The following is a 110,088-nucleotide window of genomic DNA, read 5'->3' as shown; positions in this document are numbered from 1 at the left end:
CTTCGGGCAGTGTGGGCAGAGGACACCCTTAACTGGTCACAGGGCACACAGGTACAGACACTCACTTGCTCATTCACACCTAGGGACAATTTAGACAGGCCAATTAACCTGAAATACATGTTTTTTGAATGCGGGAGGAAACTGGAGTGCCCGGAGGAAACCCATGCAAGCACGGGAAGAAGATGCAAACTCCACACAGGAAGGTTCGATCTCACGACCGCAGAACTGTGCCGCACACGAGCTAACCACCAGGCGCTGTGTTGCCAAAGGATCCATTCAATCATTCATTATCTGCACCACTTATTCTCAGTAGGGTCACGGGAGTCCTGGAGCCCATCCCAGCTGTTCTCTGGCAGTGAGCAGGGGACACCCTGAAATGGTTGCCAGCCAGTCGCAGGGCACACAGAGACAACAACACACTCCCTCATTCACACCAAGGGACAATTTGGACCGGCCAATTAACCTGACATGCATGTTTTTGGTACGTGGGAGGAAACCGGAGTGCCGGAGGAAACCCACGCAAGCACAGGGAGAACATGCAAACTCCACACAGGAAGGTTTGATCTCATGACCAACGAACTGTGCCGCTACTCACTGCACTGCCCCAAAGGATCTATTATTATTCTAAATTAGAATAGCATTTTTTTTTAACTCATTTAAATCTTCTTATATTAAGCAACTTTTAAGTCAAGCAACTGAAATCTCTGCATGGCACAACATAATGTCAATTATAAATATGTATTAACTCTTCAGTGCAACAACAGATAAACTACAAAATACAAGCTAATCGAAAAACACCTTCCTGAAAAACATTGGAAACAAAAATATATTTACAAATTTTAAAACAAACTGATTAAGTACAAAACAATTTTTAGCTTTTATAAATTCAACATATTTAAAGTCAAAAACAGAATCCATAGGGAAAAATGGAAATTATCCCAATTATCACAAGGAGTGAAAAAGTGTTGGCTGTCTAGTGTTTTAAATAAAGGCTGCCGAATATACTGTTGGTTAAGTTTAACGTGCATTAGTGCTGTGTACATTTTTTTTTTTATTGGGGGTTTGGAATCAAAACTGCCAAACTCACTTTCCCCCCAAAAAAAAAAAAAAAAAAAAAAAAAAAAAAAAAAAAAAAATTCAGCGCATTTCATTCCACTGTGACATTACGTGATTTAATAAAAAAATATGAAATAAGAATAATGCCAGACCCTGTATCCCATATCAACAGATATACCGCTTTAAAATGTCTCCCTTCCACGGATACTTAAGATCATTGATGCTCATTTTGACCTTCGTTTTTTTTCCATAAATAATGGTTTCAAAACAAGGTGCAAACAGAGTTCTTTTGTAAAAATGTCACAAAATACTGTGAATGGGTAAATGTGAAGCACATTGTAAAGCGCTTTGGGAAGTCTTCATTGACTTGAAAAGCGCTATATGAATGCAGATCATTTCTACTTAATTATGTTTGCATGTATTTTTTCTTTCTCCAGTGAACGTCCAACTACTTAATTTTTGAACTTTTTTTTTATAATAAACCTCATTCATGTCGAGCAACTCAGTATCTCACAACAAAATGTTAATTAACAACATATATGTGTAACCGCGGTGTACTTGTCCCACCAAAGATCCGCATTCATGCTGGACTGGATGATGAGGTTATTACAGTTACTGCAAATGAATGAGTCACAACATTAGCTTTTCTGCTGGCTTTGATCTCAGTAGCAGTTCCCTGTGAAAACTGTCCAACAAAGCAGGTCAAAGAGCTTTCTTTTCAAGTTACATAAAATAGATTTTAGAATATCACAATTCATTTTTACAAGATACTTTTAACAGGAGATCGTATAGTGGATTTTTAACGTTTACAATGAATTCAACATATTTTTCTTTAGTCTGAATTTTAACCAACATCATCTTTTTTAATGTATATGATAAAATAGAAATAAAAACAATAATGAGTATAAAAACGGGTACAATTTACCTGCAAATGAATGAGTCACAACATTAGCTTTTCTGCTGGCTTTGACCTCTTTGATCTCTACAAGGGGAATTACATTTTAGTAAAACAAACAAAACGAAAATAAATCTAAACAGCTTGACAATATCAATCACATGACTGTGCATGTTGAGAGATTTGTCAGCTGGGGTTATAATGTTTAAAATTAACTTCTTTTGTGGAGCACCAAAAAATGTGTCTTACCAGTAACATACCCCGCCTCCCGGTTATATGTCAGAAGCCAAAACCAAACCCCACCCCATACCAGCAGATGGCACTGTTGGACTCATCCTTGCAGGACACTTACCAAAAACTATACACATATTTCAGCAGGAATTTCAATAAAACAAAAGTTATTATTACACCCGTTACATATGATATAACGAAACACATGTTCAATATAACATGTTAAACTACATAAATAAACACGTTGACAAATTTGCATTTTTCCGTACAGATTTCCTTGTACGTCGTACTCGTCTTAAAATGCGTAAAAAACGTACTTTGTACGGCAAAACCGTACAGGTTGACAGGTATGGAGCCGCGGAGGTTGACAGGTACGCATTACATACATATACACACACAAACACACATTACACTTATTTATTGATACGTGTATTTCTCCATATGGGATGATTGGTCCTCCATAAGTATTGGGGTTCTCTATGAAAACTGCTGCTGTGTTCGGAAGGAATTGCGCCGCATTGCAGTGGGCGGGGCAATAGATGTGACGTTAATTGCCATCGAAAAATATACATCAAATAATTTAGCCCTGCAATTTCCCAGTCAGTTGAATTCCAATTTGACTCAAAATCCAAACACGTACTGGGAATTCCTACGTTTTTAAGTGGGAAATTGTACCTTGGAGCAGAACGCCGTAGCCTGTTACGTCATTAGAGTCCTCCTCTCCAAGGTTCCATGAAGGCGGCGCTATCAGCCTCTGCGTGTGCGACCACGCGTGGGTTCGCCGGTGAGGCGTTCGTGGGACTCTCCTATAAAACACGAAAAGAAGCACTCGGTGACTGAGTTTCCCTCCACGAGTCTGTCTGAGTTCTCTTCTCCCCGCCAACATGTCCAGAACCGATGAGGTCCACCGCATCACGGAGAACGTGTACAAGGTAACAGAACAGACACACGTATCATTGTGAATGAATGGTTGTTGGTGACTGTCAATCGTATTTTACACAGTTATTAATGTTTTCATTTTCTTGCGAGAGGCAAGTTTTGGGGTTTTTGTTTGTCAAATACTCATCTATTGCAGCTAGGGGTCTCGGCCGGGGGCAACCTAGTCCTTGAGTGCTGCATGTTTTGGGAGGATTTTAATCCTCAATTCAGGTGATTCCAATTACCAGGATTGTTAACACCTGGTTGCCAAATTTCGCCTGCAAGCAGGGGTGCTAAACGTATGGCTCGCAGGCCGGATCAGGCTTGCGTAGTAACGGTAGGGACAAGCGCATGAGAAAAATGAGTTGCAGTTTTAATATGTCCACTTGATGTCGCCAAAGCCAGGTGCCTTCTCACAAAGCAGCTGGAGCTGGATTTATTTATTGATTTATCTCCTTCTTTCTCTTCTCATTTTATTACTTCTTCTTCTTTTTCTTTCCCTCCTTGTCCTATCCCTTTTTATTTCATTTTTCTTTTTTCCGGCCCCGACTGGTTAGAGTATGACATCCCCACTATAAAAGGGACAGTGTAATTTAGTACAAAAAACTTCAGTGAAAAAAATGATTTGAATTTGTATATTTTTTTTACATTGGGGAATACCTACCTAGAAGTCACCGCCATGTTTGTCTGTCATCTTGCTGCTACGCTGTCCTCCAACGACTAGTTTTCCTTCACATCAGACAACATAGTTCAATCTAGTGGCCAATAATTACAAAACGGTGTTTGGATTCATGAAGTATTGCAAAATTTATTTTTAAAATACATTATGACACTAACTCTGAACAAATGGTCTTTAATTTACAGACAAGTAAATGGACTCTGGTTATTTTACTTTATCTAAACAAAGAAGTTATGAGTGATATGTTCTGTTTGGCTTTGGTTCTTTCAATTAGAAGATTGATAAAGCTAGCATCTTATAAAAGCGAGTTTAACATGCCTAAATGGAGGTTCGGATTATACGGGGTTTGTACGGTTGCTTGAAATTTTTACATGCTTGAATTGTAATGCATAGTTTAAGGATGGAAAATGTTTAGAATTTTAAGCTTAATTATGACGCTGACACTTCTCTGTTGGCTTAGCGTGGCCATTGCATTCCTCCTTCCCTGGTGATTTAACTGCAGCTGGCATTAGTTTGTATGGCAATGTTTAGTGAAGCGTCATCACCCCTACGGTCAAGAAGTCGGGTGCATGCTACACCTAAACAGGGCATCATGGAATGTGTTACTGCAAGGGTAATGTATCAATTATGGATCTTCAAAAAAAAAATTAAAAAATAAGTTGGCCTTTGGGGCAGCACGGCGGCGCAGTGGTTAGCGCTTGTGCGGCACAGTTCATGTCATGGGAACCTGTCGTGGGTTCAAATCCAGCTCCAGACTTCCTGTGCGGAGTTTGTATGTTCTCCCCGTGCTTGCGTGGGTTTCCTCCGGGCACTCCGGTTTCCTCCCACGTTCCAAAAACATGCATTTCAGGTGAATTGGCCGGTCCAAATTGTCCATAGGTGTGAATGAGCGAATGAGTTGTCTGTCCCTGTGTGCCCTGTGATTGGCTGGCAACCAGTTCAGGGTGTCCCCTGCCCACTGCCCGGAGATGGCTGGGATGGGCTCCAGCCCCCCCGCGACCCTAATGAGGATAAGCGGTACGGCTAATGAGATGAGATGAGATGAGAAGTTGGCCTTTTCCAGTGGTATATTATAATGGGAGGAACTTCCTGTAACTGTAAGCTACATACAGGATTACCGTCATTTTACCCAACACCTATTGTATATGGGGAGAGATTTTTATCAAATTATTTAAACATGTAGAGCTACAAATATACTCGCAAGCTCTAAAAATAAATTAAGTCTTGAATGCACTCGCAAGATTAAAATTCGCATATGTAAATAGCAGATATTGGCTCTGTTTTAGACATATTGACCTGTGATACACCAACATCATTGTGAATACACTTTTAATGGTCCCAGCAATGACGTATTGTGAAATTGTTGTAAATCAAAACAAGTTTTTTACATTGAAATGAATTGAAACGGGTTTAATCTGTTCCAAGGTCATCAGACATATCCAAACCAAGGTGCTTCACAATTTTCCCTTTTACACACTAACTAACCGATAGCAGTGTCAGCCATGCAAGGCAACAACCTATCGGAGGCATTAGGGATTCAGTGTCTTGCCCAAGGACACTTCGACATATAACACGGAGGAGCCTGGATGTTTTTCGAGGTTCTTTTGTAAACTCACCATTAAGCCGCTGTCAAGCTCTTAAGGTGTATTCTTAGTTGATCAACCACTCCTAGGAAATGTACCCTCTAATTTTCCACGGGTCTGAGCGTTCACACACAGTCTGTGAGCAACGCTTGAAACAACGGTGAGCAATAGCATTCCCAAGTGTGGCAACTAATCCATTATCAAACATGTCCAAAACTTGATATCAAGTTACATTTTGCTGAGTTTCCGGCAATGCAAAAAAAATGTTTGACTTTTGAATGAATTGACTAATGTATTATTGCAAAGGTTGTACGGCCTACAAACGTCATTTGTTTTACTGGGGCGGCAGTAGCTCAGGAGGTAGAGCGATCGTTTTAGGATCAAGGGATCCCAGTTCGAATCCCGGCTTGTCCTTGGGTAAGACACTGAACCCCCAATACCCCCAATAAGCAGGTTAGCGCCTTACATGGCTGCACAGATCACGGCCGCTATTGGGAAATGTGAAGCACACTGTAAAGCGCTTTGGGAAGTCATTGACTTGAAAAGAGCTATATAAATGCAGATCATTTCATTTCAGATCATTTCATTTTTTACAACAATTATTTCACAAGATTTCAATTTTTTTGTTCCTGGTATCTTTTGTCGCATAATACTAACCTATTTGGGGGCTTATTTAGTCAGTTGCACAATACAGAACTGTATTTAATCACATTTTTTAGTGGAAGTACAATGTTGGCAACAAGATTGACTTGGTATAATTGGAAATTATTTGAATGCAACACAAACTTTTTCTTCTTTTTCCCTGTTTTTTTTTTTTATTTTCTTTAATTCCTTTCATTGTGTTTATTTTTTCTTTTTGTTCTCTGTTCACTTTTTTCCTTTCTTTTTTTTCTGGCTTTTTCTGAATTTTTCATTTTTTTCGCTTCCTTTTGTTTCTTTTACTCAGCTTTTCACTACTTTTTCATTTCGGTATTTTTTTTTTCTTTTTTGTTCTATTCCCCCTTCCTTTGAGTCATTTTGTGCATAATTTCACATATTTGATCATATAGGGATGAAAGAAGCAAAAACAACCTGAAGCGCCGGTTCCTTTTAGTGAGCCTCGCCGAAAAAGCCGGTTCTCCAAAAACTCTACTGACTTCACTCAACTTCGTTCTACTTCGACTTCAAAATACCGCATTTAGAAGACAATGTCAGTTTTACCTTCATGCACTGTAATTTTGACTTAATTCGCTTCTTAATTACCAATTTCGAGCCCTGATTTTTGTGAGCTGGCTAGATTTTCTTGTGCGCTGAAAAGCTCTGGGTAGTGCACAATTGCGCGCGCACAAACGCAGCTTAGAGGGAACATTGCGCTGGATAGATTTTCTTGTGCGCTAAGAATGTGCAGGCAGTGCACAATTGTGCATGCGCGCAGCTTAGAGGGAACATTGCTCCTGGGAAAATTTGCCACTGTTCCCAGTTTTCTTCATTTGTGGATAATGGCTCTGACAGTGGTTTGCTGGAGCTCTTCACTCTTGGAAATGGCCTTGTGACCTTTTCCGGATTTTTTTCCAATATTTTCTGAAATTTCTTTGGCTTGCAATAAGTAAATCCTGTAATTGAGATTGTGTAGCCTACTTCACTTTGTCTGACAGATTCAATTTAAGTGTTTTCTGGATTCAACACAGGTGGCGACAATCAATTCTGGGTGTGACCCTGTGGAAGTGAACTCTGCTTTTTTTTTTTTTTTTTTTTTTTTTAACTGCGGTTAGTCACAGCTACTTTGTAATTTAAGAAGGGGGTGATGTACTTGGAACCCAGATTATTTTTTTTCGTTTTTAATAAATGGTGTCAACATTTCAAAAACCCAATTTCTATTTTCTTGGTTTGTCACTGTGTGATCTTAAATTTGTTTTCATGATCTGAAACTTTTTGTGAGCGATAGATATGCAAAAAAAAAACAGAATTCAGGAAGTGTGTAAAGACTTTTTTCATAGCACTGTAATTTGACTTGAATTATTTCATTTTGATGGCTCTTTAAGCTTTTCCAAAGACAAAATTGAGTTTCGTACTTAGATTTTACCATGTGGATTTAATCGGACGAGCTCTTAGTCTGAAGTTTACGGTAGTCACAAGCTATTTAGGCCTAAATTGCTGTTTGCTGGAAGTGGCAGAGCTACTTGGTGTCTTGGGTTATTTAAGGCCGCAGCTCGGTGATCTTTCGCTGTCTGCTTGCTCTCTGCGCACGATCAAAAAGGCAAACGTGCACATTTGCCGTGACTCAACTGCAAGCGCGTGCGCGTAGGCAAACCCACCGAGTCGTGACGATGACGATGGCCGTGCGGGGAGTTTTGAGCGTGGGCGGAGATTGCTATTGTTGTTTTCATTGAAAGACAAACAGACAAACACCATCTGCGCTCACAGAGACACTCTGAATCCCAGCATGTCAAGCTGGGTCAAACACACACAAACAATATATTTTTTTATTCTATCCAAGTTAGCAAATTTCTTTGACTTAAAGGGACAGTATGTAATGTGTATAACCTCAGTTAATGGGGGGGTCAGAACCATTATTTGTTACTTGAACAACCCAATTCACAGGCTGAAGTATTTGTGTAACAAAAGCACTGTACGTTTTTTTTTAACAAATAACTTATTTTCTGTCAAATTAAAAAAAAATGCTGTCTAATTGCACAACATAATGAATTAAGGACCCACTTTACATAATACTTTGCCTCTGTCATGTGGATGTCATCATTTTTGAAAGTGCTAGGGATCGCCAAAGATCTGGCATGTGGCTCTTTAGCAGGTTTAGTGAGTATGGAGGTCCAAGTTGTTGGCAATAGAAGGCATCTTCCTCCGTTTAGCCAATCAAAACGCAGAACACAATGTACGGTGAAGAGCCGCGACGCACTGAATCGGAGCGAACCGAAGTAGCGGTGTCTCTGTATGTGACCACTAGATGTCTCTGTATTGTAATGCAATCGAAAGAGTGTAATACAAAGAATACAAACTACGAAGATTTATAGTGACCACATTTTCTTCTCATTTTGAGTCAGATTCATGATCAGGTTTGTAATTTTTGTGTCTATTTATATATTTCAAGATAACTTTCTGTATTCCCAAGTCTTTAAAATTCGTCTCTGGTACTGTGAAAATAGTATGATGATTAAAATAACATATGAAAAGGCTTTAGATTTCATCTCTATTGTGGACAAAATTACTTTAAATGTATGGGTTTGGAATTAAATTAACTGGTTGTCAAATTAACCAGTAGGAGGTGTCAAAGATCTACCACCAGAATTTAAAATAAATCCTAGAAACCTTATCTTGTTTTAGTTTTAAGTCGTAAATTTTACAGTTCATTGATTTCGAAAAGAATTATTAAGGGAGAGTATCCTACAGCGATTGGAAGTACTGATCAATAAGCCAAATTTTAATGATAATCAACTCATTTAAATGATCACGAATTATTTAATGGAGCGTCAGAATAAAATTATATGCCCAAGCATACAAAACGGCTATTGTGAAATTATTTTGTTGTTACCCGAAATTTTTTTTGAGTCGTGCCTAAAATGTCAATCATTACATTCAGGTTTGGGCCAGACGAGGTTTCTCTCTTGCTCACTTAAAAAAAAAATATATATATATATCTATATATCCTCTTTGGCGCATCGGTGCACTCGGTAGAGCACTGTAAATTCCGCAGACGTCTGCCGCACTATGCGAGAGGGGGATGGAATCTATCATGTGGATCTCCCACAAATAAAAAAAGAAACAGAACAATGGATGATTTTAAAAAAAATCAACCTGAGAGAAATCTTCCTCCTCCCGAGTACTCATATATATGAAAATTTGTGTTAGTTACAGGCTCATTCCCTCCCTCTGTCAAGATTGGGCTATAATAACCCAGTCCAGGGTGGGATTTTTTAGGCCCTATCTTACCTCTAAATCAGGGATCTCTAAACTTTTTTTTCAAGCTGAGAGCTAATTTTTGCACAAAATTAGCACAAAGGGCACCCAGTTTGATGAGTTTCTAAAATAGCAACTTTGATGGACTGCTTGCTAAATGGCTAGAAAGTAGTTTGATAGTTAGAAAAGTTAACAACAGGTAAAAAAAACAAAAAGTGACTTAGATAGCTAGCTAAAAGCATAAAAAGGAAACTAAATAGCCAGATAAAAAGCTAGATAGCAAGCTTGTAAGGAGGCCAAAATTTTGCCTGATAACTAGCAAACAAAGGTAAGATGTTTGCTAGAAAACGTGCATAAAGTGTAAAAAAACAAAACAAAACAAAAAAAACACAAAACAAGATAAATGGCAAAAATGTGTAGCTTGATGGCTAGCTAGCAAGGTAAAAACTAAAATATAGCCAGCTAGCTAAAAGAGAAAAAGGCACCTAAATAACCAGATTTAAAGCTGGCCGGCTAGCTACAATTTAACAAAAAAAATTGAAAGCTAGATAGCTTGCTTAATGGATAAAAATGTAGGAAGATAGCCAGCTCAGTAGCCTAGATGGTAGTGTGCCCGCTTTGAGACTGGGAGGTCGCTGGTTCGCGCCTCGACCGAGACATACCTAATTGGTATAATGGCGGCGCCCTCTGGCTGCGGCTGCATCGACTCGCTACAACGGGTCAGGTGTATCGACATTTCGTTCTGTGTACATTGTTACAAAGAATGACAATACAAAGGAAATTATTATTATTATTATTATCTACAGAGCTAAAAAGGTAACCAGATAGCTAGCTAAGAAAAAAACACTTCTTTGCTCATTCACTCTATAAAACAAATTGGAATTTGGTTTATTGTATTTCCTGTAAAATAAATCATTTACAAAGATTAATACATATATAGAATGTCATTCTATTTTCTTTATTGATTGCTCAAAACCGTCAATTTGTGAATATATATATTTTGGTTCATGAAGCCCATAAAGTGAAATTTGGATTTCTAAAATAAAAATGAAGCACGTTATTACCAGGTTAAATCAATAAGAAAAAAATCACAATAATCCAGCAATGGTTATTGTCAGAACAGGTCCGCGGGTACCTCAATTATCCTTAGAGGTGTCACAGGCACCATGTTGGAGACCCTGCTCCAATTCCAATACACACATAATACACCCCTTCCATCATACACACACTTCACACTGCTGAGTACGCTTTTGTGTTGACTTTAGTCAGACAAAATTGGAACGTCCTGACCATCACTCAGGTTTGAGCCAAGAACCCCTTCTAAGACTCCCTTCAACTCCTCCCAGACCCCCCTCGCACCCACACCGGTGGCACCACTCGGCTGTGCAGCAATTTACAGCCCGACGTGATACCGACCTGCTGCTCTTTATGTAAGCGCTGACTCACCACACCAAACGCAAATGCACGACACACAAATACACTAACCACCCGCGTGCACCCAGACGAGCACGCGTGCGCACACACACACGCATGCAGGTCTTTACATCAGGTACCCCCTTCCCACAGGCCCCCCACCCTCACCGCCTTACATAAGAAAAACGACAGCCCCACACAGCCATTCGTCCTACTTTTGTGCTCCTTGTGAATGTTCTCGATTGAGGATACGCGGGGATGACAGTACTTGGTTTGAACATAATCCTTAAAGCAGGGGTCTCAAAATCAATTGAGTTGGGGACTGCTGCAGCTCTGGTGCGGTTGAGACAAATGGGGTTTTCCACAAAAGCAGCGCTGATAAAAACATTGCGCTGTTTTAAAGGGACAGTGGTTAAGATTTGTCCACTAGATGTCGCTGTTATGTGGAGTGCAACTGAAAATGAGTCCAAGGAGGACTACGAACTAAAAGTGAGCAAAAAGCAAAAATTTTCTTCCCAGGATTAGCGGTGCAGATAATGGATGGATGAATGGAGCGGCAGTAGCTCAGGAGGTAGAGCGCTCGTCTTTGGATCAAGGGATCCCAGTTCGAATCCCGGCTCTTCCGTGTTACATGTCGAAGTGTTCATGGGTAAGACACTGAACCCCTAATACCCCCAATAAGCAGGTTAGCACCTTACATGGCTGCAAGGCCGCTATTGGGAAAAGTGGAGCACATTGTAAAGCGCTTTGGGAAGTCATTGACGTGAAAAGCGATATATAAATGCAGATCATTTCATTTCATTTTTTACCCATCCTGATTCAAAGAAAGACAAAACAATGAACAAAAAAATAAGGAGGCAAAAAGGAAAACGAGGATAAAAGGAAAATGTAGGAAAAAGAAAAAAAAACTTTTCTTTTCATTAATTTTGGTGTTTATTTTTGTGTTTTTCATTTCTCTTTTCTTATTTTCTCCATCCATCCATCCATTATCTGCACCGCTAATCCTCAATAGGGCTGCGGGGGCACTGGAGCCCATCCCAGTTGTCTGTGGGCAGGGGACACCCTGAACACAGAGACTGACAACTCACTCGCTCATTCACACCTAGGGACAATTACCCTGACATGCATGTTTTTCGAATGTGGGAGGAAACCAGAGTGCCCGAACGAAACCCACGCAAGCACAGGGAGAACATGCTCCACACAGGAGGTTCAATCTCATGACCTCAGAACTCTGCCACAGGCGCAAACCACTCTTTTTTTCTTGTCTTGTTCTCTTCTTTTTTTTCTTTTTTCTTTTTCAAAAGTAAAGGTGCGTTTCGGTCCCTGTCAAATTTAAATCTGATGGACATTCCAAAATGGGGAGAAAAGACATTCACTTGCAAGTAGAACAGAGCTGGAAGCCTTCAGATAAGGGATTCGAAGCCCCGCCCCCCTGAACAACTTCTTTTTATTACATTTTCAATGTTGAAAAAAAGCAGATCAGACCCAAGAAATGTGGGAATTCAAGCACAGGAACATGATTGGAAAATGGTGAGATATTAGGCGAAACAAACCATACACGACAGCAAATATATAGACAAAATAATAGACTGCGTTGGCAAATGTAGCAAGAACAAACTAGCAGTGGTATAGAAGCAAAGAACCATACTATAAAAGAATAAACTTAACAGTCATTTTTTTTTAGTCTCAGTATTTTGCCTTCTTCCGTTGTGCTTTTAGCACTCGGTTTTGGTGGCACGACAGAATACAGCGATGTCTGTTGGGAAAATAATACACACTTTTTCCTTTAACTTTCATATTAAGACGGGGGCCTCAATTGCCCCTCGTGCGGCGAGTTTGAGACCCCTTAACTTAGAGGGACATTGTGCACTATTTAGCGCCTCCTACTGCCGTGTTTCCCATATCATAGGAATATTATTTGGTTTTGTTGGTGATAGGAATGAGTGGAGAGGTGTTGTAAAAGGATTGTGGGATGTGTGGACGCGTTCTAAGGGATGGGCAGGCAACCTGTATGATGCGGCAGGGGTAAACCCGTGAAAGCTGTCGGGCCCTGCTGTTAAACAAAAGAGTGCTGTGTCACCCTGACCCGAGTGACATGGCCGCTTTCTTGTGTTCTGTTTCATCTGGACGGACGAAAGCGTGACCAACTTGGGTGCCGAGGTGCCTAACTTGTTTGGATGTTTGGCATTGGGGCTGGCTATGGTCCAAAAATGTTTGTGTGTGTTTTTTTGCAATTTTTTTTTCCCTTGTATTTTCTTTGTTATCGTATGCTGTCGGTCACCCCTCTTGAGGGATATGACCAAGGTAGGTAGATGGATAGAACAAGCATCTCACCACAAATTCAAGCACTTTTCAATCTTTGAAAACACAAAATAAAATTTCAAACACTTTTTAAAGATTTCAAACACCTGCGAACTGGCTCCTCTTGTGACAAAAAGTGTGTGTGTGTTTTTTGCCCCTTTTCCCTTTTTTTTTTTCCTTTGTTATTGTATGTGTTTGTCTTGCTCTCGATCACTCCTCTTGAGGGATATGACCAGAGTAGATGGATAGATAGACACCAGGGTTCAATTGTTCCAAACAGAATCTCAAACTTGTACTATTCAATGATATAATATTTATAGATATATATAATGTATGGGTGTATAATACGTAGCCCTAATTTTTGATTGGATTTCGGAATCAAATCTCAGTTTAAACTTTTCTGTTGGATGCAACAGAAATCGAACACACATCGCAGCAGTAAGACAACTGAATTCTCACCACTGAACTACCAGTGGTGTAGATGAACTTCAGAAAAGACGGTTGATTTTATCTCATCACACTATTTTTAGTCACTGTACCAGAGACGAACGTTAATTTTGTTGTGCGTATCACATGTTACAATGACAATAAATTGGTCACTTACAATATGGTCATGAAAAAAGTGTACCAACCCTGCAAGTCATTGGATGACTACTGTTTACTTCTACTTGAGTCATCTGTCCATCCACTATCGGCACCTTATCCTCAGTAGGGTCGCGGGGGTGCTGAAGCCCATTCCAGCTATCATTGGGCAGGGAGGGTTTTTGCGGATCCTTAAAGTCTTAAGACATTGAATTCCTTATTCTAAAAATCAAGGCCTTAATTGGCATTAAAATGTCTAAAATCCAACTTTTTAAAGTCTTAAAAATCTCAACACATGATAACATTTATGTTTTTTAACTAAAAACTATTAAAAAAAGTAATTTATGACTGATTATTCATGATGTACTGTAAATATCCCTTTTATTTTTTTCCATGTCTACAACCTTTTTTCAGATGGACAATTTTCAACTGGACCAAAATGTGTTTTCTTTTTTTTTTTTAATGTTTATATATTTTTTGAATTTCCTCTAACTCACGTGGAAAATGCTTAGTTTTTTTAAAATTCATTTTTCAATTTAGTTTTTTCCATTTGGTCTTTATTTTGATTTAAAAAATCTTGAATTTAACTTTCCTAAAGCCGTAGGAACCCTGGCAGGAGACACCCTGAACTGGTCGACAGACAACCATTCACACTTAGGGACAATTTGGACCAGCCAATTAGCCTAACGTGCATGTTTTTGGAATGGATTGCCTGGAGGAAACCCACGCAGGCATGAAGAGAACATGCAAACTCCACACAGGAAAGCCTTCGTAGCTGAACTCGAATTCTGGACCTCCACATCATGCGGTTAAATGCTAATCACCCAGCTGCCATGTTGCTACTTGAGTCATAGTTTTCTGAAATAATAGTACTTTTACTTGAGTAGCATTTTTGTCTACCCGCCTCCGACCGTGATACGGTGAGGAATTACTGTATAAGGCGCACTTTTAATTGTCTGGCGAATTTGGGGTTTGAAAGTGCACCTTATACTCGCGGAAAATTGGATATGTAAAAGTCAAAATCACGCCGTGGTCACAAACCACACGACTGATGTCATACCGCGCTTGAGCAAAAATTAATTTGCAGGTTTAGCGGGTGGTTAGGCAAGGTTGAACCCTTGCAAAGCTCCTCCTACTGTGTGTGTGTGTGTGTGTGTTTGTGTGGCCCGGTAAATGAACGCCCATGAGGTTTTCTTGCCAAACTCACTCCCTCGCTGACTGACTACCGGTCCCAACTAACCCCCTCACCTGTGTTTTCGCCGCAGTCCATCATGGAGCAGTTCAACCCGTGCTTGAAGAACTTCGTAGCGATGGGCAAAAGCTACGAGAAGGCGCTGACGAGTGAGTACCTCGCGAGGGGGTTACCCCAATTCCCGGTCCGTCATGGATAGACTGTCGGCCGTCTCCCGCAGCATGCTGCTTCACTTCTTCCGCCTGCTTTGATTTGTTTTGTAAAGAGCATCTGAGACCGTTAGCCTTTCTGAGTTTAAGGAGGTGACGAGGAAGTTCTTTATAGGTATGGCAACTTAGGGAAGCTTCACGTTCATACTACAAAGCATTGTTTCATAAATTAGGGATTGGGCATTTTATTTGTCAACCTTTTCTTATTATTATTATTGTAATTCTTGTTCTTGTTGTTCTTCATCTTATTCTTTTTCTTCAAGTAACACTACAAAGGCCAGTTAATAATTTGAATAAAATAAATTAATAATCGACCATCCATCTATCCATTATCTGAGCTGCTTATCCTCAGTAGTGTCGCGGGGGTGCTGGAGCCCATCCCAGCTATCTTCGGGTATTGGACACCCTGAACTGGTTGCCAGCCAGTCGCAGGGCACACAGGGACAGACAATTCACTCGCTCATTCACACGTAGGGACAATTTGGACCGGCTAATTCACCTAACATGCATGTCTTTGGAATGTGGGGGGAAACCAGAGTGCCCGTAGGAAACCCACGCAAGCACGGGGAGAACATTCAAACTCCACACAGGAGGTTCGATCTCATGACTTCAGAACTGTGCCGTACACGCGCTAACCACTGCCCTGCCGCGCTGCCCTAATAATAATCAACTACATTTACTATATTTTCCCCTCACAACATTTTAACTGGACTTTATACTGTACAGTGTGCTTGAAGTTTGAATTCAATTGAAATAAGACGGATCATTCTTCTTTTTGTTTCAATATAAACACTGTACTTTTTTAGATATCAGAGTCGATTATAGATTTTTTTTCTTAAGTGGACTTTGAAAAAGTTTTTAACAAACATTGGTCATTTTCTCTGTATGTTTGAGTGTGTAAAATGTGTGGCTTTTGTGTGTCTTCTGCATTTAAGTAAGATGTATATATGCACTGGATACATTTGTAATTGGGACAGTCGGCGTGGTGAGAACTGAAACGAGAGCAGGAAGTGGGGAATGGAGGCCACTTGGAAAGCGGGCGCTCGATTGTTGCAGACTGCTCTCAGAACCCCTAAACCTAGACACGTCTGTTTATCTCCCTTTCTCTCACCCTTTCTTTGCTCTCTTTTTCTCTTGTCTTTCTCTCATTATGTACCCATTTTTCTCTTTCTCTCTCCCTTTCCTTTCTCGCTTTCTTTCTTGTTCTACCTTTTTTACCTCACTCTCTCTCTTGTGTATCTATTTGTCTCATTATCACTTTTTTCTCCTTCTTACTCTATTTCTGTCTTTCTCTCCCTCCTTTTATCTTTTTTTTCCCCCTGTTTCTTTCTTACACTATCAATTGGTCTCTCTCCCTTTTCTGTTTTTCGCTTATCTTTCTTTTCTCTTTTTGTCCCTTTCTTCCTCTTTTCCAATCTGTCTCTATCTCTCTCTATCCCTGACCCTCTCTCTTTCTCTTACCTTTTTTTTTTTCTTGATGTCTACCCCTTTTTTTTCTCCAACTTTCTTTCACCGTTTCTTTTTTTCGCTCTTTCACTGTTTCTTTCTTTTGCTCACTCCCTTTTTTTTCTCCTTCCCTTTTTTTCTTTCTCTTTAATGTAATCTAATCCGGCCCCCGGGGAGTTATAGTTCTATCGTGTGGCCTCCGAGCTCAAACAAGTTCGACACCCCTGCTTTTGACAGATATGATTGCCACGACTCCTTAAAGCTGTTTCATAACAAAACTTAGCATAAGCGCTTCACTTCATATTCACTTCTTTGCGCTGAACTTAATCTTCTTTTCTCAATCTTCTGGTTCCATGTTCCTCCGAGTCGCTCGCCCAGCATCTCGCGTCTTGATTGAAAGCTCGCATTTTGCTTTTATTGCTTGGTCATTAGCAATCTTGACACTCGCATGCTTAATGTCGTGTATTAAAGGATTATAAAGTGCTTGAATTTCGGGTGAAGTGCTTGTAAACGCTACCGCAGTAAAACTGTGATCTAGAAGTAAGTCTACAGAAATATTACAAAATACTACATATATGCTACAAAAATCCCACTACTGAAATGAGACAAAAATAATTCTACAGAATTATTAGAAACTATATCTACAGTAAATCTAAAATATTACAGACATACTCCTATGGAAATGCTTGAAAAAAACTACTACTGTAATACTATAATACAGAAATACTTAAAAAAAAAACAAAAAAAAAAAAAACCTACTTCTGCTGAAATTCTATAGTACAGCAATATTTCTACAAAAATACTACTTGGACTTATTCCATGTTGCGTTTTTGCAGGTGTCACATCCGCAGCAAAGGGTTACTTCAACGCTCTGGTGCGAATGGGCGATGTGGCCAGCGACAGCCAAGGCGCCAAGGAGCTCGGTGAGTCCTTGTGCTGGCTGGGTTAGGTCTAAGTTCCAGCTCGAAGGACCAAATATTAACTTTCAACTTTATTAGGCACTTGAAACAAGGATAGAAAACATCAATGGATTTTGAACTTGCAAGGAGAACTGGGAGAGAAGCTTTCAGATAACAGAATTCCGTTCCCTCCTTAGCCCCCTCTTTTTATTAAATCGTCAAGGTTACAAAAATAGATCAGCCCTAAGGGGTGTGGCAATCAAATAACAGTGACATGATTGGCTGATGGGAACAATGATGCTATAGTCAAAACAAAGACAAAATAGTGCGCAATAAAATATTTTTGAGGGTAGAATAACGGTAGTATTTTGTCAAATGACTTAAGTAGTATTTTTGTATTATAGTATTTTTGTAGTATATAATGTTACATTGCTGTATTAGTATTTTTTTTCTTTAATGGAATTTCTGTAGTAGTATTCTATAGTATTTTTTTTATTTTTTTTTCTAAATTAAGGCAAAATAATGTATGAGATCCCTGTGTAAGGAATAAATTTGATGTTTTGTATTGTTTTCTTAGTATTTTTGTTGTAAACTCATAAAATGGACAATGGGGACATATTATGCACTGAAAAAAAACATTAGTAGTTTTTGAACTATTATACAGATATGTGTCATTATATTTTGATATTTTTGGTTGATGGGCTAGTATTCCTTATTTTAACTAAATGTAGCTGTAAATTGATTACATGTTTTTTCTCTGCAACCGTAACGAAATAGTCAAGTCAAGTTGTGTTTATTTGTATAACCCTTAATTACAATGAGTCCCAAAGGGACCTAATTACATAACTCAGTTATGTGTATAGAGACCCTTCGCACTTAAGTTATTGCTGATTTACTCTTTCGCGGGAGAAAAAAATTATTTAAGTCAAGTCATGTTTATTCGTATAGCCCTTAATCACAAGAAGTCTCAAGGGGCTGCATAGACTATTATTACAACATCCCCTGATCTAAAACCTACATGAGGGCAAGGAAAAACTCAACTTCTGCATGACTTGACTTATGACATGGGGAAAATAAATAAACCTAAAGAAGGGGCCGCACATGACTTAATCATTATGAAAAATAGGTCATATGCTATCAAATAGAAGTGTGTTTTTAACACTAAAAATGGGAAAAAAACAACCTTGGATGCTTCTTGCACCACTGAGGAATGTTTCGCGCCGCCAAGATTCAAGCCGTTAGGCCATTTAGTTAAAAAAAAGAAATTAACATCGAAGGCTTCCTGCACAAACAGCACCTCTCTCGCGGAATTACTCTGTGTACCGGCTTGGCTATGTGAGAGGGCTATAGTAGGGGCGGGGGCAGCCAAGATTGGCTTGTACCTCTAGACCTGATTGGCCAATTTATATCATAGCGTCAACCATACTGAATTGTGACCTGGACACCTGCTGTGTGTCCTACATCTCACTGAGAAGAGTTTGTGTCCTGCTCCTTTCATTATGACTCTTAACCAATGCATCTCTGTCCCACTGTCTTTTTCTCTGTCTCTGTATCTATTTATCTATATAATCTTTCTGTGTGACAGACTGCAGGGCTTTCATCAAGCCGTGCCCAACCTAGAAAAGCATCAGCTAATTTAAATTGCGTACTGGGTTTCTTTTTGTTCTCTCTGTCTCTCGCTCGCTAGCTCACTTTCAATCGGCATGGTTTTGATCAAAGACCCCTTCAAAATAAACATCAAGTAATTTAAAATACATACTGAGTTTCAATTTTTCCCTCCGCATTCTCAGTTGATAAGTATGCTATAATGAAGGCGGCCCCCCCAAAAAAGTGCAACACTACTTGGTGGAATTTCACTTTTTGCAGGTGCTTCTGGTCTCCACTAACTGCGAAAACCCGAGGGATGTCTGTATTCCGTTGCGTACCTATTTTCTTATGAATGGGGAAAGAGATCAAATCGTGTGTGGGTGGGCACTTGCGTGCGCTCCATCAAGTGTCGCCAAGCGTCACGTTGAATGAGTGAATTTGAATGGCTACCGTCCCACTCCTTACCACCTCCTCTTTTTATTTTTCTTGCCTTGCCGCCTCCTCTATTTCGTCCCGGTTGCCTCCCTCCTTACCGAGTCTGTCTCTGCAGAGAAAACACTGTCTGCTAAAAAAAGACAAGTGGAGCTCGACTAGAAAATGCGGAGGAGGAATAATGATAGCTGCCGCGTCAGGTCTTCCGCCGCACCGACCAAATATGGTGTGCAGGTGAAAAAAAGCAAGCCACTCCACTTCCCCCTGTCGTCCATATAAGGAGCCAGGACATGTGTGCTTGTTACGTCAGTAACAAAAGCTGGAGAACTTGCAAGATGCGAGAATCGGAATAGGGCTGCCGGCTGGCGTTCCAGCTCATCGGCCTCGTCAGTAGCTGCAGTTTTTAATTGTGAGTGTTTTTGTACGAAAAGAATATGTCAGATAGCGTTTTGGAAGCGTATAAGGATTTGAGTTTCTTATGTGAACAGAAATAAAACACTAGAATGGCTGTGTGCCTTAAGCATATCAAACTCGTCGAGACGCGAAAGCATTTTTGGGTGGCATTTGCATTTTTGGCAGGGTCATTCATCCCTAGACTGACCTACCTGATTACAATACTTGTAAAAGATGGTGATCCTGGCCAGGGTTAGTCGGGCCTGAGCGAGTTAAATTTCTTACTGGGAAAGTTCTTGAGTCAGCAAAAATAAAAATGCTGCTTTTTTAGCAGTTTTCACATCTGGTATAACATATCTGAATTCTAAATAGACTGCATGTATATAGTGCTTTACCAGTCACTGAGGACTTCCAAAGCACTTTACACAGGGATCAGAATTTTCCGCGGATCTACGGATTTCCGCTGTTTTTGAACCCCAAAGGTCATTCCCGTAAATCGTCTAAATTCGATGAGAAAATATTTTGGGGGGGTGAGGTATGATACGTGACTGTTTCATCACCCCAAGTTAGCATTTAGACCATTGGTCGATAGGTTCGCTGATAACCAATCAGCGGAGCTTTTGTTCAGAGCATTGGCTTTCTCAAACATGGCGCTCCTTCCGGTCTTTTCAAACGGTGAAATGAGTGTTTGAAAAAGTAAATATGAAAATACTAAGAAAAGAAGACGAGGCTTTTGTCTCCGAGATTGATAAAGGAATCAAGAATAAATTTAAGTGGTCATGGCTGGAGAAGACTGTCACAGTAAACGTTAAAATCGGCGCAAAGATCGAGGAAGTTACAGAAACTTTGAGCCAGTTCATCGCAAAGTGTGATGTTCCAGGGAAAGCAAAGTGTCTATACTGTGTCGATCTGATCAATTATGGTACGCGAGGTTGTGTGGCACGGATCGATCATGCTAAAATGAACAAGCACAAAGCAAAAATAGCTTGCCGGCGATCAAATTATGCACTCGGATCCGCATTTAAAATCTGCAGTGAAACTAACAGTAACACCACCGGTTCAACATTATTGGCCGTTCCAAATCCTTCCACTTCAAATACTAGCAGCAGTCAACCACTGGTTCCCCTGTGTGACAGAAAATCCCAATCTGAGGTATTTATAAATCTATTTATTTATGAAATGATTTTATCTTTTGTGTTTATACAATATTTAGAACAGGATAAACAAAATTTAAAATTTGTTATAAACATGATCATAAAAATAAATTATTTTGTATCATCATGATCATGTTCAATATTACAAATGCTTTTAATGTCAATATATTATTATTTTTTAAATTTATATATATATATATATATATATATATATATATATATATATATATATAAATACATGGTTTCTGTTTTGTTGGATTTAATTCATTCTAGTGCCATTTTCACATAGCAAATAAGATAAATGCTGTTGGCTTCAGGCCCCCCACCGGGCTCCGCCCTGGACCTGGCCGGGGCCTACGGCCCCTGGACCCTGGCTATTTCAGCTGAAAATGAAAATCTCCATTCTGATCCCTGTTTACAATACACTTCACAATTTACCCATTCACACATGTACCCTCACACATCGATGGCAGAGTCAGCCATGCAAGGCAGCTTCTTGTCGGGGTTCAGTGTCTTTGCCCAGGGAAGCTTCACCATTCATCTCCAAGAAGCCGGAAATCAAAAGTGCGACCTCTTTGGTCCTAAAACGACCGCTCTACCTTCTCAGCTACTGCCTGTAAAAGATGCTGTTGATATTCAATGTAGTTCTGGACTGGGAGGGTGAAATGTCTTTCTGGGGGGAAAATGCTAGATCAACAAAACCGAAAGCGCTGCGTCAGCATTTTGGCATTATTCACACCCAGGGGGGCAGCACGGCGGCGCAATGGTTGGCGCGTGTGCGGCACAGTTCTGAGGTCATGAGATCAAACTCCTGTGTGGAGTTTGCATGTTCTCCCCGTGCTTGCGTGGCACTCCTGTTTCTTTCCACATTCAAAGAACATGCATGTCAGGTTAATTGCTCGGTTCGAATTGTCCCTAGATTTGAATGAGCGAGTGAGTTGTCTGTCTCTGTGTGCCCTGCGACTGGCTGGCAACCAGTTCAGGGTGTTCCCTGCCCACTGCCCGAAGATGGCTGGGATGGGCTCCAGTACCCCTACTGAGGATAAGCGGAGCAGATAATGGAAAGATAGATGGATTAACACCTAGGGTAACCTATGTGACTGTCTCTGAAATATGGTTTAGATATTCAATTTTGTTATGGGCGAGGGGACTGGAATGTCTTCCTAGGGGGAAATAATGCTAGGTCAACAAAACCAAAAGTGGTGTGTCAGCTTTTTTGCATATTTCACATCTAGGGTAACCTTGACTGCCTGCGAAAGATAGTGGTCATAACTCCTTTCTCCTTTTCTTGGGTAGACACAGACAAACTAAGAAGATATACATACGATCCCAAATGAAAACATTATCGCTGGTGATAATCAGAAACTGGAAGTTGTTGCCGTTTCAGCAACGCGGTTGAGAATGTTTGAGTTGTTTCGTATGTGTCTGTGTGAACAACACTTAGTTAAGGTGCAACATTTACCTTTTTTGTCAAACAAACATTGCTGGTGGTTCCAGAGTTGTATGTCAAAAAGAAAGTGATGCAGGAGAATTTTGCAACCAGAAGACTGAATAATGATTTGCTTTTAATGAATTACAGTATAAGCAAGTAATGCACCACATAGTCGACAGTGAAGTTACAAAATCTTAACGCATTACAGTACTCCTTGCCGAGAAAAGCAATTGTGTTTTAGTAACACGCGAGTGTAAACACTGTTGCTGTCGTTACTATTCATCTCAAATCGGTTGTTGTTTAAGAAGTGAAGACATTTTTACTTAATGGCTGATTTTGTTCTTTTTGTGTGTCGTTACTATTCATCTCAAATCGGCTGTTGTTTAAGAAGTGAAGACATTTTTACTTAATGGCTGATTTTGTTCTTTTTGTGTTTTTGCAACGCACCACATATTCAGAAGAAACAGCATGTAGGTAACTCGTGCGTGTGCATGTGCCGTGCTAGTTTGTTTTAATGGCGGCCTTTTTTTGTTAGTCATCAATGTTATGATTCGATTGCTGCTCATCTGTCTTCCTCTTTATCGGCAACTTGCTTGCTTACCCTTCTCCTGTGTCCCTCCGCCTCGACTCCGCGAGTTTACCCTAGCATGGTCACCCGCGGTAGAGGTAAGATCGGGCCTAAATAATCCGGCCCGAGTCCGACCAAATAACTTGATTTGAGGGACCGAACTAGAAGAAACCCCGAAATTTCATATCTTCTGTGAGGACTAGGGCAGAGGGGTAATTTTGGCCAACTCTAAACCCCACAATGAGCTCGCTTCTCTGGGTACAGATGTGGGCTGCGCGAGTAAAGGGATCTAATGCATCGCGCGGATCCTCCACAATTAAAAGAAGACAGAACAATGTCTGGTGTGTCAAAAATTCCCCGATTTTTGGAAGATTAACACTTTTTGTTTTTTTGTTTGTTTTTTAACTCACGGAATTCACATACAATTAGATTTGAATAACATGTCACAAAGTTATCGTTACTGCAATAAACAAGCAGTGGCGCTCATTCTCAAAGTGATAGCTACATCTAAGGGTAGTTATCTATACTTACATTCAATCACACCACAGAGGAGATAAAACAGTTTTTAAAGTCAGCGATGGAAAAGCCAAGCTCAAACCCGAACGTTATCAATGACAATTTAGGCCTGACCGGACCTGAATTTCAGGTCAGTCTCTGGCTCGAGCCCAAGATCTTACCTCTGACCTGCGGTGTCCTGCATGCCGTCTTCCTTTGCAATGGTGGCCTGATGGCATTCATGTTTTCCACAGGGGAGGTTCTGTTTCAGATGGCTGAAGTCCATCGTCGTATCCAAATTCAACTGGAGGAGATGGTAAGCCCTACACGTCTGTGCCATAGTGAGCATACAATCACATACGATTTACAATACAAGCAGTAGTACATTTGCCTTTTATATTTTGCCCTTTTTATGTTGTGTAAGCTGTATCAGGACTTGCTATTGTTATTTATGTTTTCCGTTAATTCCGGAACACACCCCAGAGGTTACCTGATTAAAAGCCAGATTCTCAAATTTAAGAACAAAACTCAATTTAGTGTTTGTACAAACCCCACGGCAGACTTAATCGGCCATAAAGGTGAACTAATTCGCATCCTTTTATTACATCACCTTCAGCTACGTCGTTTTTAGTCCTGCTCCCATTTGTTTGTCACTTCTTTTTGGATCGTGTGACCTTTCAAGATGCAGTTACAAAGATGAGCATAACATATTTACTACTGCGCTGAAAGAACACGCAAATGAGGGCTGTGTTGTTGTAAATGTGAGCCCTGTGTTTCTCGATTACAGAGCCCGGGCAACCATATTATGGATAATAGTGTAACACTGACATCTGACATAAGAAGTCGTCTCTTTGTGTTGTTGTAATTGGTGATTGCCATAGTAACCAAACAATTGCATTCGCTCGGCACCTTTCCTTGAAGATGAAAGGTAATTCCAATAAACTGACAATGACTGGTGATACACAAAGATAGGTGTAGCGTTTTCGATAAGTTCCACTCGTGTTCAATTCGGATGGATGAATTGAGGTCTTGATTTGTGGGTGAAATAGTTGAAATAATGTAAGTGCATTGTAAATATTGAATAAAGTACCGTATTTTACAGACTAAAAGGCGGGCTTTTAGGGTGGGTGAGTAGTTTGAGGTGTCCTTAAAAAGTCTAAAATGTAAGTATTTTCTCTATTAACTGTGTTAACAATGCCCCACTGATTTCAAAGAGCCATTATATATCTTATTCCACCACGCTTATCTGCTTTCATCATCAGTGTTCTGGCCATGAAGCGTATTACGCTGTAGGGGAGGGGGGAGAGGGACAGAGTAATACTACGCGCGTGGCTGTGGTTTTAATTCATTCCAGGATGAGAATGGTGAAAGTAAGAAGACTGTTTTAAACACAGTCCACATGCTAACCTAAACCCCTAATAAGATGAAACTGGAAGAGTTTATTCAAGTGCATATAAGAATTCCACATACTTGCACGTGCAACAAAAGGAATATGATTGATTGATGATGATTTTTAGCCAGAAGATGGCGTCAGCAATTAGAATATTTTTAGGTTGCATACACTTCATTTAAACACCCAAATTGGCTAAAAAATTGAAAGTTTGCAGAATACATCAGTATACGATTGATTACACTAAAAGCCCAACCATTATACCTGAATAAACACTGATTTTTATGCACTTCACAGTTCGATTTGTATGAAAAATATGACAAATGACTTTTTTTTTTGGTGTCTGTGCCTTATAGTGCAAAAAAATACAGTACTGTCAAATCTCCTTCTTGCTCTTGTTCTGTATTTTATGAACAATGTTGTCAGAATCATGGACTAATTTCTGGACTAATGTTTCTAGACATCACCGCTGTCTTTGGTATTTGGAGCCACCACGAATAGAAAAAATGTAGCCGCACTGTATTTAAAGTAGCCAAGAAGTAGGGTCTTGTAGTCCGGAATTTATGATATTCAAGAGTTAAGTACTGCATATAAGGTAAAGTGCAATTGAATTTCCTTCACTATTTATCTGCCAAGTGTGCTTGGCTTGATTGGTGGTATCAAGAATGGCATTCACAGATAGACACGAGGTTGTACTGGAGCTGGGGTCTCAATCTGACGACCCGTGGGCCATTTGAGGCCTTCGCCTTGAAGTAAAAGTTCAACGTCAGGGCGGCCTGTGTGAGTTAGATATGAAAGCCTGTGCTATAATTTATTAGGCAGGGCCGAAACGGGGAATTAGCCAATCGCATATGAAGCCAAAATAACAGTCCAAGCTTAGCTGAGAGTTCCTTCTGAGGAAGTTTTGACGATTATGCAATGTTTACATCATTTTCACCATCTGTCAATCATGTTGCTGTTTTTTTTTTATTTCCACACTGATTTTGTAACTTAGGAAGTTAAGTAAAAAAAGGCTCAGGGTAGGGCCTTTAGAACAGGTTGGAATTTCTTATCAGGGTTTGGAGTCTCTGTTTCCCGTGCAAGTTAAAAATCCAATGAGTTCTTCTCTCCTTTATTTTGAGTGTCTAAACATCAACTTTATCAAATAGACAAATCAAGTCAAGTCGCATTTATTTGTATAGCCCTTAACCCCAAAATGTCTCAAAAGTACTCAACCAGGCCACAATTACAGCATCCCCTGATCTTGAACCAACATGCTCGCAAGGAAAATTTAAAATCACCTCGGCATTTTGAGACATATTTTTCCAATATATTTTCTTTTGTGCACAGCTGAAGTCGTTCCACAATGAGCTGCTGACTGAGCTGGAGAAGAAAGTTCAAATGGACGCTCGCTACCTCAACGTAAGCGCCGACCTGCATTTTTGTGCCTGATGCTGACCGTCAGCTGAACAGCGTTCTGCTGCACCGCCCACACAGGCGGCGCTTAAGAAATACCAGACTGAGCACAAGAGCAAAGGCGAGAGTTTGGAAAAGTGCCAAAACGAACTGAAGAGGCTGCGACGCAAAAGTCAGAGCGGAAGGACGCTCGCCAAGTACGGTGACAAGGATGTGCAGGTTGGTAATGGCGGCTGGTTGTATTAGCAAGTCTAGTTACAGTGGTATGATGATGTATCTGAACCTTTGGAACGTCTCACATTTCTGCATGAAATCAAAATCAAATGTGATGTGATCTTAGTCAAACTTACACAAATAAAAAAACTGTGTGTGCTTTAACTTAAACCACCCAAACATTTATTTCTTATCGTAGTGAGGATAGCATGCAAACCAGTAAAGTGATCACATCATTTCGGTCACCATGACGATCGCAGTCCCACGGGCGTACACGAAACGTGATCGCCCTTTCTGACCAGAAGAAGTCCACTCGTCATCTTTTTTTAAAAGGAAAAAACTCCGATGAAGCCCTTTTGCCAATTTGTCCAGGTCTTGCGACCACACTGCTACACTACACCGACTCGTTGCATGGACCGCCCACACACACGTAATCGCCGGAAACGGAAAACATTAGGAAGTGTGGGCATCCTCAATGTGTGAACAAAGAGATGATCCAGCCACTTCTGCCATCTAATGGTGATTTATCATACTGAAATCGGTCCCAGATGCTTGTTACTTACTGATGAGCAGTGCCAAATCTTTCATAATATATTTTTTTTCAAAGAAAACACAACATTTGTACGTTTTGCAGGTGGATTGCCTCTGAAAACCTGTTTATACGTTATGGCATGGAATGAGTTAATATTTTGTGGCACCATCCTTTAGCAGCAAATACATTCAACAAGATGCTTCCTGTAGCTGCAGATCAGTCTGGCCCATTGATCAGGACTAATCAGATTCCTGGAAAGTCTGGCATGATGGCTGTCGTGAGGCCATGCCACAGCGTCTCATTGGGGCTTAAGTCGGAACTTTAACTATTCTGTTGATGCATCCATCGTCTTTTTAGCTTCTAATGCCTGACAGAAGACCTCAGGCTTTCCTGTAAAACATAACAATAATCTTTTAAATTAATTTTTCCATAAATTATTGTAAGTTGTCCAAGCCCTTAGGCAGCAAAACACCCCCAAACTATGATGCACCATCCACCTTGCATCACCATGGGGATGAGGTGATTATGTTAGTGAGCTGTGCCGTTTTTCTTCCATACATGATGTTGTGTGTTATTCTCAAACAATTCAACTTTCAGTCCACACTATATTTTAGCAAAACTTCTGGGGAGTGTCCAAGTACCTCTTTTGCGAACATTAAACCAGCAGCGATGCTTTTTTTTGTATACAGCAGCTGCTTTCTCCGTGGAGTTTTGGCATGAACACCATTCTCTGCAATCATTTTAAATATAGTTGATGGCTGCACAGAGATATTGGATTGTGCCACTGATTTCTGCAAGTATTTATTAGACACTCAAGAGTTCTTTTTCTCACCTCTCTTGGCGTCTCTTTGGTAGACAGCCACTCCTTTTTATGTTGGTAGACAAATTCTCTGACTGTCAATTGAAAATAGTGCAGAATTTCAGACTTGGTTTTGTATCCTTACCCAGCTTAATGCAGACCTACAAATCTTGATTGCAGGTCTTGAGGCAGCTCTTTTGAGCAAGCCATGGAGCACATCACACAATACCCCTCATTAAGGCAATTCTCCCCAGGTCTGTGTTTTATAAGGAGCAGGGCAGCTTTGAGCCCCACTCATCAGTGATTGGGCACACACATGACTTAAATTGTTTGCTAATCTCTTTAGGTAGAGGGTTCAGTTACTTATTCCTCCCCCTTATGTTATTGTTTGCGTTCCCTTAGAGGTATAAATTAGACCGGAATTCAGGTCGGGCCCAAAATGTAACTCATTACGTACAGGTTCGGGCCGAGCCAGGCCGGGCTTCTCTCGCAGCCTTCTTTTTTTGTATGACACACTTGTCATTCTTTTGGTGGATTCAGTCCCCCTTTCGCGCAGAGCAGTCCGCCTCGCCAATGATGGGTGGATATTTTTATCTAAAAAAAAAAAAAGGGTGGGACAGAAGCCTGGCCCAGCCCTAACAGATAAAATATGAACATTCTCTGAGCTTGGTCAGTCAAATCAAGTTAATTGTTCAGGCTTTAATACTCGGGGTGCCGGGTCGGTCGGGAATTTTTTTTTTTTTTTTTTTTTTTTTTTTTTTTTTTTTTTTAGACCCGATCTTACCTCTACAGCAGTGATTTTCAACCACTGTGCCCTGGTCTACTGTTATGTTAGAGTTGCCTAAAGGTTCAAGTACTTTTTTTATACTACTGTACATGTAAAGCGACTGCAGACTAGTCGCTGTTTTCTACTCAGATGTCACCTTGAGACAAAATAAATGGCTAAATTGTCCTACCTATAAAGTTTAGGCCTGCAAAAGGCAATCTGTAAAGCTAATAAGTATGCTAATGGGGCGCAAATGCGTCGGTGCCTTATATAAACCGTGCGCGTGGGCCATGAGTGGCGCTGTCTCACACTTGAGCGCCACTGGCTGTTATGTGACACACTTCCTGTTGCGTAAGGTCATCCGGCTGTAGCGGGCGGGATTTTTTTCCCATCACTTTCCCGCCTCCTCCTCAAAGTTTTTCCTCACATCAAGGCTTTATACCTGCGTTGAGGTTCAAAAATTGAATTGACATTTCAAACTTGGGTTAAAAAGCTAGATGTGAAATATTACATCACAAGACATTAGTTGGAATTGCTGAGCTTGTTGACCTAGTTTGTGTGAAAGTGGGCGGGAGACGGTGTGATGGGGAGAGGAACTACTGTAAAGTGATGATGTAACACTCAAGTCTTCCCTGGTCCAGAGAAGACTGTTGCCATGGCGACGCCTCTGACGGGAATTCCTTAATTTGTGTGTTTTGGTGTGCGTATGCTGTATTTATTTGTTTTTAACGGCATTTTTGTACCCAAAAAGACCTCGAACTTTGTGCTCAAGGGTTTGCCTTAATATAGTTCCATATTGTATTCGGGCAATGATTGATCAGCCGAAAATATTGCTGACGACAATCGCAAAACATTGGATGCAACAGGAATCGAACCTGAGTCATGGCGGATGAGCGCTGTATCCATACCACTGCAACACAAGTGATTTAGCTAACATTTGAAGAGTCATTAGGATTTTTACCTTTATTATGCTAACTTGAGTCACAGTACCAGAGACGAATGTTGGAAGATGGAGGAAAAACAAAGTCGTCCTGAAAGAAATAAAAGCATGCAAAAAGATGCTGAGGTTTTTGAGTTTTTCATTGCCCTCATGAAGGGTTTGCAAAAGCCTGTGATCTGTGCAGCCCTTTGAGACTCCTTGCGATTAAGGCTATAAAAACATACATGACTTGTGTCTGATGAAGGATCATGACTTTGAAGGACATTGAGTAATACATTGTCAAATATATTTTGGTATCGTGTTCATTGTTTACACTGTCAATAAATCATTTTAATCCTGGCTGCACGTCTTCAACATTTGTCACTTACGATGCCTATAATAGAATATAATTGATTTTTATTTTAACATGTGAAATGCACATTTTAAGTAAATTTCGTCTTTGGCACCATGACTAAGAACACTTTGTTAAAGTTAACCTAATGCCTCTGTGTTATTTATACCAGTGTTTTTTAACCACTGTGCTGCTCAACAGTAATTAATTGTCATACTGTGCTGTGGAAAATTATCCAATTAGTTTGCCTGTGCAGTCTAGCAAAAGGTATCTTTCATTTGAATTTATTTTTAGCGGAGATCCAACGGCATTGACTGGCAGTGTCCCGCGGGATTGTTCTCGATGAAAAAAAAATCCCTTGCTCGAAAATGGTTGAAAAACTTTGACCTATACCTCCGTTGTCAAGTGGTTCGGATTCAGCACTCTCACAGCTTTGACCCAGGTTCAATTACCATTGTATCAAAGTACAAGCTGAGAAAAATTGAAACCAAATTTTATACTAATTTGTGATTTAAAAAAAATAAGAGGTTCCATACAAATGTGTGTTATACATGAACAAATACGGTGTTTGTTTTAACAAAAAATGTTCTTTGTCACATCAGGTGAGCGGTGTCATGCAAGAGGTGGGCGCAAAAACTCTGGCTGCATCTCCACAAATGGCGGCGCTCCGAAGCGGCGCCCCACAGGTAAAGACTATTTTCCTTGGACCAAATCAGGCAATGCCATATTCCCTAAAATCAAAATAGACAGTCGCTTGAATTGGAAAACTAAGTACTTTTTTGTTAGCAGTGTTAGTGCGTTACTGAAAAACTGTAATCAGTTACAGTTAGTAGTTACTTCATTTCATCATTTCAAAAGTAATTGTGTTACCCGGCCAAGAATACTGACACCCAAAAGTACAGTATTGCTCTTAAAGTAAGAATGTAGTTACAAAGTACAGCAGGGGTCGGGAACCTATGGCTCTTTCTATGAGTACCTGTGGCTCGGAGACAAATTTGATTGCATGCTAATTTTCTCCATCTCGTCCAAAACATAAGCCACTAATCCTGTTCAGGTACACACAGAGCCATACCAAAGCTGATTTTGAAGCAATGCTTGGCAGAATATATAGGGCACGTTTGTCACTACAATTTACAGTCAAGGTGTCACACGAAAAAAAAAAAAAAAAAAAACTCGTTCTGGCTGTACATCGCTAATGAATCCGTTATATTAAACCTCACTATATTATCTGTCTTCAGTGTTCAGATACCTTATGATGAATCCACAGAACACACTGTAAATACGCCAAAACACCGGAAGAGAATTTCAAGTTTTTTGATTGGGTGAGTGGGAGGGATGGGTGGAGCTATGCAAAAAGTGCAAGCACTCCCTCCCATCTCTCGCCCTACGCCGTCTGCACCATAGATAAGCACATCAGGCTCCCTTTTTGCAGAATGTTGTGACGTTTTTACAAAATAACTGCGTACATCTGGTTTTGAAACCAATATGTATAAAAAAAAAGGGTCAAAGTGAGTTTAACCGATCTTGAGTAATTGCAAGAAAGACACAAGTTTAAATTGGTATGTTTGTTGATTTTGGGACACGGGCTCTGGCATTATTCTCTTTTCATAATTTTTATCAAATCATCAAAAATAAATGTGCTGAAGACTAAGTTTTTGTCTGGGGCGCGTGTTTAGCATTATAGTAAATTTGTCTCATAATATATGGCTCTTTCCCAAAATAAAATTAATATATTTTGCTTTTATGGCTCATTGAGTCAAAAAGGTTCCCGACCCCTGAAGTACAGTATATACTTGCTTTAAAATCGCCACAAGTAAAAGTTAGTAAAAAGGAAAATGGCTTGCAAACTAACACTATCCAAGACACACCGTATCCATTTTGTCTCTGGGCTTCAAACCACTTTTTCCATTTTTAAGTACTGTCCAAGACATTTTTTTTCTCTCCAGGCATAGTCTATGACATAGACTATGCCTGGAGAGAAAAAAAACTCTATGTGCTCATTTTTGCCCCTTTGATTTTCTATTGGTTAGTTGTCCTTGTACAAGCCAAGCCTCTTCCCCACACGTTGCCTACAATTCGCTACTGGTAACACACAACTAAATACAGTATGAGTTTACCACCTGATTTGAGTATTTTGCAGTTCTAAAGTCGGGTCAGACGTGAGTACCATATTTTGAGAGCTAAAGAGGCACATTCTAAAACCCCAATTTAAGAAATTTGATAGTGTGCCTCATATCCTGGTGGAATAAAGGGGGAAAGCGTACAGTATTTGTTTGCGTTACTACAAGAGGTTTTACGATATACTACCGCATTTGTGCAATGATTCAGCATTCGAATTCCATCCCTGGACAAAATGGCAAAATGTTGTATGCAACAAACATAATCCAGGTCCCGGCGATGCAAGCGCCGAAACCTAATGACTTGACCAACAGTGATACAGATGACCTATGAAAAGGCATTCGATTTTATCTATCACACCATTTTTGGTGCCAGAATGTAGAAAACAGTTATCCTTTAATATATAAATAAACGGAAAGTTTGATTTATCAACAGATTCACCAAACAGTTTCTCTCATCCTGCTTTTTTGCACTTAGTTATATCTTTCAGGGTAACTTTGTTTTCTCCAATGCGCCCTGTGAAGGAAATTAGTGTGATAATGAAATAAAATCTAATGTATTATCCAATGTCATCTGTATCACTGTTGGTCTAGTCGTTTGTTATTGGTTAGTTAGTTTATAGTCCAGTGGTATTGGAAGAAATACGTTATATACTGTGGAGAGAATATCACCATGAGGAGAAATTCACTTATTTGTATCCTAATAAAAACACGCCCACCCATCAGAAAATTTTGCTGGCAGATCGAGGGTTGTATGTGACAATGATAGTGATGCTAGAGTTTCCAGGAATTTGCAATTTAAAAAGGCGCGGAAAAACAAGCGACTCTCCTTGTAGTTACGAGAGAAGAGTTAAAAAATGTATAAACACGTTACGGTACTCCTTGCAGAGAAAAGTAAGGTCGTTCCGTAAACGCATTGGTCCCAAACTGCTCAAGTCATTTGTCGCTCATTTATTGAAGGGCCATATCGAAAAAATGCAACCATGCAAGGGTTGGCTTGTTAATGATCTTCCAATGTCCTCTAAAAGGTTGGAACAATTTTGTGTTTTTGACCTCAGAGGTTGATGGAAGGTGGGAACGAACTTTTCCAGCAGTGGCCCGAGCCGAAAATGGCGGCTGTGCCACATGGCAAGACGTCCTATTCCAACACGCTGCCCATAAGAAAGACGGCGCCCGCTAAGAGCATAGCATCGCTAGGTAAGTGGGCAGAAGCTTTTTGTCACAAGAGGAGCCAGTTCGCGGGTGTTTGAAATCTTTAAAAAATGTTTGAAATTTTATTTTGTGTTTTCAAAGATTGAAAAGTGCTTGAATTTGTGGTGAAATGCTTGTTCTATCTATGTACCTACCTTGGTCACATCCCTCAAGAGGGGTGATCGACAGCATACAATAACAAAGAAAATACAAGGGAAAAAAATTGCAAAAAAACACACACAAACATTTTTGGACCATGGCCAACCCAAATGCCCAAACACCCAAACAAGTTAGGCACCTCGGCACCCAAGTTGGTCATGCTTTCGTCCCAGCAGATGAAACGGGACACCAGAAAGCGACCATGTCACTCAGGTCAGGGTGACACAACACATTCTTCTGTTCAACAGCAGGGCCCAACAGCTTTCATTGGTTTACCTCTGCCGCATCATACAGGTGCCCTGCACATCCCTTTGAACGCGCCCAAACATCCCACTATCCTTTTACAACACCTCTCCACTCATTCCTATCACCAACAATAGCTCTAGCTTTCACTAGATTTAGACCTCTTTCCTGCAGTGCACTCATAACACCAACCATCCACATCAATCGCGGCCTTCCTCTTGGTCTCCTTCCATTGAGTTCTGGTCTGGAGATCCTCTTCAACATTCGTTCCTCATCCATCCTCTCAATGTGTCCAAACCAACCGGGTACTCTCTTGTAAATGCTTGTAAATGCTTGAAATTGGTTCATGCTGAGCCCTTTCCTGTACACACACTACACAATGACTGCTGCAGCATTCCACCCACTGCAACTTATCTAAAATGCTCAGGAAACACAGCCAGTTTTGCACTCCTCTCTGACAGTCAATCCATCTTGAATAACCATAACACAATCAATGATTTCAGAATAGTGCATAACCGCTCACCTCAAAATCAATGTCAGTAAAGCGAAAGAAAAATGGTTTAACCCCAACACTCTATCATCATAAACACACAAACAGTTGGTACAATGAACACCTTCAAATACTTGGGAGTAACATTGGATGACAAACTCACTTTAAATCAGCACTGCATGGACATTCAAAAAAACAGCCAAGAAAGACTGTCAGTCATCCTAAACACAAAGAATGATATGTTTCACCTGAATTCCTGTGACTACTGTACCAAGGTATTGTTCAACCCATCCTCGTGTACTGCTCCACATATTTTTTCATTGCAACCACAAGAACTCTAGAAAATGGACATCCCCAGGATATAATCTACTAAAGTCAGGTTGACTACATCATGATTCTACAACATTCCATAAGTGGAATCAATACAGCAAGCCGATGAGGTAAGTGATCACAACATGGTCATGATGAACTTCTGCGTTCACCTCCAGAAGGTCAAGAAGACACTGAACCCAAGATCAAGTTTGACCTTGGGCAACTGAAAGACACACACAGGTAGTCGAGACCTTCCTGGCCTTTATTGGTGGGAAGTTTTCTCCTTGGACGAAGCTGTTGAAACCCTGACCAAGAAGTTCTCTTAGACTATGACAATGAAGCAGCTGAAGAGATTGTGGGAAAACACCTGGAGAAGATAAAGTCATGGGTTACAAATTAAATTCTGCCATGTAACAAGCAAAACTGCACCAGACCATCAGAGAGCACATTGGAGCCTATGAGAAACTTTTGTCAACTGTGCGCAGACGGAAACCGTAGGGGTATGGTTATGTCACAAGATCATCAGAATTGGCCAAGATTTTTCTCCAGGGCACAGTCCAAGGGTGGCAGGATAGAGGAAGACTAAAAAAGAATTGGGCCGACAACGTTAAAAAATGGACTGGTGCCAACTGTGCCACGACCCAAGAACAGGCCAGGGACCATCAACAGTGGAGAAAGCAGTCCAGAGTTGCGTCCTCATTGGTGCTCCGATGACCCTTGCGGTTAACGGATCCATAAATGTAATGTAAAATGTAATGTCTGTTGTTTTCCCCCGGTATAGTCGGTGGAAATTATTTTCCATAAAAGGAAGAATGAATTAAATCTAATTTCAAGCATGACAAGCACTTTACCCAAAATTCAAGCACTTTTCAAAGTGCAACTCTAAAATTCAAACAATTTACAAGCACCCGTTCAAACCCTGTAAATTGTAGCAAAAAATCACCGGCTTGTGGTCATGAATTAACAGCACGTGCTCATTCATCAGGATTGCTTGACATCACTCATCGCTTAACGCAGATTGTGTGAAATGTGTGACGTGCATCCTCTCACTCCGCCAGCAGATTCCCGCACTTTGCCGCGTTCCAGCTCGATGGCTGCCGGCCTGGAGAGGAAGGAGCGCGGCGTGCGAAGGACTCGGGTCAGAGCCCTCTTCTCGCACCAGGCCGGTGACAACAACACGCTGCTCAGCTTCCAGCAAGGCGAGGCCGTCACGCTGCTTGTACCTGAGGCCCGCGATGGCTGGCACTATGGCGAAAACGAGAAGACACACATGTAAGTGTTAGTTGCAACAAACTAGGGTTAACAGCAATGTTCCCTCTAATTTTCCATGGGTCTGAGCGTTCACACAAAGTCGGTGAGCAAAGCTTGAAACAACTATGAGCAACAGCAACCCCAAGTGTGGCAACTAAATCACTATCAAACATGTCCAAAACTTGACATCACGTTACATTTTGCTGAGTTTCTGGCAAAGCAAAATTATTTTTCACTTTTTAATGAATTGACTAATCTACGATTGCAAAGGTTGCAGGGCCTATAAACGTCATTTGTTTTTACTATTCTTTCACAAGATTTCCATTTATTTTATTCCTGGTATATTTTATCGCATAATACTAACATTTTGGGGGGCTTATTTAGTCGGTTGCACGATACAGAACTGTGTTTAATTACATTTTTCAGTGGAAGTACAATGTTGGCAACAAGATTAACTTGATATAATTGGAAATTATTTGAATGCAACACAAACTTTTTCCTCTTTTTCCCTGTTTTTTTCAAACTCATTTTTAGATATATCTCATTGTGTTTATTTTTTCCTAGCTGTTACTTTTTTCTTGTTTTTTTGTTCTCTATTTACCTTTTTTCCCCTTATTTGCTTGGCCCTGGCTTTTTTTCTGAAATTTTCCTGCTCTTTTTTTCTCTTTTTCTCCTTTTGTTTCCTTTTTTTCTCAGCTTTTTACTACTTTTTCATTTTGGTATTTTTTTTCTTTTTTGTTCTATTTCCCACCTTCCTTTAAGTCATTTTGTGCACAATTTTACGTAATATTTCGCCGTGTAGGGATTAAAGAAGCAAAAACAACCCGAAGAGCCGTTTGGGACCCGAAAGGGCCAGTTCTTTTTAGTGAGCCAAGCCGAAGAACCCGGTTCTCGAAAAACTCTACTGACTTTACTCAACTTCGCTCTACTTCGACATTGACTTCAAAATACCACATTTAGAACACAGCGTCAGGGGAACCCGTGTATTTTTACCTTCATGCACTGTAACTTTGACTTAATTAGCAATTTCGAGTCCTCATTTTTGTGAGCTGCCTAGATTTTCTTGTGCGCGGAAAAGCTCCGGGCAGTGCGCAATTGCGCATGCACGCAGCTTGGAGGGAACATTGGTTGACAGTAATACTATTAGGCTTAGCCGTTTCGGAACCTATAATTCACAAACAGACACACACAAATCGGGACTTATAAAATTATTTTAAATATACGAATATGAAATGTCCAATGCAGGTCATTAAAATCGTATTGGCGTGATCGTTACTTGAATCCTACCGAGGCGAGTCACTCCGTTTCATTGAACTGTCAGACTCTTGTCTTTAAATGTTCATGCATCACTGAGCTATGGCCATGGTACGCAAGGTCTTCCTTGTCAACTTTGCAGGTAGTCTTTTAATTGGCTGTATCCAGGCTGAAATGCACCCAAACTTTAGAGGTACACGTACTTGATGTCGACGCCGCCATTTCTTTGACTGTGTTGCCGCTTGAGACAAAGATGCTGATCCGCATGTACAACTTTCAGCAGAGATGCGACTCTCCTGTTAGATGCCTTCCTCTTTTGGGAAAATAGTCAACAATGGTATTCAATGTCTACTATATCTATGATCGATTTTTTTTTATTTATTTTTTTTTTTTTCCCGACACTGTCAACAAATCGTTGCAGCCTAGCAAGTGTACACACCTGCACCTTTGCCGTAGTGCTGACTTGAGTGTTATCTTTTGGACTTTTCAGGCGGGGTTGGTTCCCCTTCTCATATACGCGCGTGATCGAGGATGACAGAAATGCCAACAGACATCTTCCTGTTCACAAGTAAGTCATTCTATTCTACGGGTACTTTATCTTTTTAAACTTGAAGTGTTCCTTTTTTTACTGATAAGTGCGGACGGCAATCAGTTTTATATGTATTTTTGAAAGAACAACAGTTAGTAATAATAGCGATGAGGTCGTAATAACATAACAAGAATTCTGTACTACAACCTTTATAATTAAATTTTAAACACTGCTGCTGTGCTATCTTATTTTGTGTTTGTGGTAGGATAAACATTTTGCCAAGCAACAGTAGACCAATCAAATGAATGATTAGTTGAAAAAAGTGTAGTTTAATTGTATGATTAATCCCAACATCCACGATGGTAAATCTGTCTCAAATTCATGCATGTTCGGCACTGAGGAAAACTGCAAGCTGCTCTTTTGCACAACGCATACTCTCTAAATACAAAACACCTCAGTGACTTCTGGAAACATTTATGACACCATTCCAGAGTAATGAGTCCATGGTTTTTTCCAATATTATTCATATAATACATACCAGGACCAAACTACAGGTTTAACTGTACTTGTTTGAATATTTACAACGTACTCACAATATTTGAACTTTTTCACCCACAAATAAAGTCCTGAATTTATACATACAAATTGAACAGCAGTGGAAGTTATCTGTCAAAAAACACTACACTTCTCCTTCTGTATCATCTGCATCCTTTAATCCTCCAGGAATGACAACAGCAAATAAAATTTGACTCATTATCCAGGCAAGCTGTGTTGCAATCTGACACTATTCTTCGCAGTATTGTTGCCCTGATGCTGTCTTCTAGAAAAATAGAGCTGACACTGCCCTTATTTGCCTTTTCTTTCGGGGCAGTTGTTAATATGTGCTTATATTCGTAATTGCCGTCTTGAATGGTCACATGATCCGAAAACGGGTGACGTAAACCACTCCCGGAACTAAACTAAAAAGTGACTCAAATTTACAAGTTAACAATCCAATATGCACCACCAATTTATTTTGCTTTTGCACAGCCTATATCTTGGGAAGAGCAGCAGCACAGGAAACCTCCTGGATGGAGACTCCATTTCCTCTACCTCCTCTGCCGCCGTCACCTTTGCAGACTACCACATTCACCCGCTGGCCAGACAAAATCGCCCGTATACCGTCACCATGCCGGGCTTCTCTCAGGTGCAAAATGGGTGTTGAGATGCCACCATAAAAATCTGTTTACCTCTCTTGAGACACCAAAAAGAGAAACAATGTCATGACAGCTAGAATGACTGTGCGCCATTAGAGCATCACCCCCGTTGAGACGTGAAACCATTTTTGGGGGGCATTTCCCTTTCTGGCAGAGTCATTGGCATATCAGAATGAAAGACTCAATGAGTAAGACTGACAAAAATGCTGAAATGGTAGTCAGGTGGGTTACCCTAGATGTGGAAAAAAATGCCAAGAAGAGCTTAAGCTTACAATTAAGTCATCAAATACTTAACATGCACATGTATACGTTGAATAGCATTCTTTGTCCAACTAAGCTGCAGAGTTAGCAAAACCAAAAAGTCGTAAAATGTATTTATTTATTCATTTTTTTTTTATAACCTATGTGACTGCATGTAAATGACTGTGTGTATATTCAATGTGATTCTGGCCTGGGAGACTGGAATGTCTTTCTGCAAAAAAATGCTGATCAAAGGAAATCTAAAGTGCTGAGTCGGCTTATTTCGCATTTAATCACATCCAGGGTAACCTGACTGCCTGTGAAAGATGGTGGTCCTATTTAAACTCCCTCCTCCTTTTCTTGGGTGGCCAGACGCACAGACGAACAAAACAAACATATATATTACTGTACACATCACATTCTGAATGAAAATTTTGTCACCACTCTTGCTAGGGTAGTGATGAAAGCATTTTAACATTTTTGACATGATGAGAGGGTAGTATATGTGATACGCAATGATAGGGTTGTCTACTGTTCTCTACAAAACTGCATCGTTCCATATTTAGAAGTAAAAATACTCGTTCTTTACTAAGTTGTCATGGGATGTAATACAATGAGAGTCAAAATAATCTGTAAAAAACAGTGGAATAAGAATAGACTTGAATGAAAGTCTTTATTGTCATTGATTACAATAAAGTGTACATTGTTTATACGAGATTAGACATGACAATCTAGGTAAACATGTAATAAAATATTTGATGGAAAAAAAACGTGAGTTTAAGGATTAGATACTTTTTTAAATTTGAGTCTGTAATATTATCCTGCCACTTCCACTTTTTTTTTAGCAGCAAACAAACAGTTAAGTTCAGATTTTGCAGTGTTTCACAAGTATGTTGGCTTTAGTTAGTTGGTCGGTAGGATTAAGTGGTGTGCCTTGGATTTTAGAACTACGCCTGCAGCTCCACCGAATTAGTGCCGTGACGTTTGTGAACGAATCAGCGCTTATAAACTGGCCCTTGGATGTGAAATTTATCTGATTGGGGAGACGTGATTTTGCCGCCTGGCCCCCACTGCTCCTGGTTATCAGGTCTAACGATGGCGCTACAGCCAGATGGTGGTCCCTTCAGGGAGCTCAGACTGAGCAAGAACAGGAGAGGGTAGTTGAAGGGTGTGGGGTGTATTTAAATGTTATGGCCTGCCCTTTGTAACGAACTTTAAGTTGGAAAAAACCCGTATACACGCACAATAACTATGATAGGTGCGTCATAAAAATAAATTTAAAAAAGGCTCATCCATATAGATGATTTACAGTTTAGCCCCGGCCAGCTGAAATTTGGATCGAGTTGGAATGGGGTAGAGGATAAGGTCTTAACTCAAGGCTGAAAGTGACAGACAAAACCTTTAACCACTTGCTCGCTTCGCAGTTGTCCAACGTTTCGCTATTAAACCAACACAACCATATCATTTCCTTGTTTATTGGCTGCTGGAGTTAACACTCTGGTAGATTACTGCCCACTAGCCATTAAACCAGTCACAGTTTGTCAAACTAGTGATGTTACTCAAAGCCGGCTAGTTTCCTTGCAGATGCTAACTCAAAATCTGATTGGTAACACAAACTGCTGTCTCCAAGCCTGATCGTATGGACCAGAGCCTGCAAATCTCATCCTGAATACGTCTGGTTAGATTTCTTAGCCTAGCAACAAGTAATGGCTGGAATGTGATTGAATAAATGCTTTAAAATGAAAATGCACATCTAGAAGCAGCACAACCAGGAGGTGGCCATAATGGAAGCTGGCAGACAATTTGGAATTATTTGATGGCTATTGATGGACAAAATACAATGAACATTACTTGATTCAAATATTTTTGGGCCAGCAGAGAAGGCCACTGGTAGGATTACAAAAGGTATGAAGATGGGATATCATTAGTGTGCATTAAAATTGTCTTGTTTGACGGTGGTTAGTCGAGCACTCGTATCTTTTGAGATTTGCTGCCTCGCAGTGGTGGAAAGTGTCACTGCGTTCCTTATCACTTTTTTTTCCGGCTCCATTTACAGGTAGCGGCGGAGGATTACGACCCGGCTACTGATTTCACTGGCAGGTGAGCAACTTTGTTTGTATACATGTCAAGTCATAACTGCAAAACCCATGTTTTTTTTGTCCACTTTTGATTCTGGGCATTGGATAAAATATGTAATCTGGATTACGGTAATTCCATTCAAATTTTGGTGATTCATTTGACTTTATATCCATCCATCCATTATATGAACCGCTTATCCTCAGTAGGGTCACGGGGTGCTGTTGCCCATCCCAGCTGTCTTCGAGCAGTGGGCAGGGGACACCCTGAACTGGTTGCCAGCCTGGGCACAGAGACAGACAACTCACTCGCTCATTCCCACCTAGGGACCATTTGGACCGGCCAATTAACCTGACATGCATGTTTTTGGAATGTGGGAGGAAACTGGAGCGCCCGGAGGAAACCCACGCGAGCACAGGGAGAACATGGAAACTCCACACTGTGCCGCCGTGCTGCCCCTTGACATATATATATACTTTAAATTAATTTATGCATTAAGATATTCCATTTATTAAATGTACTTATTTTGATTTTGACAACCAAGGTACATATTATCTGAAAAGGAAATTGTATAGAAAATGTGTATATATGAATGAGAAAGGAACCAAAAAAAAAGCTATAAGGCCGCTTGTTTAATCCTCCCAATGCATAAATTAAAATGGGCCCACCACCCTGTTGTGACTTTGTTACAAGCAAGCCACTTGCAGAATTTAATCCACGGTTTTGCCAATAATATTCATCTAATGCATAACGGGCGCAAATGGGAGGTTTAACAGTACTCAATATTTTAACTTTTTCACAAGTCAAGTCCTCAATTCATACACCCGAATTAAATTAAATGAGTGAAATTTTAATTGTAGTTCTTGAATCTTGATGAGCGTTTTACAATTTAATTAGGCAATAACTGTATGTACTCGCATATAAGCTGACCCCTTAAAACTCTATTGAAATGACCACATTCAAGAAGAAATACTGTATGTATGCAAAATATGAATAGTGTACCTAAACAACAATAATAAGATTTGTAGATAATAAAGATTAATATATCAGTTATAAAGATTTAAAAAAAAAAAAAAGTCTTGTACACCATTTTCATATTTTGCAATAATTTCCTTATTCGACTCAATCATTGTTATTACTGTTTTCTACTTTTACTTCCTTGTATCTCTAACTTTTTGTGATCCATTTTAATAGGCAAAAAGGCAGTAAAACACACTTAATCTCAATAAAATGAGATGTGGTCCCTCTTAAAAACAATCGAGACTGAACAGGTAGAAGAGATCGGCAAAAGTGGCGGGTGGGAAGGAGGGGCCATTGAGCACACGGCATGGCTGTGGGCCATTGAGTGGCTATATCCAACTTGAGCCCCCTTGTTTTAATTTTCTTTTATGCACATATAATATGACCCCCTAATTTCATTATTCTTTTGGCAAGAATATACATTATTTCTTGTGAAGTATGTTTAATTCATATTTCAGGGCATCACCTAAAGTGCGTCAGTCCCAACGTTGCTTGTGACATTGTGAAATGGTGGGTGTAACAATGATCTATAAATTGTCTAAATTACTAAGACTCACGAGAGGAGAGTACCTTTTCATGCTACTTTAACCATACATACAAGCTCGTCAGCATCTCACAATCTCTCTGGGAATGGGCGTTACCTTTTAATGTCCCTGTCCGGTTCAGGTGGGTTGCATCAGTCTGCATCTAGCAGCTGTCTTAAAACTGGTGCAATGACAAACCAAGAAACAGCCAAACCGCAAAGAATAAACCGTGAAATTGCAAGGGATTCCTGTACATTCTAATGTTTTTCATTTGTCACCCTCTGATTTTTGATCTGTATGTTTGTTTCTGTCGTTTTTAGTATTTCTGAAGTGAAACTTATCTCCACGGTGTGAAGACGGACAGCAAAAATTGTTACTTGCAAGAGGAGGAACAGGAAAAGACCTCACCAGAATAATAGAGAAATTTGGGTCGTTTCCCTCGTCACAAATGTATGTTAGACCATGCACCAAATGTCAGAATCTTGAAAAAATTCTTAGAAGTTTAATTATTGACGTGTACGCTGGTGCTGTGTGTGTGTGTATATTCCCACACACATTGTGTAGAAAATGTTTATCATGATATTCATCAATGAGCACTTTTAGAAATGCCGTAACACCGGTTCATGTTATTGCAACTCTGTGATGGATGACATTTTCACATGCTGTACATAGTCCTGCATAATGACATTAATATTTCCATTGACATCATTTAAAGGTTCCAGAGATCGCATTGTTTTATATATTTATATCATCATCCATGATTATGTACAGTATATTTGTTTACATGACTTATTACTACAATATGTACTGTAACAATTCTTTCTGAGTTGTTACACACAAATCAGATATTTATTTATTTAGCAATTTAGGTTTGCAGGCCTGCCAAAAGACAAGCGGCGTGTCCTTTTGTTTCAATTCTGTACAGAGGAAATGCATGCTTTAAAGGCAGTACCACCACCCAAAAAATTGTAACTCTGAATAATAGAGTTCAACCAATACAACAATAAAGAATCACAAAGGTATATTCACTCGAATAACTGGTGCAGTTTGTCAACCAAAGGATCTCACCAAGTATGAAAACACTGCTTAGTTTTTCTTGAAGATGAGTAGGCACCTGAATAAGAACTGTAAAGATAAATGAGAGGCTCATGGGTATTTTAGCCTCCTGTAAGGGTAATAAAATCCTGGGTTTTAGCTTACCGCCCCCAAAGAAATTCACTGATCGAAGTTGTGCTCGGTAGGGAACCTACTGGGGTATCTAGTCACTCGGATCACCGATATTTCCAATCATCCAAGAAATCGAGGAATTTTCCCGGTAGAGAAATTAACACTGCAATAGCTTGTCTAGATCGGGTTTTTCGTCCATTTTGAATCTCACTGTATCTTGGTGGAGTCAAAATGAAGAAAAGGAGAGATTTGGGTTTTAAAGTGAATGTCTTGCCGACAATTGCTATCGGTGATCTTAGGTCCCGTGTGTCGTCTACGCTAACGTGTGTGTTCTGCCTGCAATAACTAAAGACTTGCTATTGGTTCTTGTTGTGATGTCTTTTTATACAAAACTATCAACATGGAATAACAAATAATTGTTTACTGGTTAAAATAATTCATTTCATTTGATAATTTAGTTATATGATCAGATATTTACTATCAAATTTTGATATTTTATTTAAGTCATTTTCCTTTTGTTTATTCGTCTATATGTCACGAGACGTGGTGGCGTGGAAGGTGACCGGACCAGAACGGAGGCAGGAGGCATGAAGGGAGAACTCAAATGCGTTGACGATCCATAGGTTTTATTTAATAAAATAAAAGTCGCCCAATACTCCGAGGCAAAACAGAACAATACAGAGTTCCTCCGGCACGAACTCAACAGGACAAGGCATAACAGACTAAAACAGGACAAGGCATAACAGACCGGGATTGTGAATAATGAGTAATGAACCAGCACCCGCCAAACCCAAAATCCAGCCTTAAATGGCAGAACAGCAATCAGCTGATCTGCTTCAGCTTGAGTTCGGGGGCGTGGCATACTGGTCGTCATGGCGACCGTGACACTATAACTGTTTTTTAACGAGCGGTACGCATTGGTCTTAAATGATTCAAATTGGGTAATGGGTGCAAGAGTGCTTTTAGACAGGAAGGTTGTCCAGCAAGGACAGTCAGTTACCTTGCAATTCAGCTCAAGTCGTCTAATATCTGAGAGGCCTAATCTAACCGAACCATGTGGGACTCAGTCATAACACACATGGTCACAGACACGATTCGTTGTGAGGCAGACAAGTGTCAACAATGGAAGGTGATTTCTTGAATTCTTTGGATTCTAAAAGAATGTGCAGCTTTAAAAACCAAATATTTGCTACAGTAAATATTATAACACCACGTAGACGTGCTTTTTCTGCAGACCATCCTTATAGACCTTAACATAACCTGCGTCACACATGATGTCACAGTCGAAGCTGGAAGCAAAACTAAACTCCGCACTGGTCAAAACACTGAAGAAACCAAGTATTCATTTCTGCAAGTTGGTTTGAAAATGTTGCCATGTTGTGTGTTTGTGTGCCAAAAATGAAGAAAAAAACCTTGCGTGATTGTAAATTGAAGTTTTACAGGATCAAAGAAAAAGATTTGTGGATAAATGCAGTAAACCAAAAAGATTGGACCAAGGCAATCATATCGAGTATGAAAAATAAACCTATCATTGTTGTTATCGAGTTCATGTTACTTATATCTGTGAAGTAGCTATAATATAAATACATGAATAATTAATATGTAGCTAACAACGCTTGTTATGTTCTTGTTTAGGCAGCCGCACGCAGTGTTCACAGGGCTAACGTTGGCGTTTAGGCTCCATGCTAACCGTATTTTCCAGTATATAAGGTGCACCGGATTAAATCAAATATAATTAAATTGTCTTTATTGTCATATCAGAGTTATAACACATTGTATGCAACAAGTTTAGACATGGTACTCGGGGGTAAATATGTACTACAGATTTTAAAGAGAAAAGACTAAGGATAAATAGGCAAACAATATTTACAATGTAGTGCTTTGAGGCTGGCCTAAGTTTCAATTACAGTGCAATGAGCAAAAAAACTGAAATGTAACAATGGTGCAATGAAATGAAGTGCAATAACATTTAGCATCACCAAAAATTCCCAATTAGGTCTGAGGTTTGTCTTTACAGTTTTGTGCGCTAAAGTTTTGAAACAAACAAAAAAAACGTCAAAATGAGTTGCAAGGTACATGGCCCTGGGTAAGAAGCTATCTCCGTGTTTTAAAACGAGGACAAACCGGTTTAAGGACCTATAGTGCCTGCTAGAGAGCAACCGGTCAAAGAGGTGGTGGTCAGGGTGGGACGAGTCCCTCATGCATATCGCAAGCTAGTAATGTGCCCCAAAATGACCAGAGAGCAGCTGATCTTCTGTGCTGTGTTGATTACTCACCCTATGTTTTACCTGTCTGCTGCCGTGCTCCTAGCATACCATAGGTTGTGCCAGAATGCTCTCCACTGTGGCTCTATAGAAGAACACCAGCAACTTCTGTTCCAGGTTGTTCCTCCTGAGAACCCTTAGGAAGTGGTGTCACTGGTGTTGGTGGACTAGGAGAGGTAGTTGTAGATGTGTAGACAGTGGACCCTCTCTGCATAGTCTCCATAGATGAAGAGTGGAGCTGGGTCTGTTCTTGCCCTCCTGAAGTCAAGCATGACTTGGATCTTATGGAGTATGAGTTTATTTTTCTAACACAACGTCAATCAGCATATCCACTTGCTTCCTGTATGTCGCCTCATACCCTTTAGAAACGAGTTCCACTTTGTTGGTGTTGTCAGTAAACTTCACATTTGTGTTCGTGGGATGGGATGGTATACAGAGGTATACAGAGTGAGCGGTATACACATTCTTGGGGTGGGGGGACCTAGTGCTTAGGCTGGAAGGGATGTGTCGGTGAAGTTTCACAGCCTGCCGAGTGGTTTCAGAGAAAGGCCATAATCCAGCAGCAGATGGAGTAGGAGAGCCCCAGATGGGTGAGTTTCTCCACCAGGATCTCCAGAACAATGGTAGAGTAAATCTAATTTTAAACTATAGGGCACACTTAGAACTTTCTGGACAACTTGGGGATTTTAGGTACGCCTTATACTCTGGAAAATACGGTATTTCAAATGATCAGTCTCATCGACTTCAGTAAACTGGTAAATAATTGGGGGATCACCCTATTAACCACAGAGTGAATATCCTTGCCCCTCCAAAATGCAGCCAATTATTTTACATTTCTGCATGAATTTTTGCAAGTCAGAGAAGCAAATTGGATAGCTCTCTTGTTCAGGTTTCAAAATGAACTATTTAACGAGACACCCATCTGTCGTGTTTCTCGAGTGAAATGTGTCCCTTGAGCCCAAACGTTTTTCCAGCTCTGTTGCTATGCTTCCAATTGCAAAACCTGAGAGCGTGTCAATTCCATTGTGGAACCCGGACTAAAGGAATCCATTTGTTCTCCAGCTAGCCCCCGTCAAAGTGTGCCGGCTGCCCCGAGGCCTTTTGACTTGCATGACCCCATGCTAAAGGTCGCCATCTGCCAAGCGTGCAGATGGCCCTGAACGCCTCGTCTTCAACGCTACCACCTGGCACATAACACCAAAAAAGTCTCACATATGCGCCTTGCAGGAAAACTTTCTGTACTCCATGGCTACATATCATTATAAAATGGACAGAGGGACCAGAACAGATTTAATCATGTCATCTTTATTAATTTATTTTTACAGTAATCCCTCGTGATAGTCAAAATCCGCTAAGTAGAAACCTTTATTTGTGTATTTATTATATAGTCAGTGTTTCTCAACTGGTGGGTTGGGACCCCAAAGCAGGTCATTGGTTTTTACCTTGGTACAATAATACTAAGAATGTCAATGACACTCCTTTTACGTATATGGCGATAATTCCCTGCTTGATCTCTTTTTCCTACTCAGTCAATCGTCGCTGTTGGAGAGAGGACCACATCTTATTTTATTTTGATTTTGTATGTTTTATTTCTTGGGAACCGTTTTTGTGGGCAGAAAAAGGAAAGTACTTAATAAATGGAAGGAAAAGTGGAAAAGGGTGATTACAACGATTAAGTGGAAGAAGGAAATGACTGCAAAATACAAACCGTTGCACAAGTGTCTGCCATTGAAGCGCTGCTGTTATTTTTAGATCATTACCAGTATATTAATCTTATCAACATAACTATCAGTATTTTAGTCAACATTTTATGGATATTCGAGGTATTCATTTCTTTTAGTATCTTGCTATTTTAAAGCAGTCTTAGGGGGTCGCTTATATGTGATGTAGGCTTTTACAGTTGATCCGTATATACATTATATGACGTCCTTTTTGTCCTGCTGTTTTTTTTCTAAAAAGTGAATATATTTTACTATCTCTGCATTAAAGTGCATAATAATTTCTTTCAAAAACTTTGAGAAGTGATTTTTTTTTTTAATTTGGGTTGCAGCTTTGCATTAAGGTGGAATGGTGGGTCCTCAAGTCAGACCAGTTGAGAACCACTGCTCTATTATATAACTGTAATCGGTTAGAGTTTGACAATGACACTGGTATACAAAAGATATTTATGCTATGGTTTCTGCAACCATTCCATTCCCCCCAAATCCCAGTTTAACACCTGTCCTTTGTTCAAACCTAATCAGGCAGGTGCTTTGATAAGACTCAAGGGTTTCCTTTTCAAAATACTGTTGACGATATTTTTGGGTGGAATCTTAAAATATAATGTACATGTATCTCCTTGTATATATAATACAGAATCTAATTAGGTGATTACTGATTCGGCTAGCAAGCAGTGCTAACGGTGTCCCATCCGAAATTAATCGACATAGCCGCATATTGTCTCTAGAATTTATCATGATTGAAGCAATCTTCTTACATATTTCAATTTTAGCTTTAAGTTATCAATTTTTCAGTTCATTGATATGGATAGTGATAAATTAGTCCAGAAATATCATAGTGGAGACACACAAATAATTGCACGTATTTGATACTAAAAACTACATTTATCTACATGACAAAGGAGAATCTAATCACAAAAGCATAAAAGGACTTTGTTTACACAAACACTCGCAGTCTTAGAAAATGGGAACAGGGAAGAAATTCAGTAGGAATAATGAAATTATTGAACCATAAAGCTGCTTAAAACAATTAACCTATTTAGAGGACCCGTAATTCTTTCATAGCATGCCGGAAATAAAATATTTTTTGCCTTTTCACCAAAAACAGTTAGTTATAAAATATATTCTTGGTTTACCTCAAGTGAACCAAAATGTATCTTGTTGGAAGAGTTTTTTGAGAAGGATGGCTGATCAGAAGACGCCGAACTTCTGCTTCCAGGTCTGAGCCGTATGGAGTCGTCTGAAAAAAACAAAGACCAGCCTGTGCTAGAATCACAAGCATCACGCAGGTCACTCTAGAGGTGAAAATGTCTAAAAAAAAGACATTACACTATCCCAGGCTACACCAACATTTAATATCAACACTATCTATCACAGGAAAGTTACTCTAAGTGTGAAATATGCCCCACCGCGTCTTGCTGAAAGTTAAAAGAGTTGACCTATATGTGAGAAATGCCCAAACATAAATTCACTACTTTTGGTTTTGCTGACTCAGCATTTGCTTTCTTTCAAAATTACATGCCAGAACACCATTTTTACAAACAATAAGGTTACCCCAGATATGAAAACTGCCCCAAAAAGCTGACTTGGCTATTTTTTAATTTACTGACTCAACAGCTTTCTCAAAATTACATTCTACTTTCTCAGGTCAGAACAAATTTATCCAGGATCCCAATATTTTGCAAGGAAACAGGTGAGTGACCCTGCAAAAAATGGAATTGCAAAACAAAAAATGGTTCTGCTCTAATGGGTTGTTTATCAATCGATGTCTCTCTGTGACCCTAGTGAGAATAAACGGTGCAGTAGTTGTACAGATGGATGAATCTATCTCTCTCTCGGAGATTTTTTTTTTAATCGTCGTTTGTCTGAGACGCCACGCCTCCCCATAACTATACACAACAAATGGCACTCATATTACACGCCCATTCGACAAAAAGGTGACGTAAAATTAAAATTAACCAATCAGAGCTGAGGACATGAGGCGAAAACACAAGTGGAACCAATGATGTACCAAAGTAGGCGGGACGAATCGGCTTCTTGGTGAAGAGCAGATGTTGATTTTAGCTTTATTGTTTTCGTTCCAATTTTGGCGAAAGTTGACGGACGCAACGCATTTGTTTACATCGACGTTTTCTTTTCCAATTTTCCAATTTCTTCCAGGTTGCTGCTGGTCAGACGCTTAAGTAAGTTCTTTTGACGTTTCACGGTGCGTAGGATGCGAGACGGCGTTAGCTTGTGCATTCAAAAACGTTAGCTTTTGCTATATGGCCCTTTTAAAGGAATTATTTTCCCAATATGTAATGGTGGGACTTTGTGTCAAACTACTATTTCTCAAAATTAACAATAAACGTTGCTATACGTTCGTCGTCGCCATGAGTTTTTATTCAGCATCTTGCATGCAGACTGGCTTATTTTTGAATTGGGATAATAGTTTAATATTGCGTTATCTCTAATGTGTTTTAAGGATCGACCGATATGGATATTTCAGAGTCGATACCGTTAATAAGTATGGAAAAACGGGCCTATAACCGATATTTTGAGTCGATATTCATTTACTGTAAACACTTAAAAAATGGCCTAAGAAATATTTAATAATGCCAAAAAAACAAAGAATATTTGTTGAGTTCACTAGCTCTCTGAATCTTTTACAGTAAATAAATTAAAATTTTAATACAACTAACATGACTAATCTTTCACTTAACCAAAAACTCAGTTAGGGAAAAAAATTGAGCATAGCAGAAACTTGCTTTAAGGTAGGCTACATTAAAAACCTAAACAAATAAAAATGTTATTACAACCAACATGACCTAAATTAGGCTACACAGTGGCAGCCCCACATTGTGGAAGTCCCGGTTCTGATTACAGTGTGAAGTTTGCATGTTCTCCCTGTGCTTGAATTGGTTTCCTCTGTGCACTTCGGTTACACTACCGCATTTCAAAAACATGCATTTCAGGTTAATTGGCCAGTCCAAATTGTCCGTAAGTGTGAATGAGCATGTGAATGGTTATAAGTTGACTGGCTGGCAACCACTTGAGAGTGTCCCCTGCCAACTGCCTGAAGATTGCTGGGATGGGCTCCAGCGCCCCTGCGACCCTACCACAGAATGGATGGATGGATGACTTAAATTCACTTAAAAGGTTCATGGAAATTTTAATGAGCTTGCATATTGAGAAGTGTTGGAACTCCTCTGTTTGAGAGCCTGACTTACAAACTATGGTTATTGTTGTAGGTAATCACTAAGCCTCCCACTGTAACTAGCTTTTTTTGCTCCCTCTCAATCACAAACACACACATGCTTTATTGATAAACTAATGTTGTGATAAGCACTTATATATCAGTCTCCACCTGAACATGCTTCCCAAAAACAAGTTAATTACACTTTTTACGCTATATCTTTATCACACACACGCTTTTCTACCACAGACAATTAATATACTTAATGTTATCAGCTGACTTAATTCACAGACATGTCGAGACTCAGCAGTTAGCATAGGTGACGCTGTATACTCCTCTCGAACGTTATTCTTCCTGCTTCAGTGGCTCTACCCTTGGTAACTCATCCAATCAGAAGGTGCAGGATGGGTAGCTTGTGAGACAGGGAGGGAAGAAAGGGTGAGGCTTGGCTGCATCTGAGCCTAAATAATCGTCTTGTCGAATTAATAAAAATGCCGATACTGGTATCCGTCAAATTTCCAAATATCGGTGCCGACAATCGATCGACCTCTACCTTGTAGCCCAGAATTTATGATACATTGATTTGTTGTCAACAAACGGCCTGTCAACATTTGCGCAGGTGTCGAGTGAAGGATGCACACCACTCGGAGCCCTTCGTCTATCTCGGCAACTCCACCAGGGGACGCCCTGGACCTCAGCTTGTCCGGCTCGCGGCTCTCCTTCTCCAAGAGGCCCGGCGTAGGCATCAATCACGGCGGCAAATTTTTGGCCCGCTCCGTGTCAGTGTCTGCGCCGTGTGAGGCCCGAGGGAAGCGGAACACAATGGTGATGAGCCACTTGCATGACGTCATGAAACTTGAGCTTCTGAGTTCTGGTGAAAACATCCATCCTTCCCTACAGGTCGATGGGGTGGGGAGCCCTCGCTCGGTTAAAAATATGCGGCGATCCAACAGCACCACGCATGTCAACCAGCATGGACACCTTACACTCAGGTACAAAAGTCATATCACTTACAGTGCTGTGAAAAAGTATTTTCCTTCTTCATGATTTCTGCATTATATTACTCGGTTACAGGTTTCAGATCATCAAACTAATTTTAATATCACGCAAGACAACCCAAGGAAATACAATATGCACTCTTGAAATGTTGATTCCATTTATAAAGACACAGACAATAATTTAGACCTAACTGGCCCTATGTGAAAAGAAGACCTCCTTAAGGATCGTCTGGTAAACACAAGAATTCATTTTGCCACCAACTACAACAAGAGGTCATGGTCCTGAGGCAGCAGAGCACCCCCAGACCCTTACACTGCCACCACCATGCTTTACATTTGGCAGCATGTTCTTTTTGTCAAATGCTGTGACAATTCTATGCATAATGTAACAGGCTGCAAACCTTCCAAAGTGTTCATTTTTTGACTAATCAGTCCACAGAATGTTTTTCCAAAAGTTTTGAGGATAATCAAGATGCTTTTTGGAAATTGTGGAAGTACTCATCGTGCTTTTTTGTGACAGCAGTGGTTTTCGCTCGGGAACTCTCCCATGGATGCCATTTTTTGGCCAGTATCTTTCTTATAGTGGATACATGAACTGTAAAGCATGTTGGTGGCAGTGAAAACACCTGAGGTTGTTTCCCCGCCTCAGGACAAAGACAAGTTGCTATGGTTTACGGAATAATAATGCTGGTGTGTACCAGAAAATCTTGAAGGAAAACGTCCGGCGTGTGACCTTAAACGGGGTGTATATCCTAGAAAACCCTCCAATATGGCAGATTTGAAACAATTTTGCAAAGAAGAGTGGACCAAAATTCCTCCACAACGTTGTGAAAGACTCATTACCGATTATCGTAAACGTTGGAGTTTTGTTAACGCTGCCAAAGATGACCCAAACTCACTATTAGGTTTCACTTAGGGCCATATATATATATATATATATATATATATATTTATATATATATATATATATATATATATTTATATATATATATTTATTTAGATAGATAGATAGATAGATACTTTGTTCATCCCCGAAGGGAAATTCACATTTCCAGCAGCATCCCTGAGCTGAGAACAATCGAGAACAATCGAAAATAACACGGGAGCTGCTGGAGTGGCTGCCATTCGTGACGGCGCCGGAAGAAAAGATTCAATTTGAATCATTTACAAACAAACAAACAATTGAATCATGTACAAACAAACAAACAAAATATTCATGTTTCAATAAGTGGAGTGTTAATAAAATATTTCTGATACTGATATAACCAGATAAAACTAATTTTAAGTTATATTTATTGCATTTAATAAAATGAATGAATGAATGAATGAAAATTTTATTTCGAACATAAAAATAAAAACAGGACAAAAACAATGAGTCAACAACGAAATAATGTCCCACAAAATGTTCGAAAAGGGGTAGTCAGAAGCAGATGCTTATTTTTCCTACCCCTTTATCTTCCCTATTAAATACATTTTATAGATAGCTCCCTCTTGTGTACAATACAACAAAATCTCATGGATATACTTATTACATAGGTCAGATATCAATAATTATAAGTTACAATAATCACATATTTTATACACTAATCTTCGCAATACCCATCCCTCAACGTCATAATGCACATAATGTCACTGCGGCACCAGTGATAATATCAATAAAAATAAACACAATATTTATAACAGTTCTGATGTGATAATAGCACAATAACAACAAGTTAGCCATGGTTTGAAGTGCAGTATTTCCAGTCTCCCTCATATCCCATTTTCTTCATCTCTGTATTTCGCCAGTAATGCTTTTTTTGTATTTAAATTTGAACACATGGATATTTGGACATTGTTTGATTTCATTTTGCAAATTATTCCAAAGTCTGACTCCACACACAGACACACACATACTTCTCCTGGTGGTTCTCACCTTTGGGATTTTGAATTCACCACAGCCCCTCAAGTTATAATTTCCCTCTTTCCGAGTGAATAATCTTTGTATGTTTTCTGGCACTATGTTTTTGTTGACTTTAAATAACAGTTGTGAAGTGAAAAATTTTATTAAATCATCCAGTTTCAATAAATTGGACTGCATGAATAAAATATTGGTATGATCCCGATATCCTACCCTGTGTATGGTTCTTATTGCACGTTTTTGAAGGATAAAAAGGGGCTGTAGTGAACTTTTGTAATTATTTCCCCAGACTTCTGCACCATATGTTAAATATGGCAGAACGAGAGAACAATATAATAAATACAATGCATTATAATGTAAAAGAACTTTGGTTTTATTAATTATTGAAATGCTTTTAGATACCTTTGTTTGTATGTGTCTGATGTGTGTTTTCCAACTTAGTTTATTGTCTATTATGACCCCTAAAAACTTAATTTCTGATACAATGTCTATTGTGACACCATCCATTTTTACTTCTAAATTTTGATTTGCCTTACGATTACCAAAGAATGTTACTTTGGTTTTATTTAAATTTAAAGATAATTTATTTATATCCATCCATACTTTTAGGTTAATTAGTTCACGATTAATACAGGTTACCAAATCCATATAGTTATCATTTGAATAGAAAATGTTAGTGTCATCTGCAAATACTACTATTTTCAATAGTTTTGAAACATTAAAAATATCGTTAATATATAAATTAAATAGCTTTGGTCCCAGGATAGAACCCTGTGGTACTCCACAACAGATGTCCAAATATTCAGATGAAAACTCTCCCATTTTTACATATTGCTTCCTCCCCGTCAAATAACTTTGAATCCATTTCAAAGCCACTCCCCTGATGCCATATCTTTCCAGTTTTTTTAATAGTATATTATGATTAATGGTATCAAATGCTTTTTTTAAGTCAATAAATAACCCGACTGCGTATCTCTTCTTTTCTATACTGTGGGTGATTTCTTCTACTGCATCAATAATTGCCATTGTTGCTGATCTGTTTGCTCTAAAACCATATTGACTTTCATTAATCAATTTATGTTTATCTACAAATTGTTCCAGTCTATTATTGTAAAGTCTCTCTAATATTTTAGAGAACTGAGGAAGCAGAGATACCGGTCTATAGTTTGTAAAAATGTGCTTGTTCCCATTTTTGTATATTGGTATAACTTTTGCTATTTTCATTTGATTTGGAAATGTGCCTGTTAGAAATGATAGATTGCAGATGTAGGTCAATGGTTTCACAATGCTGTTTATAATTTGCTTAATTAGTACCATATCGATGTCAAAACAATCCATAGACGTTTTGTTTTTACAGTTGTTAACCACGTCTAAGATTTCTGATTCCGTAACCCCAGATAAAAACATGGTCTTGGAGTTCATTTTTATTAGTGACTCAAATTGTTTACCACTGCACTCTGGGATATTTGCAGCGAGCTCTGGTCCAACATTTACAAAATAACTATTGAAATTCTCCACAACTTGATTTAAATTCTAATTTTCACTGTTCTTATCAATAAAATAGTTTGGATATGCATTGCTTACATTCTTTCCTTTTATTATACTATTTAATATATCCCAAATACCTTTGATATTACTTTTGTTATGATGTAATAAATTGGTATAGTATAATTTCTTGCTTGCTCTTAATATTCCTGTCAATTTGTTTTTATACGTTTTATACCGGGTTTCGGCTTCCTTAGTTCTTAGTTTAATAAATTTTCTATATAAGTAGTTTTTTTTCTTACAAGCATTATGTAAACCCTTAGTTATCCATGGATGATTTACAGATTTATTCTTAATATTAATTTGTCTCATTGGGCAATTTTTGTTGTACTTGTTGGTGAATATTTCCAAAAATATGTCAAACGCACCATCCACATCATCTGTACCATATATAGCATTCCAGTTTTGTTTAACTAAGTCATCATACAGTGATATAATAGTCGCTTCAGTTCTAACTCGTTTGTAAACATAATCCTTAATTGATTCTTGTCTAGTAACCTTTTCATCATATACTGTAAATACTGGTAGGTGATCAGAAATATCACAAACCAGTAACCCGCTGACATTTGTAAATTCCATATTATTTGTAAATATATTGTCAATGAGTGTTGCACTGTGTGAAGTGAGTCTACTAGGCCTTAATATAGTTGGGTACAAACTCATACTGTACATCATATTAATATAGTCATCAATGTTTTTATGGTTGTTTGGATTCATTAGATCGATGTTGAAATCTCCACAAATGAATAGTGTTTTGGCGCTTATTGTTGAATATGTTTTTTCAGCCCAGTTTGTGAAGGTTTCCAGATTTGAGCCCGGTGTTCTATACACACAACTGACTATGATATTTTTCCTTTTTTCATTTATAATTTCTATTGTAATACATTCAAGTAAATCGTTGATAATAAAATGAATCAACATTTCAAAACTGTATTTTGTATTTCCTTGTGTTGATATTAAAATTGTTTTGATGATCTGAAACCTTTGAGTGATAAATAGGTAAAAAACACCAAAATCAGGAACAAGGCAAATACTTTTTCACAGTATGGTAAACATCTGCACTTTGTTAAAGGGACAGTGTGCATTACTTAACGCTAGTACAGAAATTTCTTGCTGTCTCGCGATTTTATTATCACGGTTTCGCTACTACACGGACTTTCCTGGTGCTTTGTGTTTGATTATGATTGGCTGAACAGTCGCCCAACCCCCTTTCTGCCTGTGTCTCTGTGCGTCAATGATGTTCCGGTATAATTGGTACACGGATGTAAAACAGCTTGACGAACTTACATTACATATGCATAAGTCTTTTTCGATTTCAAGTTTTTTTTTAAAGCCAAAATTTTAACAAAACGCGTTGGGGCCAAAACAAAGTTGGACTTTTCAATCAGCTAAACTTGATCTTGAGCCTCATGTGGCTCTTTGGTTCCCCCTAGCGGCTTCCTGGCACTTGAGGATATTTTACAGGGAAAATTGTGAATACAGTATGTGACTAGCCAAGGCAAGTACTGTATTTTACTTAAGTTGCATCTTTTTTTTTTTCATAGTTTGGCTGGTGGTGTGACTAATACGCCGTTGTGACTTGTATGTGAAATTATTACGACATTATTATATCAATTAATTTCACATTTTTATAACGGTACTGTATATAACTTGACTTGTTATTTGAATTTTAAACTGTGAGAGGGCGCTGTAGGTCTGTGTTGATCATTTCAACCTTGACTTCAACGTAAAAGCCCAAAAAGTAAGCGGCCTATTGTCTACATCCGGGACCTACCGGGAGTTGTTGACAGGTAAAAGTGACACAGAGGATAAAGATTTGATTGGATTTAGTGATTTAGAGTGAAGCTCATATATTGGATAAGCATTTTTTTTATGCTAGAGTCATCTAAAACACGTACGGACGTGTAACGTTAGTATAATGTGTTGGCACGTATGTTTTTGGTGTTGGATTCATCAGATCAATTTCCCCAAAAATACGCCTTATACGCAGAGTGCGACTTAGATGTTTTTTCCTTCTTAATCATGCATGTTTGGCTGGTGTGAATTATACTCCGGAGAGACTTATAGTCCGGGAAATACGGTACATTTGAGCACTCAGGCTTCACCTTCAGTGAAGACTTGGACGAGGGGCCCCACACTTCTGGTGCTTGAAACAAAAAATGTGAGGGTAACTTGATCCTTGCCCCAACGCTTCCCTCAGAGTCAAAGCAAAACAAGAAATGAACCACGTGACCTCAGACGCATCACATTGTGGCGTTTTGACTCCATTGTTGTTTTCTGGTTAGGTTATCATGTCGCACCACCATTGTCCACGAAGACCAGTACCGTAGTGTCATGCCTGCCAGCTGTTGATTTGAATCCACAGACCAGTCGCTGGTGTTTAGCATTTGTTTGCGCTCTACAGACTTGCCTTAGAGTCTGATTTCAATGATGAATTTCTATTCAATGTAACAAGCCCCTTTCCTTCCCAGTTTGTTTTGATTCGGTGACATTGACTGCGCATGCCCAAACCCGCGGTTTGACTGTCAGCACACACAGTCACACCCAACACAGCGCTCTCCGTTATCTGTCCACTGAGTGCTTTCTAATTGAAACACAATGCATAATACGTTGATATCAATGACAATAAAGACAATTCAAATCAAAATCTGCAAAAGAGTGAACCAGCGATAACCGAACCGTAAAGTACTGCACTCATGAAAGAGCCAAACTTGGCTCACGAGTCATGTTTTCTAGGACCCCTGCCCTACAGTGTATGCAAAGTCAAGAAATTCACATTGTTTGTATAGCCTTTTGTCCTGTGTTCAAACATTTAATAATTTCGCTATTTTTCCTACAAGGTTTTTACCATGTCAACATCTTTCTCAACTCACTTTTGCGTGTTCGTAATGTGCATGGTTGATTGTCACCTGTTCCCCTTCCAGTCCAGACCATCAGAGTGGTGACTACCTGACTGTGTTGGACAGCGGCACCGATGGCCGAAAGAAACCAGATGGAACAACCTGGAACATTTTGGTACTGGCACATGCACTTAATCCTTGTACTCCGAGACTTTCAGCATATGTCCTTTGCTATAACGTTAGGATGAGCAGCCTCGGACGCCTGGTCCTCTCCCCGGTCCCCGAAGCGGCGCCAGTGCTGACCCACTCACTGGCAAAAACAGAAGGGACCCCACTGCGTCATACACTGCCAACAACAGGTTGATATCACTTAATCTTTTTAGAATCCTGCTTCAGACACGCTTTTACAAGCCTAACCAATGATTTAAATCAAACCGAATTTATTTGTCAAGAACTTTTCAGCCAATACATTTCCACTCAAATTGCTGTATAAAACATTATTGGTTAAATAACACAAAAAATCCCCCTCCTTATCCCAACCCAACAACCTGAAACACCAAATACACGGATGCACACAATGATTAGAATACAACAAAAAACAAAAAAATAGTAATGGAAGTAAAATATGATTATGACAAGACACTGACTAACCATGTGAGGAACGGGCCGTATCGGTTTGAGAAGATTTGCATAGGGGTGGATAGATAGTCTTAAATCTCTGACCTCAGCAATACATGTGGAACACCCACTGCACCGCTTATCCTCAGTAGGGTCGCGAGGGTGCTGGAGCCCATCCCAGCTATTTTCGGGCAGTGGGCAGGGGACATCCTGAACTGGTTGCCTGCCAGTTGCAGGGCACACAGAGACAGACAACTCACTTGCTCATTCACACCTAGGGACAATTTGGACTGGCCAATTAACCTTAAATGCATGTTTTTGGAATGTGGGAGGAAACCCACACAAGCACGGGGAGAAACTTGCAAACTCCACACAGGAAGGTTTGACCCCGTAACCTCAGAACTGTGCCGCGGACGCGCTAACCACTCATCCGCCGTGCCGCCTATGAAAATTCATATCTTGATAAATAAAAATTATTTTAAAAAAAGCAAGTTCAACTTAAAGTTCAGCAAGACTGAAGAGATCTTTTCTTCCTCATGCCATGAGGCTCTTTAACTCCACCCGGCAGAGTAAAGGCCCACATTAAACCACACCACCTACATTGGATATTACCGAATCTTACTGCAATATGTATTCTGTGTAGCACTATTTAGTTACTCTATATAACACGCTACAGTGGGCATTTGCACGTCACACTGGGTATTTGTACATTGTATTCTTTTGGCTTTATTATTGTACTGTTCTCAGCTCAGGGATGCTGCTGGAAATGTGAATTTCCCTTAGGGGATGAATAAAGTATCTATCTATCTAAGTACAGAAAAATGTAGCCAGCTATTTAAATATTGACTATGAGCGCAATGAAAATCATAGTTTTATGGAGGCACACAAAGAGATACAGGATTAGAAAGACAGCAAAATAACAATGGATTTTTCTTCAAAATATGTTTACATTATATATTTACTATTTTCTTTTGGTGGGCCTATATTACTTTTTTACCTAAATTTGGGTACTTTGCTCATATCTATTATAGAAAAGAGCTAAAGCTTTACATTTAATCAAAGACACCCAGGTGCTATTTTTGAATGTGTTTTTTTAACCCAGGTGAATGCAATTGTATTGTCTTAAACAACACATATGTCCGTCGACTTTTATTTTAAGTCGGATAACCTCAGGATGGTTTGTTTCCTCAAATGTTCTCTGGTTGATGGAAGTCAACATATAAAGCGTTGGGAGTGGTACTTAGCTTTGGTGGCATCCAGTTCGCATATTTCAAACTGCAGGTCATTGTTTTGTGTGATCTCTCGTGCTATTTATTCTCAGCTTTGTTCTTCAGGCCGGATTAAGTCCGTTGGTGGGCCAGATCCGGCGCACGGGCCATTATTTGCGTATCCCAGATGGAAACATTCAACAAAATAAAAGTAGGGGTGGGTTAAAAATAACCCTACATGGATGTAAATCGATATCAAACTTTGTTCAGTGTTCATACGGGTGCTTGAAATCCTTGAAAATGCTCAAGTTTAACTGTTGTGTTTCAAAGGATTGAAAAGTGCTTGATCTTTGGGCGACGTGCTTGTGATTGGTTGAAATTGTTTCCATGTTTCACAACAAGTCTGCTTAAAAATGATGGTGGCACTGCTTTCTGGTGGCTTTCAGTGCCATTGCACTTCTTCTTCCCTCGTGACTAAAAAGTAGCTGTAATTAGTTTGTATGGCATTATTCTAATAACCGTCATCCCCCTACAGGTTGCACCAAAAAGGACAGGTGCATGCTATAACTAAACAGAGCACTATGAAATGTGTTTTAGTGCAAGGATTCAGTATCAATTATGGACATGCAAAAAAATGAAGGTAGCGTTTCTCCAGTGATAAATTGTAATAGGAAGAACTTCCTTCTACATACAGGATATCTGTCATTTTTAACCAACACCTTTATTGGGAAAAGATTTGTCTCAAAAACAAATACATTCGCAATTTACACAAGAACTAGAAATCACGTGAAAATAAATGCACATGCAAGAATAAAAATCAAATGTAAGAATTGCAGATATATTTGTGACTCTGCAAAATACATGATCAAACCGGATTTTTTTCTCTTAATGGTACTGGAGAAATTGGAAAACTGCCTTTGGTAGCTCTTAAAAATTCGTAAATTTGGCAACGAAAAACGTGTGTGAACCCTGTGTATTACATCAATATTGTAATTATGAGTTAGACAATTCATTTCCCCGGGGCTAGCTGTTAGATGATACTACACTGCCATGCTAACTGGTCACATCAAAAGAAACCACAAGCCACTTTCCTTGTAAGAAATTGAATATATTCTCATCTTTTAAATGTTGGGACTTGCCTTCTGAATGAAATCATTTAGAAATATGTTTAAAAATGTTTAATTTTGTTGTGGTGGAAAGTTGCAAAGAATATTTTGTCTCCCGAGTATGCTCCCTAACAGCCTCTTCTCCTGTTCAGAAGCAACAAGGGTGCCGTGGGGAACGCCGTCACGACCATCTTGCACAACAACCATGGCGAGAAGCCACTGACTCCAAAAAGTTCCAACCAGAAGCCGCCCTTTAAGTACGTTCTTCCGCACCTCCGTAACCCTGTAAATTTCCCTCGATTTAATCTTTGCAGGATTTGTACGGGTGCTTAAAAATGTTTGAATTTTAATGTTGTGTTTCCAAGGTTTATAAAGTGCTTGAATTTTGGCTGAACTGCTTGTAAATGCTTGAAATTGTCACCATGTTTTGTCGGCAGTCTGACTCGATAGACTTTGCATTAAATGAAGAAAAGGTTAACAAGTCTGCTTGAAGATGAACCAGACACTGCTCTGTGCTAGTTTCGCGTTGCCATTATATTTTTTCTTCTCTCATGATTAACGGCAGCTGGTATTTGTTTCTTTATGGCTCTTTCATCTGAAGCGTCATCGCCCCTTAGCATCATCCTTAAGAGGTTAAGTGCATCAAACAAAGATGCCTAGAGGCTGCAGTTTTACCAAACGATGGCTAGAAAAGGGAAATAGCAATTAATGGCTAAAATGTGGAACAAATTCATCTTCAGCATCCTGCAAAGTTTGCAGAAAAAAAGGTCCAACTCTTCACATTGGAAGAGTCTGCTCTGTTTAGTCATTTGAAAGGTAATTCATGGAGATAACCTGCTTAACTTGGGATTTTTTTGCTAACCGTTTGCTACAAGTCACACCTAAACAGAAAACTTTGAAATATGTATCAGTGCAAGGATTACGTATCAATCTGGACATTTATTATTGGACATGCAAAAAATGAAGGAAGCGGTTCCCAGTAGTTAATTGTAATGGGAAGAACTTCCTGCAACTACACTTTTATGGGAAGAGATTTGTCACTAAAAAATGTACACACTTATTTTTAAGAGCCACAGATATAGTCATGATTTACACAAAATCTAAAAATCATATGTTGCGATAAATGCAATCGCTAGATTAAAAATCGCATATGCACATCGCGAATATATTTGTTGACCTGAAAAAATGTGTGAAGATAGTGGACATAATTGATGACTTGAAATACACGTTTGTAAATCGCGAATATATTTGTGGATCTGCAAAATACATGATTCACACTTTATTCCTACTAGAGAATTTGGCCTTGATAGTCTTAAAAAGTGCTTGAATTTGGCCTTTAAAAAGGTGTATAAACCCTGTCTCTGACTGCGTACCTTTGTCTTTTAGCAATCTGTTGAAGGCCACCGCCAATGACGACATCACAATAGAGAACGGCTCCCTGACAAAGTCACAAAAAAACTTCTCCTTTGTGTCGTCCAAAAACAAAAGTCCAGCTGGGTTCGGCAGCCCACTGTCGCAGCACCGCAGCCAAGTCTCCGAGGAGGAGGCAGAAAGGTACCGCAGCCTACCTTTTAATTAAACAGGGTTTGTACAGGTGCTTGAAATCCTTGAAAACTGCTTGAATTTCATTTAAAATGCTTTTAAACGCCTAGAATTGTCGCCACAAGTCAAGTCATGTGTATTTGTATAGCCCTTAATCACAAGTCTCAAAGGACTGTACAGACTATAGTCTACAGACTATAAATACTCCATTCCCTGATCTCAAACCTACATTAGGGGAAGTAAAAACTCAAATCCTCAGAATGTGGAAATTAAGAAACCTTTAGAAGGGCCCGCACATGTGGTAATCCACCTTCCAGGATGACCAGGCTGCAATGGATGTTGCAAGGGCATCAACAAACAAAACACAGACATCGTCAACAAAAGAATTATATGAACAACACAGTGTTGGAAATACTTTACCGCCTTAAAACGGTTCAATCCATTTGATTCCTTGGACCGCTCTCTCCCCCCTCCCTGCTCATCTTTGCCTCAGTCTGCTTAAAACTGCTGCTCTCTGGTGACTTGGCTTTCTTTCCTCGTGATCAGCGGCAGCTGGCATTAGTTTGTATGGCATCATCCTGTAAAGCATCATATCCCCCTATGGGTCGCGCCCAAGAGGACAGGTGCATGCTACACTTAAACAGGGCATTATGAAATGTATATAAGAGCTAGGACTACATATCAATTATGGACATTTATTATGGGTGATGCAAAAATATGGGTCAGTGTTTCCTAGTGGTAAATTGTAATGAGAAGAACTTCCATCCATGCATTTTCTGCACCGCTTCATGCAACTGAAAATGTAAACTACATATTACTGTCATGTTTACCCAACACCTATATGAAGAGTGATTTGTTTTAAAAAATATTAACGATTTACTCAAGATCTAAAACTTATGTGCCCTAATAAATGCACACGCAAGATTAGAAAACGCTTTTGAAAATTGCAGATACAGACGCTGCCCCATCTACGAACGAGATTCCGGACGATCGTGGTTTGTATAAGTAACCTGTATTGTTTTGTAATAAAAAATAAACATTTCATAAAATGATATGCTCTATAAAAATAAATAAAGTTGAGTTTAACTTACTTTTGGAAGATGTGCTTCAAGAGGTCCTCTTCCGTGGTAAAAAGTGGCAGAAAAAAAGTGTTCAGACCATTTTCTCAACCGCATCAAGCTTTCTTATTCCACTTTCGTTTCTAAAGAAACGGCTCGCCTCTTCTTTAGACTTTACTCCAACCATATTGAATGGATGCATGAGATGTTAAACAATAAAAATGTCACAGTTATGTGCACTGGAGATTCAGTCCACGTAGTACTGTATGTTTACACACGAACTGGGAAGTAGAAGCCAGATTTTTTTCATTGGGGTGGATGCTGGGTGACCTTTCACAGAGCCACATGCCGGTAGCCACGGAAAAGAAGCACTCCAGTAATGACCTGTACTTGGAAAAAGGTGCACACAATACAAAATCTTACATACAGCAATGTCCGGATATTTTTCGTCATCCCGAAAAAAATGTTCGTATTTACCATTTTACGTAAGTCGAATGGTCATAAGAAGGGGAGCGTCTGTATATTTGTAGCTCTGCAAAATACATGATTCCCCCAGGTTTTTTTGTTAATAGTGGAGAAATTCGAAAATTGAATTTCAAAGTCCCTCTGATGTGCTTGAATTTGGCCATCGAAAAAAGGTGTAAGAACACTAAAATATTACTTTCCTCATTACTAGACTATAATATCTAAAAATATAATATAGCCAGTATTATATATATATATACACAGTATATATACAGTATAAACTATATTTATTCCCCAGTGTCATCACACCCCTAAACGAGCATACTAAACCGTGAAAACATAGCTTGCAACTTTTTGGTCTTATTTTCTTCCTTTTGTGTGTGTGTGTGTTCCTTCCGAATAGTCTTTTATCTTTTTTTATCTCTAAAGTCTTTATTACATGTTCACCCTGGAGTGTCATGTCTAATGCAGTGTTCTCGTTTGCCCACGTCCCTGCGTCCTAGACGCATTATTTTTGCTGGGGACGCATCGTGTCAAATCAAGGTGCGTCCCCGGGACGCAACATTTTTGACACGAAATTGTCATTATCATTTATTAACAAAGATTTACCGCACTTCAAACTTTTCGTGTGGCAGATCTGCCATTGTTGTTTTGGTCTCGCGGTTCGAGTTTTTGTCTGCAAACCGATCTCCAGTTCGAGTTGTGTAGTGAAAGTCCGTTTCTTTTTAGAGAACCGGCTTTTTCGGCTCAACTCATTAAAGAGAGCCGGCTCTCAAACGGCTCACTTGCTTTGACGCATTATATTACGAATTATTATGTTGTATAAAGAAGTTAAGAAAAAAAGAAAGTATAAAAGATATACATCACAAACCTGTCTATAAGTGAAAATTATTGGATTGTATTACCAACAATAATTTAATGCAGAAAATGAATTAATAATTTAAATAAGAAAATGTATTATTCTACTTAATTATATTTGCATGTTTTTTTTCCTTCTACAGTAAACGTCCAAGCGACTTCATTTTTGAACTTTTTTTATTATAAACCTCATTCATGTCGAGCAACTCGGTGTCTCACAACAAAATGTTTATTAACGATATATATGACATAAGGAAACACATGTACAATATAACATGTTAAACTACATAAATAAACATGTTTGAAAAAAAAAAAAGATTTTTTGTATTTTGTAAGGGCATTGAGCACACTAAATTTTGGGGACACATAGATCTCTGTTGGGACCCATAGATTTTTGAGCATGCTAGTCCTCGGGACCCATCACTTTTCAGAGGTAAAATGAACACTGCTAATCTTGTTGCATAGAATGTTTCACGAAGTTGACATCAATAACAATAAAGACAATTCAATATATATTGCAGGTATATCCAGCAGGTCAACCAAGCGGCAGTCACCATCCAGCAATGGTACAGACGCCATATCAGGCGGCGGCACGCTAACCAAGCAGCACTGCGACGCATCCTGGACAGCAAACGAAAGGTTTTTGTTTTGCGTCCAAAGAGCCCTTTTTTTCAGTATCTAGGTAAATGCTGAAAAGTGCCTCCCTTTCAGGAGTGGCAGGAGCGAGTTGAGGCCGACAGTCACCTCGCCAAGACCCGAGATGACAGGAAGCTGATTCGTGAAGAAAAAGCACGGCAGGCACGTCTCTCTGCTATCCAGGTCAGCACCAGCATTTCTGAAAGATAATCAATTTGGTCGATGAAATAGAAGATTTGAAGTGAATGTATGCATTTTGCAGATGCACCAAAAAACAGAATTCCTACGGGTTTATGAAATTCTTGAAAATGCTTGAATTTTAATGTTGTGTTTTCAAGCTCTAAAAATGGCTGAAATGCTGGGTGAAGTCCTTGTAATGTTTGAGATTTTTGCCATATTTCTTGGCTTTCTGACTCAATAGACTAGTGTTTTTTAACCACTGTGCCGCAGCAAACTATTCAATTTTTTGTGCCTGTGTGGTCTAGCCATATTTAATTTGAATTTACATTTCCTGAAGACGCAACAGCCACGATTGGTGGGTTAGGGATTTTTTTTTCAATGAAAGAAATTTGTCTTGGCTCAAAAGATGTTGAAATACACTGCGGTAAACCACGCATTAAATGAAGAGAAATAAAACAAGTCTGTTTAAAAATGAACCCAAAACCTCTGCTCTGGTAGCTTCGCTTTGCCATTGCATTTCTTCTTCCCTCTTGCTGTCAGTAAAATAAAGAACTAGAAAATTTGATACAACATAGACCAAATGGAAACTGCAGCATTCATTAACAAAACGGGGCACAGAAAACATTTAATTTTTTATTTCATGTTTCATTTTCTATGCCCTATTTAGTGAATTATGTCTGCTGGTTTCATATTTAACTTAGGATTCATCACATTTTCTGTTTCTATTTCCTACGGGTAGAACTGGGACTATTTGAAATTCATCATTAAAAGTCCTTAAAATGTGCTTGAATTTGGTTATGAAAAAGATGTACAAACCCTTGAAAATAACAATTGTGGGTGGATACCGAAAATGTGAAACGCTAGGCCAAGAAAACGAAACTGAAACACTGAAAGATAACAGATTTTTGTTTAACTTGTTTTTAAGGTACAATATAAAACTGTAAATAACTGGCATATTACTAGATGCTGATTTTAAGTACCGTATTTATTCGTTTATCACACGCCTTTTTCTTTTTTATACTTTTAAAAAAAGATACTCCAAGACTTGATCATTAGTGGTGATCAGCGCCAGACCCTTTATAATAGTTTTTAAAAAACAAGACAGAAAATTTGATTTTTACGTTTAGACACTCAGGGACAATGCTTTGAAAACATATTTATACGTTATGACATTGAATTAGTTAACGTTTCTCCCTGGTGGTCCATACAGGAGCTGCAGCAGAAAAGAGCCCAGGAACTCCATCACAGTGCAGAGGCGGACATGGAGCTACAGAGGCATAGCGCCATTTCACCGGGGAAGAAGCCACCCAGGACTTTCCCGAGCAGCGCATCTCCAACCAACACTGTCACCTTGTCGCCTACACACGCCAAAGCCAACAACACAGGTGCTTGCTTTTGATTGGCTGTGTGCATTTGTGACATACATTTAATAAATGCATCCCTATGTGTTACATGTATGACTACGGCAACAGACTTCCTCCCAAACATTGCAGCCGACTTTAGCGAAATTACTTTCAGAGCCGTCTCTCCGGTGTTTTGCAGTAACAGGGCTTCACCATCTGTGCAGGTATGACATGTTCTGTTTTCTACATTGCCTTGCAAAAGTATTGCCCTCCCTAAGTACTTTATGATATATTGCCATATTTCAGGCGTCAAACTTATAGACAATGATTTTCCAATATTTTATAAGAATCAACAACAAGTGAGACACAATCGTAAAAGAATAATCAATTTATTTAACATTTTACATAGTGCTAACAAATAAAATATTGAAACGTAGGTAATACTTTGTACCACCTCTTTTTGCTGCAATCACAGCCACTAGTTTTTTTTGGGTATGGCTCTTTAAGTTTGGGACATGTTGAAACTGAATTGTTTGTTAAGTTTTAATGATGATCAATTGCACATGTTTCCACAAATGCTCTATAGGATTGAGGTCTGGACTTTGGCTTAGCCATTCAAACACCTTTATATTGTTAGTTTAAAACCTTTCCATTGTAGATTTTGATTTATGTATTTGTCCTGTTGGAAGGCGAACCTGCACCCCATTCTCCGATCTCTTGCAGACTCCCAAGAGATTTGACTCCCTTTATTGGCTCCATCCATCTTCCCATCAATTCTAACAATCTCACCAGTCCCTACTGAAGAAAAGCAACACCACAGCATGTTGCTGCCACCACCGTGTTTGACAGTGGGGAAGGTGTATTCTGGGTGATGTACAGTGATACTCATAAGCCAAAAATAATGCTTTGCATTCGGCCCCAAGAATTTCAATTTTGGTCTCATCTGACCAGAGCATCTTTTTCCACATATTATTTGTGTCTCCCATGCGACCACTTGCTAAAGGGCCTTTATATGGTATTCTTTCTCAAAGCGGTTTCTTCTTTCCACTCTTCCATAATGGGGAGAGTTATTCAGAGTACGTCTATTAGATGTCTTATGCACAGATTGTCTCACCTTAGCTGGGTAGGCCTGCCTGTCATGTAATGTGATAAGGGACTCTTGGTTGCGTCTCCTATTAGTTTTCTCCTTGTTTGGGCTGAAAGTGTAGCGGGACAACCAGGTCTTGGTAGGTTTGCAGTGGTTTTATGCTCTCTCCTTTTGATATTATTGCTCGCACAGTGCTCTGGGAGATGTGAAAATGTAGTGTAGTCTTTTTTTGTGTCCCATACCTGCTTTTAACTTTTTCTCAAGTCTATTCCGGACCTGCCTGGGGAAATACTTTCACTATGCACTGTAAATGATCAGTGGGCTTTAATATATTTCTCACATGTTTTGCCCCTTTAGGAGCATGACACCGTTACAGTAGGAGAAGACTGCAGCGATGACAGAAAGTCGATTCGTCAAGAAAGACCTCGCTTGTCTCTCCTGATGATCCCAGAGCCCAACATGTGTGATGTATGTACTTCTGTCTCACAAAGCGCAATACTAAAGTTTAGGATGTTGCCAGCAAAACAATTTGGGGCCTAACATTATTTTCGTGGCATTTTTTGGATATTAAAAACATCCTACGTTCAATTTTTTTTATTCTACTCAGCTTCTTTTATTGTATTACACATTTAAATTATCTTTAAATACATAAGATATTTCACTTCCTTTCAAATAGACAAAAATACTGTAAAATTTGTAAAAGTCTTATACTTAAATTTGTTTTGGTTTTGTCTTGAGCATTGTACAACTATGCTATGTATCCTCAAACAATTTTGTTTAAAATACTTGAGATAATAATAATATGTACATAATAATTGTTTACCCCTTAGCCTTCCTGTAAAATTAGCCTGAAATCCCAATTCAAGACGTGCACAAAGTTGAATACTGTTGTTGAACTGTCTGGAGAATATACTGTAGATTGTTTTGGTCTCTTGAAAGGTAGTTTTGTTCCACACTAAAATAATCACTGAAAGTGCTACTAAAATTGAGTAATCTAAGTTGGTACACACAGAAACAGAAGGTTTTAAGTCTTGCCAAAAATGTTGCCATCACATTCCTGTAACATGGACATATCAGCTGGAAAACGGTGAGACAAAAGTTAAAAGCCTTACCTGGTACCTTGTCTAATTTGATCAAAATCTGAAAAACTAAACATTGTATTTCACACATTTTTCTTATAGAAGTTTTAAGCATTTCCAAAAGTGGCCATATGAAGACGTCCAGTTTACAGCAGTGAAACCTTTTTGAAGTGTTGAAAATGTTTGACTTTTATTTCCAGAAGTCAAGCAATGATTGTGCTCACTTGCGCGTAATAATGGTGTGTAAAAATGAATCACGAGTGGCGTTACGCATATTTGTTTTGGGACTGATTTTGAACACACAGTGTATATCTGAGAAACATTCTTTTCAGATTTCATTGGCTAATCAATGTGTCAATCAGCCTTTGGATCAGTCGCTATTGGCTAAAGATTCTTTAAGCCGAAGTAGGTCATGTCGTTTTTTTCTTTTTCGTTTTTCAAATTAGACCCTCACATATGCTAACCCAGGCTAAGGACCGCAAAAAAAAAGTTTGCTATTGACTGAGAGTGGTGTCAATCCAAATGTCAGGGGCCATATTCAAAATCATCTGACGGGTCTGTTGATCTTTAAAGGGGAATTATGCTGCTGCAGAACAAATGCACGATGAAAAGCTGCGAAGTAGCAAAACCAGGAGATGTGAACCACGATACAGCGAGGGAATAATGTATATCTGATTAATAAAATACTACCTGTTGTTTGTCTTGGGTAGGACATGCAGCTTTCTTTTCAAGCAAAACCAGAAACCAGCAGGCCAGCAGCAAGCTCTAAGCTTCCTTTGTGTGCCAGAAGTATTTCTTTACCCATGAACATCAGCCCCATGATGGCATCGGACACCAAAGACAAGAATGTGCATTCCAGGCGGAACTTTCCAGGCGAACTTGTTGAGCTTACCTGTTTCCGAGCCGTTTCACCTTCTTTGTCCAGCCGTGGCGGTTCACGCTGCTCAAAGGTGAGAGGCCAATGTAAACATCAGTTTTCCCGTGGATCCTTTAAAACTAACCTAATTTTCGAAAGTTTTAAAATGTGAACACATTTACAAGTTCTATATCTGTTTCAGATAAAAACATTTATAAATTGTCTTTTTTAAAAATTCAACTATTTCCTTTCATGGAAACATGGCGTGAGCACAGTAACAGAACTATCAAAGCGGTGATGTGGTTTTAGTCGGCCTTTCAGAGCAGACACATGTCTTGCGTCTAGCCACAATACACATGACAACTTTGGAGGGAGACATTTACTTTGCACCATGGGAAAGTATATGTATGTATGTGTGTGTGTTTGTGTTTGTGTGTGTGTGTGTGTGTGTGTGTGTTTTTGTATATATATATATATATATATATATATATATATATAAAACCACAGCAGCTGAGTAGTTGGCGCGTCTGCGGCACAGTTCTAAATTCATGGGATTAAATCCAGCTACCAGCTTTACTGTGCAGAGTTAGCATGTTCTCCCACATTAAAAAAAACATGCATGTCAGGTTAATTGGTCGGTCCAAATTGTCCCTAAGTGTGAATGAGCAAGTGAGTTGTCTGTCACTGTGTGCTGGTAACCAGTTTAGGATGTCTCCTGCCCACTGCCCGATGATAGCTGTGATGGGCTCCAGCACTGCTGCGACCCTACTGAGGATAAGCGTTGCAGATAATGGATTAATGGGTAAAAAAATATACAGTAAACCTCGGATAAGTCGGATCCAGATGGACCGGTCATTTTCATCCGACTTATCCGAGGATCCGACTTATCCGAGGTCGCAAAATTTCGAACTAAGAAGAAATTTAACTCTTAGAAAAGTGCATACTTGTATATGTAAAATGAAATACCAAGCAATGATATCTTGTAACATGAACGTGATTTATTATCAAAAAAGTTCTTAAAATGAACATGAACATGGTTGATATGAACTATGGTTAATAATACACTGTATATGAACTGGTTATGTAATTTTATCCGTACGATTCATCGTCCGTTAGATTCGTAAGTCTGTTAGGTTCGGACCGCAAGGAATTCCAAAGAAATTCACACAAATTCAATTTGAATGCTAGCACTACTGTAATAAGAAACAATGGGATTATGATTACGAGGCTTTGTTCTATGACCGCGTGCTGTGATTGAGAGTGCTATCATTCAACACTGAGGAGGAGTTTGATGAATAGCCTCTGCCAATCACGGAACGCCACGTCACATCAAGAAATCTTCCCGGAAAATCTGGGAGGGGTGAAAATCTTCCCGGAAAATCTGTGAGGAGTGAAAATCTTCCCGGAAAATTCCATCGCTTACTGCCACTGGAGGCTGAAATTTAGAGCATTTGGGAGATGTCCTAGGCGACCTGATACCGATCCGACTTATCAGAGGCGAAAACCATTAAAAAGGGTCAATTGTACGGAAAAATCCATCCGACTTAGGCGAGGATCCGACTTATAAAATCCGACTTATGCGAGGTGTAATACTACAGAAAAGCCTAGAGAACAAACGTTCCACGCAATTTGTCCGACTTATCCGAGAATCCGACTTATGCGAGTCCGACTTATCCGAGGTTTACTGTATGTATAAAAAATGTGTGTGTGTGTGTGTTGTTTTGTTTTAATTCTGTTTTTGTTTGTTAGTTTTTTCGTGTGTTTTTTGTCGACTTGGACCTAAATTGGATTTTAAAATGCATTAAAAGATTTAAAAAGTCTTGAATTTAACTTGGGCAGCACGGCAGCGCAGTGGTTGGGGCATGTGTGGCACAGTTCTGAGATCATGTGATCGAACCTCCTGTGTGGAGTTTGCATGTTCTCCCCGTGCTTACGTGGGTTTCCTCTGAGCACCCCGGTTTCCTCCCACATTCCAAAAACATGCATTTCAGGTTAACTGGCCGGTCTAAATTGTCCATAGGTGTGAATGAGTGAGCAAATTGTCTGTCCCTGTGTGCCCTGCGACTGGCTGGCAACCAGTTCAGGGTGTCCCCTGCCCACTGCCCGAAGATAGCTGAAATGGGCTCCAGCACCCCCGCGACCCTACTGAGTATAAGCAGATCAGATCATGGATGGATGGATGAATTTAACTTAAGCTGTAGGGACCCTGCAGCAAATATGTCCTGTATAGAGAATAATGCAAGCCAGCGTAAATGCAATTGTGGACACAACATTTAATTCAGTATGTATGTCAGGATCGATACATCTTAATAGACGTATGTTTTTGCTTCACCCAAGGAGCATCTGAGTGGTGAGGACAGATCGTGTGTGGCGTCCAAGTCCACCCTTAATGACCTGTTGGACACGCTTAAACTGCTGGAGGAGGAACCAGAGCGCCTTTCTGAGCCCAAAAGTTACAATAAAGACAAATACACTTGGTTTGATCAGGTGAGAGGCTAACATGATGTAATCAATGTGAGACTATTGATCAGGGCTGAGTGAAATTTCCAATTATTATGAATGCATCACGATTCTGACATGAAATAATCTAAATCAATTCATTAATGTCTTAATTTTGATTATTGAAATACTGTAAAATTCGGACTAAAAGCCGCGACTTTTTCCCAAGGTCATGCGGCTAATTTATGCATTTATTTCTGACTGCTGCCAGGGATGCCTGATCAGTAAAGGTAAAGAGTAAGAAAGGTAGAATATATGCGTCGAAAGTCAAGTTTAATTTAACTTAGTGCTTTGTGCATGAATAAAACTAGCATGAACAGACCCTCATCACTGAAAAGGTACCATATATTATTAACTCTTTATGTTTATCGTCTTTCTTTGTAAATATCTCATGTTTCAATGTGGGCACACTTGGCTTATAATCAGACGCGGCCTATGTATGTACTAAACGGTTTTTCCTTTGAGAATGTAGTGTGCCCGCTTTGAGACTGGGAGGTCGCTGGTTCGCGCCTCGACTGAGACATACCTAATTGGTATAATGGCGGCGCCCTCTGGCTGCGGCTGCATCGACTCGCTACAACGGGTCAGGTGTATCGACATTTCGTTCTGTGTACATTGTTACAAAGAATGACAATACAAAGGAAATTATTATTATTATTATTATTATTATTATTATTATTGGTTGCGGCTTATAATCAGGTGCGCTCTTAAGTCCAAATTTGCGGATGTCAGTTAATTTTTGCCATTTTTACTAACTTTTGAAGGCCTAGATATCTAAAGAAAGCTTCAACCCTCATCTTTCATTAAAAAGGGGGTTTCTCGTAAGCAACAGTTGAACATTGTTGAACAAGTTTCTTAAATATATTTGTTCCCAAGGGAAGTTCTTTTTTTTGGTTAAGTCATATTTCTCTTTATAGCCTTTAATCACAAAGGTTCTCAAAGGGCTGCACAGATCACAGAATACTGCAAAGTACAGACTATTATTACACCAGTGAAAGGATGCATTTTCATGCAGAGAAGCACTTCTGTGCTTTTTTATTTTTTATTTTTTATTTTTTTACACTTGTGACACCCCCAATATGTAAACAATGCTTTCCATAAACACAAGGGCACTTTGTTTGCAAAATAATATTCTATTGCAAGAACACTAAAATTGTGCATGTGCGATCCACGAACTTTTCTATAAATATTTTAGCGCAATCACTGGATCACTGCTGGGATGAATAAAGTATCTATGTATCTAAAACGAGGAAGTTGGAGCTCCTCAATGTTTGGACAAAGATCTGATCAAAGCCATTCCTGCCGTCTAGTGGTGATTTATCATACAGACGTCATGTTTGATTCCTGATCAGCAGCTCCTTAGCATTTGGACAATTTGTTAAAATAAAACAAAAATTATTGTTTTGGCACTTAGGGACGATGCTTCTGAAAATGTACTGATTTAGTTAATCAGGTGCGCTTTTTAGTCTGGAATTTACAATAACTAAAAAGTTGATGTGGGTGTATGGTTTTAAACTCTGAAACGCTGATGTCCTCCCTGAAGGACAACGATGCAGACTCTCTGACTGCTGACAACCTGGAACGTCACGTCCAGCTCAGCCTGCCGCCGCCTCCGCCGGCCACTGATGGAGCAGTGCTTCTATCTGCAGCCAAGCTTCAGAGTATCATGACTTTCTTGGACGAGATGGAAAAATCAGAGCAGGAACGTCCACGTTCCACCACATCGCACAGAGATGTCAGTCACGCTAAGGCTGCATATACAATACCATCCTGGCCTTTTAAGAACTCTGTGCTGTGTTATCAGGTGGCGTTTTTGGAGGAAGAGTCGGCCGCCTTAGACCCGGCTTCGGCCACTGCCGCACAGGTGTCTGGATCCATCATGAAGATCAAGATGCAGCTGGAGGAGAAGAAGCGAGTAATCGAAATGCTTCAGAATGCCCTGGTGAGGACACAGCAACAGCCTGTTGGCTCACGACACTATAGATTGTTTTTGTTTCGCATTCACTCATCCCCATGACCTTGTTCTCCTTGTTATCAGGCACAGCAGAGGGAGCTGACAGTGCAGCATGTGAAGGAAACAGAGAAGGAGCTGAGCCGAAACCTTCAGCTGCAGAGGGACCAGTATGAAGCCACTGTACAGAGACATCTCGCCTTCATAGACCAGGTAATAATCAGTCTTTTGATACCAGTTTTATTCAGATATTAGTACTCAGGATGGTTGATGTACCAGTATCTGATGTCTTGGGGGTGCAGTGTACCATAGACCAGTTTAATGTCTGACAATATTATCACAGCCTGGCCTAATAATAACATTTGTGATAACAATAACATTAACCCTAAATCCACAGTGCAATCACTAGACTACTTGGGATGTAGATAAAGTTGTAAAAGGCATTCAGTTTTATCTCATTATCACCATAGTCTCTCTATCATCCTGTGGTTTGTTTAGGTATTGATTACAAAGTGAAAGACAAGGATAAAAACTTTTTGGAGTTTTTTTTCAGCTTCCTCCAACATGCGAACCTATGATTAATTCCTCTTCTATTCTCTCGCGACGGCTGCTCGGTTTCCATGTTCTCCCGTGTTGCGTAGAACCAAGACACCACGGTGGACGAAAACAAGGAAGCATATATATATATATATATATATATATATATATATTCATTTTCTTGCAGATGAGAGGCAATTTTATGTGCTAATGGTATTGGTAATTGGTGTTTGTATCGACTCAAAACTTGGGTATTAAAATCGTTCTTAAAAAAATGTGGTATCGAACGTCCTTAGCATAATGATGCCAGTTAAATTGGTTTCTACATTGGCGTTAATGATTTTTTTTCCGTCCGTCCTCAGCTCATTGGAGACAAAAAAGCTCTGAGCGAGCGCTGTGAGGGTGTCATCGCCGAGCTCAAGATGGTGGACCACAAATATACCAAAAAAATCTCGCAGATGCAAGAGCAACATGAAATGGTGACAACCGCCTCGCCTCCCCGCCCCCTCATGGGAAACCTTCTCTGCATTTATCTGTAACTTTTGTAGTCACACACCCAAACATAACTAAAAACTTTTACTAGCTGTAAAACTGTTGCTTACATTTTTACATCAAACTAAGTTGAGAAAGTATCCCATTCAGTGTTTCCCATATGATTTTGTGAGACCCTAGTCGGTGGACAGTCTAAGGGGCTCTTGTCAATGTGACATTATTACCAGCCGTCTAATCACAGTTCAGGGGGGGGGACAAGCACTGCAAATACGTGGCACACATCCACACTGTGGTGCTGACGATTGTTTATCTCATTAGAAATCCCAAAATTATTTTGATTAACTTTACTATCATGTTTATTTAAAAGTACAGTAATGGCTAGTTTTTCTGGCAGGGGGAGGGGTGGGTGTGTGAGGAGGGTTATGTGTTCCAAAAAGCTCCTGTAATAGTCAAAACTCGCAAAGTAGAAACCTTCTCTATTTATTTTTTATTTTTTTATGTTGAAATACTATTATTGTTCTCTATTGTACATTAAAGCCAAAGACCAAACCCAATTTACAGGCTCAAGTCTTTGTTTAATAAATAAAAGTACTGTCCTGAATAAAAAATAAATGAATATATATATTTTAAATAACTTCTGAACTTTCAAATTATAATTTAAAAAATAATCTTTCTGCTTTATTGCCCAGCTCTACTAAGGACATGATCCACTTTACTTCAAATACTTATTGCAGCTGTATTACACAAATACATTGTTAAATAATCATGCATTGTGATTTCTGGATTTTTCTTTTTAGTTTATCTCTCTGACCCCTCCATGATTTCTAAGTGGGATAAATAGCAAAATAGTAGGGTGTTCAAATACTTATTTTCTTCACTGTTACTTGATAGATTCAATATTTAGGTGAATTATTTTATAAGTATGTCAAACATGACAAACCCCTCTCAAAATGTTTTGGGGGAAATTTCCATCGCACAGTTAAGCATGTCGCTTCAAGGGTATGGAATAAATGGGCAGAGTGTTTCACAATCTCCAACTTCTGTGCTTCTGGCTTTCTCCTTTGCTTTAACTGCCTCTTTCTCTTCCCCTTGATCTTCACCATCGCCGCCGTCGTTGAGGCCGCTTCTCCTTTCCCGTATCAGGTTTGGCAAATCCTGGGTCCACTGTGCGAGGTAAAGCTTCTGCTGGTCCTCCGATGTGGCCCTCTTCCACGCCGTCATCTTTTCCCTTTTTCCATTCACTCGTTTGTCTGTCCAGCCGGATGCTCGCTGTGCGTGTGAGTCCTAATCAACACCATTACATAATTTGGTTTGAGTCATTATTGTCACGCTGTTTCTCTTTTTCCTCGACACATTCTTCTTTGCAAGCATTTGACCTTTAAGAATAAACCAACCAACACTCCCATTCCTTCAACATTAATTCAGCTTTTTTTCTCCTTCATTCTGCTGCTGCTTTCTCTTTCTGTCGGGTACTTCTTGCTTCCCCCCCATTTCTCGTTCTCATTCCTCCACCACCATCTCCAACCCTCCTAATTTCTATTTCCTACCTTCCTTCCCTTACCTCCACCAACAGGAGATCAAGAAGTTAAAGGAGCTCATGAGTGTCACAGAAAAGATCAGGCGGGAGAAGTGGATTGATGAGAAGACCAAAAAGATCAAAGAGATCACAGTTAAAGGTAGTGTGTGTGATATTTTTGTTTTTCACTTCAAATGTAAATTTTTTTTCAGATAATTAAATCATTCGATGCCAGATGTTTCTCTCAAATGAGAATTGCCTGCTAATTTTTGCCATTTTAACTCATTTTTTAAGGCCTACAGGACATTTTGTTCTGTAGCTAAATTAGAAATATCTAATGAAAGCTTGAAGTCTCACCTCTAATTAGAAAAAAGTATGGTTATAGCGTTTACCCTTGTTTAGTAAACAACAGTGGAAAAATGCTAAGTTTCTTAAAAATACTGTTTTTTAAGAAAACTGAGAAAACGGCTTTTTGTGAAAGGATGCATTTAAAGCAGAATTTGTGATACCTCCAACATCTAAACAAAGCTTTCCATAAACACAAGGGCACTTCACTTGCAAATCGACTTTTAATTGCAAGAACATGAACAATGCATGAACCTAGCAAGACCTTTTTAGCGCCCGATTTTTCCGGTGACGTGATGATTTCGGTTACTGCCCTGACGATGACAAAGGAACTTTGTCATCCTTTCAAAAAAGAATAAAGCTTTGTACTTATCCATATTTTCCATTTTTTCACCACACTTCTTCACTAAGCCTACTTGCCGCATCGGCCGCCTACACACTTCAATTGCTGGATACAGGAAGCAAAACTAGGAAGTGGGGGCTAAACAATGTGTGGACAAAGTTCTGATCAAAGCCACTCATGCAATGTAAATGTGATTTTTAACAAAAACATTTTTTATATCGAAATCATTCCCAGACTGATTAGCAGTGCCTAAGCCTTTAGAATAGTTTTTTAAAAATTAAACAAAAAATATATATTTTTACGTTTTTGGCTTTGAGGGACAATGCTTCTGAAAACACATTTATACGTTATGGCACTGTATGAGTTAAAAAAATGACAAAAACATCGTACTTACTTTTTTCTGCAGAGGTCCGTGTTTTACCAGCTTATTTTCTTTCACCAGATATAGTTTCACCAAGGCCAGTGCCTATTTTCTGAAGAAAACTAAAGGAGGGATGAGAATGAAATTAGCATAGGCAGAATGTTAACCACAGATACCAGTATCATCTAAAGAATCTTCAAGGGGATTATTCTCCCGAATCATGGTATGTGGTGGTAAAGCTGAACATGCAAAAAATCCACATCATAATCAAAAAGGGTATAGGGCCTAACATGGAAGTATCCCCTTCCATCCCCCCACCCAACGAACTCCCCGAGGTTCCGGTAGCACCCAGGCATACCAATCCTAGCCCCGGCAGCAGCACCAGCCAGAGAGCCGGCCCTAGAGCACAAAACAACACCACCAGGACGACCATCCACACACAGCCCAGCGACGCAGCACGGGGGCCAGCCTCTCACCCCATTTAGCCCCATAATCCCAACCCCATTTTAGTTTTTTTGTAATATTTCTGTAGGGTTTTTGTTGGGTAGTCTTTCCACATCTGTTTTTTTGTAGTAAATGTGTTGTATTTTGTACTAATACTGTAGTTGTATTTTTGTAGTATTTCAATTGTATTTTTTCTGTAGTAATATTTTTGCAGTATATTATTTAGTATTTTTGTCATTATCCTGTAGTTGTATTTTTGTAGTATTTCTGTTGTAACATGTTTTCAGTAGTGTTTTTGTATTATAGTATTACTGTAGTCGCATCTTTCTAATGTTTTTTTTTATTTTCAGAATGAAAGGGATTAATTATATTTGGTGCTTGTTTTTAGGGGCTAAATTTGATATTTTGGTTTGTAGTAATTTTGTAGGATTTTTCTAGTGTTTCGGTAAAGGGATATTTGTTGTAGACGCACGAAGGGACAACAGGACAAAGTTGGCACCAAACAAAAACACATTTTCTATTAGTAGTATTTTATTTGCTATTCTATAAAATGTCATTTTATTTGGACCATTTTTGTTTGGTGGGCTAGATAAGAACGCCTGCTAGGCCGCGTGTAGCCAACAGGCCATGGTTTGCCCACCAATGATCTATGACCTACCTTTAAAGTCCCTCCATAAACGCTTCCCGCATCATCACCAAAACCCCCTCTCACCACCACATCAACTCTGTCTTTCAACAACTCCGCTGGCTCCAGCTCAAACAATCACATACAAAATCCTCTTGCAAACCTATAAGGCCATCCAAAACCTTGCCCCTCCCAACCTTTCCGACCTCCTACACCAGGGGTCTGGAACCCTTTTGACTCAAAGAGCCATAAAAGCAAAATATATTAATTTTATTTTGGGAAAAATCAACAAACATACCACTTTAAATTTGCCTCTTTCTTGCAATTACTCAAGATCGGTTAAACTCATTTTGACCCTTTTTTTTCATACATATTGGTTTCAAAACCAGATGCAAGCAGTTATTTTGTAAAAACGTCACAACATTCTGCAAACAGGGAGCCTGATGTGCTTACCTTTGGCGCAGACGGCGTAGGGCGAGAGATGGGAGGGAGTGCTTGCACTTTTTGCATAGCTCCACTCATCCCTCCCACTCACCCAATCAAAAAACTTTAAATTCTCTTCCGGTGTTTTGGTGTATTTACAGTTTGTTCTGTGGATTTCATCATAAGGTATCTGAACACTGAACACAGATTATATTGTGAGCTTTTATATAAAGGATTCTTTAGAGTTGTACACCCAAAACGAGTTTTTTAATTTATTTTTTGGTGTGACACCTTGACTAAATTGTAGTGAAAAACGTGCCCTATATATTATGCGAAGTACTGCTTTGTAATTCAGCTTTGGTTTGGCTTTGCGTGTATCTGAACAGGATTAATGGCTTAAATTTTGAACGAGATGGAGAAAATTTGCATGCAATCAAATTTGTCTCCGGGCCACAGGTACTCATAGAAAGAGCCATATATGGCTCGCGAGCCATAGGTTCCCGACCCCTGTTCTACACATTGCACACTCTCATCCCGCGCCCTCAGATATTTCTCCTTCCATCTCACCGTACCTGCTGCCTGTCTTAACTCCGTGGGGAGTCGAGCTTTTAGCTGCTCTGCCCCCAACTCTGGAACTCATTACCACCTGACCTCTGGAATATCACCACCCTTTCTATTTTCAAACCCAGACTCATAAGCCACCATTTCAGACTGTACAATCCATCATCAACTGCCTCGCATAACACCTCCCCCCTTTTAACTGTAGTTCGTATTTATTTTTTGTCTTTATTTTCAATTTTATTTTTATCACAGTTTTGTATTCTTTGTACAGCAATCTTAGGTGTCCTGAAAGGTGCTTCAAAATAAAACATATATTTATCCTGTAAAAAATCATTTAGTAAAGAATTTGCACCGCAATAATATATTTCCTCTTCCATCTCCTCCTGGATAGGCTTGGAGCCCGAGATCCAGAAGCTGATCGCAAAGCACAAACAGGAGTTGAAAAAGTTGCGCACACTTCATGAGGCCGAGCTTCTACATGCAGAAGAACAGGGGGCAGAGCGCTGCATCCGGCAGTGCGAAGAACTGCGGCAACAGCTTGAGAGCGAGAAAGAGGAGCAGTGCCGAAAGGAGCGAGATTTGGCCCGTCGCAAGTTTGAGAAGCAGCTCCAAGATGAGGAGCTTTCCCTCCAGCAGTACAAGAAGCGCATCCACAAGGAGGTGGCTGAGGAGAAGGAGCGCCTGGCACAACTAGCAGCCAGGTAGGAGCCTAGCGTAGGAGTTTGGTTTAGCACAGTGCTTCTCAAATAGTCGGGGGCGGGAGGCTCCGTCAAGGGGGGTGCGGTGCGTTAAACCTCGCGGATTTTTTTTTGTAAACTGTCCTAGAATAAAGTGCAATTGTACCTTCACTACATTGGTGGGCAGTAGCTATCTCGTTTGCAGAGTGTATGCTTGTTGGTGAAGGGGTTTTGTATATACAGAACATCTGAGCTTTGCACGTAGCACTTAAGATGAGTATGACCTGTAGACACTAAGTTTATCAGACTTAGATGGGCGACATACTGAAAAAGAAGGATGAAGAGACAGACATAGAGAGACAGAAGTTAAGAGATCTTAGGAAAGTCTTCCTAAAGCCGAGACGAGAAAATACTATGACAAATTGCTTTGCGTCATTTTGAATACTGTGTCAAATGTGTTGGCAGCAGACAACATGAAGCGAAGCCAAATAAATTGTGGCAATACTTAAGATATTATGCTTGCAAAGAAATCACGCTGATTGGCTGTTCTGCAAAAACTTGCCGAACAATGGTATAGATTTGGCATGGATGGTGATGACTTGTTTCCACCAATTTAAAAGCAATCATTGTTTTGTCTCACCAATATTATGTGAGACTGGTTTTACTATGAGTTGGTCACCACCAATGCCAACTGAAACCTATGGCCCTGGGGCCGAATATTGCATTGTTGGCATCATATAATTGAGCAGGAGCCGAGAACTGCTATATCCTGCTTCGAAAAGCTGTCCATTGCAAAACGTCCTTGTTGTAGCCAATAATCATGTAAAAAAAAATTGAACTAATTGTTTTATATATTTTGTTTTAAATATTGTGCATTTGCGTTAAGGTTGGTGATCAGTTTGAATGCATTATTATTTATTGATTTTATGTAATTTTTCAGTATTATATGGTTTGGCAAGGTCAGTCATGTTTATAGGATTTTTTAATTTATTTTTATAATTTCAGGTGCACTGTTTCAGTTTAAGGTGGTCTCTGTAAATTCAAAATATTCTGCTTGCTGAGGCCATCATCTGGCTGAATTCATCATTGCACCCTCTGTCAAGCTGCATCTGTGGTGCGTCCACGCACTTGTCTTTTAGACGCGCTTGAATAAACGGCATTTTCCATCTATTTTGGGGTTTGGGTTGTCATTTGGATTGTATTTGAAACAGTCCTTTTTTTACTTTCACCATTTTCATCCTACAATTAAAGAAGACCTCGACCACACGGAAGAATTCACTCTACTTCCAATATGGACATTTATTATGAGCCATACAAAAAATGAAGGATTCCTTACCCAGTGGTAGATCGTAATGGAAAGAAACAGAAAATGTAAGCTTAATACTATCTTAATTTTACCTGACCTATATGGGGTAAATTTGTCTCAAAAACTTCACACCCCTATTGTTGGGATCCACAAATACATTTGTGATTTACTCAAGATCTCAAAATCATATGCCTTAATAAATGCACACGCACGGTTAAAAATCGCATACATGTAAATCGCAGATATATTGGGGATCTGCAAAACACATGATTCACATTGGATTTCTTCGTTCAATGGTACTGGAGGAATTGAAAAATTGGCATGGAAGGTCCTTTAAAAGTCATTGAATGTGGCCATGAAAATTATGTACAAATCCTGATAATGATACAGTGTTATGCAGACTGTGTACTCAAAATTGTTTTATAGAAAAAAAAAATATATTGTCGCTTGCACATGCGTGAAAGGTTCAACAACCTTCAATGTTCTCCTGTTTTTTGCAGGCAGCGCTCTGAGATGGAGGAGCTGCGTCGGCGTATGGAGGAGAACTCTAGTGTGGCCGGAAGGGTGTTCAGGGAGGAGTTGGAGAAAACCCGGGAGGAGCAAGAGAGAAGGCACCAGGTAGGTTAACATCTACTTAGCGAAAACCGCTCAGTGTCTGCTTCTTGTAGATGTTTTTATAAATATACTCAAAAACATAATTTCAAATTAATTTTATGACATTACCAGGTGGCATTATTGGTAACGGAGAAAATTCTGAAACAATAAAAAAAAAAATCCCTCAAAGTACCGTTTTTATTTGTGTAAAACGCACTTTCACGAATAAAGAACTCAAAGTTCGGGTCCGTGTTATGCACGATGTTAGATATACTAACCGTAATTGAGCAACGATTGACCAGTCAAAAATATTGTAAAAACACTATGCAACTGTAATCTAACCCAGGATCTCAGCCATGAGAGCGCTAAATCCTAACCACTAGAACACCAGTGATGTAGAGAACATACAAAAAGGCATTCAATTTTATCTCATTATCAGACTATTTTTATTCATGGTACCAGAATGTTAGAGAATGGAGAAAGACAAAGAATCGTCCCAACAAGCACAGCGAGGGGAAAAACTGTGGTGTATCTGATGATGAATCCCACTTTGAAGGATATTTTTTTTAAAAAAGACATGGTGCAATTTATGTTGGTATTTTGTTAGTTCATTCTGTCAATAAATGTTATTGCTTTTAAATTAATTTTAATAATTTTTTTACTCATAATCGCAAGAATTCAACAATGCTTGTAACTTAGAATTGTTCTGAGCTGATAAAAATTGAAACAAATTTTTTTAACCATTTTTAATTAAAAAAAATTTGGTGTGCATGGTATACACGAAAAGATAAGGTATGTATAATTTTATTCATTCACATGTTTATATGTTTATTAATATTATTTATTCTGTTATTTTTCTATTACGGTTGTTTGGTTCTTCAGATACTTTCTATCTCTACACCAATTATTACATTTATATTACAGGCGCTTTGGCGCCGTCTCTTGTTACATTATCATATTTTCTTAGCATCAAGAGTTGTCAAAATAGTTTCTATTTGTTAGGGTTTTCAAACTTCTGGCCCAATTGCAGCCCGCAGAATGATAGTTTGAGGCCCCTGCCTTAATATCAAGTTTAAAGCATTATTATTGTATTATTGTATTATTAAGCGCCTCCTGTTGGTAAAAAAAAAAAAAACATTCATCAATAAAAACATCCAACCATCCATCCATTATTTGCACCGCTTATCCTCAGTAGGGTTGCGGGGGGTTGGAGCCCATCCCAGCTATCTTCGGGCAGTGGGCAGGCGACACCCTGAACTGGTTGCCAGCCAGTCGCAGGGCACACAGGGACAGACAACTCACCCGCTCATTCACACCTAGGGACAATTTGGACCGGCCGATTAACCTAAAATGCATGTTTTTGCAATGTGGGAGGAAACCGGAGTGCCCGGAGGAAACCCACGTAAGCACGGGGAGAACATGCAAACTCCATAGAGGAAGTTCGATCTCATGACCTCAGAACTATGCACGCGCTAACCACTGCGCCGCCTTGCTGCCCCTCAATAAAAACAATATTTATTTAAAAAAATAAGTAGATATGTGAACTATGATACAAACTTGCATGTTTTGAAATATATGCAGCTCAAGAAATTTGCATTCATTTCACTTAACATGAAGTTCACCTGACATAATTGTCCCCCATCTTGCTGCTACGGGTACTCGAGAAAAACAATGAACCTCACGAAAGGCTGGTCAGAAAAAAAAGAAGAAAAAGTATGCGATTTGGCCACTTTAAATCTTCGTAGTTTGTATTCTACCACCTTGTTTTTTAGCACTTGTTTTCTGTTACACCACACAATACAGCGGCATCTAGTGGTCAAGTAATACACATTGTCGCATTAATGTAAGTGTTGTCCTCGCATATTTATGCTTTCATATATTGCTGATTGATTGATTACATTTTATTTTCATTATATTTGTTAATTTAAAAAATTGTATCTTATTCTGTGTAGCATTTTTAAAAGTATATTTGAGAACAGTGGAAAGGTTTTTCTCATATGTTTTCTTGTGGAACACTCGAGTCGGCTCAACCTTCCCAGTCCCTGGCTCCTGCGGCCCCCAAGTAAAGTTTAGGAAGTTTAAGGCCTAGGCTACACGTGGTTTCAATTAAAATGGCATTCGAAGTTAAACATCAGAAGACCGTTGACGTGTATTTGATATGACACCAAGCTAAACCACCAAAGGAGGATTGTGACCACAGGAGACATTTTATTGAAAACTGCAACACTACTGTACAATGCATTCAGACCATGTTCTAATATCTTTGTGAAAATATAGTGCAAAAACTTTACATCTGTCCAAACTAGATCTAGACTTAATTTATTGTTTCCCTTAGAAAAATGTCACTCCTGCCGAACCTACTGCGGGAAAATAACAAACATTACGTTAAATTTCCACCAAAAAAAAAAACCAACTGCTCCCCATCAAAAGAGCAATTTAAACATGAACATGACTGTAAAGTGTGTGTCTCTGTCCCCAGACAGAGATAAAAAAGCTGCAGGAGCGTTTTGATGAGGAAAAGATGAGCTGGGAGGAGGAATACAGGAAGAAACAGGTGAGACAGAGGGACCCTCAATGCCTGTTGTTGTGTCAGATTGTGCCACTCACCAAAGAACGCCTATTTGTGTTTTCACCCTTAGGAAGCGGGGCTGCTGAAGCATGAGCGCCAGCTGAGAGAGGAGCTGCGACAGGAACGTGATAAAGAGATCCAGCTCGCCATCTGGACGCTTGAGGAGGAGACCAACAAGGACAAAGAGGAGTGCGAGAGGGCCGCCCAAAACAGGTAGGTTTGTGAAAGTATGCGTGGATACACCAAAAGTCCTTAGATCAGGCCATGAAATGGCCGTCCATCCACCCATTTTTTTCCGCATGTCCTCGGTCAAGTTGTCAGGAAAGCAATTTTAGGTGGAAAATATACACACAAATTTTAAATACAGTAATCCCTTTCAGAAAGGGATGTGATTTTTCCGCTTATTCGCGGAATTCCGCTTTTTTTATCTCCAAAAATAAAATTTTAAAATTTCAGATTTTTTAATTGGTAAAAAAAACCGATTTCGTCTCGACAGCATTCCATTTTAGTGTTTCCGTAACTGAAATGAAACGTACTTGCGATTGGTTGAAGTCTCCGTGTTGACCAATAAACGCGCTTGTTATAAAGGCGTAGGAGTATGCCATTGTTCATTTCTCACACGTTTTTGCCGAGTGTTTAAAGAAAGATGTCCGAGATCGAACGCAAAGATGCTCCGCGAGTTAAAGAAATTGCTAAGATCGTAAAAAACAAGTTTCGATCGGACTGGTTAGAGAAGGAATTATCTACAAATGTTGGTGACCCCGACGTGATCTAATGTAGCGAGCAGAGACGGGAGTCGTAGGCGGAGTGTCAAACAAAGGTGCGAACGAAAGCTGCTTTAATGACATTTAAACTGGCAATAACAAAACAAACACGAGAGTGGCTAGAACCGGCCGAATTAAGAGCCCCCCTAGGAACTCGCTAACTAAACAATGGTTCCGTGGGTGAATTATGTACAACCCACTACAGTACTTTCATTTATAGATAACATCTTCTGCTATAACAAAGACATTTGTGGTATGTTCTAATATGAGTTACATTTCATTTGGTCATGATACAATTATTTGTTCATGAAATTTGAACTCTTCAACATGATTTATGTGTCAACTTAGTAATCACATGAGTTAGATATGATGATATTCTCAGTGATAGTTTTTAAAAGCAAAGGCAGTCCAATGTTTTTTAATGTGACTGATTTTGAGTTGACTTAAACTGTAATTTTATATGGGATAGTTCAAAATACATTGAAAATTTATGCTGTTGTTTTGTCTATTTCTTTGTCATCTGAGTGCATTGAAAGTACTTAAAAACACGGAAAACCCATGTGCTCCGGGGGGCTTCGCCCGACTTGTCCCCCCACCAGGGCACTGCCCTGGACCTAGCTGGGTGCCCGCGGCCCCCAGACCCCCGCCTAATTTTCAGATAATTTCACTTCGGTCAAATCACATCCCTGCTTTCTGTATCGCGGTTAACTCATTGAGGTTTTGCTACTTCGGCATTTTTCATTGTGCATTGTTTTCTGCATTCTGATTGGCTTGATAGTAGCCCCATCCCTTTTCTGTCTGTGCTTCCGTGTCAATTAGGTTGTGGTCTGAGCTTGTATACAGACGCTCCCCTACTTACGATTTGACTTACGAAAAACGGCAGATGCAAACATTTTTTTCGGGATGTCGAAAAATATCCGGACATTGCTTTTCGTTAGATTTTGGATCGTGCACCTTTTTCCGACTAGAGGACATTACTGTAGTGCTTCTCTCCGCCGCAACCGGCGAGTGGCTCTGTGAGAGGTCACCCAGCATCCACCAACTTCTTCTTCCTGTCACAGTCTCAGTTCTTGTGTAAACATACTATACTGTGTCTCTAGCTCGCTAAGAACTTTGACATGACTATTGTTTAATATCTCGTGCATCCATTCAATATGGTTGGTGTGAAGTGTAAAAAAGAGGCGAGCAGTTTCTTTTGAAACGAAAGTGAAATAAGAAAGCTTGTTGCGGTTGAGAAAATGGTTGGATTGCTTTTTTTTCGGCCTCTCTACCATGGAGGAGGACCTCCTAAATCTAATTTTCCAAAAGTAAGTTAAAATTAACTCTTTATCTTTATATAGCGCAATATTTTATGAAATGTTTATTTTTTAGTACAAAACAATACAGGTTAACAGAGTTATACATAATACAACCCTTAAACATATAAATCTTAAACATACAAAATATAGCACTGAAGCAACTTACGAGCGATCGTCCGGAACATCTTGTTTGTTAGTAGGGCAGAGTCTGTACTTGCATAAAACAGCTTGACGAACCCACTGTACATTATGTATGCACAAATCTTTCTCATTTTCAAGTTTCTCTAAAAGTCATCATGTCAACAAAACGCTCTGTATTAGAAGTAAGATCAGGCTTGAAAAATATCCAGCCCGTGGGTATAACCGCTTAACTTGATTTGAGGGACTGGGCCTGAAGTTAACCTGAAGCTGCACTCCGGCGCCGTGCGTACTTCGGCACAGAACTAAAAGTGCGCACCTCACCTGAAGTACATGCAGCGCCGAGGAGCATCTTGGGTTTACTTCAGGCTCTGTCCCTCAAATCAAGTGTGTATTTCAGCACCAGAGTATTTCAGCACTAAAGTATGGAGCCTAAGTGCATACTTTGGCCCTGAAGTGAATATTTAAATGCCAAAGTGTGTCTTACAAGTGAAAAACTGAACAAAATTGCACAAAAAAACATATTCTGAAGATAAAAATATGCAAATAGTGATAGCAGTTAAACTGACGCACGTTTCTTATGATAATGTTATCTGAATAAAATAACGTGGGCACCAAAGGGCAGCGCCACTTCAGGATAATATTACTAAAGTAGGAGTAAAAAGTAGTCATCTAAAAATTACTAAAAAAACAATAAAAAGAACAGAGGGATAGAGGCCCGGCCCGACTTCATGATTGAAATGTTATGCCCGAATTTCGGACCGAATTCGGGCCCGGGGCCAAGATCTTACCTCGACTCTGCATGGACCCACAAAACCAGCAAAAGGGAAAAGATGGTTGCTTTTTATCGCAAACAAAGTTGGACTTCTTCACCCGCTAAACTTGCTCTGGAGCCACATGCGGGTCTTTGGCGCTCGTTGGTTGGTTCCCTGGACCTTTTTAACAAATATTTGTTTATGGATGTAAATGTAAATCGCATTTATATAGCGCTCTTCATGTCACTAAAGCCCTTTCAAAGCGCTTAACAATGTGCTTCCACTATACCCATCAACACACACACGACAGCAGCCATGCAAGGCAACTATCTGCTTATCGGGGGCATTATATAACACATAACACGGTGGAGCCGGGTTTTGAACCTGCGCCTTCCTTATCCCAGAACTAGCGCTTTACCTCTTGAGCTATCGTTTCTGTAGTACTTAAGGTAAATGCAGTTTAGGGTCTAAGGTGAAGTGAGGGGCAAAGCACTATATACAAATAGGCGTTACAGATTCTAGTTAGGATTCAGATTCAGATTCACTTTATTGTCATTCGTATACACGTGTATACAGAACGAAATGTCGATACATCTGACTCGCACAGTTACTTTGAACGTCAGCCGGGATAGATAAGATTAACCATGTCTTCGTCAGAATTTTAGCGCAGCAGTTCGTCATCTCGCGGTTCGATGCCACTTCCAGTTGTTAAATGGTCCAGTTTATTGTCCAGAGAGCGAACGTTGGAGAATGGATGGGAGAGGCGTTTAGCCTAGCTGTTAGCCCGGCCCGACAACCTCGCTTCCTCGTCCGGCGGTCACGCCGCTGTCTTGCCACTCTGCTTCGCTGCTTTGTAGGCCGCTGGGTCTTGTTGACATAGCAGTCCGTGGCTAATAAACACTCCCGAGTGGTGGTAGCACCGAGCGCTTGATGTCCTCGTTCGGCGGTCACGCCGCTGTCTTGCCACTCTGCTTCGCTGCTTTGTAGGCCGCTGGGTCTTGTTGACATAGCAGTCCGTGGCTAATAAACACTCCCGAGTGGTCGTAGCACCGAGCGCTTGATGTCTGGATGATCGCATATCCAGCAAAAAAAAAACTGCGATCGTATCTTAATCTGCAGTTCGAGCCGACTTTGTGCGCCGTCAAAACTGAGTCGAAGACTGGGTCTTATGGCCGACGTGTAAAAAACTGTTGCGAGCCGATGCAGCCGCAGCCGAACAGGGGCGCCGCCATGATGTTGGATAAAAAGCTACCAAAGTCACCCATCTCTCATAAGTCAATTTCAACCTGTTTAATTTCCCCAGCATTTTTTGAGGTGTTCACGGGCTTTCAAATCAATTTCCCCACATCACAGTCAGTTTCACAGATTTTCCTGTCTTTATTCAGGAACTAAAAGAAAGTTGAGAGTGGCAATAACTGCCTTATTATAACAGTTGCAGAAAATAAAAATCATTTTTGAAGAGAAGTAGTCATCTCATTGCACAAGTGTCCACACCCTTTCGACATGTAGCCGTTCCCAAACATTTGCATTCAAGTTATTCTTGGAAGGGTTTAGAGTTCGTACGCGTGCTCGAAATCCTTGAAAATGCTTGAATTTTATTGTTGTAATTTCAAGGGTTCAAAAGTGCCTACATTATGGCTGAAGTGCTTGTAAATGCCTAAAATTAGTGCCATATTTCTCAAGAATTCTGCTTGATTATGACGTCGACACTGCTGTCTGGTGGCTTCACTTTGCCTTTGCATTTCTTCTTAACTCTTCTTGACTGCAGCTGGCATTATTTTGTATGAGATTGTCACATGAAGTGTCATCGCCCCCTACGGGTCGCGTCCAAGGGACAGGTGCATGATTCAACCAAACATGGCACTATGAAATGTGTATTAGTTCAAGGATTACGTATCAATTATGGACCTTGCAAAACAATTAGGGTGGCTTGGTAAATTGCTTTGGGAATAAAGTCATTTTTACCAAACACTTACATGGAGAGAGATTAGTTACAAAAATATTTACACACGTATTGTTTAGGGCCACATATTTATTATTGATTAACTCAAGATCTTCATCATTTTTCTTGATAAAGTCGCAAGATTAAAAATCAAACATGTAAATCACACATATATTTGTGGCTCTGCAAACTACAATATTCTCTAAGGATATTTTCATTTAATGGTAATGTAGAATTTTGAAAATTGGCTTTGAAAGTCCTTAACGAGTGCTTGAGTTTGGCCATGAAAAAAGTGTTGAAACCCTTAAAGTTCAAATATAGCGATGGGATAACTTGACCTGGCCTGCTTTGAAGCAGGCTTAATATAGATCGTTTTTAAATGTGAGACTGTAACCAGGGACTAATTTTGCAGTCCTGCTCCTGTCTGTCCCCAGCTGCCATGTTGGTGTAACAAAAGACAACAGGCAAGATGTTCTTTTCACGTTCACTAGATAACCTGACATCTGTTTGGCCTTGTTCTCAGGGTGAATCGTGTGCGTGAGACCTATGAGACGGAGCTAAAAGAGCTTGAGTGTTCGTTAAGGGAGATGGCGGAAAAGCAGCAGGAGCAGAAGAAACAACACGTAGACGCGCTGCAGCAACTCAACGCGCTCAAGGATGTGCTGCGGCAAAAGGATCAAGACTTGCAAACCCTCACCCAGGTGAGAAACGCGAATCTGTCGCCAATTTCTGGAGGTTTCATCATGTGATAGCAAGCATAATCGACAGACGAATCCATTGTAAAAACAACCATTTGTTGAAACCCTACTTTAAAGCAAGTCGTTGAAGGTTGGGTGCATTGTTTGAGGTTTAATTCATTCAATGCCAGATATTTTGACAATTTTTGTCATTTTGACTCGAGGCTTACAAAAATGTGTGTTCTATAGCTATATAGGCATAGGAGATATCAAAAGAAAGCTTCAACCATCTTTTATTAAAAAGAAAAATGGTTTTAGCTTTTACCATTGTTTGGTATACAACAGCTCGGTAGCCTAGATGGTAGGGCGCCCGCTCTGAGGCTGGGAGGTTGTTGGTTCAAGCCTCGGCCGAGTCATACCTAAGACTTACAACATTGGTACTCATTGCCTCCCTGCTTGGCGCTCAGCATTAAGGGTTGGAATTGGGGGGGTTTGGTCACCTAATGACTAAAATGGCTGCGCCCTGTTTGGCTGCGGCTGCATCGGCTCGCTACAGTTTAACTGTACGTGTCAGTTGTATCGACATTTCGTTCTGTGTGCATTGTTACAAAGAATGACAATAAAAAAAGTAAATTCTATTTGAACATTGCTAAGTTTCTTGAAAATGCATTTGTTATACCTCCAATATCTAAACAATGTTTTAGATAAACACAAGGTCGCCTTGTTTGCAAAAAAAGTGTTTTGCTGCAAGAAAACTGAAATTGTTTTATTAACTTTTTAAGAACTTTTCAGCACTCAAATGTTTCCGGTTATGTGATCACACTATTTTGGTCACCATGGCATTCGCGCTCCTGTTAACATGCACAAAATGTCTCTTCCTCTCTACTCTTTCAATACCGATGGGACTTGGTCATTTTTTTAAGAAAGAAAAAAAGCGTCTGTCTGTCCTTATCCATATATCCGCTTACCTCACCCTACCGCTTCACTAACCCTACTCGGGGACCGCCTTTACACTCTCATTTGCTGGATACAGGAAGCAAGAGGAGGAATCTGGGGCTTCCTTGTTGTGTGGATAAAGATCTGATCAAAGCCATCCTTGCCATCTAATGGTGATTTATCATACTTAAGTCATTCCCAGAGATCACTGATAAACAGCGGAAAAAAACCCTTTAAAACAAGAAAAACATATTTTTATGCTCAGGAATAATGCTTCTGAACGTAAATGTAATGGCATTGATTGATTCAAAAAGATATGATGAAAACAAACTTGCTGCGGAATACAGCAGGTATCCAAAGGCGCGGAATCAGGTGCCTGATGGCAGGAGCCTGCATGCTCTAACTGGACCGATCGGACGGCAGTAAGCGGTCTCGAGCGATCTCTAGTGGTAGCCTCGGGGATTGCTCATGAACTTGAATTTCCTTACTGAAGCGAAGTAGATTTTTGTTTAAAAAACAAACGTGTGTATTGAAATTCTTGTGTATAGAGTTGCTTGTATAAAGAGGTACTACTATACCTTATTTTTACCGGGAAGAGATAACCATTCCATGCCTGTAACTGGCCTTGTAACAGGGTATCCATACTGCTAGTTGCCAAATCTATCTACAATTATCCAAAATGCGCATTTAGCAACCTAGCGTCCCTGTTGCATTTATTACGATATAAATCCCTCACCAGGCATCATTTTTGTGCTCTCGTATCCCTGTCCAATGTTCCAGTTTAGGTTTCGATCCAGTTTAAGTCTCAGCATGCACATACATGCATGCGCACTATGAACAAGGCTGCCATAATAACACAAGCCAGAGGTGGTGGCCGTGAGTAAAAAAGTTCAACATTTCCTACAGCTCCTTAAACTCCAGCCTTTTTTTTTTTTTGGTTCAGAACCGGGACCAGCTCCTAGAGGAACGCCACGGGCTGGCTTCCGTGATTCGTCAGGAGTTCAGTGCTCGACTCCTGCTGGCTGAGGAGGAGACGCAGAAGACCAGGGCAGATGCTGAGGAGGTGCGAGCCGCGCTGCAGGCAGAAGTGGACAGGATCACTAAGGAGAAGGAAGCCGAGCTGCAGGAAGTGCACCAACGGTGAGCAGTTTTGGGCCCGTTACTAAGAAAATTATAATTAGTTACAGTTACTAGTTACGTCATTTGAAAAGTAACTCAGTTACCTCTCAGATTACTGATATCAACAAGTAGCAACTACCTACAGAAGTTGCCCCTAAAACTGCTCTAAAAAAGCCACATAATGAAAAAAATAGAAGCAAACACGTACACTAACTTGTGAAGGCAGTGATCACTTCATATTTCTTGGCTTGAGCAATCTTGAGAGCTTGCAAACAAACACTCCATATCCATTTTTTCTCCTGGCTTCAACCACTCCTTTTCCATTCCTAGGTACTGCCCGAGACGTTTCTTTTATTCTCCAGTGTTGGTTTGTTCCATAAATAATTCTAGAAATACAAATACCAACATCGAGCCCAATTTACCGTAGATAGATAGATAGATAGATAGATAGATACTTTATTCATCCCCGCAGGGAAATTCACATTTCCAGCTGCATCCCTTCGCTGAGAACAATACAATAATAAAGCAAAAGGAATACAATATACAAATACCCAATGTGATGTGCTAATAACCACTGTAGCGTGCTGTATAGAGTATTTAAATAGTGCTACATAAAATACACTCTGCAATAAAAGTACGGTAATATCCAATGTAGGGGGTGTGGTTTAATGTGGGCCTTTACTCCGCCGGGTGGAGTTAAAGAGCCTCATGGCATGAGGAAGAAAAGATCTCTTCAGTCTGTCCGTGGTACAAGACAGTGACAGCAGTCTGTCTCTGAAGCTGCTCTTCTGTCTGGATATAATGCTGTGTAGTGGATGTGATGAATTGTCCATGATTGACCGCAGCTTTTTCAGTGCCCGTAAATTATGTGCTCACGTTTACCCCGTTGATTTTCCGTTGGTTTGTTGTTCCTGTATAAGCCACGCCCTCTTGCCCATGCAATGCCTACGATTCACTATTGGTGACACACAACCAAATATGCCCATAAAAACTAACCCTCTGATTTCAGTATTTCATTTTATAGTTGTAAATTCGGCGAGAAAATCTGGTAGGAAAAATATCTTCATGACGAGAAATTCCGAGTTCTCATACTCATACTGTGCTAGAGACAGCGCCACAATGACTGTATTTAGTTGTACTTTGTAGTAGAATATAAACACATTCACCATTTTGTGTAAAGCCCCAATGTTTAATATTTGACCACTAAATGGCACCTTCTTGTCTAATACGTTCAAGGGACAGTATTACCTAGCATAGCGTGACGGCAGGGTGCCAGACAAACATGGCGCCGACTAAAATGGTGTAAAAAAAAAAAAAAAAAAATCTCGACCTATGATTTTTCATTAAGAAATAACATTCGTTCAATTTTTTTTTACCCGATGAATGTTTTTTGTAACACTAGGAGGCTTAAATATTACACACTGTCTTTTTAAGATGCTAGTGGATTGATGGTTGTATGTGACTAAATAAATGATGCAGCAGTGATCAGGTGACAAAGGACATTGTAATTCAGGATCTGCATTTATAAGTAGCGGAATAACGCAGTAATGCACCATGTAGTAACGACAGTTATTTTGCTCCATTTTGATAATAATGCGTTTTAGTAGTCATTACCAAGAAAAGTATTTGCCTTTCTGGAAAAAAGGCAGAAGTGAGTCCATTCCAGCACCAAAGCGTATCAGTTGTTGCCAAGGAGATAGTGTCGTCTTGCCTCGTCCGGAACAGAACCCACTGGACAAGTAGGAGTCATGTGGGTTCAATGGAGAAGTTGAAAAATTATTCAGACTTCATAACACATAATTGGATGCCAGACCCACCTCAATTTTATTTTTACAGCACTTGAAAACAAACATTGTTACATACAAAGTGCTGTTCAAGCAGCGGCCATGCAAACAAAATAATTGTCGTGTCTGTTTATCTTACCATGAATAGAAACCCACAAAACTAGAATTTTGCTCCTTCCCATGCGGCCGGCCCGCCCCTGTTGTGACATCCTATTGCTACACAAAGTAAATATAAAAGGGAGAGTTTCTGCTGGGTCACAATATGTCTTCACGTATTATGTTCAGGGTTCGTACGGGTAACTTAAATCCTTGAAAACGGGCGAATTTAAGTTTTTAAGGGATAAAAAGTGCTTAAATTAAGATAGTGTTTCTCAGTGGTATATTGGAATGGGAATACCTTCCTGCAACCTGAAAATGTATGCTACATATTACTGTAATTTTTACCAGACCAATGTCTCTAAAACAAATATACTCATTATTTACTCAGGATCTAAAAATTCTGTCTCGATAAATGCACAGGCAACATTAAAAATTGCATATGTTAAATGCAGATATATTGATGGCTCTGCAAAATACATGAGTCACACCGGATTTTTTCTTTTAACGGTACTGGAGAAATTGCAAATCTGGCTTTAAAAGTGCTTGAATTTGGCCGTGAAAAATGTGCACGTAGCCTGGCTTTTGTCGGTCCAGAGCCAAATGATGTTATGATGGCTTTTAGAGAAAATCAAAATTGAAAAGGTTTTGCATGTATGTAATGTGGGTTCGTCCGGCTGTTTGGGTACAACTTAGATCGCAACATTATTAACACACAGGGAGAAAAGGGGCGGGGTGACTAATAAGCCAATCACAATGCACGATGAAAATCCTTATGCAGTCAGGGATAGGGTGGCCCTTAAACAGTGTCAATTACTGATGACACTATTACCTGCAGAGTCAAGTCGGCCATCATGAAAAAGGACGAGGCCGTCAACGCCCTGCGGAGGCAACACGAGGTGAGCAATGGATCGGGTCTCGTGATTGGCCGACGCGGCCTTCAACCTTGTGCTTTTCCGTTGTTCTATAGGCTGCACTGAAGAGGGCAGAACACTTGGAGTCATTGTTTGAGGAGCAAAGGAGGCAGCTGATGGAGAAATGACCACAGGACTGCCAGTGGTGCTCACCCTGTACTCTGAAGTTTTTAACACGCAAACGTGTACATTTGACACACTAAAATGACTCTTTGGTGTGTTGCCAGTCTGTATAATTTACCGTATTTTCCGCACTATAAAGTGCACAGGATTGTTAGGCGCACCCTCAAAAATAGTCTTTTGTGAAACAGTTATTCTACTTCCAGGGTTTGCATGGGTGCTTGAAATCCTTGAAAATGCTTGAAATTTATTGTTGTATTTTCAAGGATCAAAAGATGCTTGAATTTTGGGTCAGGTACTTGTAAATGCTTACAATTGTTGCCGTGTTTCTCAACATTCTTCTTATTAATGACACTGCTCTCTGGTGACATCGCTATGCTGTTGCATTTCTTCTTCCCTCAGTAGCTGGCATGAGTTTGTATGGCATTGTCCCATAAAGCGTCCTGACAATGTAAACTATGAACACAATACCAGCATATAATTAATCTTATATTTATTTAAAGTCCTTCAATGTATAATTATTAGATGCAACAAAGATTTTTATTTTTTTCTTCATGAATTTTTGCGTTTACATCTTTTAGGACGACTTTCCGTTTTACTCAATTTTCCAACATCAGTCTCTGGTACAGTGAGTAAAAATAGTGTAGTAATGAGATAAAATCGGATGCCTTACTGTAGGGCGCCTATATCCATGGTAGTTAAGTGGTTAAGACACAATGCTCTCACACAGCGACACAGGTTCGATTCCTGTTGTATCCGATGTTTTGCGATTGTGGTCAGTGATATTTTCGACTGATCAATTATTGCTTAAATACGGTACTATACTACCGTAAAACCTTAGGAATAACTCGCACCCAGACTCCGAGTTCTCTTTTAGGTTTAAAGAAACAGGAATAAATACGGTAATCCATTCATAAATTGTTACTGTGTTGTCCTCTCTCCGAAGAATTCCTTTTTTTGCCCGCTAAACAGCTAGTGAATGACGTCCCGAATAAACAGACTTCTTTTCTTCATTTGTTTACCCAGACAATGGCCTCAAACATTACTCTTATAATATGTGTGATCAAATCTACCGGTTTTAATGTTGAAAGGTTAGCATGTATGAAAATGTTAACATAAACAAAAATATCCATTCGAGTAATCACAATATGTTTCATCCTTCATACAAAAGAAGATTTTCTGTAAGTGTTCGAAAGTCTAAGCTGCCGTCAAAGTTAAGTGGTTCTTTAGTTTCCTTTTTAGCAACAAACCACTAAAATGCTAACCACAAGAAGGTAGTCGAGGGCAGAACAGTGTTTCCTAATAGTATCAGTTTATTCATTTAGGAAGACTCAACAAAGTTATGCTTTGCTCGTAATGGCTGCTATCTAGGGTTGGATTTTAAACAACTACAACTCTAAATACTTCTTCTCATTCCACTTTTTCAAACTAATTTTGCTTCAATCCAGAATTTTGTTCCTGACCCAAACTTCTTGACCATGATAGACAGACAATTAAGAGCGTCATCTTTTTACTTAGCCACGTCATACCGTGGCAATTCCATACCTAGAACACAACACTGTTGGCTTGATCCTCATCTCCAACTCCAGTTCCATTCTTCTTGGACACAACTACAATTTGAAAGTGTGTTTTATAATCCAGTGCATTTTATAGGGTGGAAAATACGGTATGTGTTATATTCACCTGTTGCTGATTATGTCAGCGTGCTGCTATTTTGTGCTGTGTATCGCCCCTTTGTCGACTGAAACTTGAGGCCAGATTACCTTCAGGTTATGTTTCACTACATAAACCCGATAAAGTCAATTTCCGTGGACAGCAGAGGGTGATAGAAGTCCTTTTTCCCCCGCCCTTTTGTCAAGTCACATTTATTTTGTTATAGCCCTTAATCACAAAAAGTCACTGCATACCCTAATCTAAAACGTGCATGTGGGCGAGGAAAATGGGACACCTTGATAAGACACGAGGTAATCCCCTTTCCAGTTGGACCAGAATACAATCGATGTTTCATTGGGTAGCAAGACACGAAACATCTTTAACATCAAGAATAAACCCAGGTAATATATACAATTTTTCAAGAAGTCCAAGACTGAGGCAACACAGCTTCCAATCTCAGCTAGCTGGTCGTTGCAGATGACGACATGGTTCAGATCCAGGTTCTGGTCTGTTGACTCACCCAGGTTCGTCATTCTCACTCACTTTGCCACCAGCCAGAAAGGACAGGAAATCAAAAGTCTAGATTTATACACTTCCACTGAGATTGCAGATTTTATCTCACAGTGCCTAAATGGAAAACTCTCTCGAGCCTGCAGATTTCTTCTTGGCTCTTGGAGTCGACCAGGAATTAAATCGGAAAGAAACAAGGGGCCAAGGCCTTTTTTACGTTAGTAACATAACTTTAACTCATTCATTGCCAGACGTTTCTCTCAAAGGCCAATTTTTGTCAGTTTGTCCCATTTTTCAAGGCCTACACGAAATATAGTTTTGTAGCACGATCAAAAGAAAGCTTCAACCATATTTTATAAGAAAAAAGTATTTTTCTAGCTTTTAACACTGTTAAGTAAACAACAGTTGAACCTTGCTTAATTTCCCGAAAATCCTCGTTCCAAGAAAACTTCTGGGAAAAAAGTATTTTTTGTGAAAGGATTTCAAGCAGATATTTCACTAAGGTGCTTTTTTTTCATTAGTGATACCGCCAATATCTAAATGCTTTTAATAAACACAATCGGACTTTACTTGAAAAATAACACTTTATTGCAAGAACACTAAACCTACGCATGACCGATGCAAGAACTTTTCAGTGACGTTATCACACAATTTCGGTCCCCATGGCGATCTGGTTCAGATGTTCATAAAACGTCATCCCTCTCTGCCGCTATGCTGATGTGAGGGACTTGGTTAGCATTTTTTGAAAGAAGGAAAAGCTATGTTTGAGCGTCTGCCTGACCTTTTCCATGTGTCCGCTTTTCGGACCCCACTGCACACCCTCAATCGCTGGATACAGGAAGCAAAATTAGGGAGTGGGTGCTCCCTTGCAGTGTGGACAAAGAGCAGATCAAAGCCACTTCTGCCATTCGATGGTGATTTTTCATCCCGAAATCGTTTCGGCACCCATGGAAAATGCTTTTGAAAACCTATTTATACGTTATGGCACTGAATGAGTAAAAGTCACACCTTGAGTGGACGGGGAGCCAGTGTTAGTTAGTTAAAAATTGGGTAAAATGATCCCTTTTATACAACTATTCCAGATGTGTCCGTGACCAGCCCGGGCTGGCCTATACCCCTTAGGGAGTGAATTATCGAGTCTTATTGGTAGGAAGCGAGCAGAAAGGCCTAAGGAATGTTGTTGGGAGAAAAAAGAGCATGTGTCAGGAAGGACTGCATGGTCTGCGGCTGAATAATTTGCAGTTCGGCCGTCAAACCAATGCGAGTGAGGACAGAGAAGAATGTGGCGGCGAGAAAGACAAAGGGAAAAGTTTGATGCAAGTATGTGAACGAACGAGAAGGTGGGGCTTATGGGTTGGTCGGGTGGGGTCAGCTTTTATGTTGCAAAGCGGGCAAAATGATGTGTTTGTTTTCATGAACTATTCTGACGGGAATGTGATGATTCAGGTCCAAAGACATTTATGAACCTTTGTGTTTTCTTTTTTCATAACCTTTTTGTCGATGTTAGAATTTCAAAATGAATTCTGACAAAATAAAACTGGAGTAAAAAATAATAAAAACGAATCATGACTTTTGCCATTGATGGATGTGGATTTCTCTTTGCGGATAATTTCTTATCAAGAAATTGAAGTGTACAGTGGCTTTGCTATTTGGCCCCCTTGAAGTTTGTGAGCTTTTGCCACATTTCAGACTTCAAACATAAAGATATAAAACAATTTTTTTGTTGGACACAATCATGAAGTGGAACACTATTGAATATTTTTAACTTTTTTAACAGATAAAAATCGAAAAATTGGGTGTGCAAATTGTTTCTGCCCTTTTACTTCCAGTGCAGCTAACTCTGTCCAGAAGTTCAGTGAGGATATCTGACTGATTCAATGTTGATCTAAATGACTACTGATGATAAATGGAATCCACCTGTGTGTAATCAAGTCTCTGTATAAATGCACCTGCACTGTGATAGACAGAGGTCTGTTTAAAGCGCAGAGATTATCATGAGACCAAAATCGAACTTTTTTGGTAATAATGCAAGATGTTACGTTTGGCGTAAAAGCAGCGCAGCTCATCACCCTCAACACACCATCCCCACAGTCAAACATGGTTGTGGCAACATCATGGTTTGGGCCTGCTTTTCTTCAGCAGGGACAGGGAAGATGGTTAAAATTGATGGGAAGATGGATGGAGCCAAATTCTGAAAGAGAACCTGATGGAGTCCACAAAAGACCTGAGACTGGGACGGAGATTTATCTTCCAACAAGACAATGATCCAAAACATAAAGCAAAAGCTACAATGGAATGGTTCACCAAAATCATATCAAGGTGTTAGGTTTGCCAAGTCAAAGTCCAGACCTCAATCAGGGATACAATATGATAATACTGTATATGTCAGGAAGAAACAGAAGAAACAGGACCCAATTGCGTAACGTTTACCACAAGTTCTATTGAAAGAAAGAGGAAGGGCTGCACCCACGATCCTGTGTTCACTGGAAGCGAGTCGCTCTCGGATTGTGATCCGAAAACTGAAGTGGATCCTTCGTAGCGAGCGATGGCGGTTTCAGGGACAGAAAAACTGGTCGGTAGCCGGGACTGGGAGAGCAAAGCATGGTTGGGGTCGGAAACGAGTCGTAAGCCAGGACAGGAGAGTGAACTTAGTCTGGATCAAAAATGGGTCGTAAGCCGGGACGAGAGAGGAGACGTTGTCAGGATCAAAACAGGTCGTAGCCGGAGATAAACGGTGGCAAAAACAGGACAGGCAGGAGCCAGGGTCAAAAAAAGGATTGCCTTGTATAAACAGAGTTTCGCAGACGGACTGGGAACAGGGAATTGACAGGACTGGGTTTAATTAGGGACAGGGAGCCAATCAGATCATTGTCTTGTTGGAAGAGAAATCTCCGTCCCAGTCTCAGGTCTTTTGTGGACTCCCATCAGGTTTTCTTTCATTGGTTGGCGCCAAATGAGTGGGCACAGGTGATTCACATCGGTAATCATGACAGTATATGATATATTGGATGGTAATGTGCAGCTAAATTGATATTTTTAGGTATATTTCTATACCTCTCAGGTAATTTTGACTAATGAGAAAAATGTGCTCTGATTCCTCGAGAAATGACACATGAAAAGTCCCCCGGTTCAAGACCAGGTGGAAACATTTTTAGGTCTGGAGAAGGGTGACCACCACCAGGCTATGACACACCCAAGACACATCACAGGAAATGGTGCTCCTACGACCCTAAACGGTTAAGGGATCTAACACTCATATATATATATATATATATATATGTATATATATATGTAACCGCGGTGTACCTGTCCCACCACAGATCCACATTCACGCTGGACTGGATGATGAGGTTTTTATTATTACAGTTTCTGCAAATGGATGAGTCACAACATTAGCTTTTTCTGCTGGGTCTGATCTCTTTGATCTCTTTGTAGTTCTCTCTAGTAAGACTAACAACAAAGCATATCAAAGAGCTTTCTTTTCACTTTACAGAAAATACATTTTAGAATATCACAATACATTTTTACATCTTTACATTTTAACAAGATACTTTTAACAATAGATCGTATAGTGGATTTTTAACGTTTACAATGGATTCAACATATTTTTCTTTCGTCTGAATTTTAACCAACATCATCCTTTTTTAATGTATATGAAAAAAATAGAAATAAAAACAATAATGAGTATAAAAACAAGTACAAGTTACCTGCAAATGGATGAGTCACAACATTAGCTTTTCTGTTGGCTTTGATCTCTACAAGGGGAATTCATAATTTATTAAAACAGAAACAAAACGAAAATAAACCTAAACAGCTTGACAATATCAATCACATTACTGTGCATGTTGAGAGATTTGTCAGCTGGGGTTATAATGTTTTTAAATTAACTTCTTTTGTGGAGCACCAAAAGATGTGTCTTACCATTGCAGTTCTCTCTGGTAAGACTGCCAACAAACCCCGCCTCCCGGTCACATGTCAGAAGCCAAAACCAAACCCCACCCCATACCAGCAGATAGCACTGTTGGACTTATCATTGCAGGACATTTACCAAAAACTATACACATATTTCAGCAGGAATTTCAATAAAACAAAAGTTATTATTACACCCGTTACATATATATATATATATATATATATATATATATATATATATATATATTCGGATTTTTGTCGCTCCTACAAACAGTAAGTGTAAGAAAATGTCCTGATTCTCATGACCCACTTGGCTCCCTCTCGTCTTTCAGTGGATTTCCTTTCTTCCGATGAAAGCTGAGACGTACTCGCACAAAGAACTTCTGTCGCCGCCTTCGGGTTCTCATCCAAAACCGTAAGACTTGGGGAAAAGTTTGTTTTCCCAAAATACTGCAGGAATACTACAAATTAACTACAAAACTAAATTTCAAAATTCGGTCTCAATACAGGAATCTAATATATTATTTTGCCTTTGTTCTGAAAAAGAGAAAAATACTACTACAAAAGTATTAGAACAATTCTACAAAAATATTTTTTGCAGAAATACTACAGTATTACAAGTATTACAAAAGTACATCCATAGAAATACTACTGCAGAAAAACTAAAATAATAATTCAAAGATCCTAATACGGAAATGCTACAAAACAACTCCAAAACTGAATATTGAATTTAGTGCTTAAAACCGGAACCTTATATACTATAATGCTCTCATTTTGTAAAAAATACTACTACAGAAATACATCTACAGAAATACTACCAAAAATTACACCGAATTGCTACAAAAACAAAGCTACAGTAGTACCGGTGGGTAGGTGGATCCCTTAACCACACGGGTCGTAGGGGCACCATTTCCTGTGGTGTGTCTTGGGCAAGTACAGACTGGTGGCGCCCATCCCTCTCCAGGCCAACGGTAATACTACAAAACTAAATATCGAATTGAGTGCTTAACAAGGAACCTAATGTACTAGTTTGCTTTCATTCTAAAAATAAGTACAGAAATACAAAATTGAAAATATTATAATACGGAAATACTACAGTCACACAACAAAAATACTACTAAATCCATCCCACGCAAATGCTACACAAACACATCTTCAATAATACTACAAAACTACATAACATATTTAGAGTTTAAAACAGGGACCGAATATATTATTTTACTTTATTTCGGAATGCTTTAAAAACCATATTGATAAACTAATCTATTTAAAAAGAAATATAACATGTAGACATCTGCATGTATATTTCCCTATAAACGGGAAAATCTAGATCTCCAGGACCGATGTTCTCCGTCCTACCTCTCGAGACTTCCTATCAGAAGCTGATTTAAAGTAGTATCTGCGTTTTTTGCTTATTTGGTGGATGCACGAAGGTACTATGATCTTATTCATAGAATACTTATACGAGAATGCAAGCAAGTAGGACGTTCTGAACATTTAAATAACCGAGAGTAATACTGTCACGACTAGCACACAGGGGAGACCCAATCCCGTAACGTTTTCTCACAATTCTATTGAAAGAAAGAGGAAGGGCAGCGTCCCCGATCCAATGCTCACTGGACGCGGGAAGCAAGTCGCTCTCGTACTCGGTTTGTGATCCGAACACAGAAATGGATCTTCCATAGCGAGCGATGGCGGTGTCAAGGACGAAAAAACAGGTCGATAGCCGGGACAGGGAGAGCAAAAAGGTAGTCGGGGTCGGAAACGAGTCGTAAGCCAGGACAGGAGAGGAGACGTGGTCGGGATCATTAACGGTTTGTAAGCCGGGACGGGAGAGCAGACGTGGTGGGGATCAAAACAGTTCATAGCCGGAGATAAACGGGAGCAAAAACGGGACAGGCGGGAGTCAGGGTCGAAAAAGGCTTGCCTTGTATAAACAGAGATTCGCAGATGGACTGACAACAGGGGATAGACAGGACTGGGTTTAAATAGGGACAGGGAGCCAATCAGAACCCCCAGCGGTTGGCGCCAAATGAGCGGGCACAGGTGATCCCCATCTGTAATCATGACATATACGTAGATATTGCAGGTAGTACATTCTGGCAGTTTTTATAAAGGTAGAATGTTATGTCGAGTCAAGTCATATTTATTTGAATAGCCCTTTATCACAAAACGTCTCAAAGGGCTGTACAGAACACAACAACAACAAAACATAACGAGTAAAATATAACGTCAGCCGTATAAAATATATTTGTGGTAAAATATGGAAAAAGTAAATATGTAACTTGGTTTGAATAGAATCCAAATGCCAAATACGATCAACGAAAAAATACATTTAATTTAAAAGTTCATTCAAATAATCAACGTAAATTCAAGTGCTTTAACAAACAATTAAATAAAAAAAAGTATAGATCGAATAAATACATTAAGCACAAGTAGCACATTTATTTAGAAATATTTATCAATTGTTGATATTGTGTTGTATTAATCTAATAATTCACCGATTGACTTAGGGGACAACATGGCGTGACCACAATATTGGATCTATCAAAACGGTGATGTGGTTTCAGTCGGACGCATGTCTTAGGGCAGGGACGTCAAGCCCATTTGAACTCAGAGGCCACACGATTGACAAAACATTCTCTACGCGGATTTGTAGATTAGAGAGAAAGAAAAAAAGAGAAAGAACTAAGAGGAAGAGAAGGAGGGAAAAAAAGAGTGTGGGACAAGGAAAGAGAAAAGGGGAGAAAGAGAGAGAGAGAGCTAGAGTGAGAATGTGAGAAACAAAAGAGATAAAAAGAGAAATAGTGAGAGAGAGGGGGTAGGAAAGAGAGACAGAAAGAAATCCAAAGACAAATATAATGAGAGAAAAGAGAAGGGGAGAGAGCGAAAGAGAGAAAGAGAAAAAAGAAAGAAAGGGAAAAAGAGAGCAAAATAAGGTAAAAAGACACAGAAATAGAAAGAGACAAAGAGGAACAAAGAAAGAAAAAGTCTGAGACAGAGGGAGTGAAAGAGAGAGAGACAGAGAGTGAGAGAAAATAGCTGGAAGAGAGAGAGAGAGAGAGAGAGAGAGAGAGAGAGAGAGAGAGAGAGAGAGAGAGAGAGAGAGAGAGAGAGAGAGAGAGAGAGAGAGAGAGAGAGAGAGAGAGAGAGAGAGAGAGAGAGAGAGAGAGAGAGAGAGAGAGAGAGAGAGATACAAGTACAGTGTCTTTGTGAGAAGCACCTGGCTTTGGCAACATCAACGGAGCATATTTTGACCTGTGGCTTATTTTCTTCTTGAGCTTCTCTAAGCGTTGTCAAGCGGAAGATTTAATCCCTTAGCGGGCCTGATCCGGCCCGCTGGTTGTTTTGTTTGACGCCCCTGTCTTAGGGTCTACCCACAATAAACATAGAAATAATTCATATATAGAATATATAGACCTAGCAACTAGGGACCAGGGCCGTAACCCCCCCACATAACGCGCACCGCGTAAGCCATCGTTTACAGAACGCTTACACAATTTTAATGGTAATAATACATTATTACAGTATATTAATGAAAAATTTCGATTAATTTTTATCATTATTATTGATTCCACCAACACTAAGGACACATTCAAGGTGGGCGAAAGCCAAGGAAACTAAAAAGTTATGTTTTTTTTGTGAAGCCTTTAAACACAAAAAGTTTCCAAGGATTGTATGTTTGTGGTATGACTGTAGTTTTCTTGTTTTACTATGTCTGGCGTAGTATTTCCATTGTAGTACTTTTGTAGCATTTCTGGAGTATTTTTGTATTTTTTCCGTAGTTTAATTTTTGTAGTATACCTGTATTTTTGAAGTATTTCTGTTGTATTTCTGTGGTAATATTTTTTTAGTAGTATTTTTGTGGTAATATTTTGGATTAGTATTTTTGTCGCGTTTCTGTCAAAACGTTTCTGTCGTAGTATTTTTTTGTTATAGTATTACTTTAATTGTATTTTTGTAGTATTTCGGTAGTAGTATTTTTGCAGTATTTCAATGGTAACATTTTTGTAGTATTTCTGGAATGTTTTGTAGTATTACTGTAGTTGTATTTTTGTAGTATCTCTGTTGTAATATTCCTGTTGAAGTATTTTTAGTACAGTATAACTGTGGTTGTATTTTTGTAGCATTTCTGAAGTATTTTTGTAATTTTTCCGCTGTTTAATTTTAGTAGTATATCTGTATTTTTGAAGTATTTTAGTGGTTTAATTTTTGTAGTATACCTGTAGTTTTTGTAGTATTATTGTTATATTTATGTGGTAATATTTTGGAGTAGTATTTTTGTAATGTTTCTGTCAAAATATTTCTGTTGTAGTATTTTTTGTTATAGTTTTACTTTAGTTGTATTTTTGTAGTATTTTGGTAGTAGTATTTTTGAAATATTTCAATGGGAGCATTTTTGTAGTATTTCTGGAATGTTTTGTAATATTACTGTAGAAGTATTTTTGTAGTATCTCTATTGGAATATTCCTTTTGAAGTATCTTTAGTACCTTATTACTGTGGTTGAATTTTGTTAGAATTTCTTTAGTAGTATTTTTGAAATATTGTAATTGGAGCATTTTTTTAGTATTTCTGTAATTTTACTGTAGTTGCACTTTTGTAGTATTTCTGTTGTAATACTCCTGTAGAAGTATTTTTATAAGTATATTACTGTAGTTGTATTTTAGTAGTGTTTCTGTAAAAATATTTTATAGTTTTTACTTCGTAATATTTTTTTGTATTTCTTTACTATTTTGTAAATTACTGTAGTTGTATTTTTGTAGCATTTGTTTTGTGATATTTCTTTGGTACTATTTTTGTTTTTTTAGTATTACTGAAGGAGTGTTTTTGTTGTATTTCTGTAGTATTATTTTCTGTTCAGAATGAAAATTAAATCAGCTATAAGGTCCCTGTTTCTAAGCACTAAGTTTTGAATTAAGCTAATGTAAATTTGCACTAGGCATTTTCATCCATGTAACTTGCTGTCATAAAAAGGTATTCTAGTTACTAGTTACTTACCCGATTTAGATTGGTGATCTGCCAAAACGTCCTATCCCTCTCTAGCTGTCCTCCTATAGGCTGATTGGTTGGGCCTACAATGTTAATTATGACATCTGGGTCTGGCCAAACTTCTCTCTCTCTCTCAGATTTTTTTTTTTATTATTCACCTGTCATTGTTAATTGTTTCTGTTTATACGGTCTTGTTTAACTAGGATTTCGTTAAAAAAGACAGGCTTTACGTGCTGCGCGTCTGCACGGCCTGGGGCCCTTCCCCTTACAATCCCCCTCTCACTTGGTCCGTGTTGCCAGCTCCCAGAACAGACTGCACTCTGTGGACACAGGGTTGGCCAATATCAGATTTATACCCACAAAGATTTTCTCAATATCGACTGGTCTATATTTTTGTCATGATTACTGATGTGACTCACCTGTGCCCGCTCATTTGGTGCGAACCGCCACGGGTTCTGATCGGCTCCCTGTCACTATTTGAACCGGGTCATGTCAATCCCCTGTTGTCAGTCCGTCTTTAAACCTCAGTGTATACTAGGCAAGCCTTTTTCGACCCTGACTCCCACCCCTCCCGTTTTTGCTCCTGTCTGTCTCCGGCTACGACACGTTTTGATGACCGCGTCTGCTCTCCCGTCCTGACTTACGACCTGTTTTTGATCCCGACCACGTCTGCTCTCCCATTCCGGCTTACAACCCGTTTCAAACCCCGACCACAATTTTGCTCTCCTGTCCCGGCTATCGACCTGTTTTTGCGTCTGCAACCTCGATGGAAATATTTAAATCTAAGCTCAAAACACACTTCTACTCTATAGCATATGAATAACTAACATTTTATGTTGATAATATGTGTATTATTTGCCCTCATGTAGGTTTTAGATGAGGGGATGGTGTCATAAAAGTCTGTAGTTTGCGATAGTCTTTGATCTGTGCAGCACTTTGAGACTCTTTGTGATTAAGGGCTATACAAATAAAAATGACTTGACTTTAACACCTCTCCCCTACCCGAGTCCTCACAAATAAAATATGAAATTTCTGTTATGGTTTGACATCCTTGTAAATCGCTTTGCGAGGTCTTCATGACTTGAAATGCGCTATATAAATGCAAACCATTTACATCTACAACCAGCGTGCCCCAACCGTGGTTTGAACTGGGCACTGGAGTGTTCATTGATCACAATGGAAACAAATATCCTGAACCCTTTAAAAGGACATTTTGATCAGCAAACTTTGTCAGGTCATTTTGTGATTTTATGTCACCACCACGCCAGGTTTGTTTGTGAAGGATTTTATATTTTATACGATAAAATACAAGTTACATTTATCGAGTGGAATGAAGATTTTCACTGAGTGAGCTTCAGGTCGCGCCGTTCCAAGTGCGGAGTGTTTTGGCTGGGGAATTTTGACAACAGAATTCTGACGCAGATGGCAGGCGATGTTTGGAGAACAAAGCCCTGGTGACTGGAAACGCTTGGTGTTGTTTTGAGTTTCTTCAGAAATCGAGGAGAAGAGGTGGAGCCCACGTGGGGAGTCTCTGGCCTGCCCCATGGGTGGAGCCGACACGCCAGCTTGGGAGAAAGGCGTGGGCAGAGGAAGAACTTCAGAAGATCGATCGAGAGGGAGAATCGAGAGAAAAGGCTCGACGAAGACTAATTCGGCTAATTCGATGGAATTATTATTTAAGAAATTAAATCTGCCCCCGTGTGGACAGCAAGGTCACAAAAGATCTTGCCCATATTTTCCCGAAAAGAAACGAGCATGCATTGTTGGGTGGTGTTTGGTTAATGGAGTCAGATAACTAATTCGAACAATTTGGTAAACAATACATTTTTAATAGTTTATTTCCTAACACTGGTTTCCTTTGTTACTTTGCTCATTACAGTTTCCATTTCCAGTTTTGGTCGTTACTGTTTCTTCGCGATCCACTACCTTTGTATTTTGTTCTGCCTCAACAATGCGTGCGCAGCTCGACTACGTCACACTTGTATACGAAGACGGAAAGTGGTTTAAATGTACACGTCGTCAAGCAATAAAATCACAAAACACGAGAAAAAGATCCCTCTCCCTTTCCTCTCTCCCTCCCTTCATTCATTCCCTTCCCCCTCCTTTCCCGCTGCTTGGGAGAGGCCCCTGCTCTCGCCAACAGCTGTTGCGCTTTCCCAGTGGCCCCACCCTAAGGGACAAGGAACGCCCCCTTCCCCCAAAGTGGGCGGTACAGAAGTAATCACAATTTCGGTTCTTTTTAGAGGACCGGCTTTTTCGCCTCGGCTCCCTAAAATGAGCCGGCGTTATAGGCACCCAAACGGCTCTTAATATTTTTTCAAAATTTGATTTAATTTTAACAATATTATCTATAATATTCAAACACAGTGCACCGAATTCATTGTTTTTTTGTCAATTGAGCATGCTACTGTATTATAATATCATTTGTTTCAATAGACATCGAACTTTCACCTATTTTAAACTTTCAAATTGTTGATACTAAACAAACAACACAGTGATGATTGCACTCATAGCAATTAGCTCTTTCAAGAGAGGAAGAGAAAGAGGAAAATAAATAGTGAGAGAAAGAGTAGAGAGAGCAAAAAAGAGCGAGCAAGGCGGACATGAATTACGCCATTCTGCCTCAACTTGGAAACGTCTCACTTGTGAGTGAGAGAGAAAGCATGAGAAAGAGAGGAGAGAGTGAAAGAGAGCGAGAAAGAGAAAACAGGGGAACAAAGAGAAGATAGAGAAAGAGAGATAACAAAAACAAAGAGAAAGAAGGAAACAGAAAGAAAGTCAGAAACAGACAGAGCAAGAGAGAGAGAGAGGCAAATAAAGAAATAATGAGCAAGAGAACAAGAGTGATGAGAACAAGTGAGAGAAAGAGTGAGGGAGAGAGCAAAAGAGAGAGATAAAGGAAGAAAGATAGAGAGTGAAACATAAAGAAGGGAGAGAAAGAAAGAAAGAGAAGAAAGAAAAAATAAGAGCAAGAGAGATAAAAGAGAGAAAGAGAGAGAAAGAAACAGAAGAAAGAAAAAACAAGAGCAAGGGAGAGAAAAGAGAGAAAGAGTGAGAGAACAATTGAAAGAAAAAATAGAGAGAAAGAGTGAGAGAGAGAGAGATTGAGGAAGAGGGACAGAGAGAAGGAGAAAAAAGAAAAAACTAATAAGAGCGAAAGAGAGTAAAGAGAGAAAGAGCGAGAGAACAAGAGAGGGACAAAAATAGAGAGAAAGAAGCACAGAGAAAGAGAGAGGGAGAAAGAGAGAAATTGAGAGGGAGAAAGAAAGA

The 110,088-nt window shown here is 39.5% G+C and overlaps 2 protein-coding genes across 7 annotated transcripts; both read left to right on the top strand.

Annotated features, from left to right (window-relative positions):
- The first annotated feature begins 2,855 nt into the window (after positions 1-2,855).
- LOC148347011 (BAR/IMD domain-containing adapter protein 2-like) lies at positions 2,856-43,346 on the top strand. Of its 5 annotated transcripts, none has more exons than XM_088323734.1 (13): positions 2,856-3,114; positions 14,815-14,890; positions 17,233-17,319; positions 23,611-23,672; positions 26,076-26,147; positions 26,223-26,360; positions 30,325-30,408; positions 32,898-33,036; positions 35,293-35,506; positions 37,230-37,307; positions 38,298-38,454; positions 40,761-40,804; positions 42,645-43,346. In XM_088323734.1, the coding sequence occupies exons 1-13, from the start codon at positions 3,067-3,069 to the stop codon at positions 42,676-42,678; spliced, it is 1,233 nt and encodes a 410-aa protein (XP_088179860.1). In that variant the 5' UTR covers positions 2,856-3,066; the 3' UTR covers positions 42,679-43,346. The 5 variants fall into 5 exon arrangements, with proteins under 5 accessions (XP_088179860.1, XP_088179861.1, XP_088179864.1 ...); XM_088323735.1 differs by having other exon boundaries at positions 2,860-3,114; positions 35,296-35,506; XM_088323736.1 differs by lacking the exon at positions 17,233-17,319 and having other exon boundaries at positions 2,873-3,114.
- A 6,163-nt stretch (positions 43,347-49,509) lies between these two features.
- On the top strand, positions 49,510-99,485 carry cep131 (centrosomal protein 131). 2 transcript variants are annotated; one of them, XM_088323101.1, is made up of 28 exons: positions 49,510-49,656; positions 51,268-51,473; positions 51,549-51,640; positions 58,016-58,106; positions 58,175-58,290; positions 61,016-61,120; positions 62,250-62,417; positions 65,308-65,425; positions 65,498-65,605; positions 66,813-66,987; positions 67,075-67,169; positions 68,390-68,500; positions 69,822-70,061; positions 72,305-72,454; positions 74,010-74,201; positions 74,271-74,408; positions 74,505-74,630; positions 75,317-75,433; positions 76,590-76,619; positions 77,020-77,122; positions 80,456-80,765; positions 82,548-82,665; positions 85,121-85,195; positions 85,281-85,423; positions 90,631-90,808; positions 92,664-92,860; positions 95,558-95,618; positions 95,690-99,485. In XM_088323101.1, exons 2-28 carry the CDS (start codon positions 51,282-51,284, stop codon positions 95,759-95,761), a joined length of 3,621 nt encoding a protein of 1,206 aa, XP_088179227.1. In that variant the 5' UTR covers positions 49,510-49,656; positions 51,268-51,281; the 3' UTR covers positions 95,762-99,485. The 2 variants fall into 2 exon arrangements, with proteins under 2 accessions (XP_088179227.1, XP_088179228.1); XM_088323102.1 differs by lacking the exon at positions 76,590-76,619.
- Positions 99,486-110,088: the final 10,603 nt, after the last annotated feature.

Source organism: Urocampus carinirostris, chromosome 19 (assembly GCF_059441175.1).
Source record: "Urocampus carinirostris isolate Australia breed hairy pipefish chromosome 19, RoL_Ucar_1.0, whole genome shotgun sequence".
Lineage (NCBI taxonomy): Eukaryota > Metazoa > Chordata > Actinopteri > Syngnathiformes > Syngnathidae > Urocampus > Urocampus carinirostris.
This window is presented reverse-complemented; position numbering and strand designations above follow the sequence as displayed.

Excerpts from the sequence above, each read along its gene's own strand:
- LOC148347011 (XM_088323734.1), top strand. The coding sequence starts at position 3,067 with ATGTCCAGAACCGATGAGGTCCACCGCATCACGGAGAACGTGTACAAG. Across the intron at positions 23,673-26,075 it reads AAATTCAACTGGAGGAGATG|CTGAAGTCGTTCCACAATGA; the intron begins GTAAGCCCTACA and ends TTTTGTGCACAG. Across the intron at positions 26,361-30,324 it reads ACGGTGACAAGGATGTGCAG|GTGAGCGGTGTCATGCAAGA; the intron begins GTTGGTAATGGC and ends TTGTCACATCAG.
- cep131 (XM_088323101.1), top strand. The coding sequence starts at position 51,282 with ATGCACACCACTCGGAGCCCTTCGTCTATCTCGGCAACTCCACCAGGG. Across the intron at positions 58,107-58,174 it reads GAACAACCTGGAACATTTTG|GATGAGCAGCCTCGGACGCC; the intron begins GTACTGGCACAT and ends CTATAACGTTAG. Across the intron at positions 75,434-76,589 it reads TGCAAGAGCAACATGAAATG|GTTTGGCAAATCCTGGGTCC; the intron begins GTGACAACCGCC and ends TTCCCGTATCAG.